The following is a 127,430-nucleotide window of genomic DNA, read 5'->3' on the forward strand; positions in this document are numbered from 1 at the left end:
GGGTTACTTACAGGATATTAAATAAATAGGGTATAAACATTTTAGGTAAAGAGCACTTACAGGTCATGGACCTGGGGGGCCGCCGCGAGAGCGGACTGCTGGGCGTGATGGACCCCTGGTCTGACCCGGCAGGGGCAATGCTTATGTTCTTTATGTTCTTATGCTATGCTCAGGCTGGACTGCATCTACAGAGTCGAGTCACAGCCCACAAAGTCAGAGCCATAGCGGCTTCAGTAGTTTCCTCAGATCCACTCCTATTGAGGACATTTGCAAAGCTGCCACCTCGTCCTCAGTTCATACTTTCACCTCTCATTATTGTCTGGATGTTTTTTCCAGACGGGATGGCCATTTTGGCCAGAGAGTATTACAAAATTATTCTCCTAAGTTGCCAACCCTCCCACTATCCCATTCTGGTTAGCTTGGAGGTCACCCATATGTGAGAATAGGCTGCCTGCTTGTCCTGGGATAAAGCATAGTTACTTACCGTAACAGTTCTTATCCAGGGATAGCAGGCAGCTATTCTCACAACCCAACCACCTCCCCTGGTTGGCTTCTCTGCTAGCTATCTGAACTGAGGAGATGCGCCCTGTGCTGGACGGGAAGACACTCACGCATGCGCAGTGCGGCAGACTCTAAACTTCTGAGTTTCTACAAGCAAGTCTGCTTGTGAGGCTGTCCGCAAACGGGCTCCGTGGATGATATCACCCATATGTGAGAATAGCTGCCTGCTGTCCCTGGATAACACCTGTTATGATAAGTAACTGTGCTTTATTTTCTAATTAGAGATCCTCTGTTCATCCCTTGCCTTTTTGAACTCCATTTTCCTCTCCACCACCTCCCTCGGGAGTGCATCTCAGGCATCAACCACCCTCTCCATAAAGAAGAATTTAAGAACATAAGAAGCGCCATCTCCGGATTAGACCTTCAGTCCATCAAGTCCGGCGATCCGCACACGCAGAGGCCCTGCCAGGTGTACACCTGGCATAATTTTTAGTCACCCATATCCTTCTATGCCTCTCATAAGGAGATGTGCATCTAGTTTGCTTTTGAATCCTTGAACGGTCGATTCCGCAATAACCTCCTCTGGGAGAGCATTCCAGGTGTCCACCACTCTCTATGTCAAGCAGAACTTCCTGATATTTGTCCTGAACTTGTCCCCCCTTAGCTTCATTCCGTGTCCTCTTGTCCGTGTCAAATTGGACAATGTAAATAGTTTTTTCTGCTCTATTTTGTCGATTCCTTTCAGTATTTTGAAGGTCTCGATCATATCCCCTCGCAATCTCCTTTTCTCAAGGGAGAACAATCCCAGTCTCTTAAGTCGATCCTTGTATTCCAGTTTCTCCATCCCTTTTACTAGTTTCGTTGCTCATCTCTGCACCCTCTCCAGCAGTTTTATATCCTTCTTTAGGTTGGGAGACCAATGTTGGATGCAGTATTCCAAGTGGGGTCTGACCATCGCTCTATAAAGCAGCATTATGACCCTCTCCGACCTACTCGTAATTCCCTTCTTTATCATGCCCAACATTCTATTTGCTTTCTTTGCTGCCGCCGCACATTGTACTGAAGGTTTCAGGATCCTATCTATCCAGGTCCTTTTCTTGTTCGCTCTTACCCAGAGTTGCACCTGACATTCTATACTCCTGTTCCTTATTCTTATTGCCTAAATGCATTACTTTGCATTTCTCCACATTAAACTTCATCTGCCATTTCTCCGCCCATTTCTCTAACTGACACAAGTCACTCTGGAGTTCCTTGCTATCTTTCTGCAATCTGATTGCCCGGCATAGCTTTGTGTCGTCTGCAAACTTGATGATCTCACTGGATGTTCCTTCTTCTAGGTCATTGATATAAATATTAAATAAAATCGGCCCAAGTACCGAGCCCTGGGGTACACCGCTAGTCACTTTCTCCCAGTCGGAGAACTTCCCATTTATGCCCACTCTCTGTTTTCTGTTCTCCAGCCATTTGCCTATCCATCTTTGTATATCCCCCCTCTATTCCATGGCTTTGTAGTTTCCTGAGAAGTCTTTCATGTGGAACTTTGTCGAACGCTTTCTGGAAGTCTAAGTATATATTATATCCACCGGTTCTCCACTATCAATTTGTTCGTTCACGGTCTCAAAAAATTGAAGTAAATTTGTTAAACATGATTTCTCTTTCCTGAAGCCATGTTGACAGGCTTTCATCAGGTCATGTGTATCCAAGTGCCAGACTATGCTATCTTTAATTAGTGCTTCAACCATCTTTCCAGAGACAGACGTAAGGCTCACAGGTGTGTAGTTGCCCGGATCTCCTCTCGATCCTTTTTTGAAAATTGGTGTGACATTCGCTATCTTCCAGTCGTCCGGTATCTGTCCAGTTCTTGCAATAACTCTCCGATTTCAACCTTCAATTCTTTTAAGACTCTCGGGTGAATTCCATCCGGTCCAGGGGATTTGTCACTTTTAAGTTTGTTGATCTGGTAGTAGATCTGGTCCAAGTCCACTTCTACTGTGGTGAGGCTGCCTTCTATTACTCCTTTAAACACTTTCACTGCTTCTGGTACTGTTGCGGTGTCCTCCTTCGTAAAGACGGATGCAAAGAAGAAATTCAGTCTGTCTGCAATTTGTTTGTCTTCCTTGATGTACCATTTTCTTCCCTGGTCATCCAGCAGTCCACACCGCCTCTTTGCGGGGTTTTTTCCCTTTTACGTATCTAAAGAAGGGCTTGAAGTTTTTGGCCTCTTGCGCTATTTTCTCCTCATAGTCCTTTTTGGCATCCCTTACCGCCTTGTGACATTTCTTCTGATCATCTTTATGATTGTTCCAAGCTTCAGTTGTTTTCGTGCGTTTCCATTTTTTGAAAGAGTCCTTCTTTTCTTTTATGGCTTCCTTCACCTGTCTGGTAAGCCATGTAAGCCGATTCTCCTTTACCTTTAGTTCTCCTTTCTTTGGAAATCCGCGGAATGTAGAGATTTTGTGCTTCTGTGATAGTATTTTTCAGTAGGGACCATGCCTGATCTACCGTTTTAATTTTGTCCATCTTTTTCTTGAGCTGTTGTTCTACCATGGCTCTCATGCGATCGTATTTACCCTTTTTAAAGTTTACGGTCATGGTTAAGGTTTTGGTACGTTTCCCTTTCCCGATGTCAAGTTTAAAGTTGTTCATGTTGTGATCGCACGTCCCCAGCGGGACCGTGACTTCTACTTCTTTTGTCGGTCCCGTGAGGCCATTTAGGACCAAGTCCAAGGTGGCGTTGCCTCTTGTTGGTTCTCTTACCATTTGTTCCAGGAAGCAATCCCATAGCGCCTCCAGGAACTTGGCCTCCTTGACGCAGTTGGAGGTTCCCAGGTTCCAGTCTATCCCTGGGAAATTGAAGTCTCCCAAGATTATTACATTGCCTGTCTTGCATTCTTGTTTGATTTCCTCTATCATTTCCTCTTGAGTCTACCATTGAGAAGAATTTCTTCTTCTCACGGGATCTTTAGACATGACTGTTGGGAACCTTTATTACGAAAATGTTCTATTTCCTAAACTCTGAAGGGGTTCTGGATTGGTACCTGCTAGGGGCTGTTTCGCCCTGATTCACAGGTCTTACTCAAGCAGAACCCATCAGTTCTCGATCCTTCGGAAAGTTGGATTAAGGACCTCATACAATAGCAGAGGACATGTTAAGACACAGGGGGGCAAAGTAGGAGGTAAACCAATATTACCAGCAGATCAAGTCACCACCAAGACCAGACAAAAGTGATTTCTGGTATGACAAAAGTTGAAAAAAAAGTCTCTTCCAGTTGGCGGTTCTTGTTGCAGTGAAACAGAGATCACGACTGGCAAGGACACTTACAGTATATGCTACAGAAGAGATAGATCCTTTTGTTTAAAGCAGCGTCTCTCAAACTTTTTTAGCTCCGGCACAGTAAACGGAGCAAATGTTTTTTGCGGCACATTATAATTGAAATTATAAAATTGCAAGACCAACAAAAAATTACATTTGAGAGTTATTTATTTAAAGTTCTTTAAGCTATGTTTGGGTAATTGTAACAACGGTGAAACTAAAGTAGATAGACTAGAATAGCTAATCAATGCGATGGATGTGCTTGTTTTTGAGTGCAAATTAACTCAAAACGCCGCTTGATAGTCGACAAGCAAACACACATTTCATCATCCACCATCTGCAGTCGGTCTCTTTTTTTTTTTTTAATTTAATTTCTGTTAGGGCTGAAAGTCCAAGTTCGCAAAGATAAGAATATCCAAATGATTGCTTTGTTGCTCAAATTAGGATAACTACTGCATAAAAAAATAAAACAAAAATTACTTGCCGTTAGTTTTTAAGGAGCAATCATGTCAAAGAACGATGCTTGTCTGGGCGGTTGTTTCCTTACGCAATGCAACGCAGACGCTCATACCATGGACAGACTTTTGCGTACATGTCATCTATTCTAGTGTATACTTATGAAGGAAATTTTAAAAAAATTAAGTAAAATTCTGGAATATCTCCAGGGCACACAGTTTGAGAGACACATATTTAAAGCTTGAGGTTTAATAGGAGGGGGCCAAAGATACTTGTCTTCCAGTCAATCAACTAGGAATACTAGTCTGATGTCTGGTTGATGTGTACTAAACCCAGACTTCTATGCAGGGCACAGGCGGATACTGGAGCACCAGGAAGAATTTAGTCACTGGAGTGCAACAAGGAGCAAGCCTGAGCGACAAGATATTCTGACTCTCACCCACTGTCAATTATGCCTTTTAGACAGGAGTCTCCTTGCTATTTTCGGTCCACTCTCTGCATTTTGCTGGATTCTCCTTCTGCTATTTTCAGCCCCTGTTCTCACTGCATTTTGCTGGTCTCCTCTGCTATTTTCAGCCACTGTGCTCTCATTTTGCTACAGTTTCCTTTGCTATTTTCAGCTGCTGCAGTCTCCAGTAAGCCTCTTTATAATTCAATCATTAGCATGCCCCTCCTCCCCCCCTTAAATAAAACAGGCCAGGGCACATCTGCCAGATGAAATTCCCAAGAACAATAAAACAGGAATCTAGCAAAAAGGTTTCCCGGACCAGGGACCCTCCTTTCCTGAAATGCTTTCCTCCCATGCAAATTCATTCATACCATCACACACAGTTCTCTCCCAAAATATGAAAACATCTCCAGTGCAGTAACAAACATGTAGCTTTCTTTGCAAAACTCTAGTCTCTTAAAAGTATAAGGAAAACAAATGCATCACTTTACCTAGAAAACAGGTTTATCTGCTGCTTTCCCCCAGGTGATCATTGAATCTGCTTGAATAGATTTTGCTGTAGGTCCCCTCTGATGCTCAGCATCTTCCCCCGCTTTTTCCTCTCCCCCCTCCCCCATTTCTGGGCTGGGTTTTGCTTTTGCAAACACAGGAAAAGAGTGACTGGATATTTAGACCAGAAAGCAACTTGCAGCAGACAGCTTGGTTCCCAGACAACACATGCACTGCCCTTCATAGGCCATTTAACCCCTTCTCTGCAGCCCCACGCTGGCAGGGACTTCTACAAGGGTGCTGGAGAATGTAGTTTCTTTCATTGGGTACGAAGGGGCGGGGCTCAAAAACCCTGGGCAAATTAGAGCACAGGGACTGAAAATACCAGAGGGGGACTCCAGCAAAATGAAGAGACATACAGGGGCTGAAAATATCAGAGGAGACTCCTGGAAAATGTAGTGTGCAAGGACTGAAAATACCAGAGAAAGACTCCAGCAAAATGCAGAGGGTGTAGGTGCTGAAAATACCAGAAAAAAAAAACTCCAACTGAAAGGCAGAAAGTGCAGAGGCAGAAAATATTTTGATTGTTTTAGATGTAATCTGCTTTGGTTTGAAGCAAAATATATATACTCATATTTTAAAATAAATAAATAACAGAGGAGACCCCAGCAAAATGCAGAGTACAGGGTCTGAAAATACCAGATGAGGTTCCAACAAAATGCAGATAATGATATGGGTGTGGGGGGAGTGGCTGAAAATACCAAAGGAGACTCCAGTAAAATGCTGAGAATGTAGAGCGGTGGTCTCAAACTTGCGGCCTGGGGGCCCACATGTGGCCCGCCAGGTACTATTTTGAGGCCCTCGGTATTTTTATCATGATCACAAAAGTAAAATAAAACAGTTTCTTGATCATATGTCTCTTTAGCTATTAATTACAATATTATTATTAAGACTTAGCCAAAAGGAAAGATATATAAGCTATAACTGAAAATACAATGGAGACGCCAAGAGACTCCTGTGAAAAGTACTCTCAGCATTTTGCTGGAGTCTCCTCTGGTATTTTCAGTTCCTCCTCCCCTCCCTCCACACTGCCTGTATTTTGTTGGAATCCCGTCTGGTATTTTTAGCCTCTGCACTAGAGGTCTGCACGGGGATTGCGGGAATCCCGCGGGTCCCACGGGAATTCCGTCCTAACCCACGGGACTCCCACGGGGACCCCCCTCTAACCAACGGGACTCCCACGGGGATGGAAGGCTTTGGAAGCAGGGTTCATCCATATAATATAATGGACACGTCAGCCTTAGTAAAAGAGGGGGGTTTATAAGTTAATTACCTGAACAGAAAACAAAAAGTGGGTTCCACCAAAGAGATTCCACAAGGAAAACAGCAGCGCAAACACAAAAGAAACTGTGGAATTGATGATCCTGTCAGAAATAATTGCTGCTTTTTATGGGGATGGGCGGGGAGGGAGGTAATTCCTTGCGGGGAGGAGAGGATCCTGGCGGGGACGGGCAGGGATGGGTGGGATTTCTATCCCCGTGCAACTCTCTACTCTGCACTACCTTCATTTACAGTATTTTGCTCAAATGTGCAGACTGCTGAAATAACCACAAGCAACCATAAGCAGTAGCTTTCCTAAATTCAGATTTTTCCTCCAGGAATCTTTCTAAACCTTTATTAACCCCAGCCATGCTAGATAGCTTGACCACACTTACGGACACTAACTTCCCCAGTTAACTGTGCACAGAATGAAAGATACTTTCCACTCCACTCAGGACGTTGTAGAGACCTCTATCATAATCCCCCCTCAGCTCTCTTCTCCAAACTGAACAGCCTTAGGCTCTTAAACTTCTTTTATAATTTTTCCACCTTTTCTAACGTTGCTATGCATTTTTTGAGATGCAGTGACTAGAACTGCCTGCAATATTCAGGGTGTGGGTCACTCCTGGACCTATGATGGTATTGTCCACTATGACTCCAAGATCCTTCTCCTAATCTGAACCCAGTTCAGGTGCTTTTTCCCACTGTGCATCACTTTGCACCTATTCACATGAAATCTCATCTCCCTAATCCACCTCATTCCTGTGCCCCAGGACTGAGGTGTCGGTTGCATTCCCTGGCATGGCCATTGGTTCTAGGACCCAGAGGGCATCTTGCAGCAGGCTGGCTTGGCTCCCAGGCTCCTCGCTGGCGGAAGCAGCTCTCTGGTCCTAGTGCCTCTATGCAGGCTGAGTCCTTTTGTTCCAGACATCCAGCCGCCAGCCAGAGGTGGACCCAGAGGTTTCCAGCCGGACTCCCATTCCAGCCCCACCAGCTGCCTCCCACTCACCCAGCCCAGATCCCAGCTGCATTGAGATCACAATGAAAGAAAGGTAGTAGAAATCCCTCTTTCTGCTCAAATTCTGGTTTACCAGGGCACCCTCTGCTTCTTATTTTATTACACTGGAGCAAGGAGAAGCAGAAGGCGGCTCAGTGCCAAGTGAAATATAGTCTATTTAGTGGTCAGCAAAAATGCATGCCTTTATTATGAATTTCACTGCTGCCAGGACTCATTGTTTTCCCCTCTGTTGTTGTGTACAAACCAGAGATGGCCCTGGTGTGATTCTAACTTGCAGGGGGACTACTTCCGTAGCCACCTCTCCAGTACACTCAGACCCTGCCCTCTGCATTTTGTCAGTCTCTTGCTATTTTCGCCCCCCTGCAGTCTCTGCATGTTGCTGGATTTTCTCTCCGGCATTTTTTCTGTCTCTGCTCTCTCTGCATTTGCTGGAGCTTCCCTAGGGCATTTTCATCCCTGGAGTCTCCTCTGGTACTTTTCTGCATGCTTTGCACTTTGTCTCCTCTGGTATTTTCAGCCCTGCACTTTATTTGCATTTTGGTAGGGCTTGCCTCTGCTATTTTCAACTCCTGTGTGCTCTGTGTTTTACTGCAACCTCCTCTGACGTTTTCAATCCCTTCGCCCCTGTTTCCCTGCATTTTCATCCCTGGAGTCTCCTCTGGTACTTTTCTGCATGCTTTGCACTTTGTCTCCTCTGGTATTTTCAGCCCTGCACTTTATTTGCATTTTGGTAGGGCTTGCCTCTGCTATTTTCAGCTCCTGTGTGCTCTGTGTTTTACTGCAACCTCCTCTGACGTTTTCAATCCCTTCGCCCCTGTTTCCCTGCATTTTATATTTCGTGATGACCTGTAATCAATGGGAGCGTGTACACTTTAGCACAGTCTTTCAAATGTAACTTTGTTTTTGGCAGCGATGTTTGGCTGGAGGACCTGAGCTGCAGAGAAGCCCGATGGAACCGGCCAGTCAGAATGCATCCTGCCTTTGGCACCCAAAAGCAGAATCGCTGACAGATGACCAGACCTGCAGTACACAGTTTGGTGGCATCTGGCCCAGGCCCGAGAAGCAGCTTGGGGGAGGCTGGGATCTGAAACCGGAGGGAAGTGGCAGGTATGGCTTGACAAACACCAGAGCTGTGAAACTGGAAGATGAAGGAGGATGTGGGAGCAGGACGGAGGACGGCATCGAAGGCGATGGCCTTTGTTTCCAGCCAAAGATCCAAGGGGTGGGTCAGCAGGATGACGGTTGCCTGCGTGTTGAACCACTGACCAAGCTGAGCTCTTTTCGCAACGATGCAAAACCTGTCCAGCTGTACTTCAACCATAGCAGCAAAGTTCACCGGGGTGAAAGGACTGAGGACCCAGAAACCTCATCCAGTAGGGGACCAGCAGTCAAAATGGAGCTCAGTGCATCAGCTGGAGACCTCCTCTCTAAACCTTTGAGGCATGCTACTTGGGGACCACTGCTAAACTCTGTGTTGACAGGTGGGAGGGATTCATTGCCAGAGCCCAGCCAGGAGGGGACTGAGAGGCCATTGATGGAGGATGGACTGGAAGATCCCGACCTAGGACAGAGGGTTCCCAGACGGATGCCCTTGAAGAGGTATTCAAGGAGCCCCCAGTCCCCTGGATTAATGGTCAGGGGTCCGTACTGTGTAAAGACCACAAGCACCTTGAGACATTTTCCTGAGAAATCCCCTCCCCAGCAGACACCTGCGGACTCTTCTATCAGCAGCAGACCTATAGCTCAAACTCCTGCCCCCAGGGGCCCATCAGCTCAACCACACAGCAGCTCGGAGGAGGTGACAGGAGAAGGCCAGTTCCTCTTGATCGATGATAAGGGCATGCCCTACACCGTGATGAAAAAGGACCTGGAGAAAGCAGCAGAGGGAGAGCCCCAGCATCCCACGGAGGAGGTGCCTCCTCTGCCCCCTCCACCGCCAACGTCTTCATCACCACCACCAGGCCCCAGGAAGCTGCACTATTGCCTGGTCTGCTTCCGGACTTTCCTGTATCTCTCGGACCTAGAGCGGCATAGCATCACGCACTCGGAGCATAAGCCCTTTGAGTGCAAAGTGTGCGGGAAGAGCTTCAAGCGTTCCTCACACCTGCAGCGGCACAAACATATCCATACTGGGGAGCGGCCCTTCCGCTGCACCATCTGTCTGAAGGGCTTCAGGGAGTCTGGGGAGCTGTTGCGCCACCAGCGAGTGCACACGGGTGAGAAGCCCTACCAGTGTGAACTCTGCCACTTACGGTTCACGGAACGCAACACGCTCCGCCGTCACATCAAGCGGAAACACGCCCGGGAAACCTTCTATCAGCGAGAGGCAGGAGACAGCAGCGACTGGGGCGAGGCCACAGAGGACACACTGATGGAGGACAACACAGAATGAACATTGCGCTGTCAGAAATTTAACATCTCTTTCACTCCCTCTCATGGTCTGCCCCTAGAGGGATCCTGCAGAGCTGATGTTGCTGCAGAAGGCAGAGCAGTGTTCTTTCATGGACAAAAAATGGGACTACAGTATTAATGTTCTTATGTAATTTTCACACTGAACCAATGCAGAATCCAGAATCCAGTTGGCCTCATAGTTTTGGAACAGGCTGATCCAGTCCTGGTTTTACATCCATGCATACACTGATTTTTTTTTTTTTTTTCCTAAAGTAAGTTTAGGAGATGCAAGACCTTGAGTGAAGAGGCTATAAAATCTGGAATGCCTCTACCTGTCCTGAAAATCTGCCAGTTGGTCATCCCTAGATCTAATAAAAATCTACATTGTTGAACAGAAGACAAAAAAAAAAACAACCCCAACACCACAGCTCTGTCTTCTCTAGCTATGTTGGCTCTGCAGTAGCTCAGGCTGGGAAGAGTTCAGCTGGACTCCGAATGTAACACAGGCATGAGATGAGCTGGGACATCCTTTGCTACAGTGCTCTGATCTGTTCAGATGAATACCATCCTCAGTCCATTTTGTAATGATCTGATATCTGTCTGCACTGCAGGATGCTTTTAGTTAAGTATAATCAATCAATCTGATTTGTGCATTGACTGAAACCTTTGTCCTGCTTAAATTGTAGCTTGTGGCTCATTAAGGAAGGTAAAGGAACTGTCTTAGAAGGATCCCTTCTGGCGTTAAGTCACAGTTTAAGGCTGATGAGGCCTGTGCATGTGGGTACTCTGTGGTCTCCAGCTTACATCTGCCGCAGTTCTTCACTAGCTAGAAATCATGGTGGTTTTTGCATATTGTTACTGCAGCAAGAAGATAGCATCTCAAGCTAAGGATGTGTTTTTGAGATTAGACCAGCAGGCCAGTCACTCTTGTCTTGCTGAGCTTCCTGCTCCATTTCCATTCTGCAGTAACTGTGTAGTCAAAATATTAAATTTTGTTTTTTTTCTTGAAACCACTACACAAAGCGGTTCTGATCTTGGAAGAAACAAGTTATCTCTTTAATTTATAGATTTATTTTGTTCCAGCCAAGTTCTCCCAAGATACAAACTTACCACACACTTTCTTATTTAAGAGTACTCCCCTCATATTTTATTTCTGGCAGGAGAGGCGGTAGGGCAGAAATGTTCACATTCCATCCCCCCCCCCCGATCTCCCTGTTGCCTTCAGCTGGGACCCCTTCTCTCTCCTGTATAAATGGACACATGCACACAGTTAATCCCCAGAAACCCACTACAAATAGGACATTAGGAGTCGTTGCATCACACCTGAGACCAGAAGAGGTATGCGATAGAGAATGACACGGTGGCTGTTACCTGTGGCTAGCTGTGGGTAACCTGCCAAAACGGGAACAGAAAAAAAAGTATTCACCACAGGTACGGGGACAAGGCCTTTTACCGCCCCGTGGAGTGGTGAATGGCCTTGTCTCCGCAGTGAAGTGAGGGAACGCGTGCGGTCACCAATTGCAGAGTCCAGCACCCCTCTCCCTCCCGATCGCCACATGCAGCGTGCAAGCATCTCCCCATCACCGCGTGCAGGCATCTCCCTCCCTCTCTTCCCCTCACCTTACTTTCATGGCGATTTTCATTTTTGTCTCCCAGCGGCACGAGCATTTCAACAAGTCGCTCGCGGCTGCTTGAAAGTTGAAACTTGTCCTCTGACGCAACCGGAAACAGGAAGTTGCATCAGAGAAGAAGTTTCGGCAGCCACACATGACTGAAGAAGGGACACGAACAATGGTTGACGGCCAGGGCAGAGAAGCAGCAGCAACCCTGGGGAAGTCAATCTGTAGGTACGGAGACCCAGGGCCTGAGAAGCCCGTGCTAGTCACATTACACTGCAGCCTGTCCCTTTCAGTACCTCTACCGATGCACTGTAGAATGAAAGGCATGACAGGGAGCAAAATGTCTCTAGCAGGATTTTTCTTAGCTTGATCTCCATTTCCCACGCTCTGCCCTTCACATCTAGCTGCATTTCCACCTTCTGACGATCAAGTGGTTACCCTCGCCTTTCCTGCTCAACAGCTGTGTCTTTTAGAGAAAAGCTATACAACTGACAGACTTGTTAATTTTAACTGATAAAATTATTTTGGAAAAACTGATTAGATCCATTTTTAGACAAACACAGATGAGAGTTTTTTTGTTTGTTTTTTGCAGTACTGAGGCTTGTATACATGCTGCGGGGACGGGGCGGTGAAGGGGATGGTGGTCCGGGGACGGGGTAGTGACGGGGACAGAATTTTTCCCCGTGTCATTCTCTAGTATGTGGGAGTAATGCCTGGGCCTCCAGAAAAGAGACACTGTTAGCAGACCCCACAGAGGGGCTGGGCAATGTGTAATGAGCTGTATTAACCAATAAAATGTACAGTCCTGAGCTGGTATCAGTGGCTGGATATGGCGATGTACCTATGTGGAAAGAAGAGATGGAGTATTATGAAAGACAGATACAACAGGGAGCAAGAGGGCCAGTGACTGGTTTCTGAAAAGAGATTGCAGGCCAAACTAATGGATTATGGGAGATGTGGTCCTTACCGTATGTGTTTGAAATCATACAATGCTTGGCAAAAGAGTGAGGAGGTGACAGCTAAGAGAGACCTCAACCCTCTTCCCAAAAAAGGGCTCACTTGGCAGTCCCAGGAGTTCAAGAGTTGAGCTAGCCAAGTGCACACAAGAAATTACTAGTGTAAGGATTCCCCATCCCTCGTACCCAACCCACTTGTATGTATTCCCTCCAGGTCTCCTCTGTTCTGCTAGTTCTCAAGCACAGTTTAAATGCCTTAATGCTTTCTGTAGTTTTCTTGGGTCTCTGGTACATAGGAACCAGCTTTGTAGGTGTTGTGGGTGCTTGAGCACCCCCAATATTGAGCAAACTCCTCGATGTGTGTCCAGGGAGGGGTAATTTTCATTGGGTTTAACATCCCCAATCATTTTGAAAAGTTGGCTCCTATGCTCTGGTATGCTGCTGATAGTCTTATTTGAGGTACCTGAATTTCCATCATAAGTTTTGGAAAATCTTCCATACAACCTTTATGATAAGTTACTTACACTTTGCTTCTGAAGAAAGGGAGGTTAAGCTTCTTCTAGGAAGAGACATTGTAATTCTATTAAACTGAAAAATATGTTTTGTTGTACTGGTCATAACCCTACGCACTTAGGTCCTGAAAATGATTTCCTTCATTGGAGATGGAAAGTTTGAGAAGAAAGTTTTCCAGTTTTCAGAGAGGGTATGAATTAATTTTCCAGCTTCGTTCTTTTTGAAGCATGCGATGAAGCAGTGCCTTCTTCTTGGATAGCAAGTAGAAATGCTTCTAGCCAGTAAGTAATTATCCTTCCTTTGCAAGCCTATCTGAAACCCCCCTCCCCTCATCCCCCTGGCACATCAAGACCTCTTTGATATGGAACTGGAAATGCTCCTCTTCACAATGGAAGGTGGGTATACCATGCTGATCAATTCTGCCCCAAGCTACTTTTGGTGTGTGACACTGAACCAGGAATTACTGGGCAGACCAGACAAGCCTTTTTGTCCTTCTCTGACACCAGATTCTGTGTTTCAATATTATTTTCTCAGTGCTTTGCAAGATTTCTACTTGGTACATTCAGAGCTATTAAGTTACCCAGTTCCAGAAGGAATATTTTTATCCAGTCCTAGATTTATGATTCTTTCCCCCCCCCCCCTCCAGCAATACTGATTTCAATTAACTAGATCAGGAACTAAAGACATTATGCTGCTTTAGGATGCAAGTTTAAAAACAGAAGTCTCCCTCCTGGAAATGAGTACCGTGTCAGCTTTGTGCATTTCTGAGAAACAAGTAGGCAAATGACCTGCTAAATCCTGAAGGAAGGAAATTGAGGAGGCAGGCAGTCAACATTGAAGAGGTATTACAAAATAATTATTGCATGAGCTGCTTCAGGGGCTTAATTTTCCCCTTATGGTGTTGGTGAAAAACATCATCATAAGGCACTGCAGGATCTCGTCTTCAACTTTGACCATATCCGCCTTCACAATTTCCATCCTGCATCATTCTTTGTCAGAATGATCCTAGAGATGCCAAGCTACCAAGTTTTGGGCTGGAGATTGGGGGCCAGAACTGCACCTCTGACCACCCATCTTTGTGCATGATGGGACCTGCAGCACTGATTTCAATGGGCTGAATCATGGACTACAAATCCCACACTGCTTTGAGATCTATCAACACTAGGCCAGAAAGGCTCCAACCTGGAAGTGGGTAACTTGGGCAACTCCCAGGCACTAAAGACAGCTGTATTAAAGGCTGAGAGCGTGTGACACTGTCCCTTTGCGGTGCCTGATCCTACAGGTCCCATCATGCACCAGGGAGGGGGTAGTCAGAAATCCAAGCCTGCCCCCCCCCCCAAAGCTCCCTCCCGGAACAGCATGGCACCAGTCAGGCTTTCTCGGAGACTCTAATCATAGCACGTGAAACCTCCCCTTCCCCCCCCCAAGCGCAGTGCAAGCATCACATGTTGCAGCCAGTTCAGCCAAGCTGCTTATGACGTCACCATAGACTTCCTCCTTTCCATCAGGTCCAATAATACAAATGCGCCCGGGATCGAGCTCCAGGAGTCTATGCGATGCGAACGTCACCATCACTGCCCCTACGAACCAATCAGACGCAGTCTCTAGGTCGCGAGGCAGCGCCTCTGCCCCTTTAAACGTCCGGGCAGCTGGCCCCGCCCACTACTTTCCGTCACTTCCTCCGCCAGGCGCGAGGAGGTCACGCCCAGTCGTCCGCCCGGAGGTAGGCGGGTCGATGACGCCAGCACGCAGAGGGACGCGTGGCGGGGGTCAATGGGGGAGAGGGAGGCGCCGGGGGGCGGAGGGTTGGTCGACGTCGCGGATTTGCTCGTGTCTTTTCTTCGTCGGGGTGCTCGGGGCGGGCAACGGGGCTTCCTCCATCCTTCTCCGGCCCGGTGCCCTCCTCCTTGGTTGGAGGGCTGCTGGTGACGTCATCAGCCGGCGACAACGCTTCAGACCGGCGCTCGTGCACGCCCTGCGCAGCACGTGCAGCCCTTCAGGTCTGGGGCCCCTTCTTGCTGTTTGTGTGTTTCCTTCCCTTCTTGTTGGGATGCATTCTGGGAATTGTAGTTCTCGTTCCCACTTTACATGCTTTTGTCTTAAAATCAAAGCTGGGGATGGGGGTATGAAATCTTTCTCCAAGCAGATTAGCAAAGAGGGTATGGAAGGGCCATTATGTTTTTCTGGTGCATGTATATTTAACTTTTTTTTTTTTTTTTTGGGGGGGGGGGGGTACTGTATTTGGGATTTTGGAATAAAGGATGGAACATGAAGTACCGTTTTTTCAGTGCGATTTACACATTTTAGACAGGTACTTATGTTGTACTTGGGACAATAAAGTGTTAAGTACTTACCAAGGATCACAAGGAGCTGTAGTAGGAATCAATCTCATAAACCCAGGGTGCTGAGGCAGCTGTTTTAACCACTAAAAAAAGTTGAATGAATAAATAAATAGTGTGAAACGTTTCAGCTTCTGATAATCAGAGCTGGTATTGTGATGACAATGCCTCATTCCACCAATGGTTCATTGTACCTGGCTCACTTTTATTACATTTTGATTTCTAGATTGGTTCAGCGGTTAAAGCTACAGCCTCAGCACCCTGAAGTTATGGGTTCAAACCCACACTGCTCCTTGTGACCCTGGGCAAGTCACTTAATCCCCCCCATTCCCCCCAGGTAGATTAGATAGATTGTGAACGCCTGCTGGGACAGACAGGAAAAATGCTTAATTACCTGAATAAATTCAAGTAAACTGTTTTGAGCTCCCCTGGGAAAACGGTATAGAAAATTAATTAAATAAATAAAATTGAAATATGCTCTTGACCGAGTCGTTTGATTGTGTGTCTGCTCACTTCCAGAAATTGCCACATTGCTGCTTAGACCGGGGTTCTGCCATCTAGAGGAAAAGCACCATGGAGCTCCTTGTGAAAGAAGATGGAGATGATCTTCCTTTAGAGATCAAGGGGGCCCTCGTGAACTGTTTTGACGTTGCCTCGTCAGAGGTAGAAGTAGGTGAGCAAATCGACATTGATGGCAGATATTCCACCAGGCCCGGACGGATGTGGACTAGCTGCACCCTGCTGGAGACGACAAAGTCTAACCCAGAGGGTGAGACTGTACAGCGAGTGCAGGCAGCCGTAGCTATGCCCCAGTCGCAGGATGAGGAGGCAGACCCCTTCCAGTGCAGCGAATGTGACAAGAGCTTCCGATTTCGCTCGGGTCTGCGCCGCCACTTTGCCTGCCACACCCAGCTGAAGCCCTTCGGCTGCCCGCACTGCAGCAAGAATTTTAAGCACTCCTTCAACCTGGCCAACCACATCCGCTGCCACACAGGCGAGCGACCCTTTCATTGCACCCAGTGCCCCAAGCGCTTCCGCGATTCCACCAGCCTCCTGACCCACCAGGTGGTCCACACGGGAGAAAAGCCTTATATCTGTCACGTTTGCCAGCTCCGCTTCTCCCTGAGAAACAGCCTTCGGCGGCATCTGAGCAAGCAGCATCAAATTGTGCAGCAAGCGACCCCTTATCAAGAGAAGGCCAAGGTGCCCTCGGGCGCCGTTTCTGCAGGGAGGCTGGGGCCTTACGGCTGCGGGGCTTGTAGCCGGTATTTTCAGCAGCCAAGTGAACTTCGGAGACACTGGCTGGTGCACAGTGGAGCCAAGCCGTTCAAATGTCCAGAGTGTGAGCGTAACTTTAATACCCAGTCCCTGCTGAAGAGGCACAGGTTGACCCATGGCGAAAGGAAGCTGCGGCAGCCCTCAGCCCCTCGGTGCCAGCTATGTGCCAAGGACTCTGGCAGTGCCACAGGAAGGCAGTGTACTGCTTGTGCCACACCAGAGAGCCTCTACCAGTGTGAATGCGGGACTTTTTTCTCTACCGCCACAGCTCTGGCTCAGCACTTAGATGCTCACATCACCAACGTATCCTTCATCTGCGGCACCTGTGGCCAAAGCCTCCCCTCAGTCTCCTCCTTGGAAGACCACCAGCTCAGCCATTCAGCCCCATCAGCACCTTCACACCATGCTGGCAGTGAGCTTCTGCGGCTGCTGCAGCTCCAGGTTTTTCCTCCCCCACTGCCGAGGCCTCCCAAGAAGCCCTTCGGCTGCTCAGAGTGCAGCAAACTCTTCCGGAAGCAAAGGGACTTGGATCGACACCTTCTAGTGCACACAGGGGAGAAGCCATACCAGTGCAAGGAGTGCAGCAAGTTCTTTCGGCAGGAGGCCTACTTGAAACACCACCAACTGCTTCATGGCAATGACAGGCCATTTCCCTGTAGTATCTGCGGGAAAGGATTCATCACGTTGAGCAACCTTTCTCGCCATAAGAAGCTGCATCAGGGCCTGGACTGAAACCCCTCTGGAGTCAGCAAGCAACCGGGTGGACTGGAAGGGTCTAGCATGGAAACCGGCATGTTGGCCGCCCACACATTTTTCTGAGTTGGTGTTCTGTCTCCGTCAAGCCTCGGAAAGGGATTTGTATGAACCTCAGTTGACTTTTCTTGAAACTTGAAGGGATACTTTGATATACAGTATTCCATTTTGTGGGGGGGGGGGGGGAAGAGGAGGGGTGTAGCACTACACTGTAGCGCTATACAGTTTTAGAAGAAACAGATGTCTTTTCAGATCAGTGATCCATCCCACCACAGAGGGAGCTAAGAGGAGCCCACAAGTTAGTCTCAAGGCTACTGTGCTAGCCACTGTTGTCATTTCGATGTGTTTCAGGTCATAACATTTCTCAGACTTGTATAAAACTGGAAGATTGGGGGTAGGGTGGGGGGGTAGGGGATGTGTGTGTGTGTGTGTGTGAAAACCTCTAGGAGTGTTTTGATTAGGGCGGGGGTGGGAAGGAGTTTGATATTCTGGATTATCCCAGGACAAGCAGGCAGCATATTCTCACGTATGGGTGACGTTACCGATGGAGCCCCGGTACGGACCACTTTAAAAAGTGCACCGCCACTTTTAAGAATCCAAAAAGTGCGCGATAGCCCGAACCACACATGTGCAAGTGCCTTCCCACCCGATGAGGGTGCGCGGTCCTTCAGTTTATTAGTTTCCGCGGAGCTAAGAAGTCGCGTTTCAACAGCTGTTGAAAAATTTTCTTTTCGCTGCCTTCCCGCTCTTGCGGTTTTCTGACTTTTTAGTTTAAAAAAAAAACCAACTAAACATTTATAGTTTCTTTATTTTTTCTTTTATCGTCGTTGGTTGGGCTTGGTGGGGTCTCCATACTGTTTTCTCCCCACCTTATGGCTGTTTTTCCATGCAGGCTTTTCCTGCTCAATTTCCATCAGTGCGGTTGCTTTGCTGGGAAACTTGTCTTCATCCGGCACCACTCTTCCAGCCCGTACCGATATTGACAGGCCTGATCTTCTCTAGGTAAGTTGGCTCACAACTTTCTTCTTTGGGCTTCAGGTCATTGTAGCAGTGAATCTAATCCCGCTGACCTCGATCAGCCCCATCTCTGGCACCGATGGTACCGGTTCATAGGCCAGTGGTACCGGTGGTTTTTCTTTCCGGTTCCGCCTCGATATGGGCACACTCATCTTGGAAGCGCGGAGCAACATCGATGGTACCAGTTCATAGACCCAGGGTACCGATGTTTCTTTCTTTCCTGCTAACCATTTTTTCCGCACACCGATAGTACTGGCGATGCAGCCAGTGATACTGGTGTTTTCCTCTTAGCAGATTTCCTTCATGTCCAACTGTATTTTCAGTTGTTATTGCTGACGTTCATGTTGACTTCTCGTGCCAATCTGGTCTCAGTTCTTGCCACCGGTAGCACTTTGACAGGAGTCTTTTCCGATTTTGACAAATCATATAAAGCGATGCTGGTCTTCTTAAACGTTGCTGGTGTCGGTATCGATTCAGTATAGGAAGGCCTTGCAGTCATTAAACTGTTTTCAGCCTTCGACACTGACTCCCTGACATCGATTCTGTTTAGCTGGAATTGAATCTCTGAGGGGGTGGGGGTTTGAGCAACACCCCATATCTTTCTGAAGCAGTGGGGTTTTTCACCACATGCTTCTCTTCCACTTCAGTAGGGTTAAGAATTTATTTTTTCACGATTCTTTAGGAGTATGTTTGCACCTTGTGCCATTCCCTTGGAAGTTACCTTTGTAAAGTCATTCCTTTGACTAAGGATTTTTATTTTCCTTGACCTATGTTTTTTCAAGTTTTTATTAATATTTGATGAATCGCTTATTCAATTTGCTAAGCGATGTACAACTTCCTAAAAACATAATTGTGAGAACGAACAAAATTACATCAAACTTACAAATTTTAAACAGACATGAGTCGTGGAGGATAGAGGGGAGAAGTTACAATTCTTTGCTAGAGAGAATAAACGAAAAGGAAAAAGACGAGAGGGAGGGCAAAATGTTAAAGACCTAAAGCATCTGGTCGTAGGTCTAAAGATCAAATGTTGAATGCGTCTTTAAAAAGATAAGTTTTTAAAGATTTTTTAAATGAGGTAAGATCTTTTTCTACTCAAATGTACTGTGGTAGTGAGTTCCACAGTTGAGGGGCCATTACTGAAAACATATCGTGTCTTCTAGTGCCTACAATTTTCAGTGAGGGGATGGCTAGGAGGTTTTGAGATGTCGACCGAAGAGACTGGGGGGTATTATGAGGGATGAGCATTCTAGTTATAAATTGAGGTTCGTTAAAAATTAACGTTTTATAAACTAAAAGTAATACCTTAAAGGTGATGCGGTGGCTGATTGGGAGCCAATGGGAATCAATCATTAAGGGCGTGACATGGTCATATTTTTAACTGTTCAAGGATTAACTGCTCAAGGATTTTTTACGGGACATTTTTTGATGTCTTTAGGAACACTGAGGCTTTTTCCAATAATCCCTACTGGTGGAGTCAACTCTACAGGCTAGTGTGTAGGCCTCTGTCTTTCTGGGCAGAATGGGCTACGCTAGGGACCGGTTGGCTAATGGGCTTCCCAGATTCTTCTGCTGCCTCACTGGTTTGGTAACCATTTTACTTGGCATAAATTAGGTTTACACATACAGTATCGGTGTTTTTTCAACATTGCCCACCAGGTCAGGCTAGTAAATACGCCTTGTTTGGGGGAAACCTTTTTGGTGCTTCCTGGGACATGCCTACTCAGCAGTTGTCTGTTTTACTCGACCAAGTGAGACTCTCTGGTCAAGACCAAATAGCTGTCTTCACCTTCATCTCAATCTTCTTTTCAACGAAGCTTTGTGGTTACATTTTTCCCTATATTTAGGGCATAGTCAAGTACTACATTCGGAGGCTGTCTTCAGTTCCTCATGCCTCGCTGAGAGTTCATCACCTTCGCTCTCTGGGTTTTCTTTATAGGGCAGGTTTCTATTCTCAATGTTTTCAGACCTTTTTTCTCAGAGAGTCTGTTTTAGATTCTGCACAGTCCTCCATTTTTTCTACTTGATTCCCAAGTACACTGAGGGATTGAGATTTTCCTAGATCTCAGAGCTCTCGTCATTTTTCTGGTTGGGAGATGTTTCACTTGTTTCTCCTCATTCAGACCTACTAGCTATGCTTCCTGGATCTCAAAGAAGCCTCCACATATCCCAATTCCTATGGTTTTCGGATTATACCTTTGAGTTCAAGTTTCAAGTTCAAGTTTATTAGTGTATTTGATTAATCGCCTATTAAAATTACTAAGCGATGTACAAAATCAATAAAAAGCAATAAAAAGAAACTAACAATATACATAGAGGTTACATATTATACATACATGAGTCGGGAGGAAAAAAGGTTAAAAGTTACAATTTTTAAATTTTTCAATAGAAAAATAAAGGAAAATACAAAAGGAGGGGGTGTTAAAACCATAGCATTATTAAAAGCATCTCCAAAAAGTGTAAAAGTTTCAAATATTAAAAGCATCATTAAATAAATAAGTCTTTAATAATTTTTTAAATGTTGTGATGTCTTTTTCAATTCTAATGTATTGTGGTAGGGCGTTCCACCACTGAGGTCCCATCACAGTGAACATGTCTGATCTACGTGTTCCAATAATTTTTAGAGAAGGCACTGTAAGCAGATTTTGTCCAGATGAACGAAGTGGTCGTTGTGTACTATGTGGGATTAAATATCTAGATATAAATAAAGGTTCATTTGATGCTAGTGTTTTAAAAATGAGTAATATTATTTTGAATGTAATCCTGTGACCGATTGGTAGCCAGTGAGCATCTATTAGCAAAGGTGTGACATGGTCATACTTTCTTGCATTATACATGTATTAGTTGTAATCTCCTTTTTTCTTTCTGTGTAATATTGAGAAGAAGGGCATTACAGTAGTCAAGTGAGTTCAACTCATTCGCTGCCATTACCAGTACAAAGTCCTTCTTTTCGGTCTGGCATCTTCTCTCCAAGTCTTCATGACATGTCTGATTGTGATGGGCGCATCTATCTGATTACACGGCCTTCAGGTTTTTTTCTTTTTCTGAATGTCTGGTTCATCAAAGTTGTTTCTTCTCCGAAAGTGGTCTGAGCAACTTCTCAGACCATCTCTTTTCTTCGGGTTCTAGGCTTGGCAATTAAATTCCCCGCAATCACGTCTCTAATTCATTGAGGCAGTCCTAGCCACCTCATGAGAGCGTTTCTTCCTCCAGATCACCTTCAGACTCTCATCCGTCTGTCAGCAGTTGCTTCCTTTTCACACCGTCTTTGCTAGACACATGATTTTTTTCTGAGCCACAGGGTTTCAACTGTTTATGTTCTACCATGGGTAGGACTACATTTTTGCATTCCTCAGTGGATGCTTGTTTCCCAGTGGCCTCAGGCGACGGATCGTCTCTCAAAGCATGTATATTTTTGACATCGTCTCATTTGCAGTCACTTCAATTATGGATGATCTCTTCTAATCTATACAATAGTCTTTTTTTATTTGTTCCCTCATTCTATTCTCATCACGACTGATGCATCTTTTTACGCATGATGGGCTCATATGGATGATCTACAGTCTTAGGGTCTTTGGACTGCCAGGAAATGGAACATTTCACATCAAGTTCCTAGTTCTCAGAGTGATGTTTTATGCCCTCAAGGTTTTTCATCATCTGCTCTGCCCTCATTCTCCTTGGCACATTCAAGTAGCATTGTACTACATCAACAAGCAAGGAGGCACGGGCTCTCTCATGTTGTGTCAGGAGGCTCAGTATATGTGGACTTGGGCGACGGCTTGCAATCTGCTCTTACTGCCTGTCTACATTCATTGGGAGTAGAATTCCCTAACAGACAACCTCAGCAGAATTCTTCAACAACTGGACTCTCAACTCTACAACTCTCCAGCCCATCAATGGGGCACCACACCACTGAACTTGTTTGCGACTCCTCACAATCACCAGTTGCCCCTTCTCCATCTGGCAGCAGATGTTTTTCTTCTGGATTGGACGGGCATGTTTTCTGTATGCATTCCCTCCACTTCTTCTCCTGTTGAGCATTTTATTTAAGCTCAAGAGAGATGCAGCCGCCATTTTCTCTTTACTTCACGGTGGCCCAGGCAACATGGGTTCTCTCTTCTCCTTCAATTCAGTTTCAGGGAGACCTTGCCTCTTCTGATATTTCCCACTCGGTTCACTCCGACTCAGAAGTCTCTGATTCATTCCAATCTGCAATGATTTGCCTTCTCAGTTGATTTTTCTCAGGCTGTGTCTTTCTCAGCCTCTTTGTTATCTTCTGGATTATCTTTGTTATAACCAGCCACTCAACAATGTTTCCATCACAAGTGGTCTCGGTTTTTCTTCTTGATGTCTTCTTTTTCTTCATGTTCCACATTCCTACATAGTGGAATTGCTCATGGATTATTTTCTTCTTTTATTTGATTTTAGTCTCGAGTTATATCTCTCAGACTTCTTTTAAGTGCTATTGCATTTTTTCCTTTGTCAGTTGAGGGTCAACCTCTTACTGTTTATCCTCTAGTTTCCAGATTCATGACAGGGGTTTTTCATGTGTAACCACAACTCCTGTTTTTTCCTGTTGTTTGGGCCCTATTGTACTCCCCTTCACTTGGTTTTCAGATTTCTGGTAGGGTTTTTTCCCCTGTGAAACCACCTCTGCAGTCTCCTCATGTTGTCTGGAAATTTACTGTAGTTCTTTCCAGTTTGTTTGAGGCCACCATTTCAATCAATGGCCACAGATCCTCTTCAGTTTCTTGCCTGGAAAGCAGTTTTTCCTTACTGCTCTCACCTTTACCAGGAGGGTCGGTGAGTTCCAACCATTAGTAGCAGATTCATCCTTCACAGTTTTCATCATGACAAGGTGGTTCTGCGTGCACATCCAAAGTTTCTTCTACAAGTTGTTACTTTTCACCTCATTCTCCTACTGGAGAATCTGTTTTGTATCTTTTGGACTGTACATGGGCTTTGGCCTGCTACTTGGACCGGACAAACCTCAACAAACTTCTCTCTAACTTTTCTTTTGATCCACACAAGTTAGGGTATCCTGTATTCAAGGGAACGATTTCTGCCTGGCTGGCTGCCTGCATCTCGTTCTGCTCTGCTCAGACTGGCCTGACACGAGAAAGTCATGTCACAGCCTACAGTTACAGCTCTGGCAGCTTTTGTGCCTTTTCTTAGATCTACACTATTGAGGAACTCGGTAAAGCTGCCAACTGGTCCTCAGTTCATACCTTCACTTCTCAATACTGTCTGGATTTTTTTTTTCTCCAGACAGGATGGGCACTTCGGCCAATCTGTTGGCTTCTTAGCTGCCGTATGTTAACTGAAGGACCCGCGCGCCCTCATCGGGCGGGAAGGCACTCGCACATGTGCGGTTCGGGCTATCGCGAACTTTTTGAATTCTTAAAGTGGCGATGCACTTTTAAAGTGGTCCGTACCAGGGCTCTATCAGTGACGTCACCCATACGTGAGAATATCTGCCTGCTTTCCCTGGATAACACCTGTTAACGGTAAGTAATTGTGCTTTCTGGAGTGTTTGTTTAAGCACTGGATTGGATGAGTTGACAAGGGGATTTGTGTTGTCACAGGAAAAATAAAAGAACCCAGTGGCTACCCCTGGCCTGGTAAAGTTGTAGGTAGGATGCTAGCATTACTTTTGCACAGTATGGAGAGCTAGAAGACAGATGAGATAAATGAATGAACCCAGTCAATAATCTGTAGTGAGTATTTTTATTTTGTTAAACTTTCTTACCTAGATCAGTTTTTAGGGATCTGATCAGAGAGGTCTTGAGTCTGTCACTGACATTTATTGCATATTGAATGAATTAAAACATTTACATTCAGTGTGGCACTTGGTCTTTTTTTCAAATGCAGTGCCCGAAGCTGCTTGTACCCTCGCTTCGGTGCGCTTGGCTCACCAACCCAGCCAGCAGATTAACTGTTCCCCTTAACTGTATCCATGACATCCTGTTTGTCTGTCTTGTCTGTTTAGATTGTAAGCTCTTTGGAGCAGGAACTGTCTTCTTTGTGATTCTGTGCAACGCTGTATATATTTGGTAATCTTACAGAAGTAATTAGTAGTAGTAGTAGTAATGCCCTCAAATGCTGGGTGTCAGTCCAGACTGACTTCTGGTTGTGCTAAGAGAGGCCATAATCATTCTTATTTCCAAACTTTTTATCTACGGAAGCACCAGGACATATCCTAAAAAAAAAATCTCGAAATAATCGATGGGGTTTACTGAACTTTTTTATTCATAATTAGAGCAGGCAGTCTCCATATATTATCACCACAATATCTTTGCAAACTGATTTTGAGTCTTAAGATACAGCATTAGTTATACAGTTCTACCCTTGTATATTTATCTAGGCTGTGGCCTCTGTTTATACCCCAGAGGACTGGCGATCAGCTGAGTGGAAGGGCTTGGTTGAGGTCCCCTGTGCATCCTGGCCTGACGCAGTGTTGAAAGTTCATCTGGATTCTGTATCGGTTTTACCCGAGTACGGGCTTCACGCCTCCATGTAGGCTCCTTTCACGGTTTATAGTTCTGTATGTGGCATCCTGTAAGGTTTCGTGGCACAAGAGCTCATAGTGATTATTGTCTGGTTGGGCCTCCACCTCACCTATCACAGTCTCATATTGGCCTCCATCGATTTCGGTCTCTTTCACCAATGACTCTGGGTCCTCGTAGATACTCCCATCTGATGTGGCCGTGTCTCCAGAAGTTTTTAAATACTGGTTGTACCTCTCATCCTCTTTGGCCTCCTTCCTGTTTTTTCTTCTGCTCTGGGATTGGAAGGTGGGCACCTGTATGCTCTCACTGTCTGGGGAATCCCACAGAGCTATCATGGTGTTGGAGTAATGCTGGTTGCCTGTCTCGATGCTGAGGTTATCTGTCATTGAGTTGGCTTTGGAGACATCAGGTGCTTTAGCAGGCTGTCCAGGATGCTTTGGTACCTCATATTCATTTTCTGTCATGCAAAGAGATTGTGGAAGGGAAATTGAAGGAAATAAATATCAGTTTGATCATTGACTTAATTTTATTTGAAGTAACTATCGCCCTGATCGCCACATGCATGCAGCAGCCACCATCAAACAGTGCAAATTAAGGGGATTTGATTGAGGCCTACAAAAACCTGAGTGGTGTAGAACGGGTAAGAGAGAATCGATTTTTCATTCTTTCCAAAAACCAGGGGACACTCAGTTAAATTACATAGGAATACTTTTAAAACAAATAGGAGGAAATATTATTTTTGACTTAAATAGTTAAGCTCTGTAACTACATCCTCTGGCAACAAGTTTAAGCATGTGGTTACATCCCTTAGTGTAGCTGGGTTTAAGAAAGGTTTGGACTAGTTCCTAGAAGAAAGGTCCATAGTCTGCTATTGAGATGAATATGGGGGAAGCCACTACTTGCCCTGGGATCGATTACATGGAATGTTGCTACTCTTTGGGGATTCTGGAATCTTGATACTCTTTGGGGATTCCCATGGAATGTTGCTTCTCTTTGGGGATTCTGGAATCTTGCTCCTCTTTGGGGATTCCACATGGAATGGTGCTACTCTTTGATCCTGCATGGAATGTTGCTCCTCTTTGGGGTTCTAGAATCTTGCTCCTCTTTGGGGATTCCACACAGAATGTTGCTACTCTTTGGGGATTCTGGAATCTTGCTACTTTTTGGGGATTCCGCATGAAATGGTGCTCCTCTTTGGGGATTCTGCATTGAATGGTGCTACTCTTTGATTCTGAATGGAATGTTGCTACTCTTTGGGGTTCTGGAATCTTGCTACTCTTTGGGGATTCCGCATGAAATGGTGCTCCTCTTTGGGGATTCTGCATTGAATGGTGCTACTCTTTGATTCTGAATGGAATGTTGCTACTCTTTGGGGTTTCCACATGAAATGGTGCTCTTCTTTGGGGATTCTGCATGGAATGTTGCTACTCTTACGACCCTTTCTTCCTTTTTTGAAGTTACCCAAGAGGAAACTGCTCACCTCTCTTCCTCCAAATCCACCACCTGTTCCTCTGATCCAATTCCTACCTGCCTACTCAGATCCATCGCTTCCACTATAATCGCTCCCATCTGTCACATCCTCAACCTTTCGCTCTCCACTGCTACGGTTCCTGATGTCTTCAAACATGCTGTAGTTACACCCCTTCTTAAGCCCTTGCTAGATCCTACATCCCCTTCCAACTTCCGCCCTATCTCCCTCCTCCCCTTCCTATCCAAACTACTCGAACGTGCTGTTCACTGCCATTGCCTGGACTTCCTTTCCTCTCATAATATTCTTGACCCACTTCAATCGGGCTTTCGCCCTCTTCACTCTACTGAAACTGTCCTTGCTAAAGTCTCTAATGACCTGCTCCTAGCCATATCCAATGGACTATATTGTATCCTCATTCTTCTCGATCTGTCTCCTGCCTTCGACACTGTTGATCACCGTCTCCTCCTTGACGTGTTGTACTCGCTGGGATTCCGGGGTTCTGCTCTCTCCTGGTTTTCTTCCTATCTCTCTCATCATAACTTCAACGTATGTTATGGTGGATCCTCCTCCGCTCAACAAAGAAAAATGGGGAGACCCAATGATCCACAGTGAAAACAATCCACCGATGAAAACAAAAGCACAAAACTGGAGATAATTTATTATACACTGACATATAAAAACATGAAAATTCAATGAAAAAGTACAGTGATAAAAAAATACAGTGGTAAAAATCCAATCGGACCCTCCACTGTCCATGTTTCGGCGAACACGCCTTCCTCAGGGGTCCAATTGTTTGCAAACTCACATATAAAGAATTGGACTGAAAACTGTCTATCGGCGTACCCCATAGCTCTGTCCTGGGCCCTTTCCTCTTTTCCATATATATCCGCTCTCTTGGTTTGCTGATCTCCTCTCATGGTTTACAATATCACCTTGACTCCCAGATCTACCTCTCTACGCCGGATATCTCTACGGGAGCTCAGGCCCGAATTTCAGCCTGCCTGTCCAACATTGCCTCTTGGATGTCTTGCCGCCATCTCAAATTAAATATGGCTAAAAGTGAACTCCATATCTTTCCGCCTAAACTCACCTCCCCCTCCTGCCGTTCTCTATTTTGGTGGATAACACTATCCTCCTCCCTGTCTTGTCAGCTCGCAAACTTGAGGTGATCTTTGACTCCTTTCCTCTGCTCAGATCCAGCAGACTGTTTACCAAAGTCTGTCCTCTTCTCTTTGAACACACGACCAAAACCCTTGTCCATGCTCTCATCATCTGGTGCTTAGACATAGTAACATAGTAGATGATGGCAGATAAAGACCCGAATGGTCCATCCAGTCTGCCCAACCTGATTCAATTTAAATTTTTTTTACATTTTTTTCTTCTTAGCTATTTCTGGGCAAGAATCCAAAGCTTTACCCGGTACTGTGCTTGGGTTCCAACTGCCGAAATCTCTGTTAAGACTTATTCCAGCCCATCTACACCCTTCCAGCCATTGAAGCCCTCCCCAGCCCATCCTCCACCAAATGGCCATATACAGACACAGACCGTGCAAGTCTACCCAGTACTGGCCTAGTTCAATATTTAATATTATTTTCTGATTCTAAATCTTCTGTGTTCATCCCACGCTTCTTTGAACTCAGTCACAGTTTTACTCTCCACCACCTCTCTCGGGAGCGCATTCCAGGCATCCACTACCCTCTCCGTAAAGTAGAATTTCCTAACATTGCCCCTGAATCTACCACCCCTCAACCTCAAATTATGTCCTCTGGTTTTACCATTTTCCTTTCTCTGGAAAAGATTTTGTTCTACGTTAATACCCTTCAAGTATTTGAACGTCTGAATCATATCTCACCTGTCTCTCCTTTCCTCTAGGGTATACATATTATCCCAGGACAAGCAGGCAGGTATTCTCACTAGTGGGTGATGTCATCCGACAGAGCCCCGATACGGACATCTTGAAAGCATGTCTTGCTTGAAGAAACTTAGAAGTTTCGAGATGCCCGCACCGCGCATGCGCCAGTGCCTTCCCGCCCGATGTACCGGGCGTGTCTCCTCAGTTCTTTTCTTTCCGCGGAGCTGAGAAGTTGTCTTCAATCTGCGCTGACTGAATTTCAGTTTTTTTGCCTTCTTTAATCCGCGTTTTTATTTATTTCTTTAAATTTATTTCACTTTTATTTTATTTAAAAAAAAAAAAAAAGTTAAAAATTATTTCTTCCGGCGGTTCGGCCGGTCCGGCCTCGTGGCTGCGGCCTAGCGGCTTCGACCTTGCAGCGTCGATTTTCCGGCCTATGTCCCGACCAATCACCGGTTTTAAAAAGTGCAGCAAGTGCCAGCGTGCGATTTCGCTGACGGACCCGCATCGACGCTGCCTTCAGTGTCTTGGTCCGGAACACGTTCCGAAATCGTGCCGGCCTTGTTCCACGCTCACTGCGCGCTCGTTTAAGCGGCGCTGCTTGCTCTGGGAGTCGATGTTCAAGATGGAGACCGCCAAGGACATCTCTGCTGCTGCGGCTGTTGAGGTTTCGCCGGTCCATTTGAAACCTACATCTGCGACTCCTGCATCGAGCATCGTGAAGCCCGCATCGTTTGCCCCGGCTTCAGCTTCGAGTTCAGCATCGGCGCCTGCCTCCGTCTCCTCGGTTCAGGTACCGCCTTCCACTGTCCCTCCCGTGGTCATCAAAGTGCCTAAAGCTAGCAAGCAGAAGCACTTGGCCACGAAGGAACGCGAAGACCGTGCAGGAGGACCCCCTTTCGGTGCGGATCCCTCCATATCGGCTTCGCTTCGATCCCTGCTAGAAGCTCAGTTTGTCGAGCTTATGCACACTATGGGACCCCGGCTTATCGCCAACATTCAGGGTGAGATTCCCACCCCGGTTTCAGGGGGCGGTCTGCCCCCTCCCCCTCCTCCTCGTCGTTCGATCTCTCTGCTCGACGAGGGGGATCGGCGGAGGGCGGCGGAATCCTCCAGGAGGGCTTCCCTTCCTGAGATGCCGCCTTTGGAGCCCATCACACCTCCACGACAACAGGGTGCTAGGGTGGCTCCTGATAATCGTAGTCCTGGGCATAATGCATCGCAGGAGGAGTTCTTCCGCACTCCATACCAGACATGGGTGGCGCTGCGTGAATCCGCATCTCTGCCACCTCTGCGATCCACTGCATCGAGTCCTATCCATTCCTTTGAGGCTTCGAAGGATCAATCGATGCATAGAAGATCTCGTTCTCCGTCCCGTCACCGGGAGGGGCATCGATCTCGGCACTCTTCTCGGCACTCCTCACGTCATTCGGAGGTGTCTCCGCAGAAAAAGATGCAGCGTTTGGGGTACTCCTCGTTGGATGTGTCCCAACCGGAGGGGCCAGAGTACGAGGAACCATCTACCTCCTATTCTCCATGCCGATCTCAGCTCTCCCTGGACCCGGAGGCTTCCACTTCTTCTAGTCCGTCTCGTCGGCCGGCCTTGGCAGACCAACTGTCTTTCTCATCCTTTCTCCGACAGATGGCGGATGACTTAGATGTGACTTTGGACACTGGGTCCAAATATTCTAAAGAGTATTTGGATACCATGCATTTGCCTCACCCTCCGGCGGAGACTCTTCGGCTTCCTCTGCATAAATTGCTGGACCAGACTTTCATGCGCTGTTTTGAGACACCGTATTCCATACCTGCAGTTCCCAGTAAGCTGGATGCTCGATACCGCATCGTTCACCACAAGGGGTTTGAGGGAGCTCAACTTTCTCATCAGTCCCTTCTGGTCGAGACTTCTCTCAAGCGTTCTCACCCTTCCCAGGTCTACGCTTCCGTGCCTCCGGGCAGGGAGGGGAGAACGATGGACAAGTTTGGTAGACGTATCTACCAAAACTCGATGATGGCGACTCGAGTGCTCAAGTACAATTTTTTCTTCTCTTCATATTTGGATTTCTTCTTGCCGGTGCTCCGCAAGTTCATCCCTTTCATCGATGCTCAGGCTCGTTTCCAGTTTGAGGAGGTGGTGGCGACCCTGTCCCAGTTGCGGCTGCAGCTGATGCAATCCTCCTACGATGCCTTCGAGCTCTCGGCACGTGCTGCGGCCTGTTCGGTCGCCATGCGTCGCCTGGCCTGGCTTCGCACTATTGATATGGATCCGAACCTCCAAGACAGACTTGCTAATGTGCCTTGTGCGGGAGCGGATCTGTTCGATGAGTCTATCGAGACTGTTACTAAAAAGCTTTCGGACCATGAGAAGTCTTTTCAGTCTATTCTGCGACCTAAACCGAAGCCTCAGCAGTCTTGTCCCTCTAGATCGCCTCAAATCTACCAGAGGCGTTATCAACCAAGGCAGACTCCTCCTGCGAGACAGCCTGCGAAGAGGCAGCCTCCACAGAAGACTCAACAGAAGCCTCAGATGCCAGCTGCACCCAAGGCTACTCAGCCTTTTTGACTCTCTTCCAGGGAGCATAACCGACGTTCTGTCTTCCCCTGTTTTTCCCATAGGGGGTCGACTCCATCATTTTTATCATCGATGGGAGTCAATCACCTCGGACCTGTGGGTCCTTACCATCATAAGAGAAGGATACTCTCTTCATTTCCAACGGGTCCCCCCGGACCACCCTCCAAGAGAGTATCCTTCCAACTTGACGCAGACCGCTCTTCTCCTCCAGGAGGCTCAGGCTTTGCTTCGGCTTCGGGCCGTCGAGCCGGTCCCGTTGGATCAGCAAAACCAAGGGTTTTACTCCCGGTATTTCCTGGTCCCGAAGAAGACGGGCGATCTGCGGCCCATTTTGGACCTTCGAGTCCTCAACAAGTTTTTAGTCAAGGAACGGTTCCGTATGCTGACCCTTGCCTCTCTCTACCCCCTCCTCGAGCAGAACGATTGGTTATGCTCTCTGGACCTCAAGGAGGCCTACACTCACATCCCGATTCATCCGGCCTCCCGCAAGTTCCTCAGATTTCGGGTGGGACATCTACATCTGCAGTATCGAGTGCTTCCATTCGGCCTTTCCTCGTCGCCCAGAGTCTTCACGAAGTGTCTGGTGGTGGTGGCCGCTGCACTCCGGAACATGGGTCTCCAAGTGTTTCCATACCTCGACGACTGGCTCATCAAGGCACCGTCGGCCCAGGGGGTCATTTCGGCGACCTTGACTACAATTTGTTTCCTGCAGAACTTGGGCTTCGAGATCAACTTTCCCAAGTCACATCTTCAGCCCACCCAGTCTCTCCCCTTTATCGGGGCGGTACTGGATACCATCCAACTTCGAGCATTCCTTCCTCTTCAACGCATGGAGGCTCTTCTTCTACTCTGCCAGTCGGTGTCTTCTCGCCAATCCATCTCAGCGAGACACATGATGGTCCTCTTGGGTCACATGGCATCCACAGTTCATGTGACGCCTTTTGCCAGACTACATCTCAGAATTCCTCAATGGACCTTGGCATCTCAGTGGACTCAGGTGTCCGACCCGTTGTCCCGCCACATTGTAGTCACTCCTGCTCTACGGCAGTCTCTTCTCTGGTGGATGACCTCTTCGAATCTATCCAGAGGTTTACTGTTTCACTCTCCTCCCCACCGGAAAGTTCTCACCACCGATTCATCGAACTATGCATGGGGAGCTCATCTGGATGGTCTCCGCACTCAGGGGTTCTGGACCAGTGCGGAACGACTCCATCAAATCAATCTTCTGGAGCTCAGAGCCATCTTCAATGCTCTTCAAGCTTTTCAACATCTGCTTCACGACATGGTGGTCCTAATTCGCACCGACAATCAGGTAGCCATGTATTATGTCAACAAACAAGGGGGCACGGGCTCGGCCCCTCTTTGCCAGGAAGCTCTTCGAGTCTGGGATTGGGCGGTCCGCCACAACACCTTCCTCAGGGCTGTCTACATTCAGGGGAAAGACAATGTCCTGGCAGACAAATTGAGTCGTCTTCTCCAGCCTCACGAATGGACTCTCCATTCCAAGCCCCTTCATCAGATATTTACACAGTGGGGGACGCCTCAGATAGACCTCTTTGCAGCCCCCCACAACTTCAAACTGCCTCAGTTTTGCTCCAGGATATACACTCCCCATCGTCTCGAGGCAGACGCTTTCCTACTGGATTGGGGGAATCGCTTCCTATATGCGTTCCCTCCTTTTCCTCTCATTCAAAAGACTCTAGTCAAGTTGAGATCAGACCATGCCACCATGATTCTAATTGCTCCTCGGTGGCCCAGACAACCTTGGTTCTCCCTTCTACTTCAACTCAGCAGCAGGGAGCCAGTACTTCTTCCAGTGTTTCCTTCACTACTCACTCAACATCAAGGTTCACTACTTCATCCCAATCTGCAGTCTCTCCACCTGACAGCTTGGTTCCTTTCAACATAACTCCTCACCAGTTTTCTCAAGCAGTGAGGGAGGTCTTGGAGGCTTCCAGGAAGCCTGCTACTCGACAATGCTACTCCCAAAAATGGACTAGATTCTCCTCCTGGTGTATTTCCAATGCCACGGAACCTCAGCGAGCTTCCCTTTCTTCTGTATTGGACTATCTTCTACACCTGTCTCAGTCTGGTCTCAAATCTACCTCCATACGAGTCCACTTGAGTGCTATTGCGGCTTTCCATCAGCCTCTACAGGGGAAACCTTTGTCTGCTCATCCTGTGGTTTCCAGATTTATGAAAGGTCTTTTCCATGTCAACCCTCCTATCAAACCTCCTCCTGTGGTTTGGGATCTCAATGTTGTCCTGTCTCATCTTATGAAGCCTCCGTTTGAACCTCTCAACAAGGCTCCACTTAAGTATCTCACCTGGAAGGTGGTTTTCCTGGTGGCCCTCACGTCAGCTCGCCGGGTCAGCGAGCTTCAGGCCCTAGTGGCGGATCCACCGTTCACTGTATTCCATCATGACAAGGTGGTCCTTCGTACTCATCCAAAATTCTTGCCTAAAGTGGTCTCTGAATTTCACATCAACCAATCCATCGTGCTTCCAGTGTTCTTTCCAAAGCCTCATTCTCATCCTGGGGAATCTGCTTTGCACACTCTGGACTGTAAACGTGCTCTAGCTTTCTACTTGGATCGCACAAAGCCACACAGAACTGCTCCTCAACTTTTCGTCTCCTTTGATCCAAGCAAGTTGGGACGACCTGTATCGAAGCGCACCATCTCTAACTGGATGGCGGCTTGTATCTCTTCCTGCTATGCCCAGGCTGGATTATCCCTTCCCTGTAAGGTCACAGCCCATAAGGTCAGAGCAATGGCAGCCTCTGTAGCCTTCCTCAGATCGACACCAATTGAGGAGATTTGTAAGGCTGCCACTTGGTCCTCGGTTCATACATTCACCTCTCATTATTGTCTGGATACTTTTTCCAGACGGGATGGACAGTTTGGCCAAACAGTGTTACAAAATTTGTTCTCTTAAAATTGCCAACTCTCCCACCGTCCCATTGGGGTTAGCTTGGAGGTCACCCACTAGTGAGAATACCTGCCTGCTTGTCCTGGGATAAAGCAATGTTACTTACCGTAACAGTTGTTATCCAGGGACAGCAGGCAGCTATTCTCACGTCCCACCCACCTCCCCTGGGTTGGCTTCTCAGGCTAGCTACCTGAACTGAGGAGACACGCCCGGTACATCGGGCGGGAAGGCACTGGCGCATGCGCGGTGCGGGCATCTCGAAACTTCTAAGTTTCTTCAAGCAAGACATGCTTTCAAGATGTCCGTATCGGGGCTCTGTCGGATGACATCACCCACTAGTGAGAATAGCTGCCTGCTGTCCCTGGATAACAACTGTTACGGTAAGTAACATTGCTTTCAGGGCTTCCAGTCTCTCCTCATACGTCTTCTGGCGCAAGCCTCCTATCATTTTCGTCGCTCTCCTCTGGACCGCCTCAAGTCTTCTTACGTCTTTCGCCAGATACGGTCTCCAAAACTGAACACAATACTCCAAGTGGGGCCTTACCAATGACCTGTACAGGGGCATCAACACCTTCTTCCTTCTACTGACTAAGCCTCTCTTTATTCAGCCCAGCATCCTTCTGGCAGCAGCCACTGCCTTGTCACACTGTTTTTTTGCCTTTAGATCTTCAGACACTATCACCCCAAGGTCCTTCTCCCCGTCCGTGCATATCAGCTTCTCTCCTCCCAGCATATACGGTTCCTTCCTATTATTAATCCCCAAATGCATTACTCTGCATTTCTTTGCATTGAATTTTAGTTACCAGGCATTAGACCATTCCTCTAACTTTTGCAGATCCTTTTTCATATTTTGCACTCCCTCTTCGATGTCTACTCTGTTACAAATCTTGGTATCATCTGCAAAAAGGCACACTTTTCCTTCTAACCCTTCAGCAATGTCACTCACAAACATATTGAACATATGCAACGTACTTCTTTCGGGCCTCCCGAGTGCCCATCTTTCGCCTCTTCAATCCGTTCAAAATTCTGCTGCGTGACTCATATTCCGTGAGAGCCACTATTCTCACAATACCCCTCTCAAGTCGCTTCATTGGCTCCCCATCCATCTCCGAATACAATTTAAACTCCTCTTGCTGACTTACAAGTGCATTCGCCCTGAAGCACCCCAATATTTCTCTTCACTTATCTCCCCCTATGCTCCCCCCCATGATCTCCGTTCATTGGGCAAGCCCCTCTTATCTGTACCCTTCTCTTCCACAGCCAACTCCAGACTCTGTCCCTTCTTTCTTGAGGCGCCGTATGCCTGGAAAAGGCTGCCTGAATCAATACGTCGTGCTTCCTCCCTAGCAGTGTTCAAATCCAAGCTAAAAACCCACTTTTTTAAAATCTGTTTTCAACTCCCACTCACTGCTGTCGGATACCTATACCCACTGTATCATTTTCTCTACTATAATCTCTCCAACCCCGAAATGTCCTGTTTAAATTAGATTGTAAGCTCTTCTGAGCAGGGACCGTCTATTGTATGTTAAAATGTACAGCGTTGCCTTTCAGCGCTTTAGAAATAATAAATAGTGGTAGTAATATTGCTACTCTTTGGGGATTCCACATGGAATGTTGCTGCTCTTTGGGGATTCTGGAATCTTGCTTACTCTTTGAGATTCTGGAATGTTGCTACTATTTGGGTTTCTGCCAGGTACTTGTGACCTGGATCGGCCATTGTTGGAAACAGGAGTTTGAGCTAGATGGACCATTTCTGACCTAATATGGTTGTTCTTATGGGTTTTAAATGTACTTTGCCAAGCTCTCTCCAAGCTGTCATCCTTCCCCCCCCCCCCCCCAAAAAAAAGAACTAGGCTGTCACAGTCTGATGACATCATCTCCCTGCTGGCAGAAGAGCTGTGATGTCATCGGTGTGCCACGGCATCCACAGTTCAGCTGGGCACATTGGGGTGACAGGTCAAAAGCGCGCCGGGACAAAGGCACGCCCAGACAATTGAGCGCAGCGCAGGGGTGTGCGCCGCAGAAAATTACTGTTTTTAGGGCTCCGACGGGGGTGTGTGGGGGGGGAACCCCCCACTTTACTTAATAGAGATCGTGCCGCGTTGTGGGGGGGTTTGGGGGGTTGTAACCCCCCACATTTTACTGAAAACTTCACTTTTTCCCTGTTTTTAGGGAAAAAGTTAAGTTTACAGTAAAATGTAGATGGTTACAACCCCCCAAAACCCCCATAACGCCGGCGCGATCTCTATTAAGTAAACTGGGGGGGCTCCCCAACAAAAACCCCCGTCGGAGCCCCTAAAAACTGTAATTTTCTTCGGCGCGCACCTCCATCTTGCGCTCAGTTGTCGGCGCGCACCTTTGTCTTTCACAGGGTTGTCTATGAACCCACATTGGGTATGGCATAAGCATCAAATAAAAAAAAAAATTAAATCAAATACAGATGAGAAAAAAACTTCCTTACCACTACCCACATAACTGTAATTCCTGTTCAGGAAGTCCCTTCGGCAGTCACTCTCTAGCGTTGGGGAAAATGTGCCAGATTATGTTCCACCCCCCACCCTGTGAGTTCAGCTGATAAGTCCCTCCTATCTGTGCCCTTCTCCACTGCCAACTCCAGACTCCATCCCTTCTACCTTGCTGCACCATATGCCTACGGTGGGCTTCGTCTCTGGGAATGTTCAAGGCACAGTTAAAAGCCCACCTCTTCGAGACTGCCTCTAACTCCTAATTCCTCTCACCTTGGGTTCTTCATCCCCCAACCCTATATGTTATGTCTGTCTGTCCAAGTTAGATTGTAAGCTCTTCTGAGCAAGGACCGTCTTAAATGTCAAAATGTGCAGCTCTATGACTTTTAGTGCTATAGAAGTGATAAACAGTAATAGTAGAGATGGCACATTTATCCATCGCCCTTAAGTGTCCCTCTATTGCTCTCTACATGTGTATAGCTTGCACTGCCTCCATACTGTACCCCTCCTGTGGTGTGGCGCTGTCTGTGGGTTTATGTATAGCTGTGTCTTGCAAACTTTGCCATGCCGCAACACGCTAAACATGGTGGCCATGGCTTGAAGCATCGGGAAGTGCGTGGACATCTACTTGATGATGTCACGCACATGCATGACATCGCTCAATGGCTACGTGCAACGGCCCTCCAAATGGGGCACTGAGTCGCCAGTGGGAGGTGCTGGAAGGGAAGACGTATGGAGCGAAAAGAGGCACTGGTTGACTGCCTACAGGATGTGCCTCTGCTCCAGTCAGCCGGCGCCTCTCCTCCACCTGGAATCTCAGGCAGAACACAGTTTGCGATTCATAGATGTATATCTTTAACCGCTCCTGACCATGCTCTACCCAATCCCTGTTTCAGGAGAGTCTCTGTGTCATAGCAAGTTACCTTTTTTAGTCTGTGTGTCGATCTTTGGAGGTCGAGTGTTGCCATTTCTTCTCATGTAATAAAACACCAGCCCAGCTACCAGCAGGGCGACAGCAGCCAGCACCCCTGCAGCCACAGCTGCTATTGTGACTGTCAAGATTTAAAAGGAGCAAATTAACCTCTCCAAGTGCAACAGTTTTTAGACACATTCCCCCTGACCAATCTGGGCTGCCTGGTGAGCAGTTCACTCACCTAAAGCATTTCAGGGCAGATGCAAAATGCTAGTGTGAGTAGAAGTTCACAATTACTGTGACATATAAGAGCACAGTATAGAATGCACAGTGAAGAAAGAAGTTCTGCGCAGCTGTTAACTCATGCACAAGTGCGCAGCATATTAAAATGTGTGGTAATGAGCCGTTAGGAATTCCTCTGCAATTGATCAGCACTAAATGGGTTTTTAACATGCATGGCACAAGAAAATGTTCAGTCAACTCTGGAATTCATTGCTGGAGAATGAGGTGAAAGCAGTTAGCTTAGCAGGGTTTAAAAAAAAGACTTGCATAACTTCCTAAAAGAGAAAATCCATAGGCTATTATTGAGATGACTTGGGGAAATCCACAGCTTATTCATCGGATAAGCAGCATAAAACCACATCATTCTCTTCTTGGTAGGGCTGAGACATTACCTAGGCAATTGCTTAAAATCCAATTTAACTACTCGCCTAAAATGCCATTTAACTACATTAAATTGGGGGATATGGAAAACCTTTCATACACTGAGAGACTGGAGAAACTGGGGCTCTTTTCCCTGGAGAAGAGGAGAATTAGAGGGGATATGATAGAGACTTACAAGATCATGAAGGGCATAGAGAGAGTAGAGAGGGACAGATTCTTCAAACTTTCAAAGAATAAAAGAACAAGAGGGCATTCGGAAAAGTTGAAAGGGGACAGACTCAAAACCAATGCTAGGAAGTTTTTCTTCACCCAACGGGTGTTGGACACCTGGAATGCGCTTCCAGAGGGCGTGATAGGACAGAGTACGGTATTACGGTTCAAGAAGGGATTGGACAGTTTTCTGAAGGAAAAGGGGATAGAAGGGGATAGATCGAGGACCTGGACCTGTTGGGCTGCCGCGTGAGCGGACTGCTGGGCACGATGGACCTCTGGTCTGACCCAGCAGAGGCACTTCTTATGTACTATTCCCCTCTTTTAAAAATGCATAGTGCGGGTTTTTGCGCCAGCAGCGGTGGTAACTGCTCTGACGCTCAGAGTTCCTATGAGTGTCGGAGCAGTTGCTGCTAACAGTGCTAAAACCCACGTTATGCATTCGTAAAAGAGGGGGTATATAAAGTGTTTTGTACTTATTTTTCACTTTTATTAAGAGCAACGTGGAAGGTCCTCTTAATATCCTGAATATTTCCACAAATATATTTCTCTTTTATTAAGGTTGTTTTTTTAATCGATTAAAGATCTTTAGAAATAGCTACTTGCTCAGAATATGTGGCTCTGTGTTATTGGCAATATTTGATGCCAGCTGTGGGATTTAAGTGCCTCACTTGTGATGATGGCGGAGGGGTAAATAAGCCTGAAAGCTGGCCTAAGGTATGCAAAACCATAGCACCAGCCCTGGCAGCGAGTAGGGAAGCTCTACTTGGCATAGAGTTAAGAGCAGTGTAGGAGAGGGTCAGAATTACAGTAAGGCCTGGTACAGATTCATTATTGGCTGTTTCCCCTTTAAAAAGATATCGTATCAAGATATGTCCATAGGAGAACGCGTTTGAAGAGTAGACGCTTACCTGATGACTCGTTGCCGATGGGGGGCACAGTAGAACCTGTAAAGAAATCATAGATCAGAGCTTGTGGCTTTTTCTGAATAGTAGCAGAATTTGTTCTTTGCTTGTAACCAAGTAAAAAGGGTTTTATTAATATCCTGAATATCCCCACAGATATATTTCTGAAGAGTTGGGTGTAACTGAGGATCAGAGATGGAGAAAACAGAATCTGCAAACTTTTTCCTTTTTTTTCTGAAGGACGTCAAGAGTTTTCTGCTACTCTCCTGAAGTTGCTTATTCATTCAAGGCTTTGACATAAGGGCAGAGGCATGGCTAAGATTGAGCAAGCTCAGCAAAAGACACAGGACTGCCCAGTGGAAGGGGCCTCCTGCAGCTGAACTCTCCCTCCTGCATGCCTGGATCTGGTTCGCCTCCCCACTGTGGTCAGCTCAATTAGGGCACTGGTTTTGACCTAAGGGCTGCCGTGGGAGCGCACTGCTGGTCAGGACAGACCACTGGTCTGACCCAGCAGCGGCAATTCTTATGTTCTTACCCTCTGGGTCTTCCACCAGCGCTAAAGGCTCCCTCTCTGGCCAATGGGGCCTTTCCTCTGACACATTCCGCCACTGATGCAAGCTCCTGGGCACGCCGGAGGGGAACAGGGACAAAGCAGACAGTGGGGGAGAGATATCAGACCTAGGGCCCACTGAGTCCCAGCTACGCCACTGTGTATGGGTTTATAGCTTAAAATCAGTCATCCATCCTTCAGCAAGTAACAACACATTTTCCACATACAAAATCACCTTATTAAAAGCAGATATTCCGTGTTAGCTAGCAAGCTAGGTAGTGAGATTACCTTATTCTTCTGGGTCATAGAAACATAGAAAGATGACGGCAGAAAAGGGCAACAGCCCATCAAGTCTGCCCACTCTACTGACCCACCCCATTAAGTCTGAGTGCTAATGACCTAGTTCCTTAACTCGACCCTCGTAGGGATCCCACGTGGATGTCCCATTTATTCTTAAAGTCAAGCACGCTGGTGGCCTTGATCACCTGCACCGGAAGTTTGTTCCAGTGATCCACCACCCTTTCCGTGAAGAAATACGGGTGTCACCACTAAATTTCCCTCCTCTGAGTTTGAGCGGGTGCCCCCTTGTGACCGAGGGTCCCTTGGGAAAGAATATGTCGTTTTCCACCTCGACACGACCTGTGACGTACTTAAATGTCTCAATCATATTGAGAGTGGTTTTCTTTAACCCTGAATTTCAGAGGCCTCTGATGGAGGGGCAAGAACATGCAAACAACTGGGGTTTACGTAAGAACATAAGAATTGCCGCTGCTGGGTCAGACCAGTGGTTCATCGTGCCCAGCAGTCCTCCCCCCCACGATGGCCCTCTGGTCAGAGACCAGCGCCCTAACTGAGACTAGCCCTACCAGCAAACGTTCTTGTTCAGCAGGAACTTGTCTAACTTTGTCTTGAATCCCTGGAGAGTGTTTTCCCCTATGAGGGATTAGAGGCAGACGGGGCTCATCAGCAAACTGGGGTTCCTGTGCATGTAATGTAATGTATTGCCACCTCTAGGCTGGCAAGACTATATTACTGCTTTGGATATAGATTTGTAATGACAGCTGCTAAAATGGGAGGGGGTGGGAAGGTCTGATTTCTGATATTTTTTAAAATTGAGGATCCCAGATGGTAAAGTGACCTGCTCAAGAAGAAACCAAGTGGGGAGTGGGACACTTCAACCTTAAGCACAATGTTATATTGGTGTACATTCAAATAAAATACCTATATAGCAAAAGAATTACATATATATCAATACATCAAATAGTCCTTAATTATGCAAGAACCAACACGGTCCATGTTTCGACCTCCAAATAGAGGCCTGCCTCAGGGGCATGGTGGTCAATCTCTAAGAGAAAAGGGGGCTTTTTGCTGTGTGTAATGAAGATTTGCAAAGTATGATGTACATTTGCAGAATGCGGGAAAAACAGAAACTCTTGGAAGTGACCTGCCCAACAGTGGATTACAAAGCTGGTGATTAGAACTAGTGTAGGACACTGGAGAAGTGGAGACTCTGAGGAGACATGATAGAGACTTTCAAGATCATGAAGGGCATAGAGAAGGTGGAGAGGGACAGATTCTTCAGCCTATTGGGAACCACAAGAACAAGGGGGCACTCGGAGAAATTGAAAGGGGACAGGTTTAGAACCAATGCTAGGAAATTCTTTTTCACTCAGAGGGTGATGGACACCTGGAATGCGCTTCTGGAGGTTGTGATAGGACAGAGTACACTACGGGATTTCAAAGAAGGATTGGATAAATTCCTGAAGGATACGAGGATTGAGGGATACAGATAGAGGTAGGGATAGGTTATGAAAGGGTACAGATAGAAGGATAAAGGGGATTAAAGGGTTTGGACAAGGATCACCTTACAGGTCATGGACCTGATGGGCCGCCGCGGGAGCGGACTGCTGGGCGCGATGGACCTTTTGGTCTGACCCAGCGGAGGCAACTTCTTATGTTCTTAAAGGGCTGCCCCCAGGGCCATACATGGGGACAGAGCTAGGGATTAATCCAAATATGGTTATCTAAGATTAAAATTAGTGATTAAACCTTAATAAAAGTTTCACCTGTTGGTTAATAGGACCTTTATCTGTTCCAAATACATCATTGCACTTTGAAGGGAGGGATATACCCCTTGTGGAAAAATTAAAAAATCTAGGTGTAATCATTGATTCACAACTCACGTTTTTGGCGCAGGTATCGGACGTGGTAAAAAAGGGGTTTCATATACTAAGATCCTTAAGATTTGACAACGACAGCTTTCGTGCTTTTTTCGTATCAAGAATTGATTATTGCAATAGGGTCTATGCAGGTCTTACAAAATTTAAAATTAGACTACAGACTGCAGAACACTGCTATAAAGCTACTAGGATATAAAAATTAATTTGATTATGTGACTCCCCTTTATAGACATTATCACTGGTTACTGGTTGTCTATAGAATTCAATTTAAAATATTAGTACTTACTCGCAAAGCATTTCTATGGTACCTGATTATCTGAATTCACTGACTATTTCCTATACTTCAGGGCACATGTTACAATCGTTAGAGGACAATAGATTAGTTCTTCCGGTAGTTAGTAGAACTAGGTGGGAAACCACTCAAAATAAAGCATTCTTTAGCACTCTCCAGACTGGTAAAGGTTAATCGTACAAGCGGGTAAATATCTCATCATGACCAGCAGGTGGAGACTGAAAACAAAACTGTGGAATAGTACATAAGAGGTATCTTCCCCTATTCCTATCTGTCTTCTTTCAGTCTCCAGCAGGTGTTGAGTGAGCTGTACCCATCTCCCTTGGTAGGGCTGTTGGAATTTGTTTAGGGTTTCTAATCCCCCATTTTTGGCCGGATTGAGCTTGGGTGGGGCCTGTTTGGTGGTCCGTCCGACCTCAAGGGGTCCCGTGCGGGACTTGTGCTGGGTCCCTCACTCCATTTCCTCCACCTCCCCACATTTTTTTTAGAGGAGCCTCTGCAGTAAGCCCTGCCCCCTAATTCAAGTAAGGCATATTGCTTTGAGAGCCTGTGGAGTCTGTTCTGTTTAAAAATAAAAAAAATTCTGAGGTAGTGCCGGTCTGAAGGATTGCTGTTCCTTTAACTTTGATGTATTTTACTGTATTTTTTTGCTAACTGGCACTTTTTGTTTTAGCTAGGTCGCATATGGAGCAATGAGCACTTCGCAGGGGGAAAAGTGCTCATTGTGCTCCAGACACGAGGCACTCACGGCCATCCTATGCAAGCGCTGTACAGGTCGGTGCGGAAAATATAGTTTTACCTCTTGCAAAATTGTCATTTATTTAATAAGACATTAACTATTTTTTTCGGCAGCCCTCACAGTTAAAGTTTAACCTCTTTCCTTTCTCAAAACTGACACATTTCAATCACTATATTGAAAATAAAATAATTTTTCCTATCTTTGTTGTCTGGTGACTTAATTTTTCTGTGCTTTTAACTATGTTTCCAGGGCCTTCTTGTCCTTTGACTGATTTTCTGTCCGTCTTCACTTTCTGCCTTGCATTCATCTTTGGCATTGACTTAACATTCAATGTTTCCATTTTTCTGCTTTCTTCTCAAAATCTACTTTTCCATGTCTTCCCTTCCCTTCCTATCTCTCTCACATTCTCTCCCTATTTCCACGGTCTGACATCTCTCTCCTTCCTTTCCCGTCCTCCCTCCTTCCTTCCTTTCCCCTAGTCTGGCATCTGTCTCCTTCCCAAACCCCCATGCCCTGGCATCTCTCCCTCCCCCTCTATGGTCTGGTATCTCCTTTCCTTCTTTCCCTCCCTTGGACTTGGCATCTCTCGTTCCTCTCCTCTCCCTTGTCTTCCTTCTCCCTCCTTACCTCTCCCCAATTGGATGCAGCAGCATTTCACCCCCCCTTCACTGTGCAGCAGCAGCAGCATTTCTCTTTCTCTTCCCCCCTCCCCCTGTGCAGCAGCAGAATTTCTCTTCCTCATCCCTCCTTCCCTGGACGCGATGATCGAGAGTCAGCTCCCTTGCTGCAGTCTTTTTTTCTATTCAAAGCCGCGGGTGGCGGCTCCTTGCGCAATGCATGCCTGTGTCAGAAGCAGTGTTCCCTCTAAGCGGGCGGGTGTTGTGAGCAAACTTTTTTCACTGTGAGCTAAAAATATCGGGCGCCAGCAAGTTATGAGCCAAATAAATATGTTGTCAAAGTTGCTGATACATGAGGACGAGGTATTCAAAGGAATTTTAGGCCTACACGCTAAATTAAATAACGTTAAATAATATTTTTAAGAACACAAAACAACGCATTAATTCTTGAAAGTACAAAATTCTTTATTTTTTTTTTTTTTTACCAGAAAAACTCAAATTTATTTTAAAACAGTCTACAGAAATTGTAGGGATGAAATGATATCTTAATAAATGTTTTACAACAAATGTAGTTATGTCTGTTACATCCATATGTGTAAACTGTAAATTAAAAACAGTCCAGAAGACAATACGTTTGATGCTTTCAATTTCTAGACAATCTATCAATTCCAGCTTCTACACAAAAGTATAAATACATTAAAACAAAATATTGAAAACCATTTTATTGGGCACAAAGTTTGCCTTCAGTGAGAAGAGTTCACTCAATATGTTGTAGAATAATTGTTGTGAAACTGGAATGGAATCAATTCTTCACTCATGTCAAAGCAGCTCCTGATTGAATAAGACCCGGCTTCTTGCAAGAAGAGGCGGTCGGAGCGTACGCGAGTCCGGCTGCCTCTCCTTGTTGGCGAGCTGAGCGGACCGTCGGGATCGACCCCCCGCACCCCCTAGGTACGCCTCTGCAAGTCTTGCCTTGCCCGGATTTGCCGCTCTCTTCCGGTGTTACTCCCCCCCCCCACCCGACTCTCCTCTCGCCGCCCTGCCATCTGCCGTACGCCTCTTCCGATCGCCCCCCTCCCTGCTCGCACCCCCACCCCGACGTCCGATTCCTCCCCCAGCCTCCCCTTACCTTTGCGACGCGTTACATGGACTGCCAGCTCGCCTGCCTGCAAGCACGTGTGTGCGCTGTGACGAGAAACTTGTGCGCTGCGATGTAATATTTTGTGCACCAGCGCACGCCAGCGCAGCTTAGCGGGAACACTGGTCAGAAGTCTTCTCTCTGACATCGTGATGTCAGAGAGGCTTCCCCCACTGGTGACGCTCTTCCAGTCCGAGTATTGTCCATTTACCCCCACTCTCTGTTTCTTATCCATCAGCCAGTTTTTAATCCACGTGAGTATTTCACCCTCGATTCCATGGCTTGCAATTTTCCGAAATAGTCGTTCATGTGGAACCTTGTTGAACACCTTCTGAAAATCTAGATATACAATGTCAACCAGGTCGCCCTTGTCCATCTGCTTGTTTACTCCCTCAAAGAAGTGCAGCAAGTTCTATCAAACAAGATCTGCCTTTGTTGAAACCGTGTTGGTTGGTCCTCATCTGACCGTGTCTATCAAGGTGATCAATGATGTGGTCCTTTATCAGCGCCTCTACCATCTTTTCCGGTACCGAGGTCAGAATCACCGGTCTGTAGTTTCCCGGATCTCCCCTTGAACCTCTTTTGAAGATTGGCGTAACATTCGCCACCTTCCAGTCTTCTGGAATCTTTCACGATTTGATCGATGGATTGGTTATTAGTTGAAGTTCCTTGATGACCCTCGGATGGATGCCATCCGGTCCCACGGATTTATCGCTCTTAAGCCTATCAGTCTGCCTGCATACCTCTTCTAGACTAACCGTCAACCCTGTTAGTTTCCTATCTTTGTTTCCAGCATATAGCCTGATGGGTTCCGGTATGCTGTGTATATCCTCTTCGGTAAATACAGACCCAAAAAATATGTTCAGTTTGTCGGCGATTGCTTTGTCCTCCTTTAGCACTCCCATCCAACGGTCCCACCGCTTCCTTCACTGGTCGTTTCCTCTTAATACATCAAAAGAACGGCTTGAAGTTTTTCGCCTCTTTGGCTATTTTTTCCTCTTAGTCTTTTTTGGCCCCTTTTACCGCCTTATGGCACCTGCGTTGATGTTGTTGTGTTTATTCCAGTTTTCGTCCATTTTTGACCTGTTCCATTTCTTAAACAAAGTTTTCTTGTCTCTGATTGCTTCCTTCATCTCTACAGTGAGCCACGCCGGTTCTTTGTTCTTTTTCCTCTTGGATCCCTTGTTGATATGCGGTATATATAGATTTTGCGCCTCAGTGACTGTGTCCTTAAAAAGGGACCAAGCTTGCTCTAGCGTTTTCACAGTACTTATCCTCTTAATCTTCTTCCCTACCTTAGTCTCATCCCTTTGTAATTCCCTTTTCGGAAGTTCAGTGCCGTGGCCATCATTCTGGACTCATGTTTCACCCCTGCGTCCAGGTCGAAGTGGATCATATTGTGATCGCTGTTTCCCAGCATCCGTTCTACTTTTACACCTTGTGCCGGTCCTTGCAGTCCATTTAGAATTAAGTCCAGAATTGCATTTCCTCGTGTATTTTCCTTGACAAGTTGTTCCAGGAAGCATTCGCCTACAGCATCCAGGAACTTGGTCTCCCTAGCGCAACCGGAGGTGCCTAGGTTTCAGTCTATCCCCGGATAGTTGAAGTCACCCATGATAACTGTGTTGCCTCCCTTGCAGTTGCGTTTAATCTCGTCCGTCATTTCTCCATAAATTTCTTCGGACTGCCCTGGGGGGTCGGTAGTAGATACCGATCTTTGTTTCCAGTCCATTTGTTCCTGGAATTTTGACCTATAGAGACTCTAACTTATCCATCGGTTGTGGTGTGTTCTCTCCAGTAGATTCAATTCCCTCTTTGACGTATAGGGCAATGCCCCCACCTTTTTGAGCTACTCTGTCTCTGTTGTATAGTTTGTATCCCAGTACCACAGTGTCCCAGACGTTTTCCTCAGTCCACCATATTTCCGCGATGCTGATGATATCAACGTTATCTTTGTGTGCCATAGCTTCTAATTCACCCTTCATATTCCTAAGGCTCCTTGCATTCGTGTACATACACTTGAGTTTGCGGCCTGTTCCTTTCTTGCATTTCCTTCCCTCTTGTGTCTCTTTCGATCTGTCTTGCCTGTGATCCGGTGAGTCTTCCCTTCTATTTTCCTGCACAGTATCCTCCGGGTATACCGGTTCCCGAACCATCGACTCTCTCTCTTGGTCGACTGTCAGCTTTCCCCTTCTTCCTAGTTTAAAAACTTCTCTCTTGATGTTGCTTGCAAGTAGCCTCGTTCCGTCTCTGCTGAGGTGGAGTCCGTCCTTCCTGAATTGCTTGCTCTTCCCCCAGAACGTCGTCCAGTTGCGCTTGAAGTAGAATCCTTCTTCCTCACACCAGCGCTGCATCCACACGTTGACTGCTTGCAGCTCCATCTGCCTCTTCTCGTCGGCCCTGGCTGGGAGAATCCTTTAATCTTTCTAAGGGATAAAATCAACTACAAATCGTCCCATACAAACAGAATAAAACCAGGACTGGATTTATCTCATTTGTTAAAACCCCCCCCCCCCCCCCACACACACAAAAAAACAACAATCAAACTTGACTGGTTGCTTTAAATGCTACAGTGAGAAAAAAAGGAGCTGTGGATGAAGGCCTATGGGTGCTGATATTTCTAAAAGATTGGGGATACCTCCAGGGACATATCGAAGGTAATTGTTTAATGTTGGGGCTCAGTACTTACTAGCACCCACAGAGCTGGATCCTGTCAAATGGATAGAGGAAGGTGGGAATGGGTAGCCAAGATAAGCTCTTACCTGTGGATATCAGGACTCGCTCACTATGCAGGGACTGGAAAATTTGCTTTGTTCTGGATGCTTGAACCTCATAGAGGCAGGTGTACCACCCTGATTCATTTGCAGGGTAGATGGCAGTATGATCTTGGTGGGATAAATTCTTCTCTGCAACCTGCTTCCTTGGCTCTTTGTAGAAATAAACGATAGTATTTGTGTAAAGCTTGGGAAGCTTGCAGAGAAGATCCTGGCTGTCTCCTGCCTGGGCTGAAGCGGAAATGGAAGGTTTGGCCAACTTTTCTGCAATGGTAGAGAGAGTTATGGACAGTAAGAGGTGTTAGTGGCGATAAGCAGTGTTTCACTTTTAATATACAGTACTGTATTTCTCCACAGGCAAGCAGAGGAGATGCAGGCACACTATTTGGTGATGTTACCAATGGAACCAACTAGTGTGGCTGCATGCTCGTGCTGTCTACAGAGAACCTCCATTACAAGTAAGCAATTTTGCTTTCCCTGAGAACTTCAGCTTGGACGTCATCATGGATTTTGAGAGTACTTGAGGATATGGTTCAGTGGCGTAGCCAGACCAGTTTTCTCCTCTGCCCCCGGATCTGGTATTTGACCCCCGCCTGGCATCTCCCTTTCTCCAGTATACATCATTACGTTCACAGACAGCAGCAGGAACACATATCTAATGTTTGCACTGGTCTCTGCAGGCTTCCCTCTGCCGATGTTAATTCCTGTCTCCTCTGGCACAGTGTGGCAGAGGGAAGCCTACACAGGCGACAGATATGCATTGTTCCTGCCACCCACAAATGTGGTACGGTAGATAGGCAGGAAGTTGGCAAGCTGATCCAAGAAAGGAAGTGTGGAAGTGAGGGGAGGCGGGTGGTCATCCTATGTATTGAGGGGCCAGACGGGGTGGGCCTGAGCCAGGAATTGTGGGCCTAAGGCCACATAGGCCCACCTGTCGCTACACCACTGATATGGTTACACTTTACCCCGACACCATCCTTTGCTGACATTCTAAAGATCAGTTTTCACAATGTACAAATTAGGATAAAGTCTTTAGGTTCTTTTTACTCCTAAGCTTTGCACCTATTTTCCAAGAGATGGTATGTATATACTTTCCATTTGACAACGAAAAACCAGAAGCAGGAAGAGAACGCACTAATGAAGAGAGAAGGTTTTTTATGCCTTACACTAAGTCTATGAGTGGAGGTGTGATTCTGAGGCTTTTTCACTCTCAAATTTTTTTCATGTGCTAGAGATTCTCTTTATGAGCATTTGATTAATTTATGTATGATTTTGGGAGCATATATGAGATGTACTTTCCAACTGAAACATGCAGTGAATCACCTGCATCCGCTTTTTGTTTGGGTACATTTTTATGGAAAGTTACATGTTCAAATTTGAAAATGCAATCTGCCTGTGCTATTTTTCTTCCTAACCTAAATACACCATCGGGAATGTCTTTTCATAGTATGGCTAAAAGCACATGGAGCATGGAGCAACTTGTATGCTTTTAGCTGTGTTAATGGAGGGCATTATTGGAAAGCTTAGATGGGAAAGACATGTTTTACCCTTGTAAATGGCTCTGGAAATTGCCCTTTTGGCTGGGGGGATGGGTGGGTGGGAAGGAGTAGAGAAAACGTGGAGCTTATCCACCACACATAGGGCTAGATTCACTAACCCTCCAATCCGTGTCCGATCCATGTGCGATTGGAGGCAGGCTGACTGATTCCCCACCCATCTGCATGCAAATGGGGGCGATCGGAGGCACGCCCCCAACCAACTGCACGGATCGCTAGACCCCTGACAGCAGTGATAGGAGAAGCAGCCTCCTGTCACTGCTATCAGGGCTTCTGCTGGCTTTTTACATTTTTAAAAAAAATCAGGTAGATATTTTGTGTTTTACACACGCAAAATATCAGCCCGATTTAAAAAAAAAAAAATTAAAGCCTCCTCCCTCTCCCGACAAGTGCCCTTTCCTCTCTCCCTCCCCAAACCAAAAAATCAAACCGACGTGAGGGTCCCACTCCAGACCAGCCCACCGCACCCTGACCAGCCCACCCCTGGTCAGGCCAGGTCGAACCCACCCCCCCTCCCTGTATCGATCAGGGGTGGGCCAGTTAGGGGTACGGTGAGATAGTTGGGGGGGGGTGTGGTGAGCCGGTCAGGAGTGGGACCCTCACGTCAGGTCGATTTTTTTTGGTTCAGGGAGGGAGAGAAGGGGCACTTGTCGGGAGAGGTGGGGGGGGTTAATTTTTTTTTTTAAAATCGGGCTATTTTGCATGTGCAAAACACACAAAATATCTGCCCGATTTTAAAAAAATGTAAAAAGCCGGCAGAAGCCCTGACAGCAGTGACAGGAGGCTGCTTCTCCTGTTACTACTGTCAGGCAGTCGGTTGGGGGTGTGACTCCGATCGCCACCATTTGCATGCAGATGGTTGGGGAATCGGTCGGCCTGCCTCCAATCGCACATGGATCGGAGGGTTAGTGAATCTAGCTCTTAATCTGGATAATTCTGGGTTGGTTGGTTTGTTTTCCAAAACCAGGTAATGATACTAGCATATAAGATACAGTGAAAAGAAAGTACACTAACTATAGCCTGAGAAGGAACATTTGCAAGACAGTGTCTAGAGACTGGGAAATTTTGCAACTGAGTTGCACCTTTATTTTAACATGGACCCTTACTCAAGATTCTGATTAGTTTTTTGGCCCAGTTCACATTAGTGAACTGAATGGATACAGAGAAGACTGTTCTGCAGAGAAGGGTCACCTGAACACACAGCGCCTGCGTCTTCTGAATGTCCGGCGCAGTTGTTTTGGCCCCATGGGCTTCCAGGGCACTGGCTGAGCTGATACTCGCTCCCATTGCAGTTCACGTTATCCAGCCAGATCGGTCCTGATCCGTGCCCAAAATTGGCATTCCCTGGTGTCGAGAGGATGGCCCCACAGCCCAGTTGTCTGCAGATCACCTGACCGTTCCTGGAGTCCCAGTTATCATCACAGACAGACCCCCACTGATTTTCGTAGAAGACCTCCACTCTCCCGGCACAGGGACTGGGTCCATTCACTAGCCTGACTTCTGCCTGGTCTGTGATAGAACAGAAACGATATTCAATCTAACATTATCAATGATCAGTTGAAAAGTGACCTCATGAGAGGAGACAGTAGCGCTCTGAGACAACCAAAGTGAAGCATTAAGAGAGACTTCTGGGGAGGAGATAGCAGCAGCTTGAGGCCCCCAAAGTATAAACATAACAAGAATATCTGAAGAGAGACCTCATGGGAAGAGACACCCAAAGCACATACAGCGTGAACCTCAGTACCCCGAGATATCCAAAGTGAATACAGCATGAACAGTTGGAGAGAGACCTTGGAGGAAGAGACAGTAGTACCCAAAATTAATACAGCATGAACAGCTGAAGAGAGACACCCAGCATATGAAGATTGCATAGGACAGCATCAGAGAGATTTTACCTGTTAGTGGGAGGTCCATAGCAGCAGCTGAAAGAGATAAGAGAGACCTATAATGTGTCTGTGGCTGGCATATTCACCATGGTTCCTCTGGGTCCCTGTGTTTCTGAGCCAGTTATTGGCACATTCGCGGGGGGGAGGGGGGGGAACTTTGGGGAATGGAATATTTCCCTGAGCAAAGACTTGGACCAGTACTACTACCTGAAAGGAAAGGATAGGTTTTCTGTCTCTGTCTATGAAAGGACACATTTAAAAAGGACACACATATTTTATGTCTTTTGTTCCTGCCTGTGCTGGAGGTAATCAAATGCAGAATGTTCGTGTTTACTTTCTTGATGGTTTGGGAAGAGGTCATTTAATCATGTTAACGAAGTTTTGTCTTTGAGACAATAAAAGCTTAAACCCCCTGCCATGTACATATCCTGCTCACACACACCCTCCCCTCTCTTGTCCATCCCCCTTTTCCTGTGATGGTTACCACTGACCCATGTGAAGGATATATAAATGAATGCAGACTGATAATAAAACAGGCTATCCCTTTAGAACACTATACGTATTCTTTCTTTCTAAGGGGAACTGCCTCCAGACGTCTGAAATAGATGATAGAATGTTTGCAGGATGATTTCAGGACCAAGAAACGGATCCTGTTCGTTTCAATTTGGGGGCTACGTCCGCGATGGACTTGACATTACCAATATTTTGTGAGTATTTCTGAATTTTGAATTCTGTTCTTTAATACTCACTGGTACTGGGGCATCATGTTCCAACCCTTTATTTATATTGTAGGATTTTTGGTAAACCCGCCACGGTTACTGTTCTTTTGACAAGGACAAATATTAATGTGGAGTTTTCGGTAAGCTCCCGCCGCGAAAATAAGCAGCTGCCATTCTTTCGGGAAGAATGAAATTAAGTGAAGACTTTTGGAAAGTCTCTATTGTGGATTAAAACGTCTGCTCATTCTGTCATCTGTACCATTCTTTGCATGCGCTTTTCTCTTCTATCGCTTAGATAAGATTTTATAGAGTATAAGATTATATTGTATATTATTAATGTATCTCGCTTATAAGGTAAGGTAAGCGAAAATTTCTGCATTGTTATATTGTTTTTGTTATTGAAAAAAAATTCCTGCATTGTGATATTGTTTTTGTAATGGGTCATAAAGGCACTTAGGATTCTCTCCCTCCTAGACAGATGAGGCTTTGTTCGCTTCAGTAATAATAATAATAATGGTAATAACTTTATTCTTCTATACCGCCACAATCTTGCAACTTCTAGGCGGTTTACATTTAAGATAGCTGGACATTCAGCGATTTACAATATGTGGAGGGAGTACAGAGTACAGAGACTATTAGGAATCAAAATTACAAAATATAATGTTTGCTAAGAATTTCGGAGCGGACCTGTAAAGAAAAATCGCAGCTTTCCTAAAAAAAAGGAAAAAAATTACAATGTACAGTTTGTTTAGAGATTCAGAAACAGCAAGAATTAGGATTTCAGAGAGCATTGTGAAAAGAAAGAGTACTTGGTGAGGTTCTGTTTAGGTGATGTATCTGTCGAATAGGGTAGTTTTTATGAGTTTTCTAAAGGCATTGTAGGTCAGTTCGGCTTTATTAATGTGACTGTCTAGCCAATGTTGTTGTTTATTTGCTTGGAGCATGAAGGTTCTGTCCAGAAAGGTTTTGTATTTACAATTGGTTATGCTTGGGTGTGTAAAAAGATAGCTGTTTCTGGTTTGTCTTGTTGAGTTGTGGAGTGCAAAGTGGGTTTGTAGATACATAGGTGCTAGTCCCCAAACTAGCTTGAAACATATGCAGGAGAACTTGAATAATATTCTTGCCTCGACTGACAGCCAGTGCAGTGGTTTGTGGTGGGGGTGACATGGTCATTCTTTTTTAATCCATATATCAAGCGGACAGCTGAGTTCTGAATGATACCCAAATAAACGATATTACAATAGTCCAGGGTAGAAAGCACTAGTGATTGCACTAGTAATCTAAACGATAGGGGTCGAAGTATGTTTTAATGGTCTTTAATCTCCATAACATCGTGAAACATTTTGTTGCCACAATATTCGTGTGTTCAATCATAGTGAGGTGTGTGTGTCCAATGTGACTCCCAATATTTTTATTGTGTTGGTAATTGGGTAATCATGGTCTTTTATATGTAGCGTTGAATTGGCAATTTTATCCATTGGGCTTGCAAGGAAGATTTTTGTTTTTTTTCTGTGTTGAGTTTCAGTTTGAAGTTGCTTGTCCAATGTTCTATTTCGGTCATTATATGAGTAATGTATTTTGAGGTTTCATTTGTTATGCTGTTCACTGGGATTAGGATGGAGATGTCGTCTGCATATATGTACTAGATCAGGTTTGGTTTTTGCAGTGGGTGTCCTAGAGAGGATATGTAAATGTTGAATAGGGTAGGTGAAAGTGGTGAACCCTGTAGGGCTTAATATGAATTGAATGTGAGTGAACCAGGTTGTGGATGTGTGGTATGGGTGAAGTGGTTGAGTTGGAGTCGGAGATCTGATTCTGATTCTGTGGCAGTCTTTGGCGGGAAGAGGGGGAGGGCAGCCCCTCCTTCTCATCCTCCTTCTCCTTTGTTGTAGTGACAAGCAGGCTGACTAGCCTAACGGATGTAGCGGTATATAAGAAATAAATTACATTACATTACATTACATTACACTGTTTGTAGGCCGGCTGAGAACTTTTCAGCAGCTTGTTTGATACATAGACAAATTGTCTGAAATAAGTTTTAAGAATGATAAAAGAATATTGGAAATGTTATAAAATGTTAATGTATATTCAGTGGACAGAACGAATATGATTTCTGAAACTTTGTTATGTTGCCCGTGTGTGTGATACTCTCCCTCCGGCTCACATCTTTCTGTCTCACCGATCCTTTCCCGTATGTGTTTGCACTGCTTATAGGTTTAAATTTCTGCCGTTTCTTGTGCTGTGTCGCTGGAAAGAAAAAAAAAATTCCGTTTTAGGTTTCAGGTTAGTTTGGGGAACTTACCGAAACAAAATGAAAAAGGGTAGAAATACATTTGTGTAATTATTAAAACAGACAGTCAGAAAGGCATATATTTAAAAACAAAACAAATTATAATGAAAAAGAAAGAGAGAAGGATCAAAACAAAAGGGAGGAAACAAAAAATAATTAATCTAGCACTTTGTAGAAAAGATTAAAATGAATAAGAAAAGCAAGGAGCAAAGTCCCATTACAGTCCTTAAAAGGACTATTATATTCCAAATGCGTCTTTAAAAAGAAAGGCCTTCAAGCTAGTTTTAAATTTATCAAGTGATGAACTTTCTCTTATATAATTTGGTGCTGAGTTCCAGACGGTAGGGGCCGTCACAGAAAAGATATTAGTATGCATGGTGCCAATGTGTCTTAAAGAGGGAATGGATAACAGGTTTTGATAAGAAGAATGTAATGTGCGATGGAGGTTGTGGGGGATTAATAACCTGTTGATGAAATCAGGTAGACCGGAAGCTATGGTTTTATGTATCAGTAACATTATTTTATAAGTAAATCGATGATCTATGGGAAGCCAATGGGAGTTAATCAAAAGTGGTGTGACATGATCAAATTTTTGAGCTTTTAAGTTGAAATGATTTTAATGGCAGTATTTTGAATAATTTGGAGGCGTTATCTTTCTTTCTTAGTGATGCCTTTATATAATGCATTGCAACAGGATCGAGATACAATGCAGATAGAATTGGAAAGAGTAAAAAGTGATTTGACAGCCAGAAAAAAAACAGTGTTAGTGCATAGGGATGTCCTGATTTTCTGTATCTAAATACCAAGGTCACTCAAACCTTCACAGCCCTGCCGGACTCCTATCACTTTCCTGTGGACTCATTTTTGGAGACACAGGATAAGGGAAAGAAGTCAGACTCTGAATTCAGCTTGAGGTATGTGGCACCTTTGATTTTGGGCACTTGCGGCTGCCCCAATGTTAATACTACCAAAGAGGGTCAGGATAAATTAACTTTAATTGATACATGGGCAGGAATCAGTTTTACAGATAGAGCAAAAAAAAATATGGAAATTTGTGAGATTCAAGTTCAAGTTTATTTTTAACTTATTGAATAGCTTAATTTAATTTGCTAAGCGATTTACAAATAAAAACAAGGTGTACACATAAGCTTATTTATAGTAAATTACATGAGTTTGACATATTGACATACAAACTAACAGATACATAAGGAAAAAAGGGCAGAACTACAATTGTATTAAAGAAGACATGAATGGTGAAAACAATAGGAATAGGGAATAAATAAATTAAAGGCGTCTTTAAAAAGGAAGCTCTTCAGATTGCCTTTAAAATGGTTTAGGTAATTTTCTTCTCTTAAATGCTGAGGTAAGGTGTTCCATAATTGTGGGGCCATTACAGAGAAGATATCATGATGACGAGTTCCAATAACTTTCAGAGATGGAATTGTTAAGAGTTTTTGATTAATGGATCTTAAATAACATGATATACTATGGGGAATAAATAGTTATTAATGAATTGGGGTTCGTTCAAAGACAGTGTTTTAAAAAAACTAAAAGTAGGATTTTAAAGGTAATGCGATGAGTAACAGGAATCCAATGTGATTCGATCAGGATTGCAGACAGAGCTTGATAGGTTTAATGATACCTGGACCCAAGAGGCAGGTCTTAGTGCCCATGCAAATATGGATTCCCTACTTATTCAGCCTTTCCTTTCTAACCTCCATTCTCCTTTGCAGATTCTGGTCAAACAAATGATTTCAGAATGGCCCACTAGTTCTCGTGCATAATTTCAGATTGGAAAAAGGAGCAGTGCGGGGTTTGAACCCCCAAACCTCAGGTTCCTTAGGCTGTAGCACTAACCACTACACAACACTCTCCTACGCTTTGAGATCTCTAAGCCTCGGGAAATCCTGCATTATCAGGGCCAGCTACCTACCTGGGGACCGCACCTGTCCGCTCCTCACGGAAGAGGGGGTCACTGGCTTAATCAATGCCCATCTGGCCGGTGCCCAAAGCCGCCCTTCGGACGGACTTTGGTGCAAAGAGGGGAAACCCTGTATACCAGCTGCCCTTGTTATTGTTGACATGTTCTCCCGATAACCTGAAGTTTTTTCCCACTACAAATGAAACTGCTCAGACTATGGTGAACATTTTACTTCGCGAAATCATCCCTAGGTGGGGATGTCCCACACACATCAACTCAGATAATGGTCCTGCTTTCACTGCCAGAGTATGCAAAGATTTAGCTATCGCACTCCGCATTGAGTGGAAATTTAATCTCCCATATCACCCACAGAGTTCCGGTATTGTCGAACGCATGAACAGGACTATTAAAGATAAAATCTGGAAAGCCACTGCTGGCACATTTGTGAATGGAAAAAATTACTTCCTATTGTTTTAGCTGAAATTAGGATGTTGCAAAATTAAAATGTGTTTTTCTTTTCTTTTTCTTAGCAGCGGTTCGGATATATGCATGCCCATCCCAGTTTTGGCACAAGGATATTTCTGGTGTTTTCCAAGGATCCTCTTTGTCACTGCAGAGATAAAGACGATCCAAAGAGACATTAGCTTTTCTAAATATGAGATGGTTATGCTATGCATTATTTGTCCATATACTTTACTCATGTGTTCATCTCTGCTTTGTTTTTCTATAACAATGTGTTTATTTCCAGAGATAAGTTCAGCTCTGAACACTTGACCGATGGAAGAATAGTTTGAAGCCTAGAGCTATGTGTTTTGTGTTTTGTCTGTGCCATGTGGTCTGTGTTTTGTCTACTTGTTTTGGTTTGAGGGGTACCCCAGGATACATAATATTGGCCTTTTCTAGAGCTAGCTCTTTTCCCACTTTTTACTAGCCCAAATGCGCAATGTTCTTTTTTCCCTATAATTTGCATATGCTAAATGTAGCTTAGTTATGGGTTATATTTTTAAGAAAAGGTTTTATTCTATATCTATACATGTTTATTCTATGGTGCTCACTAGATATGAACCATTCAGTACACATTTCTGACATAATTTTTTAAATACATTCAGTACAGAATTATGGTCTCTCTGAATTGCCAAAATAGTTATATGCAGCACACAAAAACATATCTTTTTGGAATGTCTGATTAAGAACCTTAAGTACTTGAATATTGTCTCTCTTTTGCCATAACTATAACAAGTAAATGTATTAATATTGTCACATGTTGCCACATTTAGTACAGGCAACCTGGTCTCTCTCTCTCTCTCTCTCTCCATTCAGTACAGGCAACATGGTTTCTCTCCCGTTTTCTATCTCTTATTTGGATCACACTGAAGCACAGCTGCTGAATGATATCGGGACTCTTTTCAAATCCCTCCCTGTATGCACAGACATCATTTCATCTCAAGGGAGAACATCACTAGTTTCCAGTGACTTGACAGATCCTGTGCACATTTCATCCCAAGCGTGCATCTCACCAGTTTAAAGAGACTGTAATTCATCTTCCTGTACCCTGACTGCAAAGACTTTTACACAATGTTTCCTGTTCATCGGATATAGCCACCTTCCTAAGAACGCTTTGCTGTACAATTCCACCTATTTAACCTATTCTACGGACATTCCAGACTTTATTTCATACACTGTACATCTACTACCTCTTGGTATGGGCAATGAGACATTTCATAAGCTGCTGAACTTTATTGAACAACTTAAGAAAACCTCCAAAGAAGTGAATCATACTATCACTTTTGAAAATGAACAGATTGCACAAAATTTGCTCCGAGATGCTCATGTCTCAAGTTTGGGAACTTTTCTTTGAGTATTCGCCCACTGCAAACCATGTATTTAATGTTTTAATTCACCCTATCATTATCTTAATTATTGTACAAATTTTGCTATATATTGTTATGAAACACGTGTACATTTCTTTTCTCACAAAGTTCCTTCTAGCTTTTAAGGCAGTTATACATGAATTTCCAGTATCTTCTCTGACACTTGCTAATTTGGTTCTAATTTGGTTTTAATTTGGCATGGCCTATTGCATTACCATTACCAGGGTCAGAGATAATATTATCCCATATCCCATACTTACATACTCTCTTATGACATCTTTGTATCTTTTTGCCTGGGCCTCCTGAGAAGTTTCCTGCATCCCTCAACGACGGGTAAGATATAGATACGACCTATGCAACCTAAGACAGAGGTTTGAACTCATAATGGGAACTATTCATCTTCATAGCTTGGAGGACAGGGGACGTGCTGATATACTGTTAGAGATTGGCAAGGCATAAGCGAGGCAAGCTGGCTAAGGGTACCACAAGTTTGCTTTCATTTCAAAGAATATGGAAGATGTCAGCATAGCTGTTGCAGGCGTTCAGCATTTTTGGTTGGCATAGCTGGTGTCAGCCAAGGCCTACGGGAAATTGTATCAATCTGACTCTGGCATGGGGATGCAGATAGACCCTGAGGGCAGGAAGACGGTTTCAAGTAGTTCTGATTAAATCATGATTAGCTAAAATGTGTTAATGTATTAATCAGAAACTATTGTCCGAGGCATACTGGAAATTTAACTACAGCCTAGTATTCTTTATTGGAAATTATAGGTATGCTTCACTGTTGCAGCATCAGATTTTGCTTTAGGTGATATTTACTGGCTCTGTGGAGACCTCCTGATCCGTGTTAAACTACCCAGCCAGTAGATAGGCCAGTGTGCTTAAGCTATACATAGATGAGATAGGGGTCCCAAGAGGGGTCCCAGATGAATTCAAGGCCCGAGACCAGGTTAAGGCTAGGTTTGAGTCCCTTATTACTATCAATAAGAATGTTGATTGGATTAATTACATTTATTATAATCAGCAACGCTTTGTTGGGTGTCTGTAAAATTCTCCCCAGTACTTTATCCTGTTGCACCTTTATTCCTGACAATGCAGGTCCCACGGGTAAGGTTACTATGGCCATTAAAAAATTAGAAGACCTCTATGCTGAACTTAAACGTAATTCTGGTTTATCTAATCCTTGGGATCTGTATTTTATTTGGATGCAGGGGTGGGTGAAAGACCTTCTTATTGTTATAATCTTTATTATTATCTGCACTTTTGTTGCTTATGTAATTTTAGATTGTTCCTGCGCTGTTTGACTCATATTACAGCCCCTAAAACCCCTCCTCAAGAGACATATCTAGAATATCTCTCCCTCCACACTCATGCTGTGCATTTATGATGTCATTTTCATGACATAAGAGGGGATTGAAAGGAAAGGATAGGTTTTCTGTCTCTGTCTATGAAAGGACACATTTAAAAAGGACACACATATTTTATGTCTTTTGTTCCTGCCTGTGCTGGAGGTAATCAAATGCAGAATGTTCGTGTTTACTTTCTTGATGGTTTGGGAAGAGGTCATTTAATCATGTTAACGAAGTTTCGTCTTTGAGACAATAAAAGCTCAAACCCCCCTGCCATGTACATATCCTGCTCACACACCCCCTCCCCTCTCTTGTCCATCCCCCTTTTCCTGTGATGTTTACCACTGACCCATGTGAAGGATATATAAATGAATGCAGACTGATAATAAAACAGGCTATCCCTTTAGAACTCTGTCTGCGTATCTTTCTTTCTAAGGGGAACTGCCTCCAGACGTCTGAAATAGATGATAGAATGTTTGCAGGACGATTTTGGGACCAAGAAACAGATCCTGTTCGTTTCACTACCATTTATTATTTCTATAGCGCTGAAAGGCGTACGCAGCTCTGTACATTTTAACTTACAATAGACAGTCCCTGCTCAGAAGAGCTTACAATCTAATTTAGACAGGACATTATAGGGTTGGGGAGATTATGGTAGAGGGAATGATACAGTGGGTCTAGGTATCTGACAGCAGCGAGTGGGAGTTAAGAGTTGAACGCAGTTTCAAAAAAGTAGGCCTTTAGCTTGAATTTGAACACTGCCAGGGATGGAGCATGACGTATTGATTCGAGCAACCTGTTCCAAGCATACGGTGCTGCAAGAAAGAAGGGACGGAGTCTGTAGTTGGTGGTGGAAGAGAAGGGTACAGATAAGAGGGGCTTGCCCAATGAACAGAGATCAGGGAGGGGGGGAGCATAAGGAGAGATAAGGGAGGAGAGACAAGTTGACACGTGAAAATTAAATGCTGCCATCTCTTGTCTCCTTTTTTTTCTGTAATGTGTGGTTCTAGTTTGTGACACATAAATTGGATTATAAAATGTTTGGCTTGCTTGGGTATTTTTTATATATGATATTTCCTTTGTGTGTATGTGAGATGTGTGTTGTACTTCTGGAAAAGAATATTTTCAGAGAGAAAAGGTAATTGGGTAATTCCTGGGCTCAGATGTGAGACAGATGAGTGCGAATGATGGCTTGGGCACTCTGAGAAAGTTGTAATGGTTGTGGGGGCGAGTCTACCTTAGGGGCCTTGGGTGTGGCCCTTTACATTGGCCCCTACAATTTTCAAGTTCAATTAAGACCTAATATACTGCTTAAGAGAAAACTATCAAAGCGGTGGGCTCTTATCCCATTCCTTGAGACATACCCAGCCAGTTAGGTTTTCAGGATATCTACATGTGCATGAGGCGAGTCTCTTTCATTTGAAAGGAACCTCCAGAATGAGAGGGCATAGGATGATGTTAAGATATGATTGGCTCAGGAGGAATCTAAGGAAATGCTTTTTTACAGACAGGGTGGTAGAAGCTTGGAATAGTCTCCCAGTAGGGATGGTGGAGACAAAGACTGAATTCAAGAAAGTGTGGGACAGGCACATGGGATCTCTTAGGGAGAGGAGGAGATTGTGGATGCTGTGGATTAGAGAGTTTCACGGGGACAGAAATCCCACCCATCCCCACCTGTCCTTGCCAGGATCCTCTCCGTCCCCACCCGTCCCCGCAAGGAATTACCTCCATCCCCGCCCGTCCCCATAAAAAGCAGCAATTACTTCTGACAGGATCATCAATTCCACAGTTTCTTTTGCTGTTTTCCTTGTGGAATCTCTTTGGTGGAACCCTTTTTTTGTTTTCTGTTCAGGTAATTAACTTATAAACCCCCTCTTTTACTAAGGCTGACGTGTCCATTATATTATATGGATGAACCCTGCTTCCAAAGCCTTCCATCCTCGTGGGAGTCCTGTTGGCTAGAGGGGGGTCCTCGTGGGAGTCCCGTGGGCCAGAGGGGCATTCCCGTGGGAGTCCCGTGGGTTAGGGGGATTCCCGCGGGACCCCGGGGGACCCACGGGATTCCCGCGATCCCCGTTCCCGTGCAGACCTCTACTGTGGATGGGTCTTTATCTGTCATCATGTTTCTATATTTCTATTTTTCTATGAGATAAATTAACATGCACTGCCTTCACTGTATACAAATTTATTTCTTGCATATTCTTTGTGGATGTCTTGAAAACCTGACAGGCTATGTGTGTCCTGAGGACAGGGTTGCAAACCTTTGCTTTAGGATCTCATCTAGCAATCTGTCCGTCTATCTTAACAATTTTACATCCCATTATCTTAACCCCCCCACACACACACACACTGTATACTGTCCATCACTCTCTCTTCTCTCCATTCTGTCCTCAAACACCTTTTCAGCTACTGAGGTTATGAGGGAATCCCAGTTTTGTTTTTTAATTTCCCAGTGCCCGCTCACCTCCAATCACATACTCACTGGACATCAGCAGCCACAGCAACATTGTCCATCCAGGATGACAGTACCAGACACTTCCACCTGCATCAAACGATAAATCTTAGAATTATCTCTCTTTTGGATATAAGGGGCTACATGGTGAAGTCCCTCTATTCTGGGTTGCTCCTCTGGTACCAAAAAGACAGGAAAGACTCCCTTTTCCCCCCAATTTAAAAGGGTTAATAATGGAGTGCCTCAGGAATCTGTAGCGGGATTGATGCTTTTTAACATACTCATAAAGGATCTGAAGAAAGAAGCAAATTTGCAGACGACACTACATTATTCAGTCATTCAAATGGCAGACAGGAAAAAAATAATCCCCCCCAAAAGGTTTTGAGAGGAGTCATCGCCCAAGAAAAAGATATTTTAATCACTGTGGGCAATACGTTTAAATTTTCAACCTAGTGTGCCGTGACTGCTAAAGAAATAAACTTAAGAGCAATGGTGTAGTAAGAGGGTGGGGGTTGGGGGCAGACCGCCCCATGTACTGCCTTGGTGGGGGCTCTGGCACTTTGCCCCCTCCCATGCCACACTCGCCCTCCCTGTAGCTATTCAAATCTTTGCCAGCGCAAACAAATTATCCGGCCTGCTACTCGCACTGGCCTGGTTCCCCTCTGAAATCACTTCTGGGTTGCAGGGCCAGGAAGTGACATCAGAGGGAAAGCCAACGCCGGTGCAGGCAGTAGGCTGGAGAAGCTGCTCGTGCTGGCAAAGATTTATTTAATTTGATTTGTATTCCGTCCTCCCCAAAGAGCCCAGAGCGGGTGGTAAGGGGGAAGAGACCGGGATGAGTGTGGTGTAGGGGGCGCCACTGGCCTTTGCTATGCCACAGCTTAAAAGTTCCTTTTACTAAGCTAGAGTACAAGATATCCTTAGCATGCCTTTACATGGGATTTTTCTGCCTTCTAAGGCCACTTTTACTGCAGCTGAAAAATGGCCAATTTTCTGTTCTCTGTATTAATGGCCATGTACTAATGTCACTATTAGCGTATGAAATTGCTAAAACCACTTTCAAAGTATTGAAAGGTTCTGGCACTTAGTCATGGATAGGATAAGTAGGCTTAGGTGGGGGGAGGGGATGGTGCGGCATCTTTGGGGCTCATAAGAGTCCAGGGCCTCGGAGTGCCTTTCCGCCCCTATTAATCTCGCTCACCCTATGTAGAGTCGGATGGGGGGGGGGGGAGTTTGGTTGATGTTACTCTTCTTTTGTCCATGCTTGTTATATTATTGTATATGATGAAATATAGAAACATAGAGAATGAGGGCAGAAAAGGGCCAGTGGCCCAACAAGTCTGCCCACTCAAGAACCCTCCCTCCCTTGAGAATCCATCTTTTAAGCATAACTCTGTAACAACCCTACCTGTTTGTCCCATCGACTCTTGAAGTCGAGCATGAAGTCGAGCACGCTACTGGCCTCGACCACCTGACGTGGAAGACCATTCCATTGATCAATCACCCTTTCGGTGAAGAAGTATTTCCTGGTGTCACCATGAAATCTTCCCCCCTTAAGTTTTAGCAGATGCCCTCTTGTCGCCGTGGGACCCTTAAGAAAAAAGATTTCTTCCTCCACTTCAATGCGGCCCGTGATGTATTTGAATGTTTCTATCATGTCTCCCCTTTCTCTGCGCTCCTCGAGAGAATATAAGCACAATCTAGTCAGACATTCTTCATATGGGATATCTTTAAGTCCTGAGACCATTCTAGTGTCCATTCTCTGGATCAACTTCATTCTCTTCACATCCTTTTGATAATGTGGCCTCCAAAACTGGACGCAGTACTCAAGGTGAGGTCTCACCATGGATCTGTACAACGGCAGTATGACTTCCGGCTTTCGGCTGATAAAGCTCCTTCTGATGCAACCCAGCATTTGTCTGGCCTTTGCTGAAGCTTTCTCCACCTGATTAGCAGCTTTCATATCTTCCCGGACGAGAACTCCCAAGTCCCTTTCTGCAGTAGTTCTTGTTAAGTTTTCACGATTCAAGGTGTATGTTCTGCATGGATTTCCGCTTCCAAGATGCATTACTTTACATTTTTTGGCATTAAAGTTCAGTTGCCAAGTACTGGACCATTTTTCCAGTAAAAGCAGGTCCTGCTCCATAGTGTTGGGCATGGTTGCGCTGTCAGGTTCTGTTGCCCTGCCCACAATGTTGCATAGTTTAGCGTCATCGGTAAATAATGTAATTTTGCCTCGAAGTCCCTGAGTCAGATCCCCTACAAAGATATTAAATAGCATCGGGCCCAAGACTGAGCCCTGTGGCACTCCACTGGTCACTTCTGACGTTTTTGAGGCAATACCGTTTACCACTATCCTTTGAAGTCTTCCGCTAAGCCAGTCTTTTACCCATGCTGTCAGTGTTTCTCCTAGTCCTAACAAGTTCATCTTGTTCAATAACCTACAGTGTGGGATACTATCAAAAGCCTTACTGAAGTCTAAATAAACGATGTCCAGGGACTCACCCACATCCAGTTTTTTTGTTACCCAGTCAAAGAAGCTTATCAGATTGGATTGACAAGACCTTCCCTTTGTAAAGCCATGCTGGTGGGGATCCCATAATCTTTCATCCTCCAGAATCGTGTCCAATCTGTTTTTAATCAGCGTTTCCATGAGTTTACTCACTATTGATGTGAGACTCACCGGTCTATAATTTTCAGCCTCTGACCTGCATCCCTTTTTGTGGAGCGGGATAACGTTGGCAGTTTTCCAGTCCAGGGGCACTCTTCCCTTGCTTAGGGAAAGATTGAAGAGCTCGGCTAACGGTTCTGCCAGGACATCTCTCAAGTCACGAAGTACTCTAGGGTGTTGATTATCTGGGCCCATAGCTTTGTTTATTTTTAGTTTTGATAGCTCGTGGTAGACATCGCACGCAGTAAATTCCATGTCCCGGAATGGGTCCTCCGAGCTCCCCTTTGTCTGTAGCTGGGGACCGGATCCTGGCGCTTCGCAGGTGAAGATTGAGCAGAAGTAGTTATTGAGTAGTTTTGCTTAGGCGCCCAATATCGCTTGTGTTCTTCTTCCTGTCGCTAACGTATTTAAAAAAAGGATTTCTCCCCTTTCTTTACCTGCCTAGCTATGTTTTCTTCCATCCGGAGTTTGGCCTCTCCGACTTGCGTTTTAACTTTTCTAGACTTCACCAGATAAGTTCCTTTAGCTTCCGGTCGTTGTGATAGTTTGTAGGTAATGAAAGCTTTTTTCTTTTGCTTTACTAGTTCTGAGATCTCCGCGGAGAACCACTGTGGTCTAATTTTTCTGCGTCGTTTGCTCACGGTTTTTATGTATATGTTGGTTGCTTCTTGTAGGGTAGATTTCAGAGCCAACCATAGAACCTCTACACTGTCTGTCGTGCTCTGGTTTTGCAGCACTTTGTAGACATAGTCTCCCATGCCCTGAAAAATTGTTCCTTTAAAATTTAGGACCTTAGTTGATGTATTTGACCTAGTGGTTCCTTTCTTGAGGTGGAACCACACCAAGTTGTGGTCACTGGAGGCCAAGGTATCTCCCACCGATACCTCTGTGACACTGTCTCTGTTGGTGAGTAACAGGTCTAGGATTGCCTGATTCCTGGTGGGTTCTAATACCATCTGCTTGAGGCATGCTCCTCGCATGGAGGCTAGCAGCCTCTTGCTGCTGCTGGTTGTAGCCGCTGGTTTGTTCCAGTCCACATCGGGCATATTGAAGTCTCCCATCAGCACTGTATCTCCACGCAGCGTGATGGTCTCAATGTCCTCCATTAGTTCATCGTCTGCATCCTCCTTTTGTCTTGGTGGTCTGTATAAGAACATAAGAACATATGAAACGCCTTCACCGGATCAGACCGAGGTCCATCTAGTCCGGCGATCCACACACGCGGCGGCCCATTTAGGTACTCCTTTATGGAGACCCGGATTTACCGTATCCCTCAATATGATATGCAAGAAGGTATGCATCCAACTTGCGCTTGAATCCCAGTAATGTAATGTAATGTAATTTATTTCTTATATACCGCTACATCCGTTAGGTTCTAAGCGGTTTACAGAAAATATACATTAAGATTAGAAATAAGAAAGGTACTTGAAAAATTCCCTTACTGTCCCGAAGGCTCACAATCTAACTAAAGTACCTGGAGGGTAATAGAGAAGTGAAAAGTAGAGTTAGAGGAAAAATAAAAATAAAATAAACATTTTAATAAGACAGCATTGATCTAAATACTTTGGAAGGTAGAAGAGAGGAGAGAAAGGAATAGAAGCAGAAGGGGGAGCCGTTGAACAGTAGAATTCTGGAGAAATTTAAATGATAGAAATAGAACAAAACAAAGACAAAAGGCAAAACAATACAGTAGTCTCCTCCACAACCTCCTCCGGGAGTGCATTCCAAGCATCCACCACGCGCTGTGTGAAAGAAAATTTCCTGACATTTGTCCTGAACCTGCTGCCACTCAGTTTCAGGCTATGACCTCTTGTCCGTGTCACATGTGAAAATGTCAGTAATGCTGCTTCTTGGTCTATTTTATCAAATCCTTTTAATATTTTGAAAGTCTCAATCAAATCCCCTCTGAGTCTTCTCTTCTCAAGGGTAAACAGTCCCAGTTTCCTGAGTCGATCTTTGTAGTTCAAATGTTCCATTCCTTTAATAAGTTTCGTAGCTCGCCTCTGCACTTTCTCCAGCAGAGTTATATCCTTTTTAAGGTATGGAGACCAGTGTTGGACACAGTATTCTAAGTGCGGTCTGACCATTGTTCTATAAAGTGGCATTATAACATCTTCCGATCTACTCGTAATCCCCTTCTTAATTATGCCCAACATCCTATTTGCTTTCTTCGCCGCCGCCGCACATTGTGCCGATGGCTTTAGGGTACTGTCAATCAGTACCCCCAAATCCCTTTCCCGTTCACATTTTGCTAACTTGACCCCCAACATCTTATACTCATGTTCATTGTTTTTCTTTCCCAGATGCATCACCTTGCATTTGTTTATGTTAAAGTTCATCTGCCACTTTATCGCCCACGTTTCTAGCTGGTTCAGACCTTTCTGGAGGTCCTCGCAGTCCCTTTGAGAGCCAACCGCCCGACATAGTTTTGTATCATCAGCAAACTTTATTATATTGCATGTTGTTTCCTCTTCCAGATCGTTTATAAAAATATTGAACAAGATAGGCCCAAGAACCGAGCCCTGGGGCACGCCGCTGGTCACTTTCTCCCAGTCCGAGAATTTCCCATTTATGCTAACCCTTTGCCTTCTGTTTTCAAGCCATTTGCCGATCCATCTGTGTACTTCTCCTCCTATTCCATGGCTTAGTAGTTTCTTCATAAGCCTTGCATGAGGGACTTTGTCAAACACTTTCTGAAAGTCCAAGTAAATTATATCCACTGGTTCTCCACCATCCATTTGTTTGTTCACTTTCTCAAAGAATTGTAGTAAATTTGTCAAACATGATTTCCCTTTCCTGAAGCCGTGCTGACTAGGCCTTATTAGATTGTGGTCCTCCAAGTGTTATACAATGTTCTCCTTAATTAGTGTTTCAATTATCTTCCCTGGAACTGATGTGAGGCTCACAGGTCGGTAGTTTCCTGGATCCCCTCTTGATCCTTTTTTGAAAATTGGGATGACATTTGCTATCCTCCAGTCTTCTGGTATTTGCCCAGTTTTAATTGACATGTTAGCTACGGTTTGTAGTAGTTCGCCAATTTCCTCCTTAAGTTCCTTTAATACTCTCCGGTGAATTCCATCCGGTCCAGGGGATTTGTCACTTTTTAGTTTATCAGTCTGAAAATAAATCTTATCCAACGTCACATTCACTGTTGTTAGGCTTTCCTCTGTGCCCCCGGTGAATATCTTCCCTGTGTCTGGCATTATTGAAGTGTCCTCCTTTGTGAAGACTGAGGCAAAAAATGAATTTAACCTATCCGCAACCCGTTTGTCCTCTTTAATTGCCCCTTTCCTTCCTTGATCGTCGAGAGGGCCCACCGCCTCTCTTGCTGGTTTCCTTCCTTTTATATATCTAAAAAAGGGCTTGAAGTTTTTGTCTTCCTGCGCTATCTTCTCCTCATAGACTTTTTTGGCGTCTCTTACCACTTTATGACACTTTTTTTGGTCGATTTTGTGACCGTTCCAGGCTTCCATTGTTTTTTCTCGTTTTTCATTTTTTATACGAGTTCCTCTTCTCCCTCACTGCGTCTTTTACCTCTTTGGATAACCATGCTGGTTCACCTTTGTTCTTTTTACGCCGTCCTTTGGATAACCTCGGAATGTGTAGATTCTGTGCTTCTGTGATGGTATTTATCAGTAGAGACCATGCTTGTTCAACTGTTTGGATGTCTACTATGCCCTTCCTGAGCCGTTTCCTAACCATAGTTCTCATGCTGTCGTAATTTCCTTTTTTAAAGTTAAAGGTCGTGGTTTCAGTCTTGATTGGTTTCCCTTTTCCGATGCCAATGGTAAAATTGATCATATTGTGATCGCTTGTCCCTAGAGGGACAAGATACAGGCATTTGTTATTGCCCCTGGCAAGGTTCACCCAGAGAGATTCTCCCGTATACTTGATGTCTGTGATTTTCTTTAATGTGTCTTCTTTAATGTACAGAGCTACCCCTCCTCCTGGTTTGCCTTCTCTGTCTTGACGGAGTAAGTTATATCCTGGTATGACCATATCCCATCTGTGGGACTCTGAGAACCACGTTTCTGATATCGCCACTATGTCAAGGTTGGCGTTTCTCATTTCCATTTCCAGGATTTTGTTGCCTAAGCTATGGGCATTAGCATACATGGCTGTCCATTCTTTCTGTTTGCATGGAGTGTTTTCTGTCTGAGACAGTTTGTCCCCTTCAATTTTACCTTTGTCCCCTTCAATCTTGCCTTTGTCCCCTTCAATCTTACCTTTGTCCCCTTCAATCTTGCCTTTGTCCCCTTCAATCTTGCCTTTGTCCCCTTCAATTTTACCTTTGTCCCCTTCAATCTTGCCTTTGTCCCCTTCAATCTTGCTTTGTCCCCTTCAATCTTGCCTTTGTCCCCTTTAATCTTACCTTTGTCCCCTTCAATCTTGCCTTTGTCCCCTTCAATCTTGCCTTTGTCCCCTTCAATCTTACCTTTGTCCCCTTCAATCTTGCCTTTGTCCCCTTCAATCTTGCCTTTGTCCCCTTCAATCTTACATTTGTCACCCTTACTATTGCCTCTGCCTCCTTCAGTGTCCATGCAATGTCTCACCTCTGACTCCAAGATGGAGTATCCGTCCCTCCCTCTGTCCCCCACTTTACCGACCTGATTACTTACCTCAGATACTAAGTCTCTGTCTCTCGCTCTGCCTCTCTCTGTATTGACGCAAGATAATTCGTCTTCCTCGATCATGCCTTTATTTCCTTTGGTATTGCCACTGTCTCCTTTAGTATTCGCACGATTACTTACCACAGAATTACTTACCCTACGAGTGTGAGAGTGGGTCCCCTCCCCCGGCTCACCTAGTTTAAAGCCTTCCGGAGCAAGTGAGCCAGGCGTAGTCCCAGGACGTTCTTCCCTCTTCTGGTTAGGTGCAGCCCATCTGGTCCCTGTAGTCCCTGAAGTGCCTCTCCGTGGTCCAGGAAGCCGAAGTTCATCTCCTTGCACCATCCCCGTAGCCATTCCTTAGTCCTCTTGATCCGTTCTTCTCTGGATCTCCCCTTGTCTCTTACTGGTAGGATGGAGGAGAAGCCCACCTGCGCTTCTAGTTGCTTCAGCTTCTCTCCTAAGACTCTAAAGTCTTCCTGTATCGTCTCCGGTAAGTTTCTAGCGGTGTCATTTGTCCCAACGTGGATGATGAGCATCGGGTAGTGGTCATGGGGCTTGATTATGTTTCCTACGCAAGTAGTCACATCCCGGATCCTGGCTCCTGGTAGACAGCAGACCTCTCTTGCTTGTAGATCTGGTCTGCATACCAGTCCCTCGGTTCCCCGCAGCATAGAGTCCCCATTGACAACCACTCTGCGTTTCTTGGGGGTGTGTGCTGGTTCGTTGCTTCTTGAGTTGGGGGGTCATCTGCCAGGCTTCGAGATTACAGTCCTGGATGTCTTCCTGAATATCCTCCTGAGTTTTGCTAGCGGGTCTTTCTTGTAGGAGCTGTAGGATGCATCATTGTTTGTACTGTGCACCTTTGGGGTGCCCTGGTGTTGTATTTGCTGTTGTTTGCCTCAATAAAAATTGTTTGAACCTAAAACCACTTTCACTATCCACTGTATAATAGCAGCGCCACTAAATCAATCTTAGTATATATTTTGAATGTAATATTATACACTGTTCCATGAGCTGAGGCTTTTTCCCACCAAAAAAAAACCAGGAGAATTTAACTTCATGAAACACAGTGTATAATATTACATTCAAAATATATACTAAGATTGATTTAATGGTGCTACTATTATACATAATGGATAGTGAAAGTGGTTTTAGTATCAGCATATGACCATTAAAAGAGATGACTGCCACCCGTTTTGTACTCTGCAAGGGCTCACGCTCCTTCTGTTGAACAATTTGCATACAGTAACTGGATTGCACAGGAATGCCCACTCCCAGAAACACCCCATTTTTGGAGTTCCTGCAGGACGCCTGAGCTTGTCCGATGGCATTCCATTTTAAGCTGCGTCAGGTGCACCATTAAACCACGGAATCTTTTGCCAGAGGCTGTGGCCAGGGTCAGTGGCATAGCGAGGGTGAAAGGCACCCCTTCCCTGCTCTCTTCCCCACCCCCCTCCTGCCACACGTGTGCGCCCCTTCCCCCCCCCATCGTACCTCTTTAATGTCCCCAGTTCGAGCAGCAACCCCTATCTGCTACTTGCGCCATCGTCAGCTCTTCCTCTGACGCGAGTCCCAGAAGTGACATCAGAGAAAGCGCCAGTGCTGACGCTGGCTGCAACCTCGCGCTAGGGAAGGCAAGGAGAAGAGTGGGGTGTGGAGAGGAAGAGGGATGCCGCACCTTTAGGAAGATGGCACCCGGGGCAGACTACTCCCTGCCCCCCCCCCTTACTGCGTAATTGACAGTTGTACTTCATTGGCTGCCTATAAATGCCCGAATCATGTTCAAAATCTCCTGCATTGTACACCATGCACTAAGCACCAACTTACCTCGTCAGATAATCCAACTGTTCTCCAACTCCAGCTTCACCTCAACCAGGATCAACGATACCCACCAACTGATCATCCCCTCATCCAAAGGAGTGAAGTGCAAGCTAACATTCAACACCCTTTTCACGTATGTCGCAGCAAGAACCTGGAACGCTCTTCCAATGAACATAAGAACAGAACGGAACAACCAAACCTTCAGGAAAAGACTGAAAATACACCTGTTTGATAAAATTCTTTTCAACTCTCTCTCCTTGACAATGTAACCATCCTCCAGAGCATAATGTAACTGCCTCTTCTCTTGCAGCAACCTTCCTCTACAATGTGTTGTAACTTTTTCCCCTCTTGTAACAGTGTAAGCTTCCTCCTCAATGTGATGTACCTATTTCCTATTGCTACATAACTTATCTTGTAAATATCTTGTAATTATCTTGTAAATCGCCTTGAACCTGTACTGATTAGATTAGCTTGTAAACAGGAATGACTGGGGAGTAGAGAGTTGCGCGGGGACAGAAATCCCATCCATCCCCACCAAAGTCCCACCCGTCCCTGCAAGGAATCCCTCCGTCCCCACCTGTCCCCGCGAGGAATCCCCTCCGTCCCCGCGAGGAATCCCCTAAGTCCCCGCCCGTCCCTATAAACTTCGGAAATAGTTATTTCAGTTAATTATGCTACTGAATTAAAGGCTCTGGTAGAAACCCATTTAAAAATAAGCAAAAAGACTTTATTAATTTGGAAATATTAATTGGGAAGAATACATACTTTGTAAATGGGTTTCTACCAGAGCCTCTAATGTTTATAAATTTTTATCAACACAACTAATATACTATTTTATCCTGAAGCAAAAAAAAAAAAAAAAGAATTTTTTTTCTACCTTTGTTGCCTGGTGTCTGCTTTCCTCATGTTCTCATTCAATTCCTTCCATCCACTGTCTCTCTTCTCTCTGCGTCTTCCATTTGCTCTGTTACTGTGCCTCTCCCTTTCTCCCCCCCTTCCAAATTGGTCTGGCACCCATCTTCTTCCCTCCGCTCCCCCCATAGTCTGGCATCTCTGTCTTCTTCCCTGCCAGCGTCTTCTCCCCACTCTCTCTTCCCCATGTGCTTTCAGCGTCCATCCCCCCATGGCTGCACCCGGGGCGGACTGCCCCCCGCTTTGGTAGCCACTGCCTTCTCCCTACCTGCCCTGCCGCACACAGCCGACCGGAAGTCTTCACGATGTTAGCGCTGACGTCGGAGGAAGGGAGGTACATTAGATAGATTGTGAGCCCACCGGGACAGAGAGGGAAAAGTGCTTGAGTACCTGATTGTAAAACCGCTTAGATAACCTTGATAGGCGGTATATAAAATCCTAATAAAAAAAAAAAAAAAAGCCCTCCCTCCGACGTCAGCACTGACATCGGTGAAGGCTTCCGATTGGCTATGTGTGCTGCAGCAGGGCAGGAAGAAAATGGAAGACGAGGCCTCACAGCAGGGCAGATAGGAACGGCATTGATCCCCGAGAGCGCGAGGGGTGTCCCCACGGGATCCCCGTGACCTGAAGGGGGAACCTGCGGGATTCCCGCGGGTCCCGTGGGATTCCCGTCGTCCCCGTTCCCGTGCAGCTCTCTACTGGGGAGAAGAACTTAAATATTCAAACGGGGAATTCAATAGAGGGGGTAAGCATGCAATGCAGGTGAAACCATAGGCTGTCCTAGGAGGAGAGAAAGGAGCAAAGGTAGTCGGCAATCCCATCTCCCGTCTTCCAACATTAATGAGACTTTTCTGCTTACCTCCCTTAGTAAGTGTTCTGTAGTCACTCCTGCGTGGCCTTGATCCCCCGTGGGATGTCTCTTCCGAGACTGAGCCCACTACCACTAGAGGCACCCTGCACTGCAACTTGAAGTCTGCTTGTAGGTTGTCAAGGAGTCACTTGGCAAGATCTTCCTGCTAACCTCTAAGCCCAGTGGAGATTTGTAGTGCCAGGACCTGCGAACATGAGTGAGTTTCACCCTGGACTCTATGAATCAAGAAGGAAACACAAGAGAACTCGGGGACTTCCCCTACATTCCAGCAACAGGTGCCAGCTGAAGGTTAATACCATCTCCTGGCATGGAAAACTGAAGTGTGTGTGTGAGGGGAGGGGCACTGTTATTCCAAATCAGAAGACCTTCAAATTAACATTTCATCCTCCACACTAGCTTCTGTCCCGTGCAACTTCTCCTTTCCAATGCTACAAATAAATATCCGGAGCATTACATCACCAGTTACAGAAGTAATAATTTATTAGAGAACCCAGTGGCATTATCCTATGATACTGTGATATTTGGTATGGATATGAGAGCAAAAAGTCAGATTTCTGCGAATAACAATAAATTATTACTAATAATGACAGGGGTTGCCATTCAACAAATCACATATAATTGGAAAGACTGGAGGAGATTAAATTATAACTTTTGGTGGAATTCTTTATGCCATATCTATAAAATGGAAAGATTTATTGCTTTACAAAAGGGATATTTTAAGAAATTTCAGGATGTGTGGAAACCATTAACAAAATATTGTCAGGATTAAGTAAAATTATTTCCCTTATGTTTATCAGTTTATGAGGTAGGGAGGGGGGTATTTTATTATTACATATATCATACAATAATGGAGTATATGGTTGGGAGGGATGGGCGAGGGGTAGGGATAAGAATCTATGTAATATACCAATGATTGTTTATAAGTGATGTATTTATTGTTAGTGTGAATGAAAATATTTAACACTTAATGTAATTTTTTGAAAATGAATAAAGAATTATAAAAAAAAAAAAAAAAGAAGTACACTGTGCAGAGGTTAATTTCCACAGTGAGACGAGATCGGGAATTTTGAATCAATTAAAATGATAAACAGTAAGTGAGGTCAGAAATTGCAGACAACTGCATTACCTGAGCTGCTATATCTTTGCCAAGTTTCAAGTTTAATAAAATGTTGATTCAAATGCATTATCATAATTTCAATGCCACGTACAAAATTTAAAACAGGGAATGACAGAGTATTTGGGGAATAAAAGACAGACATGGACAAGTAAACCATGACAGGAACAAAAAGAAAGAGGGAAGAAGTACAATGCGTAAGGAAAGGAGAACCTAGAAGGGAATAACAGTAGGTTAAAACACTTATCATTTGGTGATTAACGTTCAAATGCATCTTTAAAAAGAAAGTAATTAAGATTCCCTTTAAATCTATCTAGAAAAGTTTGTTCTCTAGCGAGTTCCATAAGTGAGGAGCTGTCACAGAAAAGATCGTATCCCGTCGAGTGTGGATAGTTCTAGGAACTGAGAGTAGGTGTTTTCCAAACTTCTCCTGCTCCATCACTAGGGGGGAAGGGCTGTGGTTCACCCAGAGGCTGTGAGATCCCAATGCTGTTCCTTGTGACTCCTGGGCAAGTCACTTAATCCTCCAGTACCCACTGCTTTGAAACGCCAAAGCAACAAAAAGGCAGTATACGAGTCCCCATTCCCCATGAAGGCCAGGAGGTTTGCCCTTATCCCTCAAATTTCTTTGGGGGGGAGGGGACTGGGACTTGTATGCCACCTTTTTTTGTAGTTATACAGCCACATTCAAAGCACTTTCCCTATCTGTACCGACGAGCTCACAATCTATCTAATGTACCTGGAGAACTGAACTGCTTAGAATTAGCAAAATGGTCCAGTTCTGCAAAATAGAACATTTTGGATTTTGGAATTGTTATCTTTTTACATGAAGCGTTTCAGAAAGGTGGCGATTCTACGAAGTCGCGCCACAATACAGGTTCCAGAAAGACATGCGCAAAAAAAAAACAAACCAGAGCACGCCTAACTCATTACTAACTCATTACTCATGCTAGTGCACCGCGGTCTTGGCATGCTGACATCTAGGCGTGACTGCTTCAGGCACGCGTGACCATGCTTAAGTACTCCTTGCAGCGTGCGCAACAGAGAATGACACGGTGACAAAATTCATCACCGTTCCCGTCCCCGCGGATAACCGCGGGAAACCATCTTCATGTCATTCTTTAAGGAGAGAGGGAAGAATCACCGAGTATGAATGGCCACAACTACTGACCCGCAAGCTTTGCTTTGAAGAATGCTGGTGTAGAAGGACTGAGGTTGAAATAGACACTACAGAATGACACAGTCTCTGGTATCCAGATGTCATAATGCCTCAATCCACCAGTGCCTAAGAGTCAATCACATCAGTGATGTCACAATGGCTTCATTATCCTTGGCTCACATAAGCACAGCCAATGACCCGCAAGCTTTGCTTTGAAGAATGCTGGTGTAGAAGGACCGAGGTTGAAATAGACACTAGAAAATGACATGGGATTATTTCCCACGGTTAACCGCGGGGACGGGGACGGTGATGAATTTTGTCACCGTGTCATTCTCTAGTGCGCAACTCAGTATTCTGTAAGTTGCACGCATCACCAGGTGGAACACCCGTGAGCCAATGCTCTATCAAACTGCAGTTGACCACGAAGCAACATTCATGCCAGGCTTAGAGAATAACATTAAATTACATTAATAAACCACGTTTTACCAATTTGAGTTCGAAACGGCTATCAAAAAAGAAGGGAGGAGGTGGTCCCTCTCCACAAAAGTGGAAGTAAGGAAGAAGTAGGGAATTACAGGCTGGTAAGTCTGACTTCTTTGGTACGCAAATTAATGGAAACGCTTTTACAACAGAGAATGGTAAGTTTCTGGAATCTTGTGGATGACAGGACCGGAGGCAACATGGATTCACTAGAGGTAGGTCTTGTCAGACAAATCTGATCAATTTCTTTGACTGGGTGACCAGAGGATATGCACTAGATGTGGTGTATTTAGATAAGAACATAAGAACACAGACGTCTAATAAATAAACTGAGTGCCCTTGGGATGGGTCCCAGCATGACAGGCTGGGTCAAGAACTGGTTGAGTGGAAGGTGACAGAGGGTAGTGATCAATGGAGATCGCTCTGAGGAATGGGATGTTACCAGTGGTGTGCCTCAAGGTTCTGTTCTTGGGCCTGTTCTTTTTAACATTTTTATAAATGATATTGCTGAAGGGTTGTCAGATGATACAACATCTGCAATAGAGTAGACCCCTGATGGTGTGAATAACATGAGGAAGGACCTAGTGATACGTGAAGAACGATCTGAAATTTGGCAGTTAAGATTTAATGCTAAGATATATGAAGTCATGTATTTGAGCTGCAAAATCCTGAGGGAACGGTACAGTTTAGGGCAGTGTTCTTCAACCTTTTTACACCTATGGACCGGTGGAAATAAAATAATTATTTTGTGGACCGACAAACTACTAAGACTGAATTTTTTTTTTTTTTTCACAAATATATTTTATTAAATTTTCAGAAAAGAATTACAAACTCACAAAAAGCCACGGTATACAACAATACAGTTTGAATACCAAGATCCATCATAACTTCACCATGTACCAAATATGTCACCCTCCCAACATCCCACCCTCCCATCCCCATTCCCAATCCCTAACCAAAACAAAATACACAGCACAATCCGATGCAGTTCCCAGAAATACATTAAACATTCAGTATATGACTACGTGTTCTAGGTGTCAATGTGTCACAAAAAGGTAACCAACATGTGCAAAATGACCGTCCCTGTGCAGAGTCCAATGAAGAGAAACCAAGTCGCTCCATAGAAGCTTGGTGAATCATGAGCGTGCGCCATCGAGAGAGGGTCGGAGAATCAGCAGTTATCCAACAAAGCAAGATCGCCTTTATCCCCAACAAGACCGCCTTGGACAGAAAACTTCGAAATCCCTTCGGTGCAGACAGAGGAATACTTTCCAATGTAAATAGCATAATCGGAGCTAGAGTAAAATTGTAAGTCCACATGAGTTGAACATGTAAGTTTAGCTGATGCCAAAACGCTGATATCCTAGCACAGGACCAAAATTGGTGACCCAAAGTGGATGGTGAGTGGAGACACTTAAGACATTGGTCTGACGTGCACATTTTAGCACGAAACTGGTAGGAAGTAGATCTGTAGAGCCGGTGAAGAAATTTGTAATTGAGTTCAAACAAAAGTACATTGTGGGTCACCCGGACCGCCCAAAGTGACCCCCTGCGGATCATAGAAGCAGTCACCTCACAAGGAAAGTCCTGAGTCCATCGTAATGCAATAGTGTCATAAGAAGGTTCCCCCAATTGTTCCTGAAGATGACGATGGTGGAATCGCAGTGGAATCGGTACCTGGGCCGAGAGACTCAACGCTTCAGAGATGGACTCCATACAACAATCAGTGAGGGAGGCTCGCGGTAAGGAATTCACGTATGAAGATAGCTGAAGGTAGGAAAGCCAGTCAGTAGACCTCCAGCCATGGTCGCGCCGGAGCTCCTCAAATGTTTTCAAGGAACCCGAAGAATGGACCACCTGAAACAGGTATTGGTTAGATCTTGAAGTCCACACCCCTGAGGACTCCAAGTCCAGGCCCTCTCTGAATGCTCCGTTGCCCCGCAAAGGTAAGTAAGGTGTCACCTGGAATGAGAGTCGAAGTTGATGACACAGTGTCCTCCATAGACGTCTCAAAGGCATGAGAAAAAGGTCCCGTGCTGATGATGTCCGCTTCGGTAATGTAGAGACATGAAGCAGATAACTAAAGTGATAAGGTGCACAAAGTAAAAGTTCAGGTTCAGGGGCGGAGAAATGTCCAGTGCCTCGAAACCAATCATTCAGATGTCTCATCTGACACGCCCAAGACAGTAACTTAAGATTGCGGAGCCCAAATCCACCTCGATCCCGAGGGCGGGCCAGATGAGACAAGGATAATCGAGCCCTCTTCCCATTCCACAAAAACCTCTGTATACTCTTCCCAATCAGTTTATCGTGACGAGCAGAAAGTAACACAGGGATCATTTGGAATACATAAAGCCATTGAGGCACCAACACCATGATATACAATGCTATTTTACCCAGTAGAGATAGTGGATAGACCCGCCAATTCTCCAATTTTTGAACCGTTGTTAAAATCAATGGATCTATATTTAGGGAATACAATTGTGCAGGATCTGCAGAAATCAATATACCCAGATATATAATATGCCCTGTCGCCCATACTAAAGGAAAAGTACCCCGCCAGTGCGTCCGCACCTCCGGAGTCAAGGGCAATACCAAAGATTTAGATTTATTCAATTTCATACCTGAGTACATACTAAATTCGTCTATTATGTCTAAGGCCCTGGGAAGAGAGGCATCCGGAGATCCTAGAGTTAATAAGATATCATCAGCGTAAGCCAATACTCGTAGTTTGGAATCCCCCTCAGGCATGCCCTGCAAGACATCGTCCCGCTGGATGGTGCGCAGTAAGGGGTCTAAGTACAATAAGAAGAGCAAGGGGGAAAGCGGGCTGCCTTGACGCGTGCCACGCTCTATCTTGAATATGGGAGAACGGGTACCATTTACCAAAACACTGACTGTAGGGTCAGTATAAACCAGATCTAGCATATCGAGGAACCACCCATCAAAACCCATATAAGTAAGCACTTGGAACAAGTATGTCCAGTTAACCTGGTCAAATGCCTTAGCAGCATCTAGTCCCACCAATATCCCCCTGTGTGCCAGAGTCCTTAGTGCGCTGTAATGCAGCAAGTAACCTGCGAACGTTGGTGACCGAGTGACGATTTTGTACGAATCCCACTTGTTCTGGCACTATCATGTTCGGCAGTAAAGTGGATAATCTGTTAGCTAATATTTTATCTAAAATTTTGATGTCGACATTAATTAGTGAGATAGGCCTGTATGATTCTAGGTCTGTCTCCGGTTTGCCCGGTTTAGGTATTAAAGTAATAAAGGCCTGATTAGCCCCGAAGGGAAGGGATCCACCCTCTAGTGCCGCATTATAGTATGCCTCCAGAGGACCACAGAGGGAAGGATTAAGAAGTTTGTAGAACTCTGGGGAAAATCCATCTGGGCCAGGTGAGGTGCCCCCTTTAAGCTGTTTAATAGCTAACTGCATCTCCTTACCCTGAATGGGGCGATTCAAAAAGGTTCTATCTGGGGATGACAATCTAGGGACCCCTGCATCCATCAAATAGTCCTCCACCTCAGGTCCTCCCCGACCGTCCCTAGATGCGTAAAAGTCCCTAAAATGCTGTAAAAAGCTATCTGCAATCTCAGGGGTGGAAGTTAATTCCTTACCCGAACCCAGTAGGATCCGAGAAATGTAGCGGTTTGGGCGACGAGGTTTAGTCAAATTAGCCAACAAGCGCCCTGCTCTATTGCCATATTACATTACATTACATTACATTAGGGATTTCTATTCCGCCATTACCTTGCGGTTCAAGGCGGATTACAAAAGGTTAATTTAAAAAAGACAGAATTACAATGATTAGCTAGAGAGGTAAGTTGTAGATCTTAAGAGCATTTAGAGGTCGTGTTGTTATTGCTGTTTCAGGAATTTCTTGAAAAGTGTGGTTTTTATTTCTTTTCTGAATGTCCTATAGTCTGGGGTGGTCATCAGAAGGTTGGAGATCTGGTTGTCCAGTCTTGCGGCTTGAGTGGCTAGGAGGCCGTTGTGTAGTTTTGTTCTTTTTACTTCTTTGATTGGGGGGGTATGAATGGGGAGTGCGTTTTTCTGTGTCTGGTACTGGGTGCTTGGATGAGGCGATTGTTCAGGTATGATGGGCTGTCTCCGTGTAGGGTTTTAAATAATATGCAGTAGAATTTGAAATGGATTCTTTCTTGGATTGGGAGCCAGTGTGAGTTGATGAAGGCTTCAGTGATGTGGTCATGTTTTTTCAATGAGTAGATGAGTCTCAAAGCTGTATTTTGGATTGTTTGGAGTTGTCTTATCGTAGTTGCAGGACATGGAAGGAAGAGTATGTTACAGTAGTCCAATATACCTAGTATTAGGGATTGTACTATAAGTTGGAATTGTGTTCTTTCAAAGAATTTTCGGACTTGTCTCAGGTTTCTCATGATTGCGAATGATTTTTGAATTGTTTTATTTATTTGCGGTTGCATTGTGCAGCATCTGTCTATGGTCATGCCTAGTAGTTTTATGGTGGTTTGGATGGGATATTTGGTTGCGTTTATGTCTAGGTTGGTTGTGGTTTGGATCTTGTCATTTTCTAGGAGGATGAATTTGGTTTTGTCTTGGTTGAGTTTAAGTTTGTGATTTTTCATCCAGGTTGTGACTGCTTCAAGTGTTTGGTGAAGTTTGTCTGTCATGGTAGGTTTAGAATGATCGTATGGGACGAGGATGGTGATGTCATCCGCATAACTATAGGAGGTTATGCCTAGATTATCCAGATGCGTTCCTAGAGAAGCAGTGTAGAGATTGAAGAGGGTAGGGGATAGTGGAGATCCTTGTGGTACGCCGCAGGGGTTTGACCAGGATTCTGACTTTTCTTTGTTTGATTTTACACTGTAGGTTCTGAGTTTTAGGAATCCTTCAAACCAGGAGTATACTTTATCTGAGATGCCTATTGCATCTAAGATCTGTAGAAGGATGTTGTGGTCTACTAGGTCGAATGCCGCCGATAGGTCCAGTTGTATGAGTAGCATTTTTTTCCCTGTACTAAGTTGTTGTCTGACGGTATCCATAAGGGAGCCTAGTAGTGTCTCTGTGCTGAAGTTTGTTCTGAAGCCTGATTGCATGGGGTGGAGTAGGTTATGGTCCTCTATGTAATTGGTGAGGAGTTTGGCTACTAGGCCTTCTATAATTTTGACATATAGCGGAATTGAGGCTATGAAAAATTTATATTTACAGTAATGAAAGTAATGTTGAGTGCGTTCATGTAATAAGGTGTCCAATGCAACCTGCGCCGCCGTCAGGGCCTCCTGAGATTTCTGTGTAGGGTGCGCAATGTGGGCACGTTTATGACGTTGCTATTCACGCTCTAACTGTAAAATGCCCCGGGAGATCCGATGTCTACGTGCACTGACGTAAGATATGATGTCCCCCCCCGAAGTACGGATTTAGCCGCCTCCCAAAACAGTAATGGTCTGTCCTGATGCTGTGAGTTGAAGGTCACATAGTCATCCCGTTTCTGTGTGAGATATTTCTTAACGTTCAAATTGTTAAATAAGTAAGACGGAAACCTCCAGGTCCCACCAGACCCAAAGTCTGTGTCTCCCAAGACGTCAATCCATATTGGACAGTGGTCAGATACCGAAAGGGGTCCCACCGCTGAAGTCTGTATTTTAGGTAAGAATGCGGAAGAGGTCAGGATGTAATCTATTCGAGAAAACGTGTGGTGTGCCCGGGACTGATGTGGATAGTCACGTTCCGTGGGATGCATCACTCGCCAAGGGTCAATTAAGTCTAATGTGTCACACAAGTAAGGTATTCCCTTAGTTGGACCACAGGACTGGGAAGGCCCCAGGCCTGTTCTATCCATAGTAGGATCCAGCACCTGGTTAAGGTCGCCCATCAATATCATGGGATTAGCAGGATCGCACAGGCCGGCCCCCACCAGGGACTTATGTTTAAATATGTTTATTGATTTTACAAGAAAAAGAAATACACAAGTCACATCTTTATCAACCCCCCTCCCTTCCCCTCCCTCCCCCCAACACCCACCTCCCCAACTTCCTCTACAACAACAAGAATCCTCCAGCTGTCAATCCATTACGAGTTCAATAGGTTACTACGGGCTCTATGAGTCAACGTTAACCAAAAGGGTTCCCAAACAGAACAAAATACTTGACCCTTGGGAGAGTCCAAAGAAGTTACAGACATACGCTCCAGCGATGCTTGTCGAATCATCAGAATTCGCCAGAATGGCAATGTTGGTGGGTCTGATGTAATCCAATTATGCAGTATTGTTTTCTTTCCCATAAGGAAGGTCCGGGCCAACCCCACCAGGGACTTAAAAAAGGAATGGTCATATTGGTTGGGAGCGTATATCATTAGTAAAGTAAATAATGATCCTGACATGGTGACCCTACAAAGTAATGTCCTCCCCAATGTGTCCCGGTAAAGTTGTTCCACCTTCCCCGGGAACCCCTTTCTGACTAGCAGCACCACTCCAGCTTTTTTGGTTGTAGATGATGTATAGAAAACCTGTCCCACCCAACTTCTTAAGAGCTTAGCGTGTTCAAGATCCGAAAGCCTGGTCTCCTGAAGACATGCCAGATCTGCTTTGTGATGTTGAAGACGCTGAAGAATTTTACTACGCTTCACTGGGGAGGTAATACCACCCACATTCCAAGATAGGATACGAAAAGGCTGAGGAATCATGAGTATACCCGAAAATGATACCATGTCCAGTGTCTCAGAATAGGTCCCCCCGGCTCCCAGCCATACCAGAGAGAACCCCACAACAAGCACACCAATATTTTCAGCAATGGAAATGTATGGGAAAAGCACCCAGGAACTGCACCAGAAAGAAGCTCACAGTAGTATACAATTCTCCCCAAATCCCAAAATCTAACTCCCCCCCTCCCTTTCAACCCTATCCTAGCTCTCCCCCCCCTTCCCACCCTCCTACCCCCTCTCTCCAATCCCCTACCCATCTGGTTCTTGCACTAACCCAAAACCCACCAGGCCTTAGGTTAGCAGATCACATCGCAGAGGCTATCAGAGCCCTGCCCTCTTGAAATATGCCTATCAAGATGCACAAACAGTAAGCAACATTCAATCAATTGTTATAAACTCCCATCACTGGTTTTTACATGAATAAAGTACATTGTAATCAGACAGTTCCAGGTGGAGTTTCAGGGCGATTAATAAACTCTCCCGCTAGATCCGCAGAGTCAAATACATGCCACTTTCCATTGTGATAAATTTTCAAAACTGCAGGATAGAGAAACATAAAGCGTTTCTTTTGTTCCACAAGTTTAGAGCAGAGAGGATGAAAGACTTTACGCTTTTCAGTAAGCGCTGCAGAGTAATCCTGCCCTATGCGCACCGGCGAGGATTCATATTGCAAAGATTCTCTTTTAGCTCTAAAGGCACGCAGCAGCTCCACCTTATGTCTATAATTATGAAGTTTGCCAATGACTACTCTTGGTCTTTGGTCTGTTCCTGCTCGGGGGCCCACGCGGTGCACCCGCTCAAAGCGGGCCGGGCCTAAAGAGGATGGCATTGGGAGCTTGCTGGCCAGCCAGGATTCCACCACCGAGAGGAGTACAGTGTCTGATATAGTCTCCGGGAGGCCTATAAATCGCAGGTTCCCTCGACGAGACCTATTTTCTAGGTCCTCAAGTTTATCTTGGCAGGAACGGAGCTGTGTTGTCAGAGTTGTCACTGTAGCATCCATTGCTAGTGCCCCGTCCTCCACCGCCGACACTCTCGTCTCCAGGTCTGTCACGCGCTTAGCATTATCCTCCAATAAATTCTCTAACTTGGTCAGCTGAGTGGAGATCGATTCCATGTGCGGCCCCAGCGTATTATCACCCGTTGCAGTTCCGATAGCGTTTCAGGTGAAAAAATTGCCGCCGATGCGTCTGCACGCGGCGCGGCCGCCATCTTGTCATCGCCGGGCCGCGCTTTTTCACGATTCTTTTTCGCCGATTTAGTTGTCATGGCGGCGGGTGAGTGTGCCAAAAACCTGTCCATGTAATGTTCACCCGTTCCGCCGGTTGTGGGAGCCGAAATAACCCGCGTCTGTGCGTTAATTGCTGTTTATAGATGTGCAGGGCTCCGGAGCCGAACAAGCACACAGCCGTTCAGCTCACAGCATCACGTGATCTCCTGAATTTTTTTTTTTTTTTTAAACCATCCCCACGAGCTCAGTCCCACAAACCATCAGACCCATCCGCACAAGCCTCAAATAGTTATGATTTTATATTGGACATATTTTATTAAAGTATAAAAAGAAACAATATTGTCATTTTATAAATACAAATAATACAAGGCAAAGATCAACAAAACCCCTGTCTTCCCTCCCCTTCACATATATCTCCTCTACTATCAAGAAAACGGAATAAGCCAAATTATTACAGAATGCTACACAAATATCATGTAACAGAATACCACAGTCACACATGGCAGGAATGGTGTTAGGGGAGTGGAACTAGGGCAACTGTCCCCTGGTTACAGAGAGCCCTAAGCCAGCTGGAAGCTAAAGAAGCACAGCCTGGGCTTTGCACTCCCTAGTTAAGTCTAACATCAGCTCTAGCAAGATACATATTTCAAATCTGATATATTCTAATCACAAGATTGAAATAAAATTATTTTTTTCTACCTTTTGTTGTCTCTGGTTTCTGCTTTCATTGTCTTTTCACTCTCTTCCATCCAGGGTCTGCCCTCTGTCTTTCCAGTCCAGCATCTGCCCCTTCCATTCACTGTCTGTCTTTCCCTGCCATCTCTCCTCCTGCCCCCCCCTCCCAATTTGGTCTGGTATCCATCATCTTCCTTCTGTTCCCCTCATGGTCTGGCATCTCTCTCCTTCCCTCCCCCTGTGGTTTTTAGCATCTCTCTCTTCTCATTTCCTCCACTCAGATCTGATATCGTTCTCTCCTCTCTCTTCCCTTTCCTTTTCTTTTCTGGTCTTCCTTCTCTATTTTCTGCCTCCATCTAAATTAAATTCTTTCTTACTATTTAGTCCTGTTTCCCTCTTTTCACTGTGTTACCCACAGCTTGTCACCCCTTTCCCTCACCCCTCCATTATCTTACTAACTCTATTTTCTTCCCCCTTTATCTCCTTCCATCCAGTATGTGTTCTTTCCCCACTTCCATTCAGCATCTGCTCTCCCCTCTCAGTTGACATCCATCTGCCTTCTGCTTTCTCTCCCTTCTTCTCATTTCCATCATCTGCCCCCTTCTCACTCTCTCCCCCCCACTTCCATCATCTGCCCCCCTTCCCCTCACCTTTGCGGATCACTTTCTTTCCCCTGAGGGTGGCTCATGTCAGAGGGGACGCTTTGGCTGAGCAGAACCGCTTGCAAGGAACAGTGAAACTTACTTGACGTCGATGCTGGGGCCCATCGCCGTTTGAAAAAAAAAAAAAGTGGAAAAAATGGACCTGCAAAGGTGAGAGGAAGGAAGACCTCCAGGACAGCTGCTCTTTGCCCTCCTTCAGCAACCCAAGAGTCTTTAGGATAGCGGCAGCTCTGTGTGCTTTTAACTTCAGCACAGAGCTGCCCCTAAGCAGTAGTTTAGCTGCGGTTTCATGAGGCAGCCTCGGGGCCTCTGCTAGGCCGGTCCACATCGCATCATCGAAGCGGGCCGGCCTAGCAAAGGCCTCGAGGCTGCCTCATGAAACCGCGGCTAAACTACTGCTTAGGGGCAGCTCTGTGCCGAAGTTAAAAGCACACAGAGCTGCCGCTGCTGGTCTGGAGGTGCGGAGACAAAGGCAGGAAGCATACGCGGCAGGAGTCCCGGCGAAGGCAGGAGTCCCGGCACAGCGACGACAACAGGAAGTTGCAAGTCAGCTGACGCCAGCATCTTTCGTTGCGGCAGGGACCTGAATCCATTGCGGACCGGCAAGATTTTTTTGCAGACCGGCGGTTGAAGAACAGTGGTTTAGGGTGTCAAGAACTTATGTGTATCGCAAACTGCGCGCTGTGGCGGGATTCCGTGTGTGCCATGAGATGCTGCTGAGGAGGAGAGATGCTGACGGCGCCAGAGCCTCTCCTCTCCACACCTCCCCACTGGTGTAGTAACAGCAAGCTCAGGACCCCGTCTGGAGGCCTCTGCGCCTGCGTGAATGTTGATGTGATGACATCACACATGCATGTGATGTCATTGTGTCAATGTCCATGCCCTCCAGATGCAGCCCCGAGTTTACTGTGCTATGAGCTTCAAAAAGTTTGCTTACTTCAAAGTTTGCTTCGAGCATTTTCCCTCTCCGTCCTCGTGGGCTCACAATCTATTTAATGTACCTGGGGCAGTGGAGGATTGAATGACATGTCCAGGGTCACAGGGGGGCAGCGCAAGGTTTGAACTCACAACCTCAGGGTTAAGGACATAAGAACATAAGAAATGCCGCTGCTGGGTCAGACCAGTGGTCCATTGTGCTCAGCAGTCTGCTCACACGGCAGACCAGCGCCCTGAGACTAGCCCTACCTGCGTACGTTCCGGTTCAGCAGGAACTTGTCTTACTTTATCTTGAATCCCTGGAGGGTGTTTTCCCCTATGACAGATTCCGGAAGAACGTTCCAGTTTTCCACCACTCTCTGGGTGAAGAAGAACTTCCTTACGTTTGTACGGAATCTATCCCCTTTCAATTTTAGAGAGTGCCCTCTCGCTCTCCCTACCTTAGAGAGGGTGAACAATCTGTCTTTATCTACTAAGTCTATCCCCTTCAGTACCTTGAACGTTTCGATCATGTCCCCTCTAAATCTCCTCTGTTTGAGGGAGAAGAGGCCCAGTTTCTCCAATCTCTCACTGTCCGGCAACTCTTCCAACCCTTTAATCATTTTAGTCACTCTTCTCTGGACCCTTTCGAGTAGTACCGTGTCCTTCTTCATGTACAGCGACCAGTGCTGGACGCAGTACTCCAGGTGAGGGCACACCATGGCCCAGTACAGCGGCTTGATAACCTTTTCCGATCTGTTCGTGATCCCCTTCTTTATCATTCCTAGCATTCTGTTTGCCCTTTTCGCCGCGGACGACTTCATCGACTTGTCGATCAGAATTCCCAAGTCTCTTTCCTGGGAGGTCTCTCCGAGTACCACCCCAGACATCCTGTATTCGTGCATGAGATTTTTGTTACCGACATGCATCACTTTACATTTATCCACGTTGAACCTCATCTGCCATGTCAATGCCCCTTTTTCGAACCTGATTATGTCACGTTGCAGATCTTTGCAATCCTACTGTGTCTTCACTACTCTGAATAACTTCGTATCGTCCGCAAATTTAATCACTTCACTCATCATACCTATGTCCAGATGTTGAAGAGCACGGGTCCAAGTACCGAGCCCTGCGGCACCCCAGTGGTGATGCTCTTCCAGTCAGAGTATTGTTCATTTACCCCCATTCTCTGTTTCCTATGCTCCAGCCAGTTTTTAATTCACGTGAGTATTTCACCCTTGATTCCATGGCTCGCAATTTTCCGAAGTAGTTATTCATGCGGAACCTTTTCAAACGTCTTCTGAAAATCCAGATATACAATGTCGACCGGTTTGCCCTTCTCTATCTGCCTGTTTACTCCCTCGAAGAAGTGCAGCAGGTTCGTCAAACAAGATCTGCCTTTGCTGAAACCGTGCTGGCTGGTCCTCATCAAACCATGTCCGTCAAGGTGATCAATAATGCAGTCCTTTATCAGCACCTCTACCATCTTTCCCGGTACCGAGGTCAGACTCACCGGTCTGTAGTTACCCAAATACCCCCTCAAACCTTTCTTGAACATCGGTGTAACATTCGCCACCTTCCAGTCCTCCGGAATCTTTCCCGATTTGATCGACAGATTGGCTATTAGTTGAAGCAGTTCAGCTATGGTCCCTTTCAGTTCTTTGATGACCCTCAGATGGATGCCATCCGGTCCCGGGGATTTATAGCTCTAACCACCGCACCACATTCTCTTCCAATACAATATCAGCAGTGAACCAAGTATAGAATAATTAAGCCATTGTGACATCATTGATGAGGTTGGCTCTTAGGCATTGGTGGAATAAGGCATTATGACATCACAATCTCAGCTCTGAAATGTTGCTACTCTTTGGATTTCTGCCTGGTACTTGGGACCTGGGTTGGCCACTGTTGGAAACAGGATACTGGGCTTGATGGACCTTCAGTCTGTCCCAGTGTGGCAGCTCTTATGTTCTTATGTGAGCCAAGTATGGGACAATCGAGCCATTGTGACATCACTGATGAGGTTGGCTCTTAGGCATTGGTGGAATGAGGCATTATGACATCACAATCTCAGTTCTGAAATGTTGCTACTCTTTGGGTTTCTGCCTGGTACTTGGGATCTGGGTTGGCCACTGTTCGAAACAGGATACTGGGCTTGATGAACCTGCGGTCTGTCCCAGTACGGCAATTCTTATGTTCTCATTCTCTACATAGAATAACACTGAGCGTCTATTTTTATCAGCAATTAATTTATAGAATTTCCCCCTTATCTTCTGGTCCTCTATATAAATTTTGAGAGACACTGGGCACTATTATCAGTGGTCAATAACCCATCCCTAGAAAACAACTAGCTGATATCAATATAATGAGAGTGATCTGTGATTATTTCTGGCTTTCAGAATCCCATCGTGGGTTTTGTCTCCTGGGAAGGGTAGTCCACATACCCAATGAGCTTTCCATGAAATAATATGCCCTGATGAATTTTCATCCTGCTGGATTTCCACATCATGACCTTCAGTTCTACCATTTCCCATCCGTTGAGACAGGTTTTGCTGTTAGAGACATTTTCTTCCTCCCTGCTACAAATTTCTTCTGCTTTTGCCAGGTGGCTTGAAAGCACTTCTTTGTACAAATAAGCAGGGATATTCCACTTCTCACAAATGATTGGAAATGATTTCAATCTGATTAATTTTATTTCCTCTAAAAGTTACCATCTAGATTAGTTAATATATAATCCCTAGCTGATTCTCTATCTCCCTGTGCCCAAGCTCTAATCCCCGGCTCTGTCCCTGACTCTGTATGTGATCCTGGGGTGAGTCACTTTATCTCCCTGTGTCTGAGCTCTAATCCCTGGCTCACTCACTCTCTGTATATGACCCTGGGGTGAGTCATTTTATCTCCCTGTGTCTGAGCTCTAATCCCTGGCTCACTCACTCTCTGTATATGACCCTGGGGTGAGTCATTTTATCTCCCTGTGTCTGAGTTCTAATCCCTGGCTCAGTCACTCACTCTCTGTATGTGACCCTGGGGTGAGTCACTTTATCTCCCTGTGCCTGAGCTCTAATCCTCAGCTCTGTCACTGACTATCTAGCCTTGCTGTGCAGTTGGCAGTGAGATTCCTTATTATGGAAAGCTCTCCTGCTGATTCATGAAAGGGTTCTCTGTGGCTACTACTGATGGAGCTCATGAGTATTCTAATGAGACCTCATTTGATGCACTGAAACCCCCCCCCCCCCCGTGTAGCTGTGTGAGCACATGACACATGCAAAGCAACTAAAATAAAATATAAATAAATGAAAGGGAGGGAGTGACCCCATTCTTCCTCCTGCTGAGCCACCCCCCCCCCCGATGCAGGCCCCCAGACACTCCCCTACTTTTTTTTTTTTTTAAATCAGCAGGAGGGATGCCCACTCCCTCCTGCCACAGGTCCAGGTCCCCCTCAACCCGCTCCCCCCATCTTATTCTGACAATCAGCAGGAGGGACGCCCACTCCCTCCTACCTCTGGGACTGTCTCTTCAAAATGGCTTCCTAGGATGCACTGGACAGGGCCTAACATTGATTGGTTCAGGAGCCTAAGGCCCCTCTCAGCCTGGGCTTAGCCAGCAGGGGAAGCCCTGAACAGCTGAGCAGCAGGGAGTCCTCTGGCTGAGTTGACCATGAGAACGGGCTACTGGGCTTAAAATGGACCATTGGTCTGACCAATAAGGCTATTCTTATAATCTTGGTCACACTTCTTTGAACCTTTTCTAGTGCTGCTATATCTTTCTTGAGATAAGGAGATCAGAATTGAACGCAATACTCCAGATGAGGTCGCTCCATGGAGCGATACTGAGGCATTATAAAATTCTTAGTCTTGTTAACCATCCCTTTTTTTAATAATTCCTAGCATCTTGTTTGCTTTTTTGGCCACCACCATACATTGAGGGGAAGGTTTCATCGTATTGTCTACAATGACACCAGATCCTTTTCTTGGGCGCTAACCCCCCAAGATGGACCCTGGTAACTGTGATTTGGGTTATTCTCCACCATGTGCATCACTTTGCATTTGTACACATTAAATTTCATCTGCCACTTGGACGCCCAGTCTTCCGATTTCCTAAGGTCCGCCTGCAGTTTTTCACAGTCCGAATGCGTTTTAGCAACTTTGAACAGTTTAGTGTCATCTGCAAATTTAACCACCTCACTCATCGTTCCAATTGCCAGATCATTTATAAACATTAACGGGTGCTAGAATAGATGTGTGTGTGTGTCTTTCTTTCTTTCTGTCTCTCTCTTTCCTCGGCTGTCCACTACCACCCCTTCGCTGCTCCCCCTGTCCAGCAGCAGCCCTTCTCCCTTTCTTTTACCCCCCCCCCCACCTGTCCAGCAGCACCTCTTCCCTGCTCAGTTATGGGTTAGCTGGTTGCCCGTGGATTCCCGGCTCCTTGCAGCTTCCCTTATTCCTCCGGCTTCGGTTCCAGTGCTAGAGGAGCGATGAAGCCACGTCCCTGGAGTGGCAGTGCAGCTGCATTAAGCGGTGTCTTCATGGCTGGAGTGATTTGCCATCTCTTTCCCCTTTCTCGCATCTCTGGTGCTGGTGGGTTTTTGTCTTCTCCCTCTCCCTACATCGCGCCGCAAGCCATCGCAAGCCTCCCCACTCACCTCAAGCCACCATGTGCCGTAAATAGAATAAGGCCACGGAAGGACACAGGACACAGCATGCTGTCAGGGATCACAAAACCCTAAGTACGCATGTACGCTTAGGGTTTTATTATAGAGGATAAGTTAAATAGTCCCAGTCCCAGTATAGACTCCTGTGGCACTCCACTGTTTACTCTCCTCCATTGAGAAAAATGACCATTTAACCCTACTCTGTTTTCTATCCGATAACCAATTCCTAATCCACAACTGAACTTTGCCACCTATCCCATGACTCTTTAATTTTCTCAGGAGCCTTTCATGAGGAACTTTATCAAAAGCTTTCTGAAAATCTAGATACACTACATCAACCAGCTTCAAAGAAGTCAAGCAGATTGGTGAGGCAAGATTTCCCTCGGCTGAACTCATGATGACTCTGTCCCATTAAATTTTATTTTTTTTATAATTGTTTGCACCATTTAGCAGTCTATAATTTAGCAGTCTATAATTTCCCAGATCTCCCCTGGAACCCTTTTTAAAAATCAGCATAACATTGGCCACCCTCCAATCTTCATTTAACCGTGGTGTCAGAGCACTATGCATCTGGACCTGTGTCTGACCCTGGGGTGAGTCATTTTATCTCCCTGTTCCTCAGCTCTGCTCTACAGTTGTGTGTATGATCTGGGAATAAATCCTGTTATCTTCCTGCATCTCAGATCTACTCCCCAGCTCTGCTACTGTCTGTTGGCTCTAATCCCCGGCTCTGTGACATCTGGGCACCTTGGATAGGAAGCAATGTAGAATATAACGGCACAGTGCAAAGTCTGTATTTAGGGCTGATTTTCACTTCACAAATCTTCCAGCGTGACCCGAGCAATGATCTTCTCAGTCACAGCCCCTACGCTCTGGAACTCAATGCCCACAGAACTGCAATACTAGGGCGTTTTAAAATAAAACTAAAAACAATTTTATTCAAAGACGCCTTTGACACCTAATATAATCTCTTTCAATACCTTATCCTACTGATGCCCCCCTTTTGCACAGTACTCCCCTTCCCTACCACCATTTTATTTTTGCAAGGAATCCCCCCCCCCATTTTTTTCCCCTCTTGTGTGTTTTGTAGTTGTTCATGAGATTGGTCAACCTATGTCTTTATGCCTACAATTGTGTTATTTGTAATTTTTAAAGATATGTAATGTTGTAAACCGCTTTGGAATTGAAAAGCGGTATATCAAGCCTTAAGAAACTTGAAACTTGCTCTCTGTCCTATTTTGATATGTAGTTCTCCCCCTTCATCCCTTTTGTAAAAGTACGTCCCTGTGTCATGGTTTATGTAACTCAATTTTAGAATTTTTCAAAATGTATACCGCTTAGAAATTTGATAAGCGGAATATCAAATTTTAATACAACTTGACACGTGACGCAGCTTTATGTGACTGGATCCTCAGTTTATTGAATGTCAGCTAACACTGGCCCTATAAAAGTCACAGGGGGTTCATAAGCTGAAAGCAGCTACCTGGAGCTCAAATGTAAATTTGCTCCACATCGCACACATTTCTGAAACAAAGGACAAGTTGCACACAGCTCAAGAATCAGTCCTGGTTATAAACTTACATCCCAAAGCGTTGTGGAATTTGTCCTTAATTCGACCATTCACATTAACATTGCAGATCCCATAATCCACTGGCCTCAAAATGCCTCCTAGGTTTGGGTAACTTTTTGTTCTGCTTAAGCTGTTTGCCAAGTTGCAATACCTCTTTCATACTGGTGTTTTTAAAAAGCCAACATCTTTATGGTTTATTTCCTTAATGGGTGATGGATTACCAGAAAAAGGACGGATTGAGACATCTGGGTTTTGCTTGCATTGCTTTCAATGAAAATAAAACCCGGATGTCTCAATCTGTCCTTTTTCTGGAGCCATATGGTAACCCTATAAGCTATCTTCAGATGGCAAGACACCAGTAATCTGTGAGGTCTGATGACATTCCCCCCTATAAACAACACATCCTCAGCTTTGGGTGCCAGTTTCACTGTGCAGGAAAAGTAGGGTAGGACTGGTTGGGAGTGAGGAGGGTGGATAAACAACCTTTTAATTTTTTATGTAAATTGAACTAGTTAAACTGAAGGTGTAGCAATTACATGTAAACACTAGCTTCACCTGTAGGGTTCAGTTTCACAGGCTGTCTCTTTACTGGAAAGGTTTGGGGGGTTTTCAGGGTTTTGAAACCTATCCTAGGGACTCCACAGTTAGTTGGGTTTTCAGGATATCTGTAATGAAAATGGGTGAGATAAATCTGCATGTATTTGAGACCTACTGTATGGGAAAAAAAAGTTAAATTGGATGTGGGGGTCCCCAGGAGAAGTTTGAGGAGTCTTGTTTTATCCTTACACAGAACACAGTCTAAGCTTCCTCTGCCATTGTTACTTCACAGTAACAAAATGTAAAAAAAAATATTGCTTTAGTTGGTGGACTGAGACAGATATGAGCAGTGGAGGGTGGAGGAGGGGGGTCACCTGGGATCATGATTTTAACTTTCAAGAAATTCATCAGAAGGTGCTGGAACATAAAAGGCATGAATGGAAGGTTGGCAGTTAGAATGGAAAAAAAATTCAATCGTGTATTGAAATCCACCAGATATGTAAGGCAAGGAAGCAGGCACAGCTGTTTTTTTTTCAAGAGACCTCCCTGAGCTCACTCTAGTTGTCTATTTAGCTGTACTTGCTACGGATCTTAGAAATGGCACAGGCCGGCAGTGGCACTCTCATGTGCCTTCCCAGGATTCCCCAGCACCACCTCACCAGCTGTCGATATGCAGTGTACCGGTACTTTCCACTGGTGCTAGAAAAGAGGCCGAGAAGAAAAGAGAGGTTAGTCGCATGGTACCATGTTATGTCATGAAGCAGAGTTAAAGCTGTGATGTCATTAGACACGTGGGAAGTGAATACTCACTTGGCTGTGTTATTTGGGTGCTGGTGCTTGCGGTAGCTGTAATAGGCTGTGTCTAGTACATATGGGTCCAGTACCACTGGTTCAAAGCCTGGGTGGGAGGTAATACAGTTTACTTCTGCATCCTCCATCTTCTTTTGCATAGGTCTCAGTTCATGGCAGCAGACACACTCCGTGCGATCCTTCATGATAGGGCAAAACCCACAATTACACCTAGAGCAGAGAACAGAGAGAGGTAAGAAAAAACATATATACAGAGTCACACTGTACTTATGTCTGTATGTCAAGACTACTCAATTCTAGTCCACAGGCAGGCCAGGTTTTCAGGATATCCGCAATGAATATGCACGAGAGAATTTACATGCACTTCCTCCTTGGTATGCAAATCTCTCTCATGTGCATTCATTGTGGATATTTTAAAAACTTGGTATGCCTGTGGACCATCTTAGTCGAAGAGCGACTAAGATGGTTAAGGGGCTGGAGGAGCTGCCGTACAGCGAAAGATTAGAGAAACTGGGCCTCTTCTCCCTCGAACAGAGGAGATTGAGAGGGGACATGATTGAAACATTCAAGGTACTGAAGGGGATAGACTTAGTAGATAAGGACAGGTTGTTCACCCTCTCCAAGGTAGGGAGAACAAGAGGGCACTCTCTAAAGTTGAAAGGGGATAGATTCCGTACAAACGTAAGGAAGTTCTTCTTCACCCAGAGAGTGGTAGAAAGCTGTAATGCTCTTCCAGAGGCTGTTATAGGGGAAAACACCCTCCAAGGATTCAAGACAAAGTTAGACAAGTTTCTGCTGAACAGGAACGTGCGCTGGTGGGGCTAGTCTCAGTTAGGGTGCTGGTCTTGGACCAGAGGGCCGCTGTGTGAGCGGACTGCTGGGCATGATGGACCACTGGTCTGACTCAGCAGTGGCAATTCTTATGTTCTTATGACTGAAATTGAGTAGCCCTGCTATATATGCATGCATAGTAGAGAACACTGTCCTTGCACACCCTCAGATGCAAAGGCACACATAGAAAATTACTGCAAGTCTTATGCTTGCAATCCAGTGTGTGAATCAAGGAGGATTTCCCCTTTGGAGCAGACCTTTCGGTGTGGGTGGAGCAGCAGTGACTCTTCAGTCTGTAGTGTTCTGATGCCCCCTTAAGGAAAGTATTGGATGTCCTGCATATTAGTGGCAAAGGAAGGGAAAGAGGGTGGAACTTCCTTAAAGGAATCATACTGGCTAAATGTAATGAATGATGTACAGAATAATTAACTGAAAATGAGTATTTTATTGTCATTTTCCATTGCCTCATGTTACAGTGACCATTGCGAGAATCCAATCTCAAGGAATGAGGAGAATGATGTAGGGCTCAAATTTACCAGTTTTGAAGATGGGGGTGGGGGAATTAATGCAATCATCTCTGTCCAGAATAGAAACTTAAATACCTGTATCCTGCAGCCCTAAACTCAGGGCCAAAAAAAGGGGACCATGGCACAGCACAAACTTTCCTTGTAGGGAGGAAAAGGGAGGGTGATGTAACTACATCTCCCTGCATGCATCAAGGGTAAAAATGGAACTAGATTATCTCCTCTGGTTTAACATTAGTGAATTACAGTGCTCTCTCTAGCTGACTGGCTCTCAGTCTGGTGCTCGAGTAGCCTCCATTTCCCCCCTAGGCCAGAGAGGTTTCATTATTACCCTTATGAATCTACATAGGTGCCTCTAATTTAATGATCATTTGGGTGGAGTTTTGTGGGCTGGGCCATGTTTAGGAATTCATTGGCAGAATTAATTAGTTCATATTTTATACTGGGTCCTATCTTGACAAATTTGAGAAATGAGAAAATTCACACCTTTCCCAATTGCTAATCCAAAGGGGGGAAATGCATCCCTTTTCTAGTGTCAGATTGAACCCCAAGCCTTACAACAACTACTAGCTAGTAGTACCACTACTAGCTACCATTTCTATAGCTACCATTTCTATACTACTAGCTACCATTTCTATAGCGTTACCAAAATGCACACAGCACTATACATTAAACACGCAAGAGATGGTCCATGCTTGAAAGAGCTTACTATGTAATTATGACAGACAGGATAAAAAAGGAGAATCTATACATGCTGCTCAGGTGGAGAATTACAGAGGGAATGAAAGGCAGATAGGGTAGGGTACTATAGTGGGAACGACAAACAGATAAGAGTGCTTTACAAGTGGGTTGGAGTTAGGGCTTAAAAGCAGCTTCAAAAAAGTGGGCTTTTAGCATGGCTTTGAATACGGCCAAAGACGGAACCTGACGTACCGAGTCAGGCAGGTTGTTCCAGGCATAGGATGCAGCAAATTAGAAAAGACAGAGTTGGGAACTGGCATTAGAGGAGAAGGGTACAGACAAGAGAGACCTACCAGATGAATGAGGAGTATAGGGAGAGACAAAAGAGGAGAGATATTGTGGAGCTGCAGAGTACATTTGTAGGGGAATAAGAGGAGCCAATGAAGTGCCTTAAGTAGAGGGGTGATGTGAGCATAATGACACTGGCGGAATATGAGGCATGCAGCAGAATTCTGAGCAGATTGAAGGAGAGAGAGATGGCTCAGCGGAAGACCTGTGAAAAGGAAGCTGCAGTAGTCTAGGCAAGAGGTGATGAGAGCCTTAGTAGTGTGCTTAGAAAGGAAAAGCTGGATTTTAGCAACATTGTAGATAAAGAAATGACAGGTTTTGGTGCTCTGTTGGATATGTGAAGAGAAGGAAAGAGATGAGTCAAAGATGACCCTGAGATTGCGAGCTGACAAGACAGGGAGGATGAGAGCATTATCCACAGAAATAGAGAACAGAGGTAGGTTTAGGAGGAAAGAGAAGGAGTTCAGTCTTGGCCATGTTTAATTTTAGAAGGTGGCGAGACATCCAGCAGCAATGTCAGACAGGCAGGCTGAGTCTCGGGCCTGGATTCCTGTGGAAATTTCTGGTGCAGAGAGATAGATCTGCGAGTTGTCAGCATAGAGGGGATAGTGGAAGCCATGGGAAGAGATCAGAGCGCCAAGGGAAGAAGTATAGATGGAGAAAAGAAGCGGTCCCAGGACAGAGCCCTGAGGTACACCGACTGATAGTGGAATGGTAGCGGAGGAGGTTCCTCCAGAGCTTACGCTAAAAATGTGATGGGAAAGAAAGGAAGAAAATCATAACAGAGCCCTATAACCCAAGCGAGGACAGCATATTGATGAGTAGGCGGTGATCTACAGTATCAAAAGCCGCAGATAGATCAAGGAGGTTGAGGACAGACAGTCTTTGAGTTTGGCCAGGAACAGGTCATTGGAGACTCTAGTAAGGGCAGTTTCCGTAGAATGAAGAGGGTGAAAGCCCAATTGAGGCGAGTCATGGATAGCTCAAGACGAAAGAAAGTCAAGACAATAGTGGTAAACAGCATGTTCAAATAGCTTGGATAAGAAGGAAAGGAAGGAGATGAGGGTGATAGTTGGTGAGGCAGGTAGTGTCCAGCGAGGGAGATTTTGAGAAGTGTAACTATGGCACATTTGAAGGCATCAGGCACGGTTGCAGTGGAGAGCTATAGGTTGAGGATATGGCATATATAGGGAGATGGCAGTAGGAGAGATGGTGATCAGTAGATGGATGGGGATGGAATCAGAGGAACAAATAGTGAGTTTGAGAAGGAAAGGAAAGGTGGTTTCTTCTTCAGTGATTTCAGAGAAGGAAGAAAAGGCGGCAGGGGTTGAAGGAAGGTTGACAGAGCGGCCTGGAAGAGGGAGAGGTGGAAGTGAATTGGTTGAGAACTCAAGGTTAAATCTTGTGAACCTTGTCACAGAAGTACTCAGCCGTAGTCTGACTTACATCTATGCCGGCTGCTGGGCCACCTCCCGCCTCCTATACACATCCCACAAAAAAACCCACACTTTCCCACACATGAACTAAAAATCTCCCAGTGCAGAGAATCTCCCCACCTCCCCTTATCTCTTCCAAAGACCTTCAATATGGCTGGAATGCAGCTCCCACTCCCAGGTCGCCTCTTTCCCATCCTCCCATAATGCGTGCTAGTCCCTGCACAGAACTGCCAAGTTACCCTGTGGGAAGATGTTGAGACAGTCCTGGATTTCTAATATCCCTGTCCTGATGCGTGATGGGCTCCGTAGCATTGAATTTAATGGTTAGAATCAGAGACTGCAAATCTCAGGCTGCCTTGGGACTCCCTAAACCTTTACTTGTCCTGTTTGTCTGTCTGATTACGGTAGATTGTAAGTTCTATTGAGTAGGGACTGTCTCTTGAATATTTTAATGTACAGAGCTGCATACGTCTAGCAGCGCTATAGAAATGATAAGTAGGAGTAGCAGTGTGTGCATTCAAACTAAGAACTGACCAAAAAGTCTTATTAAGTTCAAGTTCAAGTTCAGGTTTATTTTGATTAATCGCCTATATAAAGCTTTCTAGGCGATGTACAATAAAATACAAGTTAAAAGAAAACAAAACATAATATCACATTAGTATTACAAAACATCCGAAACATAATCACAAATAATTATTAATTAATTAAATAAAATAGAGAAAATTTATCTTTACCTAACAATTAACAAAAACATAAGACATAACAGGAGGGAAAGGGTTACAATATTTCTCTTAATAAAGGGAAAGAACAAATGGAAGGGAAAGACAATATATTAAAAAAAAAAAAGGGAGAAAGGAAAGGAAATTAATCGTTAAAAGCATCGTTAAATAAAAAAGTTTTCAATAATTTTTTAAAAGAAATAAGATCTTTTTCCTTTCTGATAAAAAGAGGAAGGGTGTTCCACAGTTGGGGAGCTAGTACAGAGAACATATCATTTCTCCTAGTTCCAACAATTTTTAGTGAAGGGACCAATAATAAGTCTTGCTGGGAAGATCGAAGGAGTCGAGTTGTACAATAAGGGGTTATCATTCTAGATATGAATAATGGCGTATTGAACAATAATACCTTGTAAACTAAGAAAGCTATTTTAAATGTTATCCGATGATTAATAGGTAGCCAATGCGACTTGATAAGAAGAGGGGTAACATGATCATATTTTTTTCCTTTGTGTATGAGTTTTATGGCAGTATTTTGGATTATTTGAAGTCTTTTCTTTTCTTTTTGAGATATGTTATACAGTAAAGAGTTACAATAATCTAATTTAGAAATTATCATAGAGTGAACCAGAATATTAATAGATTTTGGTTCTAGAAAAGATGCAATAGATCGTATTAGGCGTAATTTATAGAAACAAGATTTTACCGTTTGACTTATATGATCGTGGAAGGATAGATTTGTGTCAATGATTACACCTAAAATTTTTATAGCTGATACAGGTTCTATTGGATTATTTTCAAGCATAAATGGTGATATAGCTGTAATGTCATTTTTCCATGTAAATAACATAGTTTGTGTTTTTTTAATATTTAATGAAAGTTTATTGTTGTAGAGCCAGTTTTTGATTATTTCAAGTTTAGTATTAATTTCTGTAATTTCATTATCGTTCTGTGGGTCAATTGGGTGAAGGAGTTGAATGTCATCGGCATAAGAGAATGAAGTAAAACCCAGTGATTGACAGATAGTAAGTAAAGGTGAAAGAAAGATATTGAATAAAAGTGGAGACAGAACAGAGCCCTGAGGTATACCAAAAGGCAAGGTGTAAGAAGTAGAATGATCTTCTTTCATTATAACAGTTGAGAGTCGATTAGAAAGGAAAGATTTAAACCAGTCCAGTACAGGGACCAGATCACTTGGAGGCCCTGTGAATATGGAGGTTCACCTTGCACCTTCAATTCTCTCAAAGAGCTCAGGATCTTGTATAACATGTCGTACTCTTATAAGCTTATAATCTTATAATGTGTACATTGTAATTCGCCGATTGTCCAGCTCTCTTCAGTGTGAATCGCCTAGATGTCGTCTGACTAAAGTTATTCTTATTATCTTAAATCTCCAGGCTCCCCCTCCCCCTCCCCCTGAGCTTCCAAGATACCTAGTTGCAGGAGGGAGGCTTTTTTGGCCAGCACTGGATTTGAACTCGCATCCCAAAGAAGTGTTGGATTTGTAATGCCTGATTTTTACTCATTAAAATTAGTGCTGCAGGTCCCATAATGCTTCACGGTGAGATTGTCAGAAATTCAGGATCAGTCTCACATCTCCCTCTAGGAACTGGATAACTTGGAAGCTTTGAATCTCCCTCTTCCCCCCCCCCCCAAAAAAAAATCCTCCCGTAGGAATCTTAAAACTCAGTCGGCCATTCCAAAGAGCACAGAAAAGTTTATGACCCTAACCCCATTCCCAGGAGATTTTTTTTTTGCCACCTGAAGGAGGGGTGTGGGACACAAAAGCCCCTCGATTCTATCTGTTCAAAATGTTTGGGGTTTTTACATTTTTATAACAAAATACAACTAAGGAGAGTTACACAAAGTATAAATAAAGCTTAGCTATATCACTGTCATTGTCAGAAGGGAAGAAATACAATCATAATTGGTTTATAATTAACAGAAACACAACGCTTTCCCTGTTTCTTCAATCCCCTGTCCCTTCCTGGAGTGCTATAAGGGAAGTTAAATCCTGGGGGCCTAGGTGGGCACCAGCTGGCTCTAAATTATTCCGATAGATTGTTTCCACATTTTCACCAAAAACTTAAATTGGTCCCCATTCTTCTCCCCAATAAACGAGAGGAAAAACACCATAGTACATAGGTGGTCCATCCAATCCAGTGGCGTAGTAAAGGGGGAGGGCGGGGGGGGGGGGTGGACCGCCCTGGGCCCTGTCTTGGTGGGTGCACCCCCACATGCTTGTGCCCTCCCTCCCCCCCCGTGTACCTCTTTAAATCTTCGCCAGCGCGAGCAGCTTCTCCAGCCTGCTGCTCACGTCGGCCTGGTTCCCCTCTAAAATCAGTTCTGGTTGCGGGGTCAGAAAGTGAATTCAAAGGGAAAGCCAATGCTGGCGTGAGCAGCAGGCCAGAGAAGCTTCTCACGCTGGCGAAGATTTAAAGAGGGACGGGGATGAGAGGACGTGAGTGTGGCACGGGGGGCACAGGAGAAGGGGGCACCACCGCCCCGAGCGCCACTAATCCAGTCTGCCCAACAGTCCCATTTATTTAGGAGGAAATGCTAAATCCACAATCTAGTAATTATTAAGTTTATTTGTTAAATTACAGTATACAAGAGAGGTCTCAAAGTCCCTCCTTGAGGGCCGCAATCCAGTCGGGTTTTCAGGATTTCCCCAATGAATATGCATGAGATCTATGTGCATGCACTGCTTTCAATGCATATTCATTGGGGAAATCCTGAAAACCCGACTGGATTGGGGCCCTCAAGGAGGGACTTTGAGACCCCTGGATTAGAGTGTCTATGTCAGGGATGGGCAACTCCGGTCCTCGAGGGCCGGAATCCAGTCGGGTTTTCAGGATTTCCCCAATGAATATGCATGAGATCTATGCGCATGCACTGCTTTCAATGCATATTCATTGGGGAAATCCTGAAAACCTGACTGGATTGCGGCCCTCAAGGAAGGACTTTGAGATCCCTGGTATACAAGGTTTTTCCTCTCTCCCCTGAGATACAGTAGGCAAAACAGACATATACATAGTCAACACATATGCAAACACATGGTGACCCAAAGGGTGGGGGAGGGTCCAGCTGGACAAAGCACCCTCAAACTTTGCCACAATAACCTTATGGGAAGGATGTGGTGCAGTGCTTAGAACTACAGCAGGGGTGTCCAATGTCGGTCCTCGAGGGCCGCAATCCAGTCGGGTTTTCAGGATTTCCCCAATGAATATGCATTGAAAGCAGTGCATGCAAATAGATTCATTGGGGAAATCCTGAAAACCCGACTGGATTGCGGCCCTCGAGGACCGACATTGGACACCCCTGAACTACAGCCTCAGCACCCTGATGTTGTGGGTTCATATCCCACATTTGCTCCTTGTGACCCTGGCAAATCACTTAATCCCCCATTACTTAGAGTTTGAGCCTACCGTGACAGATAGGGGAAAATGCTTGAGTACCTGAATGTAAGCCACATAGGCTATAAGTCAGGGATCTCAAAGTCCCTCCTTGAGGGCCGCAATCCAGTCGGGTTTTCAGGATTTCCCCAATGAATATGCATTGAAAGCAGTGCATGCACCTAGATCTCACGCATATCCATTGGGGAAATCCTGAAAACCCGACTGGATTGCGGTCCTCAAGGAGGGACTTTGAGACCCCTGCTGTAAGTGGTATATACAAACTAAAAATAATTAAAAACTGTACAATTATTTCGCTTTTTCTATGTTGGCCCCTTCTGGTGCTGCTCCAAAGAGTAGGGTGTCCCCCAAATCTGTCCTGGCAGCCCCCTACAGCCAATGAGACTTTTTAAATTATCCACAGTGAATATTCGTGAGATAAATGAATTCTTTAACCCCTGTTGTCCCCTCCCCCTCCTCCCATATTACTTAGGGTTAGGTTTTTGAGAGGGAAGGTGATGGCCCCTTGCTCTCTTCCCCAACTCCCTGCCAAACCCAGGATGGAAATACAATGACATCGAATCCTATTACACTGACGGGAAGGATGGGAAACTGAGGGGGTGATGCCTGTTACCAGCGGTTGTTGCCCAAAAGCCTGTTGCTCTTGTCCTCCTCAGAATATTCCTCCTCCTCATAATAGCTGAACTCTTCCTCTTCGTATCGGTTGTAAAGCATTTTTTTTTTACCAAGACCTGTCGCCACCTTTCTTCTCTCTGTTCCTGCGCTTCTTTCTCTATCTGCTTCTTCCTTTCACTTTCTTATTCATGGTCTTCCTTCTTTCCCCCCACCCCCTCCTGTAACCTAACCAAGTGGCCCAGGCTGATATCACTGATATGCTGGTCTTTCAGAGGAAGAGGAGGTGGGGGGAAGATGCAGCTGTTACAGCAGAGTGAAGCACCCAACCAAAAAAAACAACACAAAACACCCTTTTCACTACCGAATGCCAACATGGAGTGCCAGCTGTCGGAAACCACCTGAAGCCCCAGCATAAACCCCCACGGTTTGCTGCAGTTCCCTGTTTCTAAACTGCTGCAATGATGTTTTGTTTTTTGTTTTTTTTTTATTTATAATTTTGAATACTTTACAATATCCAAGAATTCCAAAGGAAAAACCATGTTAAACCAATACATAATCAAAATATACATACATAATTCCTTTTAAGCCCACATTAATGGGGAGCACATGCTATATTTTTTTTTTCATCCATAAAATCAGGGAAAAAAAAGGATAATAATTCTAGGTTCACACTAGGGAACCTCGATTCATTCCTTAAATTGGGATATTAATTAGTTTAATTCTCCACATAATCTCAGCTAAATGAAACAAATTTCATTTCTGTTCTCTAGCAACCAAAAATTGTTGTAGTTGTATAGGATCCTAAAAAGCATACTCAATCTCTTGTAATTTAACCAAACATTTACAGGGAAATTTCAGGTAAAAGGAGGCACCCAGGGCCAAAACTCTATCCTTCAATTTCAAAAATTCTTTCCTCCTCAATTGAGTGGTCCTGGATACATCCGGGAAAATCCTAACCAAATCCCCACAAAATTTCATTAACCTGCTTTTAAAGTAAAGTTTCATTATCAGCGTCTTATCCATTTATTTATTTATTTTATTTATTTATTTAGATTTTTATCCCGTCCTCCCAGTAGCTCAGAACGGTTTACAAATGAACATACACAGTGGGGAGTAACTAGACATATAAGTAGTACAACAGGTTTAGTGATTGGATTTATAGTTTTTGGGGAGAATTAAATACAGGGAGAGTAAGCAGAAAGAGAGAAGGGGGAAATACAGTAGTTTAGTTTAAGGAAAGTTATATGCGTTTAGGTACAATTTGTTAGTGGATAGAGTAAGAGAGGGTCATACTGGAATTTCGGGAAGGTGGTAGGAGAGTGGAGGGGGGGGCCTAAGGGGGGGAGAAGACAGAGGAGATCTTTAGTTGAAGAGGAGGGTCTTTACCGATTTACGGAATGTTAATAATGAGTTCTGTTGTCTAAGTTGGGGGGGGGAGTTGGTTCCAGAGGTGTGGAATGAAGTGGCTGTAGGATCGTTTGTGGGCAGTTTCTGTGAGCAGGGATCTTCCGGGGAGGGGGGGGGGGGGGGGGCATAGGCGTATCTCTGACTTTGAGCGGAGGGTGCGAGTGGGGTTGTAGATGGGAAGCTTGGATTTTATGTAGGAGGGGGTGGTGGAGTAGATTCTCTTGTGAGCAATTGCCAGGGCTTTGAAAGTACAGCGTTGGCTAATTGGGAGCCAGTGTTCAGCATGGAGTGCCGGGGAGATGGAATCACTCATGCATGTTATTACCAGGGTGGACCGACTCTGAATCACATCCTGTGTATGCTGCAATGATGTTTAAGAAATCTTTGTAGGTATTCAGTATTTAATATACCATCTTTAGCTGTGAGCATAGAGCAAGGCCAGGAGAGTGTGGTGCAGTGGTTAAAGCTACAGCCTCAGCACCCTACGTTTGTGAGTTCAAATCCACACTGCTCCTTGTGACCCTGGGCAAGTCACTTAATCCCCCCATTGCTCCTGGTACATTACCACTGGGCAGTGAGCCCACTGGGACAGACAGGGAAAAATGCTTGAGTACCTGAATAAATGAATGTGAACTGTTCTGAGTTCCCCTGGGAGAACGGTATAGAAAATTGAAAAATTAGTGTGACAAGTTCCAGCCTCTGATAACCAGAGCTGTAACATAGTAACATACATAGTAGATGACGGCAGATAAAGACCCGAATGGTCCATCCAGTCTGCCCAACCTGATTCAATTTAAATTTTTTTTTTTTCCTTCTTAGCTATTTCTGGGCGAGAATCCAAAGCTTTACCCGGTACTGTGCTTGGGTTCCAACTGCCAAAATCTCTGTTAAGACTTACTCCAGCCCATCTACACCCTCCCAGCCATTGAAGCCCTCCCCTGCCCATCCTCCACCAAACGGCCATACACAGACACAGACCGTACAAGTCTGCCCAGTAACTGGCCTAGTTCAATCTTTAATATTATTTTCTGATTCTAAATCTTCTGTGTTCATCCCACGCTTCTTTGAACTCAGTCACAGTTTTACTCTCCACCACCTCTCTCGGGAGCGCATTCCAGGCATCCACCACCCTCTCCGTAAAGTAGAATTTCCTAACATTGCCCCTGAATCTACCACCCCTCAACCTCAAATTATGTCCTCTGGTTTTACCATTTTCCTTTCTCTGGAAAAGATTTTGTTCTACGTTAATACCCTTTAAGTATTTGAACGTCTGAATCATATCTCCCCTGTCTCTCCTTTCCTCTAGGGTATACATATTCAGGGCTTCCAGTCTCTCCTCATACGTCTTCTGGCGCAAGCCTCCTATCATTTTCGTCGCCCTCCTCTGGACCGCCTCAAGTCTTTCGCCAGATACGGTCTCCAAAACTGAACACAATACTCCAAGTGGGGCCTCACCAATGACCTGTACAGGGGCATCAACACCTTCTTCCTTCTACTGACTACGCCTCTCTTTATACAGCCCAGAATCCTTCTGGCAGCAGCCACTGCCTTGTCACACTGTTTGTGACATCATAATGCCTCATTCCACCAATAAGAGCCAACCTCATCAGTGACATCACAATGGCTTCATTGCCCTATAATTGGCTCACTTTTACTACATTTTGATTTCTAGAGTGGTGCAGTGGTTAAAGCTACAACCTCAGCACCCTAACGTCATGGGTTCAAACCCACACTGCTCCTTGTGACCCTGGTCAAGTCACTTAATCCCCCCCCCCCCCCATTACCCCAGGTACATTAGATAGATTGTGAGACCACCAGGACAGAGAGGAAAAAATGCTTGAGTACCTGAATAAATTCATGTAAACCATTCTGAGCTCCCCTGAGAGAACGGTATAGAAAATTGAATAAATCAATCAATTTCTCTTTCTAGTGCCCTCTCTCTCTCTTTCCTCTCCTGGGCCCTGTCCCAGTCTTTTGAAATGCAGACTCTGCTTTTTGATCCTCCAGGGCACTTGGGTGTGAATGACTTCCTGGAGGAGTCTTCTTTAAAAATCCTAGGATATCCCAAAGGTGGCCCATCCCTTCCCAGCAAGTGCAGAGACAGTTGGTCTAGCCCCAGCGTTTCCCAGTGGAATGTGTTACATAGAAACATAGAAACATAGAAAGATGACGGCAGAAAAGGGCCACAGCCCATCAAGTCTGCCCACCCCACTTACCCACCCCATTAGGCCTGAATGCTGATGACCTGGTTTCTTAACTCTCGTAGGGATCCCACGTGGATGTCCCATTTATTCTTAAAGTCAAGCACATTGGTGGCCTCGACCACCTGCACTGGAAGTCTGTTCCAGTGATCTACCACCCTTTCTGTGAAAAAATACTTCCTGGTGTCGCCATTAAATTTCCCTCCTCTGAGTTTGAGCGGATGCCCCCTTGTGACCGAGGGTCCCTTGGGAAAAAATAAGTCGTTTTCCCCTTCGACACGACCTGTGTGAAGATACCTTTTAGGATAAGGCCCTCCGTTAGTAGTGCAGAGACTTGAGCCAGAGACTGAAGAGATTTAAAAAGGCTTTTATTAAACAAGCATATATGCTGGACTTCTGAGCAGAACTGGCTGCATAAACAGAAGACCCTGAGGATCTCGGACACAAAAGTTATATAGGGTCCTAACCAGTTCAAACCAGTCTAACCAGCTCTGACCAAAAGGTAACTGAAGGTACCTTTTAGGATAAGGCCCTCCGTTAGTAGTGCAGAGACTTGAGCCAGAGACTGAAGAGATTTAAAAAGGCTTTTATTAAACAAGCATATATGCTGGACTTCTGGGCAGAACTGGCTGCATAAACAGAAGACCCTGAGGATCTCGGACACAAAAGTTATATAGGGTCCTAACCAGTCCAAACCAGTTCTAACCAGCTCTGACCAAAAGGTAACAGCAGAGAGAAAAACAAAACCATAAATCCATCCTATAATCTATACATCAAGGCTAACTAGCATCTACATCCTGATGCCTCCTGGCCGTGCCTGGTACAAGACAGATACATAGAACAGGCCTGCATGCATACGTGATTTCTCAGAGCAATAAAATGGAGTCACAAGTTGTTCTTTGTACTAATTATGACCCACTGATAGTTTCTTCATATACACCGTGACCCAGCCATGTCAGCTAGCTAGGGATCCTTCATTCCCAACTTTTCTTCTGTAGGCTAGCTGACTAGCTGGGTTACGGGAGGTCAGGGCCATCTGTATCAGAGGTGGGGACTGGGTGATAGGAGGAAAGGGCCAGGACTAGAGCGGTGGTACTTTTGTCAATTGTAGTCCTAATAGTACGGTTAAGGGTTTTCAATAAACATGGTAACAGGCAAGGAAGGACACAAAATATGACAGAGGATACCAGGAAAATTATGGTGAGGGCTTTAAAGAGTCCCGGTTTGGAGGCCCAATCAGTCAGTGAGTTGAGTCCAAACATATCATTATCAGCCCAAGTAGCAGGACCGTAGACAGCAATGATGCGCTCCGGAGGCCAAGTGCCTTCCCATTTACCAATCTCCAAGCTTCTTTCAGAACGGGCCCGTTGATCGAATACTGGGACAGCCAGATGTTCTCCTTCGGATAACGGGAGGAGGAAGAAGGCTGGTTTGATAGTGCCCAGAAAACAAGTGCCAGTCCAATTTGAGGGTAGAGTGGGGTATGCCATTTTCCCACAGATCCAGTAGTATCCTTCTGGTGCAGCCCAAGGGGCAGAAGCAGGCAGGTTGAGGTAGACATTTAATGTGGTAGCATTGCCAGTAGTATTCCATCGTCTGGGTATTTTTAACTTAGGATCTCCGGTCCAATAAGTCCATCCGGGCTGAGAGGTACTGTTTTTAGTCCATAAGGATTGGCACTGCTGGTGTCCAACACGAGTGGTAAAGGATGGTCCGAGACGCTGTATGCAGTGTTTTGCCAGAATGGAGTTTTTCAGAGGCCAGCTGGGTGCCCGCTGTAAGTTGGGGGTGTAGTTAAAAGACGGGAGGCTGGCCAGCCGGAGCATGGAAACCTGTTTAGCCTCCCATGGCCATTTCTCTCCCATATTTGTGCCCCCGCAGACATAACAGTTTGTCAGATTTAAGGTGGCTCCTATGGCTTCGGCGAACTGTATGAAAAGGTTGCGGGTGGTGGCAGAGGGCACAAAGTCTTGTTGGTCTAGTTTCATATGTTCATAAAAGTCAGGAAACACAATGCTGTGTTGTTCAGGGATCCGGTGTCTCTCAACGAGTTTGATGTGTAAGACAGTACCAGGGTCTGTGCCCTTACCGTATATCTGTAGGCCCACAAGATAGCGAGCTTTCCGGAGGCTATCATCGAGGTTCCATTTAAACGGCTGTAGGATAGTGAAGTTAAGTGGATTACAGTTCTGGAGGCCACAGTCAGAGGTAGTCACCACTTTGGATAATATGGCTCGGGTGGTGGGTAGTCGGGTCATACCCCAAGTAGCCCAGGATACACATTTCCAGTAGTTACAGTAGTAGTGTTCAGAAGACCCTTCACAGTGGGACGGCTTCTGTCCCGCCAGGCACATGTATTTATCATTGTGCATATATTCCCTCCTCCATGCTAGGGCACCACAACATCCAAGGAAGGTGGGGTTCTGGTCCATGGCATAGCAAGCATCAAAGAGGACTGAGGCCGGGACATGGGGATTAGTGACCAGGGTTTGTTGAATCAGGGGGCCCTGATCCCAGACTGACCTGACCTCTATCCAAGTATCCCTATTAGTTGCTTTGGGGTCGAAACAGATCTGTGAATCTCCATTATTACATATAGAATATTCAACCTTGTTATATATACATACAGGGGTCACTAGTTGACCCTTACACTCATAATTAGTTTGAAATCTAATAACATTTTCCGTTTTGCCCCCATTGTCCACTAGTGCCACACAAGGGGCACACCCAGGCGTGGGAGGGGTAGGGGACATGGACAATGTTGGCAAGACGTAAATCACAAGCAGTATATATACAACAGAGTTCATATTAAATATCTTGACAGATCTCTGGATCAGACGTGCGTGATTACTCTTCCAGAGTGTGGGGCAGCCGCGTGATTTTCAGTTGAAGGTCAGTAGGCCCTTTTTCACAAATATACTCAGCAGCGGGCTTCACACGGCTGTAGTGAATCCAAGACTCGTGGCGGGACAATTTGACAGCTGTGGGGGAAGCAAGTAAGACAGTGAAAGGCCCTGTCCAAAGGGGTTACAGCGGTTCTTTCTTCCATACTTTTAGCCACACTTGATCCCCAGGTTTGTAGAGGTGAACAGGGGTTGTAATTGGTAGCGGGGCTCTAGAAATGACCCAGTTCTGTAATTTCATAATGGTCTTTCCTAGCTGCTTTATCTCTGCGTCTGTGATAGCGTTCCCTATCTGTTCAAGAGACTCAGGGTCTGGGCTGACTATCGGCGGGGGTCGGCCATACATGAGCTCAAATGGGGACAACCGATTGCGTTTACCTGGGGTACAGCGGATGCGAAATAGAACAGAAGGAATCAGTTTGGGCCATGGCAGGCGGCTTTCCTCTGCCGCTTTTCCGAGGAGGGTTTTAATAGTTCTGTTGATGCGTTCAACTTGGCCAGAGCTCTGGGGGTGATAGGCCGCATGTAATTTCCAGGTGATTTGCAGAGCCCGAGAGACAGCTTGTGTGACTTGTGATATGTAGGCGGGGCCATTATCGCTGCCAATCACTAGGGGCAGGCCATAGCGAGGGATGATGTCATGGAGTAAAACCTTTACTATTTCCCTACTTTTCTCTGTGCACACTGGGTAGGCCTCTGGCCACCCAGTGTGGGAATCAATGAAAACCAGGAGGTAACGGAACCCATGGGAGGGGGGCAAGTGGGTAAAATCAGTAGAGAGGACTTGCATGGGGTGTGAACCGATAGGCTGGTGACCAGGAACGGGGGGTCTGACAGAAGAGGGGTTGTGTCGGAGGCAAATGACACAGCGGAGCAGGACATGGGAGATGAGTTGAGAGAGATTCGGGATATAGAAATTCTGTCGGAGAAGAGTGCGGAGAGCTGGGTTACCGGCATGAGAAAAATCGTGTGCACGTTGGACAACAGTGAGGGCCAGGAGTTGTGGAACATACAGGAGGGGGGTGGATGTGTGGGAGGAGGGTATAGTAATCCATCCAGATGGGAGGGTGCAATGGCCAGATTGCTGCGTGGCCCACTTGCGCTCGGGGTCAGTGTACTGAGGGGAAAGGGAATGAAGGAAAGGTTGAGGGGAGGAAAGGGATAACAGAAGAGGGGGTGTGGGCGGACCTTGGAGGGCCGCCTGGCGAGCCGAGCGGTCAGCCAAGGCATTACCGCGGCTGATGAAATCACGGAGGCGACGGTGGGCCCGGCAGTGCATGATAGAAACTTTGGAGGGTAGCAGGATAGCATCCAAAAGGTCCAGGATGAGTTGGTGGTGTTGGATAGGGGATCCAGAGGAGGTGAGGAAGGAGCGCTGGCGCCAGAGGGCAGCGTGGGCATGAACAGCTAGAAAGGCAATTTAGATAGGAAAAAAACAAAAATGCAAAAAGAGAGAGAAAAATCTCCAAAAATGGCCAATGGTATAGTTGGTTTCCCTGGGGTACCCCACAAACCAAACAGATAGACAACACAAAGATTACAGGGCATAAACAAACATAGAAAACAGAAAAGGCGTGGAACTTTTCTTCCAGCTGGCAAGGATTCAGAGCTGAACTTAGATCTGCAGAGAAATGCACAGTTATACAAAAACAAACGTCCATCATAGCACGAATCATAATTGTGTGCACACAGTGGCAAAGTAAAGTGCGATATAACACATGGCATAATAATAAAAGGCATCTATTAATGGTTACTGGAACGTCCGAAAGAGAAAACGTAAGAATGTGATCACTCTGGCTTGGTGCCCTGCCAATTACATTCATAAGGCAGACAGGGACGCAACTGCTAGGGTGTGCTTCAATCTTGAAAAATAAGCAAAACTTACTAGGTAAAGTAAGATACAGTGTACAATGTTAAATATAGAGGTATTCTGAAGTATGGCAATGTCAATTCAAAGGGGAAAAAAAGAAACATGTTAAATGTTAAGTGCAAGGTCATTTCAAGGTTACTGAAAGCAGAACATTGTCCTCCTTCTCTGGGTAGAAAAAGGCTCATTGTAACAGGTCCAGAACAGCTCTGTATGTATGACTGCGAAGACAAAGAAGAGACATTTTAACGTGACACCACCCCTGAGGTCACTTAGCCATGTTCCCTGCAGGCAGACCTGGAACCCTTGTCTGCCACCTGGGTCCCGCTACACTCTGAGGAGTGGGCACTGCTGCAGACTAGATGTAGCTACTTTACTCTGCACTGTCCTTACATAATAACTACCCCCTTCCTCTGGAGTTTGAGCTACCAAGTTTATTTGAAAGGTATTTCTGTTTCCAATTGTATTTAAAATCAGATTGATAATAACACTTTATACAAACATGCATGGGAAGAAAGAATTCATAAAGAACACCAGGATAAAGACACAATACGGGAAAGCAAGGGAGACTGTTAGCACAAAAGAAGTAATCTCAATCCATCCGTTATCAATAAAACTCATTCATAAAGGAAAAAAAAAAAGTTGACCACATTACACCGCTATTGATTAAGTCCCATTGGTTACCTATTAGCCACCGAATTACTTTTAAGATATTATTCTTGGTTTTTAAAGTTCTAGCTTTCAATGAGCCTCAATTCATGTCTAGAATGATCATTCCTTATTATGCCCCTCGTTCTCTACGATCATCATCACAAGACTTATTAACTGTCCCTTCCTTAAAAATTGTGGGTACAAGAAGAAATGACATGTTTTCTGTTACAGCGCCACAAATGTGGAATGCACTGCTACTGTACATCAGAAAAGATGTACTCTTAAAACTCTTAAAAACTTTGTTATTTAACTTTGTACTTGTGTCTAAAAATTGTTTGTCCTCTAAAATGTTTTTTTTTTTTTAAATTGTTCAGCGCTTAGAATGTTTGTATAGGCGATTCATCAAATAATAATAAAACTTGAAACTTGAACTTGAATTATGAAGCCCATGTTTAGCAAATATTTCAATTTTCAGAAAAATATGGATACTTAACCTCTATCATTGTTAGTCTTGTACTTTAAATCCCCCAACACTGGGATACAAAGGCAGGGATGTGCCAAACACAAACCCCACATGTCTGACAAACGGTTGCTATTTTTTTTTTTTTTTTTTTCTTTTTTATTACCAGCAGACACACTTTGACAACTGCGAGAACACGTAAACTATCTGGCTCAACTTTCTTGAAATTACTCACTGTCTGTAACAAATCCACTGCACGCAACATATATCTAAAATCACAGTCCTTATTCTCGTTCATCAGTGCGAACTCACATTCTTAATTCTGGCTAGATCCACACGCATTTTACCCTGTTAAGCAACTTACACTATCCTGTCTGCAACTTTCAGCAAAACAATCATGCTGGCTTGCTTTACCAACCTTTCCCAGGTTTCCAACCTAAATGCTATTTCCATCTCCCCGGGTAATTTCTCAACATCACCAATTTCTCGTTCTCTGTGTCTTGTCAGGTGTCCCCAGAGCTTTTGTTTTATTAATTTGACAAGTATGACAAAAAGTTGATTAAATTCCAAATACTAAGCCTTTGACAACAATAAAAATAAGGATGAAGAAAACAATAAAAAATCTTAGGGTCGCCATAATCGCCAGAAAAGGCAGTTGTAAAATATTTAAGCATGATCTGAAGGGGGTCGGTGGTGCTCTGACCCATATTATACAATCTATATATGCACCCAACAAAAGTTCCAATTTCCAGAAACCAGAATCCTATATACCTCTCTGTGCTTCACAACGGATTAAGAAGTTACTAGACAGAAGAGGTAGAGACAGGATAGAGAAGGAATCAACTTCTCACTTACCAAGACAGGTCCGGTACCGGCACAACAAAACCAGGAGCCAGAAATCTCCACCGATTCGTTCCTTCTCGAGGTGCAATCCGTTGTCTTCGACGAGAAACCGTTCCTGGTCAACCACCAGGTTAATGCCGGCTATTACGGGTCTCGTAGGAGGCAAGGTTTGAAATCCTCCGAGGGAGACAATCGTGCCAAACAGGCTCAAGTCTGTAGATCAAGTCCCTGTTCGGCTGCGCCAAATGAAGGTACCTTTTAGGATAAGGCCCTCCGTTAGTAGTGCAGAGACTTGAGCCAGAGACTGAAGAGATTTAAAAAGGCTTTTATTAAACAAGCATATATGCTGGACTTCTGAGCAGAACTGGCTGCATAAACAGAAGACCCTGAGGATCTCGGACACAAAAGTTATATAGGGTCCTAACCAGTTCAAACCAGTCTAACCAGCTCTGACCAAAAGGTAACAGCAGAGAGAAAAACAAAACCATAAATCCATCCTATAATCTATACATCAAGGCTAACTAACAGCAACATCCTTTTGCCCCCCCTGGCTGTGCCAGGCACTAAGACAGATACATAGAACAGGCCTGCATGTATACGTGATTTCTCAGAGCAATAAAATGGAGTCACAGGTTGTTCTTTGTACTAATTATGACCCACTGATAGTTTCTTCATCTACACCGTGACCCAGCCATGTCAGCTAGCTAGGGATCCTTCACTGTGATGTACTTAAACGTCTCAATCATGTCACCCCTTTCCCTACGCTCCTCTAGAGTGTAGAGCTGCAACACTCTAGAGGAGCCAAATGGCCCATCTAGTCTGCCCATCCACAGCATCCACTATCTCCTCCTCTCCCTATAGGCTAAGGCTCTTAACATTTGCATCTCCTCTTCCTATAGGCTAAGGCTCTTAACACCTGCATTGTGAGGTCATAGAGCATTATTGTTATAAGCTAAGTCTCTGGAGGTCACGTGGTGCCATGAGCGCGTGAGGACGTCTCCCCGCTCGCTCCGGGGCTACCCTGCATACTTGGACAATAACCGACGCTTTCCCCACTGTTTTTGTGACATTGCCGCTTTCTGGACCTGTTTCCGTGCATGGACAGATATATAACAAGATCGCGGGAGCACATGCAGCCGAAATTGGCGCGCAAAGACCGAGAACGAGTGAGGCCTACGGAAAAAAAAAATGGCGGCGAGCCCTGCGGCGGCGGTCTCTAATCTCACAGAGACCGCGCTAAGTGACATTAAGGAGGCGTTGGCTCAGGTACTGGGGCCCAAATTAGAAACATTAACGGCGCAAATCTCGAACATTGAGACTCTGCTGGCGGCAGCGGCGGCCCGCACGACCGAGTTGGAGCAGCGGGTCTCCACCCTGGAAGATACATCCACGGCCCAGGGTGCTGATCTTTGCACGTTGCAGGTGCAGGTTCGGGCGCAGGCTGAGAAGCTGGATGACTTGGAAAACCGTTCCAGACGCTCGAACCTGCGCTTGCTGGGCATCCAGAGACGATCTCCGACCGCTGCTTATTGGAGGTGCTGGAAAAATGGCTGAGAGAGGAGCTACCGCTTTCTCCCTCCTTGGGGCCCCTCCATATTGAACGGGCACACCGCCTGGGCTCCCGCCCCGGTCTGGAGGCACGTCCGCGGGTGGTTATTATGAAGCTGTTAAATTTTAGACACAAAGTGGAACTTTTGCAACTTTATCGTGCTAAGAGAGATGCATTGAAATATGATGGAGCCTTGGTCCGCATTAGCCAGGACTTTTCTCTGGCGCTGCAGGGACGGAGGCGGCCCTTTTACCCACTTTGTGCACAATTATCAGAACTTAAACAGAGATTTCAGTTCAACTATCCGGCTCAATTGCGGATCCAAAGTAATGGAGTCTGGAAGTCCTTTCAATCTTCTGAAGCGGCAGCTGACTTTATCAAACTGCTTGAAAAGCCCAGTCCGGGGGAGGATTGACTGTGTGGTCTCTGCTTCCTCTGCTAGGTTTGCACGTGAAACTTGATTGCTAATGTTTTCTATTCACAGGGGGACATTGTCTCAAAGGATCATATGAGCTTCTTCTTTCTGCAGGCCGGGGTGGCCCTGGATGAGGCGTCTTTCGTGACCTGTTTTTCTCCCATATGATGGGGGCTGTTGGGACTGTTGGGGGGTATGGGGGGGGAGGGGTATTTCTGGGTGGCAGCAGCGGCACTAATAGGGCAACTTGTGTTCTTTTCTAATTGCTATTTGAGGTCTACTTTTTTAGGGTTATGTGCATTGTTTGAATGGAGTGTGTATGTGCAGTCTTGGGGTGAGGCTGGGCGCCCTGGGACACCTTTTACCGGAGGGTTTCCTTACTATGACATGAAAGGTGGGGAGAGGTATGGGTGACCGGAAGTTACGTATACTTTCCTGGAATGTATCGGGAATTACATCTCCTGCCAAACGTACAAAAATTCTATCTCAATTGAAACATCACTCGGCTGATATAGCTTGTCTACAGGAGACTAGACTCACGGATGTAGAACACCAGAAACTTTGGAGAGGTTGGGTTGGGGATTTATACTATGCATCCTCGCCAGGGAAGAGGGCAGGGGTGGCCATATTGATTAGGAAGGGCTTACAATGCACTGTCCAAGTCCTGAGACGTGATCCCCAGGGACGATATCTGTTGGTACAGGTGATTGGACCAGGTGGGCCCTTTAGGTTACTGGTGGGATATGGCCCTAATGGGTATCAACATTCTTTCTTTCAAAATCTGGTTAATATTTGTCTTCAGAATGCTGGGGGCCCACTAATACTGGTGGGCGACTTGAATCAAGTATTAGATGCGGGCGTGGACCGCTCTGGGGGAACAGGACCTACGATTGTGAAACAAACGAAGGGAGTTCCCTATCTTTGTCGAGCTTTGGGGTTGGTGGACCCTTGGAGGTTGTTCCACCCCACTGAAAGAGATTATACACACCAGTCTAGAGCCCATGGTTCCTTTTCCAGAATTGATTACACCTTACTTTCTGAACATTTGTTTGCTCGGGTCTCTAAGGCAACAATTGGCCCTCTTGAGATATCAGATCATCACATGATTTGGCTGGATGTTGCGGTGGGAGGTCCTGTGGGTCCTGGGTCAGGATGGAGATTTCCTTCATATTTGTATAATGATTCCCACTTCCGGGAATTTCTGTCCGAAAAATGGGATGAATATTGTTCCTTTAATGCTCAACATATAGATCAACCTATATTATTTTGGGATGCAGCAAAGGCGGTGTTACGTGGGGATGTGATTGCTTATGTTGCCTCTCGGACCCGACGAATTGCCCATCGTATAGTACAGCTCGAAAAGCAGTCGGTGCAATTGAAACGTGATTTGTTGAATACTCCCTCAGTGGCAAATAAGGAAGCGTATACCACTGTTCTGGCCGAGTTAAATTCCCTTATACACGAACATACAAAGAAATTGTTGTTTTTTCGTAAATTTCAATTTTATAAATATGGTAATAAAACCGGGAAGTTGTTAGCGTCGGTAGCTAAAAGCTGGAAGGGATCTAGATATATTTCTATGATAAAAGAGAGATCGGGGAAGACGTTGACTTCAGCGGCGGATATTTCGGCTAGCTTTAAAAATTACTTTGAGGTTTTCTACGCCTCCCCAGGTCCTTATACAGGACCAGATGTGTGTGATTATTTGGAAGATGCGGGGATGCCTAGATTGTCAGCGGCCCAGATTTCCCGGTTGGATAGACCTTTACAACTCCAGGAGGTGCTGCAGGCGATTAAGAAATTGAAGCCTTGTACAGCCCCCGGGCCGGACGGATACTCCCCGGAGTTTTTTAAGATCTTATCTTTATCTATAGGGGGGTCTCTCCTGAACTACTACACAGCGGTCCAGACTCGAGGTGAATTCCCGAGTTACGCGAACGATGCCCTGATTACTCTAATTCCAAAACCATCAAAATCGCCCACTGATATAGAATCGTATCGACCGATATCACTGTTGAATGTCGACATAAAGATTTTAGCTTGTGTTTTGGCGGATAGGCTGGCGCCCTTGTTACCTACTATTATTGTGCCTGAACAGGTGGGCTTTGTTCGCACACGCTAATCGGTACTTAATGTTCGTCTTGTGTTACTGGCCTTTTCTAGAGCTCAGCAGGCTCGGTCTCCTGGGTTACTGGTTGGGTTAGACGCGGCAAAAGCCTTCGATAAGGTTCATTGGCATTATTTGTTTCAGGTCCTGCAACATATAGGACTCCCAGATAGTTACCTGGCGTTGATTCGTACACTTTATTCAAGACCCACGGCGTCCATATTGGTTAACGGGGTGCGCTCTCCTTCTTTCTCGGTGGGCAAGGGGACGCGACAGGGATGTCCATTGTCCCCGCTTCTTTTTCTGTTGTACTTAGACCCCTTGTTACGTATACTTCAGAGGGATGATGAAATTGTAGGGTTGCCAGAGGGTTCTTCTCAGTTGCGGGTGTTGGCATTTGCGGACGACCTTCTGCTTACTTTGGGCTCTCCCCAACGTTCATTGCAGCGAGCTTTGGAGCTTCTGGATGAATTTCATCTCTACTCAGGTTTAGTTCTTAATAGGCAGAAGTCCTTGGCACTGCCAACTTCGCCTGAAGTGCGTCCGACATGGCAGGGAGATTTTTCTTTAAAATGGGCTCCTTCCCAATTGACGTATTTGGGGGTGGTTATCCCTCAGGACTTGGACAGGCTTTACTCCATTAATATTTCGCCCTTACTCCGTCGTACAGCGACTACCCTTTACAATTGGAGGAAACTTCCCTTATCCCTTTCAGGTCGAATTGCCCTATACAATATGATGATATTGCCACAATGGCTATATGTATTGCAAATGTTGCCTATTATGCTAAAACCAACACACTTAACTCAACACAATTCTCACCTTTCCGCATACTTGTGGCAGGGCAAACGGGCTAGGATAGCGTTGTCCAAATTGATGTTGCCAAGAAATCAGGGGGGGGGTTGGGTCTGCTGAGTGTTTCAAGATTTAACCTTGCATGTCAACTAAGGCATATCCATGACTGGTTTTGTAATTCTACCTGTTTTTCCTTGCCTGAGAATGAATGTTTCGCTTTTAGACCTTATCACTTCAGCTATCTTTTGCATGCTAGCCATTTACCTGATTTGCCATTGTTACAATCACATCCCTTTTTGCCTGTAATGCGTAAAGCTTGGAAAATGTTGTGTAGGTTGTTGAAAATTTCCCCCAGTGCAACACCTTGTCTCCCCATTGCTGGTAACGGAGACTTCCTACCTGGCTTGGACTCTGCAGTTTTCCGGCGTTGGACCTCTGTGGGTCTTCACTATGTGTCTCAAGTGGTCCAGGACACGGGTCTTCCTGCTTCTTTTACTGAACTGCAGACTCAGTTTCATCTTTCCCCTATGGACTGGTTTGCTTACCGACAACTTCAACATTATTTGCAGACTTTGACCTCAGTGCCATTGAGAGAGGAGGTTCAAAACAGTTTATGGGAAGCTCTTTGTCTCACTGAACAGGACCCTATACAGTTGAAAATTTATCATAGGTTCTTACAGGACCTTTCCGGAGAACTGGACTTTATTGCCCTGGCTCAGAAATGGTCGGCTGACCTTCAAGTGCCTATCTCTGATGATATGCTACGTAGTTTGGGGAATGACTCTACACTGTCCTCGGTGGAGAAGGAGCGCAATTACAAGTTCGTGTTGCGAGCTTTTTATCCACCTAAGAGAGCTCAGGTAATGGGGATTAGCACAGGACATTGTTGTGGAAAACGTGCGCACCGTATGGCGTCTTTTGGACATATGTTTTGGACTTGCCCCTTGGTTTCTGCATTTTGGTTGCGATTGGTGTCCATGGTGGCTCAGCTTTGGGGATGTTCCTGGAGGATGCACCCCAGTTTTCTTTTCACTTTACAAATTCGTTTTCATCCACCTAGACCGGGGTGTGCGACTTTCATTAGGAAGACAGTGCTCATGGGCAGGAAATGTATTCTTACGCAGTGGCTTTCACCTCAACCACCTTCTATTCAACAGTGGAGAACATTAAAGTTACAGCAAATGTTACTGGAACGAAAAGACATTGTGGACAGGGCAGCAAAAAAAGGTCGGTTGTTCCGTCAATGCTGGTATCCGTTTAGTTTGACCTTTATTTCGACTGTTCAACAACAACTTTGGGATGTATGACTTGATAAATTAATAACAAAAAAAAAAAAATTTGATCACGTGACGCCACTTCTCAAAAACGCCCACTGGCTTCCAGTATCGCACAGAATAACATATAAAATATGTCTGCTTACTTTTAAAGCAATGCTTTTTAAAACTCCGGCCTTTATCTATAAAACTCTAATTCCCTATTCCACTAATAGACCATTGAGGTCCAATGAACAACATTTACTTACAGTTCCTTCTCTTAAAATTATAAACACAAGAAGACAATTTATCTTTTCGGTTACAGCGCCACAAATATGGAATTCCCTGCCAATCTATTTAAGAAAAGAACATGATATCGATAAATTTAAGATCAACCTAAAAACGTTCCTTTACAAAGACGCATTCGATTAAGTACTCATAAACAGGAACACAATGATGCATTAATTTTAATTCCCAACCTCATGTTTTGCCCCTACCTCTCTTTTTATTGAATTTTGTATTTCTTATCCCTTTTCCCTTTTATTCATGTCTTGTCAAGTATGTATATAGTATATGTTTACTGATTATGGACAATTAATGTTTTAGATTATATTTAACTTTTATTTTTTATTTTTAATAAGGTAATTTTGTATTCACTTCTATTACTTTGTATTTATGTTCATCGCTTTGAAAATATGACAAAGCGATTAATCAAAAATTTAATAAACTTGAAACTTGAATATTACCCCTATGTTGCCAGTTTTCATTTGGGACTGTTTGCTTCCGCTGCTGCTGCCCAGGTGGGGTGGGGGGGGGGTGACTGGGAGGGTTTGGGGTTTGGGGAGGTATTGTGGCTTAACAAAATACTCTTGATTTCTGTATCCTTTGTATTGACATTCTGGTATAATAAACATTACTTTAAATAAGCTAAGTCTCTACACTTGCATTGTGAAGTCATAGAGCTTTATGGTTATAGAAACATGATAACAGACTAAACTACAATTCCCTAGTGGAGAATAACTAAACGAAATAACACTAAATAAACCAATTCCCACTTATATGCAAAAGTGTAGTATACTATCTCTCTAGGTCAGTGGTCTCAAACTCAAACCCTTTGCAAGACCACATTTTGGATTTGTAGGTACTTGGAGGGCCTCAGAAAAAAATAGTTAATGTCTTATTAAAGAAATGACAATTTTGCATGAGGTAAAACTCTTTATAGTTTACTAGCTGATGCCCCGGCGTTGCACGGGTATTTAATTATAGCAATAACACTGTAAATGGATTCAAATAAAGATACTTTATAGTGGTGAATGAAATTATTTTTTTACAGCTTAATAAAAAGTACAATATTCAAATTATAATGTGAAATATTTGACAAAATGAATACAATACAACTAACGCAAAACGTGATTATAAACAACATTTTTAGTTTCACCTCCAGGAGCAAGAACATATAAATTCTTGGGTGAACCCACCCTTGAGCAAGCAACATAGAGTTGTGGGCCGCGAGACCCCCAGAACATATCACCCCAGGTAGTGAGGGATCTGCATCCCAAGTTTCGTTCAAATCGGTCAAGCCGTTTTTGAATTACTGTGAGAATGGCAGCTTTTTACATTTTTTCCATTGACATGAATGGGTGAAATCTGATTTTATGTTTGTAGCTCCGCCCACGTGTGCAGGTGGGCCGCGAGACCCCCAGAACATATCACCCCAGGTAGTGAGGGATCTGCATACCAAGTTTCGGTCAAATCGGTCAAGCCGTTTTTGCGTGATCGCAGCACATACACACATACATACCTCCGATTTTATATATATAGAAGATTATATGAATGTTCTACTGTGTTGTTAATGTTTCATTGTATCGTACTGACACTGTATCACATCTATATTACAGTATATGAATACATAAGAATTGCTATACTGGGAAAAACTGAAGGTCCATCAAGCCCAGTATCCTGTTTCCAACAGTGGCCAATCCAGGTCCCAAGCACCTAGCTAGATCCCAAGTAACAAGACAGATTATATGCTGCTTATCCTAGGAATAAACAGTGGATTTCCCCAAGCCATCTCAATAATGGCCTTTTAGGAAATTAGCCAAACCTTTTTTAAACCCCGCGAAGCTAACTAATTTCACCACATTCTCCAGCAACAAATTCCAAAATTTAATCACACGTTGTGTGAAGAAATATTTTCTCCAGTTTGTTTTAAATCTCCTGAAGAAGAAGGGAGAAGGGAGGCCTGTACAGGTGAAGACCTCCATGATACTGGAGGTGAAGACAAAGCCCCCCTGAAATCCCCAGAATAATAAGAAAATTGAAATACTTTTTACAGGCCTGAAAAGTGCTTTTAAAACATTACATAGTTCTCACATGTTATCTCTACTACAAATAGCAAAGCCAAGCTAAGCGGAACCCATCCTTCATACAGAAGTCAGCACACAGCTGCTGAAATAGAGAAGTCCATTTTGTGAGAACAAAATTACCAGCACAGAAAGGAACTACCACATCTCTTAATTAAAGAATATAAAATTAATTACTGTACAAAAGAGGAATGGGCGTATTCAGAGAAACTGAGGAACTTTGATATTAGAAAAACATTTCTCGGGGAAATAGATAGAACCTTTTGGTAAACAGAGGATGTCCTGTGCAGTATGTCTTAGAAAAAAATAAAAATGTTGTCCAATTAATAAAATGAGAAACTGCGTATGTCCAATAATAATCAAATACGTAATATGTGCCAACGTGGTCTCAGGCTGTTAAGAAATGTATAAAAAGACAGCCTTTTGAGGCCTTAGTCAGGACAGACATCCAGGTATACTCAAGCGCTTGAGGTATACTATCTGTCAGCTCCATATGCTGAAAGGATTTGCTTTTGTAACCTGTTATTGATTGTTAAATAAAAATATATATTACTTGTACCAGCATATTGGGTTGCCTTGAGGTCAATTATTGAAGGCCGTAATAAGAGGCGGTTTTTCACTCCTATTTAGTAGCTTCATCGCTTGTCCCCTAGTCCTAGTATTTTTGGAAAGAGTGATCAAGCGATTCACATCTACCCTTTCCACTCCACTCAGTATTTTATAGACCTCTACCATATCACCCCTGAGCCGTCTTTTCTCCAAGCTGAAGAGCCCTAGCCGCTTTAGCCTTTCCTCACAGGTAAGTCGTCCCATCCCTTTTATCATTTTTGTTGACATTCTCTGTACCTTTTCTAATTCCGCTCTATCTTTTTTTGAGATACGGCGACCATTGTATTGTGCTGACACTGTATCACGTCTGTAGTATATGAATGTTCTACTGTGCTTCCTTGTAACATGTTTCATTGTATATAAGGAGAGAAGAGCAAATTTTTTTTTAGACATCTGAAAGGGTTTCTAGGACTTCTGTCTTTCCTCAGAGATATAGATAGACATTGCTTATGTAAACATATTATCAAGCAAAATCACAGTAGTGCAAAAGATTTTTGTGTAGGACACTTATTGGACCAAAAATAGCTGAAATGCTGTTCCACAGTGGCTTATCGTTAGTCCTGTTTTTTTGAAATGTTAAAGAGAAAGGCGTGCTTAAAATTCTTAATAATTTTCAATATATTCAATTGTCTTCAGAATATTCAAATAAATAGCGTTTCTCCAAAACATAATAGTTTTAATTTAGTAAGCAGAAAAACATAGGGCTCCTCAGTGCTATTCTGTGCGTTAATGCCCTAACACAGCTTAGTAAAAGGAGCCCTTAGCTTTGTAATTGCGTCGGGGAGGAAATAGAAAAGCCTCAGAGTTAGACATTCCTCCAGGCAAGACTCCTCAACAGATCTCCTCAGTTTAGCTCAAAGGAAATGTGTTTCCCTGGCACTGAAGACTCCCTCTTTCAACTCGAGCAAGCCCTGTTGTCTCCCTGGGACTCAGTGGTGAACAGGACTTTGAGCCAAAGGTTTGTGTTCCCATCTAAAAAGCTTTTCCACAGCGGACTCACAAAGAGTCAAAGTATTCCCTAGAAAAAAAAATCCAAAGTCTTTATGCCCCTCTTATGCAGCACCAATTCCACCTTCTTATCTTTTTCTCTTTTATTGTAGATAAATTCTACTCTTCCACTTGCATTTCTTTCTTCTTACTATTATTCATTAAAATTCAATAAAAGTTGAGCTTCATTCAGTTCATCTGATAAATACTGGTCACAAAGGTTTTAAGATAGACCAATAATACATCCAGACCAGTGTCTCTCAAACGGTGTGCCCAGAAGAGATTCTGGGTGTGCCATAAGAGCAGTGGTGTACCAAGGAGGGGGGGGGGGCGGTCCGCCCTGGGTGCACGCCCTAGGGTGATGCATAGCAGTCCGGGTCTGGAATGTCCTGCCCTATTGTTGAGAAAGACCTGCACCTCAGCGCGGCTGCTGGTGCACCCCCTCCGATGTAGAGTCGGCAGCCACGCTGAGGTGCAGGAAGGTCCCGCGATGAGTACGTCTGCCGGCTCTGCTCCGGAAGAAGTAAGCTACGTCGGAGGGGGTGGACCCGGCAGACGCAGGGAGTTGCGGCAAGGTCCCACGATGACTACCCTTGCTGGGTCTACCCTTCCGACGTAACTTACTTCTTCCGGAGCAGAGCCTGCAGACGTACTCATCGCGGGACCTTGCTGCATGAAGGGATAGAAGGGAGCAGGACTTCTGATATGGAAGAGTGGTGGAGGGAAAGAAAGGTGGTAGGGTGGTATGGAAGGGTGGTACTGATGGAATTGGTGTGCAGGGAAAGGGGAGAGAAGCATAAGGGGAAAGGATACTGGAGGGAATTGGATTGGAGGAAAAGAAAGGGGGTAGATGCTAATTGAAGAGGATGGAGAGAGAAAGGGCAGACATTGAATGGTAGTGGGGAGGGTAGAGGGGAGCCTATGCTAGATGGAAGTGCAGATGGAAGAGATAAGGGAGCAAATGCAGGAAGGAAATGGGAGGAGAGAAAGAGGGGAACAGATGCTGGATGGAAGAGAGAGAAGGTACTAGATGGAAGGGGTAGAGAAAGAGGGCACATGATGGAAGGAGGGGATAAAGAAAAGGAGGGCACATGATGGGGGGAAAAGGATTGAGTTAGTGAAATACTGGAGGGGTGAGGGAAAGAGGTGGCAAGCTGTAGGTAGACAGTAAAAATGGAAATTGATGAGAGGGTAGTAAGAACGTAATCTAGACAGATGCAGAAAATAAATTGAAAAGGAAAATGAGGGAAAAAAAGGGATTGCAGAGGAGAGGTGTGGGAGAGGGAAGGAGAGGAGAGAGATGCCAGACCAATGGGGGTGAAAGGAGAGATGCAAGGGGGAGGCATACAGTTTCTGGAAGGGGCATAGAAGGAGAGAAGATGCCATATAGGGGAAGAGAGACGGCAAACAGTGGATGGAAGGAAGAGAGTTACAAGAAGATGAGGAAAGCAGAAACCACAGAAGACAAAGGTAGAACAAAAATTTTCTATTTATTTATTGCTTTAGGAGACATGTGTCACTGTTTCTGTAGCTAGACCAATAATACAATAATAATGTTTCTGTAGTGTTGCATTGTATGCAGAGTCCAGCTTCTTGCTGGTTCAATTTAACCTTTGTCTATGTATTTCTATTTGATCCCCCCCTTTTACAAAACCGTGGAGCGTTTTTTAGCGCCAGCCGTGGTGGTAGCAGCTCTGATGCTCAGAATTCTACCACCATGGCTAAAAACCACACTACAGTTTTGTAAAATGGGGAGGGGTTAGTTTGTGATGACATATTCCATACTAGGCGAAGGTGTTTTCTGTGTTCTGTGTGTTCGAAAGACATGGTTTTCTCTTAGGACTGACTGCAAGATTGATCTATACTAGTCTGGCTTGTTTAGTTGTACTGCTCACAACAATATGTAAGATGCTGCCTTTTCCTAGGTATACTCTTGTGTGACGTTTGGATTGTTACTAAAAATAAATTTTTTCATACAGATGGGGGGGAGGGGGTGTCAAAAAATGATGGTCCCCGGGTGCCTCATATGCTAGGTACGCCATTGCATATGAGATTCCAGAATTTTAGTTTATTTTTAAAAATCCCCTTTATAAGTAAACACTAGAATAGATGACATGTACGTTGCATATGCAGACAAGCATCATTCTTTGATGTGATTGGTCCTTGAAAATTAACGGCAAGTAATTTTAGTTCTATTTTTTATGTAGTAGTTATCCTAACTTGAGCAACAAAGCAATCAAGGCTTTGTTACCGTTTGGATCTTCTTATCTTTGCAAACTTGGATTTTCAGTTCTGACAAAAAAAAAAAGAGAACTGCAGATGGTGGATGATGAAATGCGTGTTTGCTTGTCAACTATCGAGCTGTGTTTTGAGTTAATTTGAACTCAAAAACAAGCATATCCATCGTATTGATTAGTTTCCAAGTTTATTAGTTTTTAATATCCCGACCATCAAACAAATGTCTGGCCGGTTAACAATAAAATTTAAAAGGGAGATTAAAAATAGTAGAAAGTGAGTAAAAATATCTAAGTTGAACGTAAATGACAAAGACTAGATGAACTAGAAAGTGAGGATAATAGGGGAAGAGGGGGAAAAAGTTACAATTCTATTCTATCTACTTCAGTTTAACCATTGTTAAAATTACCCATCCATAGATTAAAGAACTTTAAATAAATAACTCTCTAATTTAATTTTTTTGTTGGTTTTGCAATTTTATAATTTCAATGATAATGTGCCATGAAAATCATTTGCTCCGTTTAGTGTGCCGGAGCTAAAAAATGTTTGAGAGACACTTATCTAGGTAACACATGATTTCTTAGCCTTATCTTTCCTCTCACAGTGTCTCTTATTAAGCAATGCCCTGGACTCTTTCAAGGTTACCTGCTGGCTTCAGTTTTATAAAACAGGTTGGTTCAGTCCTGCTCCACTGCATACGGAGACATGGAGTTCTGATTTTTTTTTTTGGGGGGGGGGGAGAACCGCAGGTTGAGGTAGGCAACATGAGCCCAGTAAGAAGCTGGAACTGTACCAAAGAGCCATGTTGAGGTAACTTATCCTCACAGTCACCTTTCAACACCTTCTCTATGTCAGTGCTAGTCACAGGAAGACCAGAAGCCTCTGTGGAAGGGTTTGAAGGTGCTTTTCTCCTCTTCTAGTCTACGATGCCATTAGTCACCACAGCTGCCATCTTTCCCCAGACTTAGGGGCACAAAGCTCATGTTCTTAATCAGACAGGCAAGGAGATCTGCCACTTTGTGGAGTGCCTCAAGGATCGGTGCTGGTGCTGATTCTGTTCAATATATTTGTGAATGGTATTGTTGAAGGGTTAGAATATAAGCACTGGCATAGTCTTACCCCAGGCACAGTCTTACCTTGATGCTTGCAGTGGTCATCTGGCCGGTTTGGGTACCTTTGTGGCACTTAGAGCCTTCTAAAACAGGTCAAGTTCCAAATGTATAAGTTCTGTCGAGGATATCTTGCAAAATGTTTGATTATCGCCACAAGACATCCATGTCTAACTTGCCCTTGAGACTGTTCAAAGCCTGTCCATAACACACCTCCACCACGCCCATCTTGGGCTCTGGACATAAAGAGGCTGGAACACCTCACTAGATGTACAGAAATATGGTTTCGATTGTTGGCACTTGAACGTCCTGGCAATTAGATGTCCAAGTGCCGATTTAGGATGCTTTTTGGACATCTATGTTTTTTTGATTATGAGCCTGATATTCTGGTATTTTGCAACATATGACCTTCGACTGCACTAAAACTGTACTTTTTTGGACTGAAAATTGGAAAACTATCAAAGAAATAATGAACTGCTCCACTGAGATCACCTTTGACATCATAATCTTCTGTTCTTTACATCCTTGCTTTACAAATTTCAACTGCAATCCTAAATGAATCAATATGTAATGTAATTTATTTCTTATATACCGCTACATCCGTTAGGTTCTAAGCGGTTTACAGAAAATATACATTAAGATTAGAAATAAGAAAGGTACTTGAAAAATTCCCTTACTGTCCCGAAGGCTCACAATCTAACTAAAGTACCTGGAGGGTAATAGAGAAGTGAAAAGTTGAGTTAGAGGAAAAATAAAAATAAAATAAACATTTTAACAAGACAGCATTGATCTAAATACTTTGGAAGGTAGAAGAGAGGAGAGAAAGGAATAGAAGCAGAAGGGGGAGCCGTTGAACAGTAGAATTCTGGAGAAATTTAAATGATAGAAATAGAACAAAACAAAGACAAAAGGCAAAACAATAGATAAGATTAAAGATAAATCATAAGCTGGAAAGAAAAATAAAATAAAACTTTGTCTTCAATATGCTGATTGTAAGTGGCATTCAACACTTTCTAAAAACCTGGAAATCATCCCAATTCCTAACTTACCCATTCTGGTGGAAGACAGTTTGCCTATATAGAAGATATGAATATACTATCAACAAAAGCAATCTTATGACTTTATCATCACAATGCTCTTTTCGGACTCCCATTGATATATATTTACAGAAACACTATATCAGTTTATAATGATGCTAATGTCATCTGGCTAATTATGGACCTCTTTTACCAAGCTCGGTAGGACAGGCTGCGGCAGTAAATGCACCAAAGCCCAGAGATTTAAAGGGCTTTGGTGCATTGATGCATGTGTCATAAAAGAGGTCCTATATCTTTGGCCTTGCTGCAATATTGAAACATTCCTATCATTATTTAGGGTTACCAGATTTTCCGTTTGGAAAATCCAGACCCCTAGACCTGCCTCCAGGCCCGCCCAGTTCCACACTCCAGTCCCCCCCCCAAATGCCACTCTAGCCTGCTCTCGTTGGCAGTAGGGCATCTGCGCATGCGTGGATGCCCTCCTGCCCGATGGCGATTTGATAGAAGCTTTTCAAAACCTGGACAAAGTGGCGGGTTTTGAAAAGCCATCCGGAGCCCCGGACATGTCATCTGTTAACCCTATCATTATTAATTGTTCAACAATTCATATACTGTAGTACATGACACTAGTATTACATGTGTTTATATGTAGGATGATTGACTATAGTATAAATGTGTCTGTATTGAAAACCATCTCAGAAAACGCTAACCCTGTATTGTAACACCATTACAGAAGCTCATGTAAACCGCTCTAAAGTGCCTCCCCAGTCATTAGTAGCGGTACAGAAGCTTTCAATAAACATAAACATACCATGATACCATGCTGTTATCTTTTATTATAGTTGCCTCTTTATATTTTATAAAATTAAAGTTTCAATAAAAAGTTTGACCTAAAAAAAACAGAACACAGGCCAGAGAAGAATTTGGAAGAAAACCTAAGCCAGGGATTTTTTATCCTAGTTAATATCCTTATTAGAAGAGTCAAGGCAATGCAGAAAATCTGATCTGGTGCCATCTGGGCTCTAATCCCCAGACAGTTCAAATCAGTTTAAAATCACACATATACAAAGGCTAATTCTTTAACAAGGAAGAGAAAGAAAGATGCTTTTATTTCAGCATGTCCAATCAAAGTCTTACTTCATCAGAGGTTTAAGTGTTCTCCCAACAATGCCTGAATGCAAAAGACTGCCTTTAGATTTATTTTAGACCAGATATTTAAGAGACCATAGCACAAGGAATAAGATTGCACAGAAAGAGAGCAAGTTTCATCTAGCAGCTAGCCTCTGCTCAATTGCTTTCTCAGTTGATCTCTATTTTCCTCTTCACTTATTTTCAACCATGCTTGTCCCAGACTTCACCCCTCACTCCCCATCTTCACTTGAAAATCAGAGTTACAAACCCCTTCATGCAAAAGAGTAAAGGTATGTTTATTTTTTATGGAAACTGTTTTGTTTAAAGGTGG

The 127,430-nt window shown here is 44.8% G+C and overlaps 4 protein-coding genes across 10 annotated transcripts in view; 2 read left to right on the forward strand and 2 right to left on the reverse strand.

Annotated features, from left to right (window-relative positions):
- The window catches only part of LOC117367875 (zinc finger protein 436-like), a 15,198-nt gene extending 9,830 nt beyond the window's left edge, over positions 1-5,368 (reverse strand). The window contains exon 1 of one of the 2 annotated variants that reach the window (XM_033960934.1): positions 5,210-5,368. The gene's annotated coding sequence lies outside the window, so the exon portion shown is untranslated. The remainder of the gene's footprint in view (positions 1-5,209) is intronic. The other variant, XM_033960933.1, reaches the window with a different exon arrangement.
- A 2,074-nt stretch (positions 5,369-7,442) lies between these two features.
- On the forward strand, positions 7,443-10,952 carry ZNF524 (zinc finger protein 524). Its single transcript, XM_033962257.1, has 2 exons — positions 7,443-7,579; positions 8,456-10,952. The coding sequence occupies exon 2, from the start codon at positions 8,495-8,497 to the stop codon at positions 9,935-9,937; it is 1,443 nt and encodes a 480-aa protein (XP_033818148.1). The 5' UTR covers positions 7,443-7,579; positions 8,456-8,494; the 3' UTR covers positions 9,938-10,952.
- A 3,747-nt stretch (positions 10,953-14,699) lies between these two features.
- Positions 14,700-17,545, forward strand: FIZ1 (FLT3 interacting zinc finger 1). Of its 3 annotated transcripts, none has more exons than XM_033961689.1 (2): positions 14,700-14,747; positions 15,883-17,545. In XM_033961689.1, the coding sequence occupies exon 2, from the start codon at positions 15,937-15,939 to the stop codon at positions 17,371-17,373; it is 1,437 nt and encodes a 478-aa protein (XP_033817580.1). In that variant the 5' UTR covers positions 14,700-14,747; positions 15,883-15,936; the 3' UTR covers positions 17,374-17,545. The 3 variants fall into 3 exon arrangements, with proteins under 3 accessions (XP_033817580.1, XP_033817579.1, XP_033817581.1); XM_033961688.1 differs by lacking the exon at positions 14,700-14,747 and adding an exon at positions 14,904-15,024; XM_033961690.1 differs by lacking the exon at positions 14,700-14,747 and adding an exon at positions 15,124-15,183.
- Positions 17,546-24,131: 6,586 nt separating this feature from the next.
- On the reverse strand, positions 24,132-72,323 carry LOC117368355. Of its 4 annotated transcripts, none has more exons than XM_033961936.1 (9): positions 72,110-72,323; positions 70,345-70,499; positions 61,249-61,326; positions 50,644-50,670; positions 49,940-50,257; positions 47,181-47,456; positions 38,909-38,944; positions 37,135-37,263; positions 24,132-25,377 (listed from the first exon to the last, which is right to left on the reverse strand). In XM_033961936.1, exons 3-9 carry the CDS (start codon positions 61,289-61,291, stop codon positions 24,899-24,901), a joined length of 1,308 nt encoding a protein of 435 aa, XP_033817827.1. In that variant the 5' UTR covers positions 61,292-61,326; positions 70,345-70,499; positions 72,110-72,323; the 3' UTR covers positions 24,132-24,898. The 4 variants fall into 4 exon arrangements, with proteins under 4 accessions (XP_033817827.1, XP_033817828.1, XP_033817829.1 ...); XM_033961938.1 differs by having other exon boundaries at positions 24,133-25,377; positions 61,267-61,326; XM_033961937.1 differs by lacking the exon at positions 70,345-70,499.
- Between the last annotated feature and the right edge of the window lie 55,107 nt (positions 72,324-127,430).

Source organism: Geotrypetes seraphini, chromosome 10, assembly GCF_902459505.1.
Source record: "Geotrypetes seraphini chromosome 10, aGeoSer1.1, whole genome shotgun sequence".
Classification (NCBI taxonomy): domain Eukaryota; kingdom Metazoa; phylum Chordata; class Amphibia; order Gymnophiona; family Dermophiidae; genus Geotrypetes; species Geotrypetes seraphini.

Bases quoted from the DNA above. Each gene is read 5' to 3' on its own strand.
- ZNF524 (XM_033962257.1), top strand. From the start codon at position 8,495: ATGGAACCGGCCAGTCAGAATGCATCCTGCCTTTGGCACCCAAAAGCA.
- FIZ1 (XM_033961689.1), top strand. From the start codon at position 15,937: ATGGAGCTCCTTGTGAAAGAAGATGGAGATGATCTTCCTTTAGAGATC.
- LOC117368355 (XM_033961937.1), bottom strand. From the start codon at position 61,291: ATGTTGCTGTGGCTGCTGATGTCCAGTGAGTATGTGATTGGAG. The intron at 50,258-50,643 runs GTAAAATCTCTC...GTTCTATCACAG, and splicing joins TATGGACCTCCCACTAACAG to ACCAGGCAGAAGTCAGGCTA. The intron at 37,264-38,908 runs GTAAGCGTCTAC...AAATCTTGACAG, and splicing joins CATCGGCAACGAGTCATCAG to TCACAATAGCAGCTGTGGCT.